Source organism: Blennius ocellaris (genome assembly GCF_963422515.1).
Source record: "Blennius ocellaris genome assembly, contig: SCAFFOLD_93, whole genome shotgun sequence".
Classification (NCBI taxonomy): Eukaryota; Metazoa; Chordata; class Actinopteri; order Blenniiformes; family Blenniidae; genus Blennius; species Blennius ocellaris.
Genome location: NW_027662270.1, coordinates 1 through 125,000, shown reverse-complemented (window position 1 = coordinate 125,000; position 125,000 = coordinate 1). Strand labels below are relative to the sequence as shown.

The window sequence follows — 125,000 nt, the reverse complement described above, 5'->3', positions numbered from 1 at the left end:
TTCCTGAGCCAGCTGGATGAATAGAGAGCATAGAGATTCAACACATAGATCATTGATAACTGTGTGTGTGTGTGTGTGTGTGTGTGTGTGTGTGTGTGTGTGTGTGTGTGTGTGTGTGTGTGTGTGTGTGTGTGTGTGTGTGTGTGTGTGTGTGTGTGTGTGTGTGTGTGTGTACCTCTCTATGAGGACCGGAGTGGGAGCAGCCAGGTTTCCTCTCTGAGCAGCTCCAGTCCAATCAGTCACTTCTGGGCTTCGTCCAGCGAGTCGGCTGGAGACGAGCAACAAGTAATCTAGTTACCTGCTTCCATTACATTACTACTTCAGCTGCAATGCTACAATTCAGGAATCTGGTTAATTACCAAGTAGTTACTTTTTTGGCAAGTACTTCCTGAAAGTAACACTTGGAACCTACATCCAGATTATAGAGCATCTTCCTCCTCTAATATCAGATTATAGAGCATCTTCCCCCTCTAACACCAGATTATAGAGCATCTTCCTCCTCTAATATCAGATTATAGAGCATCTTCCCCCTCTAACACCAGATTATAGAGCATGTTCCTCCTCTAACACCAGATTATAGAGCATCTTCCTCATCTAACACCAGATTATAGAGCATCTTCCTCCTCTAATACCAGATTATAGAGCATCTTCCTCCTCTAATCCAGACTATAGAGCATCTTCCACCTCTAATATCAGATTATAGAGCATCTTCCACCTCTATCAGATTATAGAGCATCTTCCTCCTAACACCAGATTATAGAGCATCTTCCTCCTAACACCAGATTATAGAGAACCTTCTTCCTCTAACACCAAATTATAGAGCATCTTCCTCCTCTAATCCAGATTATAGAGCATATTCCTCCTAACACCAGATTATAGAGCATCTTCCTCCTAACACCAGATTATAGAGCACCTTCCTCCTCTAATCCAGATTATAGAGCACCTTCCTCCTCTAATCCAGATTATAGAGCATCTTCCTCCTCTAATCCAGATTATAGAGCATCGTCCCCCTCTAACATCAGATTATAGAGCATCTTCCTCCTCTAATCCAGATTATAGAGCATCTTCCTCTTAACACCAGATTATAGAGCATCTTCCTCCTAACACCAGATTATAGAGCACCTTCCTCCTCTAATCCAGATTATAGAGCATCTTCCCCCTCTAATCCAGATTATAGAGCATCTTCCTCCTCTAACATCAGATTATAGAGTATCTTCATCTCTAACACCAGATTATAGAGCATCTTCCTCCTCTAACACCAGATTATAGAGCATCTCCCTCCTCTAACACCAGATTATAGAGCATCTTCCTCCTCTAACATCCGATTATAGAGCATCTTCCTCCACTGACCTCCCAGACTGAGGGTGTTAAGGACGAATTGGGAGCCGTAGAAGATGGTGAAGCAGGTGTTCTCATCATGTTTGTCCTTCCCGTCTTTGAAGCGTTCGAAGTCTTTGGAGTTTCTTCCCGGACGAATCTCTTGGATTTCAAAAAGATCCACTGAAACACACAGAATGCAGTGAACCGCTATGTTTGGTTTCTACAGATGCAGGATTCAGCATTTTACGAAATATTTGCCAAATTGAGTCAAAGTTCCTCATCTTCAGTTATTCAATTATTCTTATTTATTTCAGAATCAGGTGCCGGCAGCCCCGACCTGACACCCAACGTGTGTCAACATTTTAGAAATGTAAAAGTTAGATAGATCATAGGTCTATAGCAGGGGTCGGCAACCCGCGGCTCTTTGATCCCTCCACTGCGGCTCCTGGAGCCTCGGTCCCACTACAGTTCATCCCGGAGGGACGTAAGGAGGCAAAGCCACCCAGAGAGGGACGTAAGGAGGCAAGGCCACCCAGAGTGCAGTCCCACCACAAAGAGTGGTAAAACGTAGGGTCGTGAACGACGCTGCGATGTAACGTCATTACAACAATAACGGATGAAGAACGTAGGATTGCGGCTGCAGGTCATGACAGCGGCTCAACTGGTGTCTGAAGCTGGGAGCTTCCTGTACCTTTCACAGTAAAACTGTGCAGACTTGTTGAGAGTGACGGAACATTCTAGAGAATTACACAACAACTACAGGACATTGAAGACACACCATCACACTCATGGTTCTAACAATCCAGATCTCCACATTTATCTTCCATTTTAATAATGTGGAGCAACAAAGGAGCTGAGAGCTGCAATGCATTATGGGAGTTTCTGTTTGTGGTGTTTTAAATGTAATTATTGGGGGTTATGTTAGGTTTGTAGTGTCGGTAATAATTGTGTTTTTGTTGCTTAGTTCATGTAGTTTAGTTTATTAGTTGTAAGTTGTCGACCAGTAGGAGGTTTTGTGTGTCGTGTCCTCCTGGCATGGTCTTCCTGTGGGACTGTCAAAATAAAATGTGTGCGGCACTTTGGGTGTTGTGTTCAGTGTTGACTGGGACCAAATGGCTCTTTGAGCATTAGAGGTTGCCGACCCCTGGTCTATAGATATCCTGCAGGTAGAATTTCTTAACATCTTGGAAAGAAAATTGTCCAAACTCCTCGTCTCCGCTTCAGCATTTGAACGCATCAGGATGAGTCAGAGAGTTACGGACCAATCAGAGGCCGCCTTTCCAAACATACATACCACATGGTATCAACTGACCAATCACCTTACTGAAGTCAGTTGTGAGTCGTTTAACTGAGACCATACTTTTTTTGAGCAAAACCTTTTTTTTAGTAAAATGTAGACAAAATGAAATCGTTGTTTTTTTTTTGATCAATTGAGATTATTTGAGAGTTTTTTTATTTTCCGCGGTGGATTTTGACTTCATAGTTAAGCTCTGAACGCCTTTCATTTCATTTTTTCAAATGTTATTTTATTTTGAACATCACAAGCAATCATTCACCACAACCAAAGACATTTCACCAACCAAACAGGGAGCAAGTTCACCAGAACAGGACTGTCCTTTGTCTCCGGTTCTGTTCATCACCTACATGGACAGACTCTCTAGGCACAGCCAGGGACCGGAGGAATCCGGTTTGGGAGCCAGAGGATCTCGTCTTTGCAGATGATGTGGTTCTGTTGGCTTCATCGAACCTGGGCCTTCAGGGTTGCACTGGCGCGGTTCGCAGCCGAGTGTCAAACACCTGGGATGAGGATCAGCACCTCTAAATCCGAGGCCCTGGTTCTCCACCGGAACATGGAGGCCTGCCCCCTCCAGGTCGGTGGAGTGCCCTTGTCCCAAGTGGAGGAGTTCCAGTATCTCTGGGTCTTGTTCAGGCGTGGGGGGGGGGAAGATGGAGCGCGAGATCGACAGGCGGATCAGTGTAGCGTCTGCAGTTATGTGGGCGTCGTATCGGTCTGGGGTGGTGAAGAAGGAGCTGAGCCAAAAGACGAATATGGACAGATGGACGGATGGACGAATGGATGGAACCAGAGAGTCTGAAGTCTGAAGAGAATCTTCCTGAAGAGTCTGTCCTGGACGTTTTTGCCACGGCAGGTAGTAGAAGTGAGCGACCGCTCTTTTGGTCACTTCTTACTGACCTGGAACCAGCCGTACCATCACTTCCTACTCTCTCTCTCGCCAGGTGTATATGTCCCTTGTTCCGCTCTTCTGACTCTCTTATGTTCTCTGCATCCTTCTTGTCCTCCCCCACCGTCCCTCTGGCCTCCCTCTCTCTGACGTCGCGGTTCAGGTTCAGCGCTCTTTGAAGAGTCGTCTCCAGAATCCTCGCTTCGGCTTGTTCTCGGTCTGGAGTTCCGCCTCTAAGAGCTCTTTGGCCTCCAGCAGCCTCGTCTTCACGTCCTGCAGGTTGTGGCACTCACCGTAGAGGTTCGCCTTCTTCTGATCCAGGATCTCGTTCTCCTTCAGCAGGGTATTGTTCTCATGCTGCAGGGTATCGTTCTCTATCAGCAGGGTATTGTTCTCTTGTTGCAGGGTATTGTTCTCACGCTGCCGGGACTTGTTCTCATGCTGCAGAGTTACCTTTTCATGCTGAAGAGTCTTGTTCTCATGCTGCAGGGTCTGCTTCTCATGCTGCAAGGACTCCTTCTCATACTGCAGGGCCTCCTTCTTGTGCTGCACGGTCTCCTTTTCATACTGCACGGTCTCCTTCTCGTGCTGCACAGTCTCCTTCTCATACTGCACGATCTCCTTCTCATGCTGGAGGGCCTCCTTCTCATGCTGCAGGGCCTCCTTCTCATGCCGCAGGGTCTCCTTCTCATCCAGCAGAGCCTCCTTCTCATGCTGCAGGGCAATGTATTTAGTGTGGAGGGACTCGTTCTCATGCTGCAGAGCCTCCTTCTCATCCAGCAGCCCGTCCCTCTCCTGCATCGCCTGCAGGAGTCTCTCCTCCAGAGCTCTGAGCGTCCCCGTGTCTTCAGCGTTCTGGAGGTCCTGACGTCTCTTTGCCGCCAGCTCTCCAGTGGCGGCGCGGAGCATGGCGGCGAGATTCTCATTCTCCTTCTGCAGTCCACGATTGGCTTCTTCACTCTCATGGAGCTGCCTCTTCAGCTGGTTGACCTCCTGATCCAAGCCCCCGCCTGAGGTTTGAGGCGAGCGGCGGCCCGAGAAGACGTCGGCCTTCCTCCTCCCGCTGTCCTTCTCCAACAGTCCGGAAGTCAACTGGAGCCGCTTCAGTCTGGACTCTGTTTCCTTCAGCGCCTCTTCAATTTCCACTAATTTCGGGCCTTTCAGGGGATTTCTTTGCTGGAATGTTTCCTCGCGTTCCTTTCTGAGGTCACGGATGCGGACGTGCAGCACCGTGATTTCACGAGCTGCGCTTGCCTCGGTCGCCACGTGGGGGATCTGTTTGAAACCTGCTCTGCGTCTTTCAGTCATTTCTCAACGTGTTCAAATAAAACTATCAATGCTGTAATCTGCTGCTTCGTCTCTGTAGGTCTGCACTTGAAATGCTTGTGTCTCTTATAAAGCCGCAGAAGTTCAGCTGCTGATGACGTCACTTGATCCCAGCGCACTTTCATCTTGGGATCAAACCCCTGAGTTGAAAGCGCACTTTCATCTTGGGATCAAAGCCCTGAGTTGAAAGCCACACCCAGTGATGTCGTCACAAGTGCCCGTCTCAGAAACATCCCATAATATCAATATAGTTTCCTTGGTTAAGGATCCAGTGACTCACGTCCTTATTTATACGCCTATATAGACACATTAACCCTTAACCCCCATCCGGAGTCATGGGGAGACAGAAAATTCTCCTCCAAAACCACCGATATCACACACCCCCGAACAACTCTTAACTGTTCGCAAACCGTGACTCTCAGCCACAAACTGAGCACATCGTCACAGCTACGAGAATCTGCCGAACAAGACGATGTAACATTTGTGGGGAAAATTCCAAAACAAGTCACCTTTATGACATTTTTCGTCCGAGAATTTTCTATTGATTCCTATTGGGAATAATCGGGCGTTGCTGCCAAACAGCGCCCGCTGGTGTCCAAAGTTTACCTCCGACTGCTTCCGAACCCACACAGTCTGAAAGAGGACAAAAATTCCTCCAAAAGCATGGTATTTTTATCCACATGCTCCCCCGATAAGTATGGATCCGGAGCAGTTGTTTCCAAAAATCTTGGAATTAAAATCGGTGGGCTCTCACTCTAAAAGTTAACAGGTCAAAGTGACTGCAGCTGCAGTGAAATTCGACACCTTCCTGTAGCTTCAGGTTCATCACTGCTCTGTGATTGGTCAGTGCATCACTCCATATATGGGCAGCTCCCTGTAGCTTCAGGTTTCATCACTACTGTGTGATTGACAGCCTGGACAGCAGGGACATTACAGTGCTGCTCTATGGGCTGACCTGCTGGCTTATGCAGCAGTTTGTTAAAGGCCAGGTTCCTTTTGTAATCCGTACACCGCCGACAAGCCTAAGGCCCTCAAATTCATGTCGGTGGAAGTTTTTGAAAAACCTTTCATGTTCCATCAATGCTGTGTCATTCACACCAGAATTGAAGTAAAACCAGATTCCGGCTCGGGGGCACCGGCCGAGTACCATCTGAGATGTTCAGGGTGGATCGGCTAGCTTGCGGCCCGCTAGCATGCGAGCAAACATTGTCCGATTGAGCTGAAATTTGGTAGGTGGCCTAATGGGGGCGCTGCGGTCACAAATCACTAGCTAATTAGCTGGTTTTGACACCTTTTTTTCAAGCTGAAAGTCATTTAAAAAAAATTTGTTTTTTGTTTTTTTTATACTTAAAAAAATATTAACCGTTCATAGCCACCCCCCCGACGGGTGGTCTTTCGCGAGGTCCCGGCCAATGCTGCTTGCAGCTTTAATTGGTATTTTTATTTTGATTTGATTTGCATTGCAATAATACAATATGGGATCAACTGTGCAATAACATGTCCACCATGATATGCACTGTGTGCATGATGGTAGTCTATATAATAGTCTATAGACTGACATCTCCAAGCTACTGGCTCTCTTTCACTTGCTATGGATGCTACTTCCTTTTTGAAAAAAATTTTAATGTAATTTTTATCTTGCATGATGTGGTTTTGTTCTACTATCCTGCTTTACTGCTGTAACACTGTAAATTTCTCCATCTGTAAGATCAATAAAGGATCCCCCCCCCCACACACACACACACACACACACACACACACACACACACACACACACACAGGGTTACAAAAGGTTAAAACCAGTTGTTTATTGAAGTGGATTCTCATTCACGTCACTCATTGTTGTGCCAACAACCTGTTTGTCCAGCAGTTTATTTGTCTTGAAATGGTTTGGATGAACAAAAATGGGAGAAAAGTGTCACATATCTTGACATTGAAGAACAAATGTCTCTCACATAAATACTTGGACATTTATTACAGCACATTCCACATTCTCAACAAGCGCTTTTATGGCTTCATGGGGAATACAAATGAAATGCTAAATATTTTTGAGATGATAAACAATAAGACAAACCGGCACCGTATTAACCCAGAAGACATAAAACACAAGTTAAACCTTCTATATGTCAGTTTTAAGTCAAACACATGTAAACGGCTCCTCCAGTGTGAGGACCACCCCGAGGCTCTTTCACATTCAAATGTCAGTGTGGACCAGAAACGTCCTGAAAGTACATCATCAACTCAACACACCTGCAAACTGTGACGACCGTCACTGTATCTTCTAACAGGGAGTCAAATCACAAACAGCTGATTTGATTTAAAGGAGTTCATCTCCAATCGGAATTCTCCCTGCTCAAGTTTCTCTCCTAACTTCACACCAAACCCTGGATTAAAATCATTCACCATCTGGATATATTTAACTGTATTAATAATAATGTTGCTGCAATTGAATGTTCAGTTCAGGAACTCAGTGACTCGAGCGATACGCGACCCCCAGGAAGACATTTTAACACTTGCTGTTATTGTTTTCTTTCAAATGTTGAGTGGATGCGAGATGATCCTACAGGCTGGATACGACGTTCTGATGTGTGCTTTGCCAAATGTTTGACATGTCCTACAACAACCTGGACTCTTCTGATACAAGTCTCTCTTTTTGATTCTTCTTACTTGGATTGGATCAGCAAAAATAATCCCATTAAAACTTTGAGACAAAATTAACTCAAAGTCTTTCCCGTTTTAGAGTGAAACCTTACAAATATACTCAGAAAATGTGTTTTTAGTGCACGTTTCCATAATCTGGTGTGAACAGAATCACCCTGGGCGGACATTACGTGGAGACGACAACAGAAAATCTGTTCTGCCAATGTTAATGGAACAGAGTGACCCCTGGTGGACATGTGTGGAATAGCAACATTGATCATTTGTCTTGTCCAGAAAATACAGAAGAGCAGATTGTACTACGTTGGGCTGTGGACGGGCTGGAAGACACCCCGTTCTGGACTGTTAAAGTGTGGCAATGGGGGATGGGGGATGTTTTTCCTTCCCTCACTTAACACAAGGTTGTTTTGCGTCCTGTTGAAGCTTGTGCAGGAATTATGTTAAGTTCATTAAGTTCACAGCTCAGTTGGACACAAACCATCATGTCCTTGTCCCTGGAAAGAGTCACAAATAGCTCGATTCATCCTTGAAGGAAACACCAATAGGAATGTAGGGATGTCAACAGTAAAAGGAAAAAGTGCAAACAGGAGAAAGACTTGAAGGAGTTCCTCCAAAACGTTTTTCCTTCAGACTTCCTCTTCATCACAGCTGCACGTTTCCTCCTCTTGGCGGAAGATGAGGACGGGGTTGGTGGACAAAGAGCTGTGATAGAGGGACGTCTCCTGGACGGACGCTGCCGTGTCATCTGGTCATCTGAGGGAGAGCAAAGACATTTCAAACCTATTTATAACCATTTAAATGTATTTAAGCCAATTGAAAACTAGAAAAAGATTATTAAAAATGTTAAAATATATTTAAATCATTTAAAAGTAATTCAAATCCATTTAAATGACTGAAAGACATTTAAAGTCAATCTATGGAGTTAGCTCTATGGAGTTAGCTCTATGGAGCTGGATTGATGAAGCTGGATCGAAGGAGCTAGATCTATAGAGCTAGGTCTATAGAGCTCGATCTATAGAGCTAGATCTATGGAGCTAGATCTATGGAGCTATATAAATATATATATATATTTTTGTTTTTTTTGTTTTTTTTAATGTAGGTGTTATTTCTTCAGTTGCAGGTTTAATGTTAATGTTCAGATGAGGATCTTATGTTTTTTCACATTCAAATCCTGTTTTCAAGTTTACATTTTTTTCAGATCGTATTTTTTCAGGTTCAAACTTTTGACCCTGTTCTGGCGTGGGGGCGTGGCTTCCACTGACGGGGCGTGGCTTCCACTGACGGGGCGTGGCGTCCACTGACGGGGCGTGGCTTCCACTGACGGGGCGTGGCGTCCACTGACGGGGCGTGGCTTCCACTGACGGGGCGTGGCGTCCACTGACGGGGCGTGGCTTCCACTGAGGGGTGTGTGATCATGTGTGGGAGTGACAGCGTTGCAAAGAAAGCTCAGGGGTTCCCTGATTGTGTTTCCTTCATTGAGATTGACAGTATATTATATACTATAGAACACATATAGACGTTGTTAAAAAGGACGACTGAGGACTGTTTGAGCTGAACATTAACAGCGGCTTCTAGAATGAAGCAGTTCTTACAAAGGTCATCCCTACTTGCTGCATTGACACCTAAAAACATCTCCCTGAATGCTACTCAGCCTTACCAGACTTAGGATGATTTCCTGTACCTTTGCTATTTATACTATATCTGTATTTCTTCACTGCAGGCCAGCAGGGTTGCTGACGAGGACACCATTGTACTCAGTAGTACTGCTCTGCAGTCAGTCTTATATGGAAATGGGAAACATCATTTCTTTAAGTATGGGTGTTAAAATTAGCAATCTAATATTTAACTGTTTTTATATATTGACAATTGCTAAGAATTGTCAAAACTATCCCATCTCTGTGGAAGCCACGCCCCTCTCAGTGGAAGCCACGCCCCCACATAAGAACAGGGACAAACGTTCGCAAACCTTTTGGCCTGGATGGAGCTCCATAAAGGAGGCAAGGCTCTGTACTTGCTGTTGTACTTTCTCCTGTTTGCTGATGCACTTTACCTGAACAGAGTCAGAAGTACTTTATTCATCCCTGGGGGAAATTTCTGATCCTGTCTTGATGCTGCTGACTAAAGGGGCGTTTACATGTCGGCACGATGAGCTCCGAATATCATTTTCCTATCATTCCCGTTACATTCCTGACCTTCTTTATGTGACCTAATAAATCTTAATAAGGTTCATAAATGGGCCCGACATTCCTGGAACATGTTTTTGGCCAACAAATTTTCCAAGAATATCAAGAATCATCTGTATTGGTGAAGTTTGTAACAGAGTGTGTGGATTAGTTGTGATGTGTGTTGATGTGTTACACAGCGTGGCAGCATCCTCCTCTCTGATCAACTCCATGGCATGTCTCTGAATGCTGAGCGATCTGGAGTGTGTGAACTGTTCAGCAGCTGATGGTAGAATAACGGGTGTGTGGAGTCAGATATGTTTAACCCAGTTGTGTTCCACCCTGGGTGAACATCTGCACTGGTTGGTGAGAGAAAGTAACAGTGTGGACTTCCGGTTTAGCGAAGCATGGTGTAGGACGTGCGTTGGTGAGCTCCTGCTGAGTGAAATAATTCAGTTGTAAATGGGCAATTTTCCTTGTGTTTTTTAAAGCCTCAACTCGTCCGATCCTCTTTTTTAACTGACACGCCTCAATTTTCACCCTGAAAATGCCACCAAAAGCCGTTAAAGCAGGTAACAAGGCTCAGCCTATTCAGCGGCCTGTTGCTAACGTCACCTCCTCGCCTCAGAGTGACTCACCACCCCGGCTGGGCTGAGCTGCATGTCGACTCTCGCTGCCGATGCCGCCGCACTCAAAACGGAGCTTCTGGTTGCTCTTCAAAACGAAGTTGTAACTATAGTTCTGGCTGAACTTCAAGCGGCTTTAAGTGAGAATCTCTCTTCCATTAAGACCGAGCTGCTCGCCTTAAAAACGAAGCTATCGAGCATTATCACTTCAACACAAGGGGAAGTAGCGGGACTAAAAGCAGTCCCTGATCCGCCATACTGAAGCACGTGACAGAGGTGCAGCGTAACATGACCACCTCCGTCTTCCTGGATCACACCACCAGGACGGCGTGGGCCCGTGCTGCGTTCAATGACGTCCGTCGTCAGCTGCGTGGCATTGAGGGAGTTCGGTTTGGACTGTTGCACCCTGCTCGGCTGCGCATAACCCACAGAGGCGTACAACGAGCCTTCACATCTCCACAAGAGGCGAAGTTCATCCAGACGATGACCAATTAAAGGACATTGACCACTATTTTCCTTTTCTCTACATGATTGAAGGTTCCTGGGTGAGTTAATACTTTTACACACACTGGCTGCTCATAGGAACCACGCTGCACCTACATAGGTTTCACATGTATAACCACCGTTGTTCCAATGCTGCAATAGTTTAATTGACTGTGTTTATTATAATTATTATGTAATCACTGCTGTGCTGCTGGCAACATTATATATAAAAATAAGTGTTGATAACATTATATATGACTAAATTGTGTGCTCTTGATCTCTTAGAAATTAGGATATTTAATTTTCTTTTATTTATTTCTCTGTATTTTATTGTCCAAGTGCCCTGCATTTTATATTTTCATTTCACTATATTGCAGGGGGTTGCCCTTCATCTTTGAAGCTTAGCATTACTAGCTGTAAGTAACTCACTAGGAGAATGGCTCCTATTGGAGTCAGCTGCTGCTATCGTTGAGTTGTCTCTATAATCACTGTGCATTCATTTAACTTTTATTTTCTCTTTCTTTCTTTCTTTTATCATTTACTTTCCATTACCCCCCCACGGTGCGGTGGGTGGATCCTTTGATCCTCATGTAAATGACCAGTACTAACTTACACAACTTCCTTAGCTGGAATGTTGAAGGTATGAACAGCCGTGTAAAGCGTTCAAGGATATTTGCTCATCTAAAGCGTTTTAACATTGCTATAGGCTTCCTCCAGGAAACTCAGTTGCATGATAGGGATCAAATAAAACTGAAACGTCCATGGGTGGGTGACATCTTTCACTCAAACTTTAACTCCAGGGCGAGAGGAGTGGCAATTTTGGTCCGTAAAAACATTCCATTTACTGCTTCTAAGATTATAAGCGATAAAAATGGTTGTTACATAATTATTGCGGGCACTTTATATCACAACCCAGTTTCATGAATAAGTTGTTTAGCTCCGTACCTTCCTTGGACACCCACCTTTTGGGTGGTGACTTAAATTGTGTTGTTGATCCTTCCTTGGATCGTTCAAACCCGCGGACCCTGGCACAATCCCGTATGGCTAAATCGGTTTCTGACCTTACGTTCAGGAAAGGCTTGGTTGATCCTTGGAGGGTTTGCAACCCACAAGCCAAACTTCTTTCCTTTTTCTCACACACACACCAATCCTATTCTCGCATTGATTTTGTTGTTGTTGACAACTCTCTTCTTCATGAAGTGACTTCTGCATGTCAACCAATTGTTATTTCAGATCACGCCCCTCTAACTTTAGACATAAAATTCATTGACCGACCTTGCTCTTCCTCGCCCTGGAGACTTAATCCTCTGTCTTTGTCTGAGGAGGCTTTTAATGTCTTTATTTCATCTTCATCATCAGTTTTATGGGAATCTTTGAAAGCCTATCTTCGTGGACAAAGCATCTCTTATTCAGTGCATTCAGTCAAAATTGGTAAGGCAAAAATACAAGAGCTTACAGCTAAAATTATGGACACAGACAAAGTCAGTCCTATGAACCCATCCCCCAACCTGCTGAAGCCGAGACTTGAATTGTAGGCAGAACTTGACCTTTTAACAACAGCAGATGCAGAACGCCTTTTGCTACGTTCCCGCAGTACTTATTACGAATATGGCGATAAATCAAGCAGACTACTAGCCCATCAGTTAAAAAGTAACTCTACTTCTCGATTGATTCCCCAAGTTAGAGATTCCACAGGCTCACTTACGTCGGACCCAGCCGCAATTAATAGAATTTTTAAATCCTATTACTCCTCTCTCTATAAATCTGAATTTCCATCCGAGGCATCACCAATGAATTCTTTCTTTGAAAATCTGAATTTCCCTACAGTGGGATTGGAAGTTGCAGATGTGTTAGGTGCGCCTCTCACGTCTCAAACAATCACAGCTGCCATTAGATCCATGCAAAACCACAAAGCCCCGGGTCCCGATGGATTCTGTGCCCAGTTTTGTAAAAGATTTGAAGATAAGTTAACTCCTCTCCTAATCTCGATGTACAATGAGTCTCTTGAAAATGGTTTACTACCTCCTACTCTGACGCAGGCCTCCATAACCCTTCTTTTAAAGAAGGACAAGGACGCTGCTTCATGCACCTCTTTCTTTGTTAAATGTTGATGCAAACATTTTAGCCAAAGCTTTAGCCATGCGCTTTGAGAGAATTCTCCCTACCTTTGTTTCAGAGGAGCTAAATGGTTTTGTCAACGGGCGTCAGCTGTTTTTTAACGTCCGCACTCTCTTAAATGTCATTTTTTTCAGTAAATTCTTCCTCAGTCCCTGAAGTAGTCATCTCAATTGACGTAGAGAAAGCATTCGGCCATGTCGAGTGGAATTATCTTTTTGCTGTACTTGAGAAATTTGGATTTAGTAATAGATTTATATGTTTATATGTATCTGTTACGGACCGATGTGACAAATGCCATGCTCACACCTGTACTTATATGACTTAGACACCATATGGTCTTCTTCTGCCCGAGATTACAGAAATGTTGGAACGACGACTCCTCAATCATGTCACAGGTTTTGGGGAAGTGCATTACAGTGGGTCCCTTCCTTGCTATATTTGGCCTTTCTGTTGATTCTTCTCCTTTAAACTGTCAACAGTCAGATATTCTGTCCTTTACGTCTCTGTTAGCAAGGCGATGTATTTTATTCCTTTGGAAATCTCCAAAATCACCATCAATTGCCTGCTGGCTCAGAGATGTTGTGTATTTTGTAAAACTGGAAAAGACAACGTTCACAGTGAAAGGTAACACTGCTAAGTGTTTTGGGAACTGGAAACCCTTTATGGACTCCTTTAACTCTTTGAAAACCTTCCCCCCTGACGGTGTGCTGCCAATACCCACCGCCCCCCCCCCCACCCTATTTTATTTTGGTGTTATTTTATTTATTTTATTGTTTGTCTTTGTGTTTTTTAAGTTACATTTATCTGTATTTCTTATGTATGTCATTCTTTTTGTGTATGAATATGCATATGTTTGTGCTTGTAATATATACATTTACTATATCTACTATTAGAAACACTGTTTTTGTTATTGTTCGACCCTTGTTCCATGGTCTTGTTTTTTTGGGGGGGAAAAAAGAAGGCTGGGAAATTATATCTATTGTATATTATTTGTATGTACCATTGTATTCCCAAATGAAAAAAAGATTAATAAAGTTCATCTCATCTGCTCCAAAAAAAAAGAGAAGAAAGCAACAGTGTCCATTAGGAGCAACAATAATGCTGACTGTGTGTAATGACTCCTGATGATCTGTCACCGGTTCCTTCTCATGATAAAAGGGGACTGAATCATAGAATTCAGGTCAAAATCCTGATCCTCGGTCAGGAACTGAGATTCCTGCAATTCCTGACTTGTCCTTGTTCTGTGGAAACGCACCTTAAACAACTGCTTGCACTAAACTCCCTCTGACTAAATGACCAAGATTGCTGAGTTTGTGTGATATTACTGTCTTACTATGTTTACATTTGTAGTAAGTGCTGCACAACAAATCACCCTTCAATGGATAAATACCACAGTTGAACTTCAAGCTAAAAAGAAAGCAGAAAGAAAGAAATGCCTCGACTTCTTGAATGGATTAAACCTCCTATGACCCAGTGAACAGCGTCCCAGTAACAATCTTTAACTGATGTTTGACAGGATCATCACATGTTGACATTTACAAGCTTCAACAACCAAAGTCGATGGTGAAGAGTGAACAAGCTGTTTGCCTACCTGCTGGGTGTCTCTTGGACGGACTCCAACACCAACACTTTGCACTCTCTCTTAGCTATTTTCCCCACTGGAAGAGTGGCATGTTCAGGACACGGGACGTCCTCCATGGTGCCTCCAGACCTGAAGCAGCACAGAAGCACTAACTTTAGACGACATCCACATGTTGAAACTCTGTTTCTCCCCGGCCTCCAAAAACCTTCCGTCCACACGTCACTGTGACCACGGCTCAACACCAGGCTTCACAGCATGTAGTACACATGCCAGGCCTTGAGGGGCGCTGTGACTCACCAAACACCAAAAACACAGAAGACAGAGCACATAGAAATGTAGAAGTAGACTCCTGCTCACAAACCTGTATATAACTAGTTCTATAGGTCTATGGTCCTTCTGCTGCTAGCGTCAGTAGCTTCTGCTGCTCCACCAGAGCTTGTAGTCCCTGATTGTTGTGGTGATTTGATGACATCACGGACCACGGTGGGGGAGGGGGGGGGGGGGGGGGGGAGGGGCACTACCTCGTCTTTTCCCACAGATGATCCTCTTTGTCGTCCACACCCTGGGGGGGTTTGGACAGCACAAGCCGGGGTTGTAGAATTTCCCCACTCTGGGACCCGTGTTCAAAACAACCTGCTTCTAAAACCGCCTCATGTGGACGACCGGCCAGAAACATCTGGTTTAGGTGAACCAGGTTCCTGGTTTAGGTGAACCAGGTTCCTGGTGTGGATGACGGGCCAGGAACATCTGGTTTAGGTGAACCAGGTTCCTGGTTTAGGTGAACCAGGTTCCTAGTTTAGGTGAACCAGGTTCCTGGTGTGGATGACGGGCCAGGAACATCTGGTTTAGGTGAACCAGGTTCCTGGTTTAGGTGAACCAGGTTCCTGGTGTGGACGACAGGCCAGGAACATCTGGTTTAGGTGAACCAGGTTCCTGGTGTGGACGACAGGCCAGGAACATCTGGTTTAGGTGAACCAGGTTTTGGTGTGGACGACAGGCCAGGAACATCTGGTTTAGGTGAACCAGGTTCCTGGTGTGGACGACAGGCCAGGAACATCTGGATTAGGTGAACCAGGTTCTTGGTGTGGACGACAGGCCAGAAACATCTGGTTTAGGTGAACCAGGTTCCTGGTGTGGACGACAGGCCAGAAACAGCTGGTTTAGGTGAACCAGGTTCCTGGTGTGGACGACAGGCCAGGAACATCTGGTTTAGGTGAACCAGGTTCCTGGTGTGGACGACAGGCCAGGAACATCTGGTTTAGGTGAACCAGGTTCCTGGTGTGGACGACAGGCCAGGAACATCTGGTTTAGGTGAACCAGGCTTTGGTGTGGACGACAGGCCAGGAACATCTGGTTTAGGTGAACCAGGTTCCTGGTGTGGACGACAGGCCAGGAACATCTGGTTTAGGTGAACCAGGTTCCTGGTGTGGACGACAGGCCAGGAACATCTGGTTTAGGTGAACCAGGTTCCTGGTGTGGACGACAGGCCAGGAACATCTGGTTTAGGTGAACCAGGTTTTGGTGTGGACAACAGGCCAGGAACATCTGGTTTAGGTGAACCAGGTTTTGGTGTGGACGACGGGCCAGGAACATCTGGTTTAGGTGAACCAGGTTTTGGTGTGGACGACGGGCCAGGAACATCTGGTTTAGCTGAACCAGGTTCCTGGTGTGGATGACGGACCAGGAACATCTGGTTTAGGTTAACCAGGTTCCAGGAGTGGACGACAGGCCAGAAACATCTGGTTTAGGTGAAACCAGGTTCCAGGTGTGGACGACAGGCCAGAAACATCTGGTTTAGGTTAACCAGGTTCCAGGTGTGGACGACAGGCCAGGAACATCTGGTTTAGGTTAACCAGGTTCCAGGTGTGGACGACAGGCCAGAAACATCTGGTTTAGGTTAACCAGGTTCCAGGTGTGGACGACAGGCCAGAAACATCTGGTTTAGGTTAACCAGGTTCCAGGTGTGGACGACAGGCCAGGAACATCTGGTTTAAGTGAAACCAGGTCCCTGGTGTGGACGACAGGCCAGAAACATCTGGTTTAGGTGAAACCAGGTCCCTGGTGTGGACGACAGGCCAGAAACATCTGGTTTAGGTTAACCAGGTTCCAGGTGTGGATGACAGGCCAGAAACATCTGGTTTAGGTTAACCAGGTTCCAGGTGTGGACGACAGGCCAGAAACATCTGGTTTAGGTTAACCAGGTTCCAGGTGTGGACGACAGGCCAGAAACATCTGGTTTAGGTTAACCAGGTTCCAGGTGTGGACGACAGGCCAGGAACATCTGGTTTAAGTGAAACCAGGTCCCTGGTGTGGACGACAGGCCAGAAACATCTGGTTTAGGTGAAACCAGGTCCCTGGTGTGGACGACAGGCCAGAAACATCTGGTTTAGGTTAACCAGGTTCCAGGTGTGGATGACAGGCCAGAAACATCTGGTTTAGGTTAACCAGGTTCCAGGTGTGGACGACAGGCCAGAAACATCTGGTTTAGGTGAAACCAGGTTCCAGGTGTGAACGACAGGCCAGGAACATCTGGTTTAGGTTAACCAGGTTCCAGGTGTGGACGACAGGCCAGGAACATCTGGTTTAGGTTAACCAGGTTCCAGGTGTGGACGACAGGCCAGAAACATCTGGTTTAGGTGAAACCAGGTTCCAGGTGTGGACGACAGGCCAGAAACATCTGGTTTAGGTTAACCAGGTTCCAGGTGTGGACGACAGGCCAGAAACATCTGGTTTAGGTTAACCAGGTTCCTGGTGTGGACGACAGGCCAGAAACATCTGGTTTAGGTTAACCAGGTTCCAGGTGTGGACGACAGGCCAGAAACATCTGGTTTAGGTTAACCAGGTTCCAGGTCTGGACGACAGGCCAGAAACATCTGGTTTAGGTGAACCAGGTTCCAGGTGTGGACAACAGGCCAGAAACATCTGGTTTTGGTTAACCAGGTTCCAGGTGTGGACGACAGGCCAGAAACATCTGGTTTAGGTGAACCAGGTTCATGGTGTGGACGACAGGCCAGAAACATCTGGTTTAGCTGAACCGTTTTCATGGTGTGGACGACAGGCCAGGAACATCTGGTTTAGGTTAACCAGGTTCCAGGTGTGGACGACAGGCCAGAAACATCTGGTTTAGGTTAACCAGGTTCCAGGTCTGGACGACAGGCCAGAAACATCTGGTTTAGGTGAACCAGGTTCCAGGTGTGGACGACAGGCCAGAAACATCTGGTTTTGGTTAACCAGGTTCCAGGTGTGGACGACAGGCCAGAAACATCTGGTTTAGGTGAACCAGGTTCATGGTGTGGACGACAGGCCAGAAACATCTGGTTTAGCTGAACCGTTTTCATGGTGTGGACGACAGGCCAGAAACATCTGGTTTAGGTGAACCAGGTTCATGGTGTGGACGACAGGCCAGAAACATCTGGTTTAGCTGAACCGTTTTCATGGTGTGGACGACAGGCCAGAAACATCTGGTTTAGGTGAACCAGGTTCATGGTGTGGACAGACAAAGTGTCACCGCTGCTGAAGATAAGAGAAAACAAAGGGCAGGCTGAGAAGTCAGTTCTTTACATTTACAAATTAGTGAACAAACCAAAAGAAATCCAACAAGTTAAAAAGTAACCCCCAAACAGAGGCTGTTGTTTAACAAAAGCACCACGTGCAAACACCAACAGCCTTTTGGCCTTTATTACTTCCTGGTCACTCACCGAGCCAATCAGCCAATCAGCCAATCAGCCAATCAGCCAATCAGCCAATCAGCCAACCAGACACCGAGCCAATCAGCCAATCAGCCAATCACACACTGAGCCAATCAGCCAATCAGCCAATCAGACACTGAGCCAATCAGCCAATCAGACACTGAGCCAATCAGCCAATCACCTCACTCAACAGTGTGAGTGAGGCGTCAACATAGCCAGCCAAACCCAGGAAGGCACCTGCGCATACCACCACACACACACACACACACACACACACACACACACACACACACACACACACACACACACACACACACACATTTCCGTCACACAAAACCTCGTCCTGCACCACGTTCCAATGTGTGTGGTTGTGTGAGTTTTGTGAGAGGATCCGTTCAACGCTGCTTGATGTTTTCTCAAGTGACCACTAAATGAGGGTCACATGGTGTAAAGTGTCGGCCAATTGAACTTGATTGGTTGATTACAAGCTGTGAGCATTACAAACTTACAGCAAAACAATGGTTTGTGCTTTGGCTCAATTAAAAGGTCAGTTCTGAATGGGGGTTCATAATTTTGACGCTGGTAGTTTTTGGTTTTTGTCAAATAATTTTGTTTCTGTAAGTAAAGTAAAATAATGTAAGCATCCAGAATAAAACTAGAATATTTTGAAAAGCTGTGTTAAACATTCCTTGATCTATTAAACGGCACTAGGGAATTCTTTGGAAAAAAAGGGGGTCTATTAATATTAACCTCAACTGTAACGTCAGGTTGCTCTGGTTTTGTCTGGCTGGTCCAGTTTCCCAAATGTCCTCTATTGTAATTTACATGTAAAAATAATATCCAGTATGCACTACAACACTTATCAGACTTTATCACTGAATTCATTCCTGGTCACCTGCAGTGCGGGGGCCCCACAGGGGACAGTGTCTCTGACCTGGTCACCTGCAGTACGGGGGCCCCACAGGGGACAGTGTCTCTGACCTGGTCACCTGCAGTACGGGGGCCCCACAGGGGACAGCGTCTCTGACCTGGTCACCTACAGTACGGGGGCCCCACAGAGGACAGTGTCTCTGACCTGGTCACCTGCAGTACGGGGGCCCCACAGGGGACAGCGTCTCTGACCTGGTCACCTGCAGTACGGGGGCCCCACAGGGGACAGTGTCTCTGACCTGGTCACCTGCAGTACGGGGGCCCCACAGGGGACAGCGTCTCTGACCTGGTCACCTGCAGTACGGGGGCCCCACAGGGGACAGCGTCTCTGACCTGGTCACCTGCAGTACGGGGGCCCCACAGGGGACAGCGTCTCTGACCTGGTCACCTGCAGTACGGGGGCCCCACAGGGGACAGCGTCTCTGACCTGGTCACCTGCATTACGGGGGCCCCACAGGGGACAGCGTCTCTGACCTGGTCACCTGCAGTACAGGGGCCCCACAGGGGACAGTGTCTCTGACCTGGTCACCTGCAGAAGTTCTCTGCCATGGGGACATCAGGGAGCTGTCCTCTGTGGGGACAGCAGCCATCTGTAAGGGAGTGGTCTGCTGGAGCAGCAGCACCACGGCTGCAGACAGGAACAGACTGAACAAACTGGTGAAGAGGGCCAGCTCTGTCCCGGGCTGCCCCCTGGACCCCCTGGACCCCCTGGACCCCCTGGACCCCGTGGAGGTGGAAGGAGACAGGAATCCCCCTGAGGACGCCATCCTCCCTGAGGGAGAACGTCTCGATCGTAGAGACACAATTGTCAAAACAATCGTCGAACTCGACAAGAAAACAAGACTTGACAAGAAAAACACAAAACTGGGGAGAAATATTGTTCCTCTCGTGAAAAAAAACAAAGAAATAAAGACACAAAACAAATAAAAAAGACATAAAAAGATGACAAAATACGAGAAAATGACGACAACAAAAAGAGTTAACGAGACAAGAGAAACTGAACTGGAGCGAAAACCAAACGATACAACAACACAGAAAACGAATACATTGTTACATAATACAATACAATACATCTCCCTTTTCACCTGGTACCAGGACAGTACCTGGTGTCAGGACAGTTCTCAGTCCACCAGAGACTGTCCCCAGGACAATACATGGTACCAGGACAGTACCTGGTACCAGAACAGTCCCTGACAGTACTACCTGGTACCAGGACAGTACCTGCTACCAGGACAGAGCCTGGTACCAGGACAGTACCTGGTACCAGAACAGTCCCTGACAGTACTACCTGGTACCAGGACAGTACCTGGTACCAGAACAGTCCCTGACCGTACTACCTGGTACCAGGACAGTACCTGGTACCAGGACAGTCCCCGACAGAACTAGAGTCCAGTCGGCCGAAGAGGACCTGGTGTAAACGTGTAGTCCTGCGGGACCAATCAGAGTCTCCAGGTGTGGGGTTGTGGGCGTGGCCCTACCTGGTCCACGGGGTCCCATATGTCCAGGTCCCCCTGCTTCTGGCCCTTCCTGAAGTCCTTGGTGGTCCCGTCCCCGTCCACGCTCAGCTTCTTGTGCTGCTCCAGGGACACAAACAGACCGGGTCATGGACCGCCCTCTGTCCCCCTCACCCTGAGGCCCCGCCCCCTGAGGCCCCGCCCCCCCTGTGGAGTTGCGTACCTTGAGGATGATCTTGCCCTTCAGCTGGGTGGGGGACGGCAGCTGCTCCGCCTGCTGGTCCACGGCGTCCATCAGCAGCTTGTCCCCGAACACGTCCCTGAAGATCCGGGACATCTGGTGCTGCTGCTCCAGGGGACAGTGCTCCTCGATGGACAGGATGAGCGGGAAGCTGGGCAACGTGGGCAACATGGGCAACGTGAGCAACATGAGCAACGTGAGCAACATGAGCAACGGCAACATGAGCAACGGCAACACAGCAACGTGTTTCCTACGTGTTTAAACAAGACGAGGTGAAGACCCGTCAGCTCGTCTGCAACATGGACTGGTAAACAACAAAGTGACAACAAAGTAACAAAACAACCACAAAGAAACAGGAAGTGAAGAAAGTAACAGAGTAACAAGATAAAAGGCTGAGCAGGAAACAACATGATGACCAAACCGAGAAAGACGCATGAAGCCAGTTAAACCAGCCAGTTAAACCAGCCAGTTACAAAACCAGTTCTGACCAGCCAGTTAAACAAGTGAAACCAGTGAAACTAGTTACACCAGTTAAACTAGTTAAATCAGTTAAACCAGCTAAACCAGTGAAACCAGTGAAACCAGTGAAACTAGTTAAACCAGCTAAACCAGTGACACCCGTTAAACCAGCGCAACCAGTTAGACCAGTGGAACCAGTGACACCAGTTAAACTAGTTAAACCAGTGACACCAGTTAAACCAGTGGAACCAGTGACACCAGTTAAACCAGTGAAACCAGTCAAACCAGGGACACCAGTTAAACCAGCTAAACCAGTGACACCAGTTAAACCAGTGGAACCAGTGACACCAGTTAAACCAGTGACACCAGTTAAACCAGTGGAACCAGTAATACCAGTTAAACCAGTGACACCAGTTAAACCAGTTAATCCAGTGGAACCAGTGACACCAGTTAAACCAGTGACACCAGTTAAACCAGTGGAACCAGTTAAACTAGTGAAACCAGTGGAACCAGTTAAACTAGTGAAACCAGTTAGACCAGTGGAACCAGTTAAACCAGTGGAACCAGTGGAACCAGTGGAACCAGTGGAACCAGTGGAGGCTCTTACTCTGAGGCGACGAAGGCGTGTTGGTTTATGGCTTTAACGACGTCTTCAAACTTGATCTTGGTTGTTCGAGTCCAACCGTGTGTGATGATGGGCTCCCCGGGGCCCTCCCAGCAGTCCACTGCACCACACCACACAACGTTACACAATACAACACAACATTACACAACACAACGTTACACAATGTTACACAACATGACACCACACAACACAACACAACGTTACACAACATAACACCACACGACACGACACGACAGGACACAGTGTTACACAACACAATGCAACACAACACAATACAACATTACACAACAAAACACAAAGTTACACAACACAACACAGTGCAACACAACCCAATGCAACACAACGTTACACAACACAACACAATGCAACACAACACAACACAATGTTACACAACATAACACCACACGACACGACACGACACAACGTTACACAACACAATGCAACACAATGTTAATTCACATTGATGTAAATGAACAAGTGAAGATAAAAGACAAAGTAACTCCAGACACAAAACGACAACAAAAAGACAGGGAACTATAAACCCGAAACAAAACAAGCAAACAAAACAAACAACCCAAACGAAATGCTGAAAACGGGAAAAGACAACAACAAGCACAACACAACGTTTCCCTCGGTGTGTCACTAACGTTCCACACAGCGGCAGCCGAGGCGGAGGCAGCGGACGTAGGCCTCGGTGGACGACTCGCTGCGGAGCTGGTCACCGGTCAGGTAGCTGCAACAGGAAGCAGCACGTCAGGGTGTGTGTGTGTGTGTGTGTGTGTGTGTGTGTGTGTGTGTGTGTGTGTGTGTGTGTGTGTGTGTGTGTGTGTGCTGACGTGTTGTGGGAGGAGCTGATCCAGTAGTGGGACAGAGGGTTGTTCATGTCCAGGTTGTTGATCAGGGAGAACTTGTCGTCCCACACCGAGTTCTCCTTGGAGAACAGGAAAGACAGGAACTGAGGAGGAGACACACGGAGGAGAGGATTTAAAGGCTTTGATCTCCAAGCTCCTCCCCCTCCTCCTCCTCCTCCGGCGGCGGCGGCGGCGGCACCTCGCTGACGGTGAACTCGGGGTCGTTGGTCTTCCTCATGGTGTCGTCGATGAAGGTGGTCATCAGCTCTCGGACCTGGTTCAGGTCGCTGGCCCACGACTCCTGAGGAGCAGCGGATCAGTACAAGTCCTCCACAATCGAACCCCCCCCCCCCCCCAAAAAAAAAAACCCAACCTAGAGCTACACTCGGTAGAGCGCAGACCTTCACCAACACCACATTTTGCTTGTAGAACCGATTTAGCGTCACTAGCATGTTAGCTCATATGTCAGGTAGCTACATCCCTTTGAAGCACTGAGCATCTCCTTTGATCTCCTCCATCAGGAGCCTCTCATCCACTCTGTATGGGACAGTTCTTATAGGGTTTTTTTTCTATTTATTTCGGAAACGATCAGTCGTTAAAGTCTTAGAACGTAATGTGTTGATCCTTGATGATGACAGAGAGAGAAAAGGCAGGAAAATGCGACTCTTTGAAACAGTACTACTGCCATACTGCCTCACAATGACAAAAAGAAAACTGCAAGTTTATCTAGAAATAATAATCTAGAACCCAAAAGTTTCAACTGAAACTTCTCAAAGAGAGAAAGAAGAAGACGTGACTAAAAAGAGAAAAAATAACCACAAAGATCCAGATTCTCATGTGAGGATATTAGTATTAGTACAGTACTAGTACTAGTACATTACTAGTATTAGAACAGCCTGCATCTTTATCCTTTGTTAATAAATCATTAAATGTTTCTTCTACCTGTTGGTGGTAGATGAGGAACCTCTGGAAGTCGTGCAGCAGAACCGCTGAAGCGTCCGGTTTATCTGTGTTACTGCGGAGAAAAGTCTCTGTATTAATACACGTAACGTAGAATATCTGAGTACAAAGTGATATCCGTGAGAAACACTCCGCCTCAACCAAAAATACCACAAACCAATAAAGGAACAAAAGAAAATGCAAAAAAACCCTCAAAACTACAGACAAACTCACTTCAAACAGGCACAACTACAAAAACACAAAACATGAGTACAAAGAGAAATAAAAGGCAAAGAAAACAAACAACGAACACAAAGTAAAGACAGGAATACAAAACTATTTTAAAAAGACAGAAAACCACTGAAAGACACAAAACGACGAGAAAGACAAACTACAGAAATACTAAATATCACAGAGACATTAAGGTCATAAAGAGACGGAAAAACACAAAACTGCAGATGAAAACTGACGCAAAGAGACGAAAAACGACTATAAAAAGATAAATATCACTACAGAGATGCACAATAACTACGAACAAGTAAACAAGTTCAACTAGCAGGAAACAAAAACCACGGGAAAAAAAAGAAATATGAGACAAAGAGATAAAGAGATAAAAGCAACTTCAGCGAAACACAAAGACCACAAAACAACAACAACAACAAGAAAAGCACACGGAACAATAAAGACACACAAAATAAACAAAAAACAAAATGACAAAGACAAACAGACACACTGAAGTAAAAAAACACAAAGAAAACAACTGAAAGAAAAAAAAACTGAAATAAATAGAAGAAGGAGACATGGAGTGATGAGGAGGAGGAGGAGGAGGAGGAGGAGGAAGAAGAAGAGGAGGAGGAAGAGGAGGAGGAGGAGGAGGAGGAGGGGGAAGAAGAGGAGGAGGAGGAGGAGGAGGAAGAGGAGGAAGAGCAGGAGGAGGAAGAGGAGAAGGAGGAAGAAGAGGAGGAGTAAGAGGAGGAGGAAGAGGAGGAGGAAGAGGAGGAGGAAGAGGAAGAGGAGGAGGAGGAGGAAGAGGAGGAGGAGGAGGAGGAGGAAGAGTCTCACCCCAGGATGAAGGGACACGCCTCCTTCTTGAACTCGTCCAGAATCTGGAAGAAAAGCAAAGTTTCAGAACGGAAAACGATTGGAAGGAAGAAGAAACAGGAAACGACGTCGTTACTTCGTTTTGCTCAAACAGGATCAAGTTGTAGAACTTGTGGAACTGTTCCAAGTCCAGACGCTCCTTCTTCGCCCCCACTTCCTGTACACAAGACACACAGCTGAAGTACACAGCTGAAGAGGAGGAGGAAGAAGAAGAGAGGAAGAAGAAGAGAAGGAAGAAGAGAGGAAGTAGAGAAGGAAGCAGAGAGGAAGTAGAGAGGAAGAAGAAGAGAGGAAGTAGAGAAGGAAGCAGAGAGGAAGTAGAGAGGAAGAAGAGAGGAAGTAGAGAAGGAAGTAGAGAAGAAGAAGAAGAGAGGAAGAAGAGAGGAAGAAGAAGAGAGGAAGAAGAGAGGAAGAAGAGAGGAAGAAGAAGAGAGGAAGAAGAGAAGGAAGCAGAGAGGAAGAAGAAGAGAGGTGTCATGACCTCCACCTCTGGCTCTGCCTAGTGGCAGCATTTTTCCCTCCCCCCTCCCTCCTTTCCTTTTTCCCAGGTGGGCGTGTGCTGCATGCTGTGTGAGGTGGAGTGCAGTGCTGATTACCTGAGGTCTCTCACCTGCAGCAGGGTGTGGCTTCACCCAACAATGCACCTTTCCCTCTATAAAGCTGGCATCAGATGAAGACTTGGCGTCGGACCGTAGAACTACCAACAGTTAGTGGGACCCTGCTCTGCCTTGCCTTGCCTTGCCTTGCCTTGCCTTGCCTTGCCTCAGTCTGTGTGCCTCTGTGTTAAGTCTGCCTCTCCTCTGCTGCAGTACCGGACCCACCCTGCTGCACCAAGCTCCTGCCTGTAACTCTGTCCTTGGCCCACTCCAACGGCTTCAGCACCACTCCACCTCCCGTGTCCTCCAGCTCCGGCCACGCCACTCCGCATTTGCCGCTTCATTCCGGGCAGTGTGCTCCTTAGTCTCCCACTGGGTCCTTATAGTTTTGTTGGGTAAAGTACCTGGGTTGTCATTAGTTCTGTCTCACTAGAGTTTTGCTTTCCTTGGGTTTTTGGTTTTGAGTTCTTTGCCTCATCACTTATTAATAAAGTGTTATGAGAGTATTCCTGATTGCTGTGTTTCTGTCCGCACCTGAGTCTCTGAGAGTGAACCGTGACAAGAGGAAGTAGAGAGGAAGAAGAGAGGAAGTAGAGAAAGAAGAAGAGAGGAAGTAGAGAAGGAAGCAGAGAGGAAGAAGAAGAGAGGAAGACTCATTGATATCTGGTACGAAGACTATATATCACCAAGAGCTAACTAGCCTAGCCGCCACGGGCTAAAGAGGCGGGGCTTCCTCTATCGGTCTGGACCAATCAGTGAGTCATGTTTCTTCTTCACTTCCTCTCTGGTCAGACAGTTTCAGGCCTCAGCGCCTCCTGACTGCAGGAGGTCTGATCTCTAGAACCGAACGTGAACGACACCGAGACAAGCGGAGGGGTGAAGACTCTTGGCTCCGCCCCCTCTTGGCTCCGCCCCCTCCCGGCGTTCTACCAGGAACTTGTCCTTCAGCGCCCGGGAGCCGGGAGCCTTGTAGTTCATCAGCGGCAGCAGAGCCTTCACCTCCTTCATGGAGATGCTGGGGACAGAAAGACACCGCGTCAACAGGCTCCGCCCCTTCAGTAACACGCCGCGTCAACAGGCTCCGCCCCCTTCAGCAACACGCCGCGTCAACAGGCTCCGCCCCCTTTAGCAGAACACCGCGTCAACAGGCTCCGCCCCCTTCAGCAACACGCCGCGTCAACAGGCTACGCCCCCTTCAGCAGAACACGTGTGTGTGTGTGTGTGTGTGTGTGTGTGTGCACGTGTGTGTGTGTGTGTGTGCACGTGTGTGTGTGTGTGTGTGTGTGCACGTGTGTGTGTGTGTGTGTGTGCACGTGTGTGTGTGTGAGTGTGTTCGCGTGTGTGGATGTGTGTGTGTGTGTGTGTGTGTGTGTGTGTGTGTGTGTGTGTGTGTGTGTGTGTGTGTGCCTCTCTATGAGGACCGGAGTGGGAGCAGCCAGGTTTCCTCTCTGAGCAGCTCCAGTCCAATCAGTCACTTCTGGGCTTCGTCCAGCGAGTCGGCTGGAGACGAGCAACAAGTAATCTAGTTACCTGCTTCCATTACATTACTACTTCAGCTGCAATGCTACAATTCAGGAATCTGGTTAATTACCAAGTAGTTACTTTTTTGGCAAGTACTTCCTGAAAGTAACACTTGGAAACTACATCCAGATTATAGAGCATCTTCCTCCTCTAATATCAGATTATAGAGCATCTTCCCCCTCTAACACCAGATTATAGAGCATGTTCCTCCTCTAACACCAGATTATAGAGCACCTTCCTCATCTAACACCAGATTATAGAGCATCTTCCTCCTCGAATACCAGATTATAGAGCATCTTCCTCCTCTAATCCAGATTATAGAGCATCGTCCCCCTCTAACATCAGATTATAGAGCATCTTCCTCCTCTAATCCAGATTATAGAGCATCTTCCTCCTCTAACACCAGATTATAGACCATCTTCCTCCTCTAATCCAGATTATAGAGCATCTTCCTCCTAACACCAGATTATAGAGCATCTTCCTCCTAACACCAGATTATAGAGAACCTTCTTCCTCTAACACCAAATTATAGAGCATCTTCCTCCTCTAATCCAGATTATAGAGCATCTTCCTCCTAACACCAGATTATAGAGCATCTTCCTCCTAACACCAGATTATAGAGCACCTTCCTCCTCTAATCCAGATTATAGAGCACCTTCCTCCTCTAATCCAGATTATAGAGCATCTTCCTCCTCTAATCCAGATTATAGAGCATCGTCCCCCTCTAACATCAGATTATAGAGCATCTTCCTCCTCTAATCCAGATTATAGAGCATCTTCCTCTTAACACCAGATTATAGAGCATCTTCCTCCTAACACCAGATTATAGAGCACCTTCCTCCTCTAATCCAGATTATAGAGCATCTTCCCCCTCTAATCCAGATTATAGAGCATCTTCCTCCTCTAACATCAGATTATAGAGTATCTTCATCTCTAACACCAGATTATAGAGCATCTTCCTCCTCTAACACCAGATTATAGAGCATCTCCCTCCTCTAACACCAGATTATAGAGCATCTTCCTCCTCTAACATCAGATTATAGAGCACCTTCCTCCACTGACCTCCCAGACTGAGGGTGTTAAGGACGAATTGGGAGCCGTAGAAGATGGTGAAGCAGGTGTTCTCATCATGTTTGTCCTTCCCGTCTTTGAAGCGTTCGAAGTCTTTGGAGTTTCTTCCCGGACGAATCTCTTGGATTTCAAAAAGATCCACTGAAACACACAGAATGCAGTGAACCGCTATGTTTGGTTTCTACAGACGCAGGATTCAGCATTTTACGAAATATTTGCCAAATTGAGTCAAAGTTCCTCATCTTCAGTTATTCAATTATTCTTATTTATTTCAGAATCAGGTGCCGGCAGCCCCGACCTGACACCCAACGTGTGTCAACATTTTAGAAATGTAAAAGTTAGATAGATCATAGGTCTATAGCAGGGGTCGGCAACCCGCGGCTCTGGAGCCATGCGGCTCTTTGATCCCTCCACTGCGGCTCCTGGAGCCTCCGTCCCACTACAGTTCATCCCGGAGGGACGTAAGGAGGCAAAGCCACCCAGAGAGGGACGTATGGAGGCAAGGCCACCCAGAGCGCAGTCCCGCCACAAAGAGTGGTAAAACGTAGGGTCGTGAACGAGCAGTGATGTAACGTCATTACAACAATAACGGATGAAGAACGTAGAATCGCGGCTGCAGGTCATGACAGCGGCTCAACTGGTGTCTGAAGCTGGGAGCTTCCTGTACCTTTCACAGTAAAAGCCGACAGTTCCAGGAGGTTCATTGCAGACTTGTTGAGAGTGACGGAACATTCTAGTGAATCACACAACAACTACAGGACATTAAAGACACACCATCACACTCATGGTTCTAACAATCCAGATCTCCACATTTATCTTCCATTTTAATAATGTGTAGCAACAAAGGAGCTGAGAGCTGCAATGCATTATGGGAGTTTCTGTTTGTGGTGTTTTAAATGTAATTATTGGGGTTATACTAGGTTTGTAGTTTGGTAATAATTGTGTTTTTGTTCTTAGTTCATGTAGTTTAGTTTATTAGTTGTAAGTTGTCAACCAGCAGTGAAGAAGGTTTTGTGTGTCGTGTCGTCCTGGCATGGTCTTCCTGTGGGACTGTCAAAATAAAATGTGTGCGGCACTTTGGGTGTTGTGTTCAGTGTTGACTGGGACCAAATGGCTCTTTGAGCATTAGAGGTTGCCGACCCCTGGTCTATAGATATCCTGCAGGTAGAATTTCTTAACATCTTGGAAAGAAAATTGTCCAAACTCCTCGTCTCCGCTTCAGCATTTGAACGCATCAGGATGAGTCAGAGTTACGGACCAATCAGAGGCCGCCTTTCCAAACATACATACCACATGGTATCAACTGACCAATCACCTTACTGAAGTCAGTTGTGAGTCGTTTAACTGAGACCATACTTTTTTTGAGCAAAACCTTTTTTTTAGTAAAATGTAGACAAAATTAAATCATTGTTTTTTTTTTGATCAATTGAGATTATTTGAGTTTTTTTATTTTCCGCGGTGGATTTTGACTTCATAGTTAAGCTCTGAACGCCTTTCATTTCATTTTTTCAAATGTTATTTTATTTTGAACATCACAAGCAATCATTCACCACAACCAAAGACATTTCACCAACCAAACAGGGAGCAAGTTCACCAGAACAGGACTGTCCTTTGTCTCCGGTTCTGTTCATCACCTACATGGACAGACTCTCTAGGCACAGCCAGGGACCGGAGGAATCCGGTTTGGGACCCAGAGGATCTCGTCTTTGCAGATGATGTGGTTCTGTTGGCTTCATCGAACCTGGGCCTTCAGGGTTGCACTGCCGCGGTTCGCAGCCGAGTGTCAAACACCTGGGATGAGGATCAGCACCTCTAAATCCGAGGCCCTGGTTCTCCACCGGAACATGGAGGCTTGCCCCCTCCAGGTCGGTGGAGTGCCCTTGTCCCAAGTGGAGGAGTTCCAGTATCTCTGGGTCTTGTTCAGGCGTGGGGGGGGAAGATGGAGCGCGAGATCGACAGGCGGATCAGTGTAGCGTCTGCAGTTATGTGGGCGTCGTATCGGTCTGGGGTGGTGAAGAAGGAGCTGAGCCAAAAGACGAATATGGACAGAAGGACGGATGGACGAATGGATGGAACCAGAGAGTCTGAAGTCTGAAGAGAATCTTACTGAAGAGTCTGTCCTGGACGTTTTTGCCACGGCAGGTAGTAGAAGTGAGCGACCGCTCTTTTGGTCACTTCTTACTGACCTGGAACCAGCCGTACCATCACTTCCTACTCTCTCTCTCGCCAGGTGCATATGTCCCTTGTTCCGCTCTTCTGACTCTCTTATGTTCTCTGCATCCTTCTTGTCCTCCCCCACCGTCCCTCTGGCCTCCCTCTCTCTGACGCCGCGGTTCAGCGCTCTTTGAAGAGTCGTCTCCAGAATCCTCGCTTCGGCTTGTTCTCGGTCTGGAGTTCTGCCTCTAAGAGCTCGTTGGCCTCCAGCAGCCTCGTCTTCACGTCCTGCAGGTTGTGGCACTCACCGTAGAGGTTCGCCTTCTTCTGATCCAGGATCTCGTTCTCCTTCAGCAGGGTATTGTTCTCATGCTGCAGGGTATCGTTCTCTATCAGCAGGGTATTGTTCTCTTGTTGCAGGGTATTGTTCTCACGCTGCCGGGACTTGTTCTCATGCTGCAGGGTTTCCTTTTCATGCTGAAGAGTCTTGTTCTCATGCTGCAGGGTCTGCTTCTCATGCTGCAAGGACTCCTTCTCATACTGCAGGGCCTCCTTCTCGTGCTGCACAGTCTCCTTCTCATACTGCACGATCTCCTTCTCATGCTGCAGGGCCTCCTTCTCATGCCGCAGGGTCTCCTTCTCATCCAGCAGAGCCTCCTTCTCGTGCTGCAGGGCAATGTATTTAGTGTGGAGGGACTCGTTCTCATGCTGCAGAGCCTCCTTCTCATCCAGCAGCCCGTCCCTCTCCTGCATCGCCTGCAGGAGTCTCTCCTCCAGAGCTCTGAGCGTCCCCGTGTCTTCAGCGTTCTGGAGGTCCTGACGTCTCTTTGCCGCCAGCTCTCCAGTGGCGGCGCGGAGCATGGCGGTGAGATTCTCATTCTCCTTCTGCAGTCCACGATTGGCTTCTTCACTCTCATGGAGCTGCCTCTTCAGCTGGTTGACCTCCTGATCCAAGCCCCCGCCTGAGGTTTGAGGCGAGCAGCGGCCCGAGAAGACGTCGGCCGTCCTCCTCCCGCTGTCCTTCTCCAACAGTCCGTAAGTCAACTGGAGCCGCTTCAGTCTGGACTCTGTTTCCTTCAGCGCCTCTTCATTTTCCACTAATTTCGAGCCTTTCAGGGGATTTCTTTGCTGGAATGTTTCCTCCCGTTCCTTTCTGAGGTCACGGATGCGGGCGTGCAGCACCGCGATTTCACGAGCTGCGTCTCCTATTGGGAATAATCGGGCGTTGCTGCCAAACAGCGGCCCCTGGTGTCCAAAGTTTACCTCCGACTGCTTCCGAACCCACACAGTCTGAAAGAGGACAAAAATTCCTACAAAAGCATGGTATTTTTATCCACATACTCCCCCAATAAGTATGGATCCGGAGCAGTTGTTTCCAAAAATCTTGGAATTAAAATCGGTGGGCTCTCACTCTAAAAGTTAACAGGTCAAAGTGACTGCAGCTGCAGTGAAATTCGACACCTTCCTGTAGCTTCAGGTTCATCACTGCTCTGTGATTGGTCAGTGCATCACTCCATATATGGGCAGCTTCCTGTAGCTTCAGGCTCATCACTGCTGTGTGATTGACAGCCTGGACAGCAGGGACATTACAGTGCTGCTCTATGGGCTGACCTTCTGGCTTATGCAGCAGTTTGTTAAAGGCCAGGTTCCTTTTTTTTATACTTAAAAAAATATTATTAACCGTTCATAGCCACCCCCGCGACGGGTGGTCTTTCGCGAGGTCCCGGCCAATGCTGCTTGCAGCTTTAATTGGTATTTTGATTTTGATTTGATTTGCATTGCAATAATACAATATGGGATCAACTGTGCAATAACATGTCCACCATGATATGCACTGTGTGCATGATAGTAGTCTATATAATAGTCTATAGACTGACATCTCCAAGCTACTGGCTCTCTTTCACTTGCTATTGATGCTACTTCCTTTTTGAAAATTTTTTTAATGTAATTTTTATCTTGCATGATGTGGTTTTATTCTACTATCCTGCTTTACTGCTGTAACACTGTACATTTCTCCATCTGTAAGATCAATAAAGGATTATTTTATTTTACCCCCCCCCCCCCCCCCACACACACACACACACACACACACACACACACAAAGGGTTACAAAAGGTTAAAACCAGTTGTTTATTGAAGTGGATTCTCATTCACGTCACTCATTGTTGTGCCAACAACCTGTTTGTCCAGCAGTTTATTTGTCTTGAAATGGTTTGGATGAACAAAAATGGGAGAAAAGTGTCACATATCTTGACATTGAAGAACAAATGTCTCTCACATAAATACTTGGACATTTATTACAGCACATTCCACATTCTCAACAAGCGCTTTTATGGCTTCATGGGGAATACAAATGAAATGCTAAATATTTTTGAGATGATAAACAATAAGACAAACCGGCACCGTATTAACCCAGAAGACATAAAACACAAGTTAAACCTTCTATATGTCAGTTTTAAGTCAAACACATGTAAACGGCTCCTCCAGTGTGAGGACCACCCCGAGGCTCTTTCACATTCAAATGTCAGTGTGGACCAGAAACATCCCGAAAGTACATCATCAACTCAACACACCTGCAAACTGTGACGACCGTCACTGTATCTTCTAACAGGGAGTCAAACCACAAACAGCTGATTTGATTTAAAGGAGTTCATCTCCAATCGGAATTCTCCCTGCTCAAGTTTCTCTCCTAACTTCACACCAAACCCTGGATTAAAATCATTCACCATCTGGATATATTTAACTGTATTAATAATAATGTTGCTGCAATTGAATGTTCAGTTCAGGAACTCAGTGACTCGAGCGATACGCGACCCCCAGGAAGACATTTTAACACTTGCTGTTATTGTTTTCTTTCAAATGTTGAGTGGATGCGAGATGATCCTACAGGCTGGATACGACGTTCTGATGTGTGCTTTGCCAAATGTTTGACATGTCCTACAACAACCTGGACTCTTCTGATACAAGTCTCTCTTTTTGATTCTTCTTACTTGGATTGGATCAGCAAAAATAATCCCATTAAAACTTTGAGACAAAATGAACTCAAAGTCTTTCCCGTTTTAGAGTGAAACCTTACAAATATACTCAGAAAATGTGTTTTTAGTGCACGTTTCCATAATCTGGTGTGAAGAGAATCACCCTGGGCGGACATTACGTGGAGACGACAACAGAAAATCTGTTCTGCCAATGTTAATGGAACAGAGTGACCCCTGGTGGACATGTGTGGAATAGCAACATTGATCATTTGTCTTGTCCAGAAAATACAGAAGAGCAGATTGTACTACGTTGGGCTGTGGACGGGCTGGAAGACACCCCGTTCTGGACTGTTAAAGTGTGGCAATGGGGGATGGGGGATGTTTTTCCTTCCCTCACTTAACACAAGGTTGTTTTGCGTCCTGTTGAAGCTTGTGCAGGAATTATGTTAAGTTCATTAAGTTCACAGCTCAGTTGGACACAAACCATCATGTCCTTGTCCCTGGAAAGAGTCACAAATAGCTCGATTCATCCTTGAAGGAAACACCAATAGGAATGTAGGGATGTCAACAGTAAAAGGAAAAAGTGCAAACAGGAGAAAGACTTGAAGGAGTTCCTCCAAAACGTTTTTCCTTCAGACTTCCTCTTCATCACAGCTGCACGTTTCCTCCTCTTGGCGGAAGATGAGGACGGGGTTGGTGGACAAAGAGCTGTGATAGAGGGACGTCTCCTGGACGGACGCTGCCGTGTCATCTGGTCATCTGAGGGAGAGCAAAGACATTTCAAACCTAGTTATAACCATTTAAATGTATTTAAGCCAATTGAAAACTAGAAAAAGATTATTTAAAATGTTAAAATATATTTAAATCATTTAAAAGTAATTCAAATCCATTTAAATGATTGAAAGACATTTAAAGTCAATCAATGGAGTTAGCTCTATGGAGTTAGCTCTATGGAGTTAGCTCTATGGAGTTAGCTCTATGGAGCTGGATCGATGAAGCTGGATCGATGAAGCTAGATCTGTAGAGCTAGATCTGTAGAGCTAGATCTATGGAGCTATATAAATATATATATATATTTTTGTTTTTTTTGTTTTTTTAATGTAGGTGTTATTTCTTCAGTTGCAGGTTTAATGTTAATGTTCAGATGAGGATCTTATGTTTTTTCACATTCAAATCCTGTTTTCAAGTTTACATTTTTTTCAGACCGTATTTTTTCAGGTTCAAACTTTTGACCCTGTTCTGGCGTGGGGGCGTGGCGTCCACTGAGGGGGCGTGGCTTCCACTGAGGGGTGTGTGATCATGTGTGGGAGTGACAGCGTTGCAAAGAAAGTTCAGGGGTTCCCTGATTGTGTTTCCTTCATTGAGATTGACAGTATATTATATACTATAGAACACATATAGACGTTGTTAAAAAGGACGACTGAGGACTGTTTGAGCTGAACATTAACAGCGGCTTCTAGAATGAAGCAGTTCTTACAAAGGTCATCCCTACTTGCTGCATTGACACCTAAAAACATCTCCCTGAATGCTACTCAGCCTTACCAGACTTAGGATGATTTCCTGTACCTTTGCTATTTGTACTATATCTGTATTTCTTCACTGCAGGCCAGCAGGGTTGCTGACGAGGACACCATTGTACTCAGTAGTACTGCTCTGCATTCAGTCTTATATGGAAATGGGAAACATCATTTCTTTAAGTATGGGTGTTAAAATTAGCAATCTAATATTTAACTGTTTTTATATATTGACAATTGCTAAGAATTGTCAAAACTATCCCATCTCTGTGGAAACCACGCCCCTCTCAGTGGAAGCCACGCCCCCACATAAGAACAGGGACAAACGTTCGCAAACCTTTTGGCCTGGATGGAGCTCCATAAAGGAGGCAAGGCTCTGTACTTGCTGTTGTACTTTCTCCTGTTTGCTGATGCACTTTACCTGAACAGAGTCAGAAGTACTTTATTCATCCCTGGGGGAAATTTCTGATCCTGTCTTGATGCTGCTGACTAAAGGGGCGTTTACATGTCGGCACGATGAGCTCCGAATATCATTTTCCTATCATTCCCGTTACATTCCTGACCTTCTTTATGTGACGTAATAAATCTTAATAAGGTTCTTAAATGGGCCCGACATTCCTGGAACATGTTTTTGGCCAACAAATTTTCCAAGAATATCAAGAATCATCTGTATTGAAGTTTGTAACAGAGTGTGTGGATTAGTTGTGATGTGTGTTGATGTGTTACACAGCGTGGCAGCATCCTCCTCTCTGATCAACTCCATGGCATGTCTCTGAATGCTGAGCGATCTGGAGTGTGTGAACTGTTCAGCAGCTGATGGTAGAATAACGGGTGTGTGGAGTCAGATATGTTTAACCCAGTTGTGTTCCACCCTGGGTGAACATCTGCACTGGTTGGTGAGAGAAAGTAACAGTGTGGACTTCCGGTTTAGCGAAGCATGGTGTAGGACGTGCGTTGGTGAGCTCCTGCTGAGTGAAATAATTCAGTTGTAAATGGGCAAATTTCCTTGTGTTTTTTAAAGCCTCAAACTCGTCCGATCCTCTTTTTTAACTGACACGCCTCAATTTTCACCCTGAAAATGCCACCAAAAGCCGTTTAAGCAGGCAACAAGGCTCAGCCTATTCAGCGGCCTGTTGCTAACGTCACCTCCTCGCCTCAGAGTGACTCACCACCCCGGCTGGGCTGAGCTGCATGTCGACTCTCGCTGCCGATGCCGCCGCACTCAAAACGGAGCTTCTGGTTGCTCTTCAAAACGAAGTTGTAACTATAGTTCTGGCTGAACTTCAAGCGGCTTTAAGTGAGAATCTCTCTTCCATTAAGACCGAGCTGCTCGCCTTGAAAACGAAGCTATCGAGCATTATCACTTCAACACAAGGGGAAGTAGCGGGACTAAAAGCAGTCCCTGATCCGCCATACTGAAGCACGTGACAGAGGTGCAGCGTAACATGACCACCTCCGTCTTCCTGGATCACACCACCAGGACGGCGTGGGCCCGTGCTGCGTTCAATGACGTCCGTCGTCAGCTGCGTGGCATTGAGGGAGTTCGGTTTGGACTGTTGCACCCTGCTCGGCTGCGCATAACCCACAGAGGCGTACAACGAGCCTTCACGTCTCCACAAGAGGCGAAGTTCATCCAGACGATGACCAATTAAAGGACATTGACCACTATTTTCCTTTTCTCTACATGATTGAAGGTTCCTGGGTGAGTTAATACTTTTACACACACTGGCTGCTCATAGGAACCACGCTGCACCTACATAGGTTTCACATGTATAACCACCGTTGTTCCAATGCTGCAATAGTTTAATTGACTGTGTTTATTATAATTATTATGTAATCACTGCTGTGCTGCTGGCAACATTATATATAAAAATAAGTGTTGATAACATTATATATGACTAAATTGTGTGCTCTTGATCTCTTAGAAATTAGGATATTTAATTTTCTTTTATTTATTTCTCTGTATTTTATTGTCCAAGTGCCCTGCATTTTATATTTTCATTTCACTATATTGCAGGGGGTTGCCCTTCATCTTTGAAGCTTAGCATTACTAGCTGTAAGTAACTCACTAGGAGAATGGCTCCTATTGGAGTCAGCTGCTGCTATCGTTGAGTTGTCTCTATACATCACTGTGCATTCATTTAACTTTTATTTTCTCTTTCATTCTTTCTTTTATCATTTCTTCTATCATTTACTTTCCATTACCCCCCCATGGTGCGGTGGGTGGATCATGGCTTTGATCCTCATGTAAATGACCAGTACTAACTTACACAACTTCCTTAGCTGGAATGTTGAAGGTATGAACAGCCGTGTAAAGCGTTCAAGGATATTTGCTCATCTAAAGCGTTTTAACATTGCTATAGGCTTCCTCCAGGAAACTCAGTTGCATGATAGGGATCAAATAAAACTGAAACGTCCATGGGTGGGTGACATCTTTCACTCAAACTTTAACTCCAGGGCGAGAGGAGTGGCAATTTTGGTCCGTAAAAACATTCCATTTACTGCTTCTAAGATTATAAGCGATAAAAATGGTTGTTACATAATTATTGCGGGCACTTTATATCACAACCCAGTTTCATGAATAAGTTGTTTAGCTCCGTACCTTCCTTGGACACCCACCTTTTGGGTGGTGACTTAAATTGTGTTGTTGATCCTTCCTTGGATCGTTCAAACCCGCGGACCCTGGCACAATCCCGTATGGCTAAATCGGTTTCTGACCTTACGTTCAGGAAAGGCTTGGTTGATCCTTGGAGGGTTTGCAACCCACAAGCCAAACTTCTTTCCTTTTTCTCACACACACACCAATCCTATTCTCGCATTGATTTTGTTGTTGTTGACAACTCTCTTCTTCATGAAGTGACTTCTGCATGTCAACCAATTGTTATTTCAGATCACGCCCCTCTAACTTTAGACATAAAATTCATTGACCGACCTTGCTCTTCCTCGCCCTGGAGACTTAATCCTCTGTCTTTGTCTGAGGAGGCTTTTAATGTCTTTATTTCATCTTCATCATCAATTTTATGGGAATCTTTGAAAGCCTATCTTCGTGGACAAAGCATCTCTTATTCAGTGCATTCAGTCAAAATTGGTAAGGCAAAAATACAAGAGCTTACAGCTAAAATTATGGACACAGACAAAGTCAGTCCTATGAACCCATCCCCCAACCTGCTGAAGCCGAGACTTGAATTGTAGGCAGAACTTGACCTTTTAACAACAGCAGATGCAGAACGCCTTTTGCTACGTTCCCGCAGTACTTATTACGAATATGGCGATAAATCAAGCAGACTACTAGCCCATCAGTTAAAAAGTAACTCTACTTCTCGATTGATTCCCCAAGTTAGAGATTCCACAGGCTCACTTACGTCGGACCCAGCCGCAATTAATAGAATTTTTAAATCCTATTACTCCTCTCTCTATAAATCTGAATTTCCATCCGAGGCATCACCAATGAATTCTTTCCTTGAAAATCTGAATTTCCCTACAGTGGGATTGGAAGTTGCAGATGTGTTAGGTGCGCCTCTCACGTCTCAAACAATCACAGCTGCCATTAGATCCATGCAAAACCACAAAGCCCCGGGTCCCGATGGATTCTGTGTCCAGTTTTGTAAAAGATTTGAAGATAAGTTAACTCCTCTCCTAATCTCGATGTACAATGAGTCTCTTGAAAATGGTTTACTACCTCCTACTCTGACGCAGGCCTCCATAACCCTTCTTTTAAAGAAGGACAAGGACGCTGCTTCATGCACCTCTTTCTTTGTTAAATGTTGATGCAAACATTTTAGCCAAAGCTTTAGCCATGCGCTTTGAGAGAATTCTCCCTACCTTTGTTTCAGAGGAGCTAAATGGTTTTGTCAACGGGCGTCAGCTGTTTTTTAACGTCCGCACTCTCTTAAATGTCATTTTTTTCAGTAAATTCTTCCTCAGTCCCTGAAGTAGTCATCTCAATTGACGTAGAGAAAGCATTCGACCATGTCGAGTGGAATTATCTTTTTGCTGTACTTGAGAAATTTGGATTTAGTAATAGATTTATATGTTTATATGTATCTGTTACGGACCGATGTGACAAATGCCATGCTCACACCTGTACTTATATGACTTAGACACCATATGGTCTTCTTCTGCCCGAGATTACAGAAATGTTGGAACGACGACTCCTCAATCATGTCACAGGTTTTGGGGAAGTGCATTACAGTGGGTCCCTTCCTTGCTATATTTGGCCTTTCTGTTGATTCTTCTCCTTTAAACTGTCAACAGTCAGATATTCTGTCCTTTACGTCTCTGTTAGCAAGGCGATGTATTTTATTCCTTTGGGAATCTCCAAAATCACCATCAATTGCCTGCTGGCTCAGAGATGTTGTGTATTTTGTAAAACTGGAAAAGACAACGTTCACAGTGAAAGGTAACACTGCTAAGTGTTTTGGGAACTGGAAACCCTTTATGGACTCCTTTAACTCTTTGAAAACCTTCCCCCCTGACGGTGTGCTGCCAATACCCACCGCCCCCGCCCCCCACCCTATTTTATTTTGGTGTTATTTTATTTATTTTATTGTTTGTCTTTGTGTTTTTTAAGTTACATTTATCTTTATTTCTTATGTATGTCATTCTTTTTGTGTATGAATATGCATATGTTTGTGCTTGTAATATATACATTTACTATATCTACTATTAGAAACACTGTTTTTGTTATTGTTCGACCCTTGTTCCAGGGTCTTGTTTTTTTTGGGGAAAAAAAGAAGGCTGGGAAATTATATCTATTGTATATTATTTGTATGTACCATTGTATTCCCAAATGAAAAAAAGATTAATAAAGTTCATCTCATCTGCTCCAAAAAAAAAGAGAAGAAAGCAACAGTGTCCATTAGGAGCAACAATAATGCTGACTGTGTGTAATGACTCCTGATGATCTGTCACCGGTTCCTTCTCATGATAAAAGGGGACTGAATCATAGAATTCAGGTCAAAATCCTGATCCTCGGTCAGGAACTGAGATTCCTGCCATTCCTGACTTGTCCTTGTTCTGTGGAAACGCACCTTAAACAACTGCTTGCACTAAACTCCCTCTGACTAAATGACCAAGATTGCTGAGTTTTGTGTGATATTACTGTCTTACTATGTTTACATTTGTAGTAAGTGCTGCACAACAAATCACCCTTCAATGGATAAATACCACAGTTGAACTTCAAGCTAAAAAGAAAGCAGAAAGAAAGAAATGCCTCGACTTCTTGAATGGATTAAACCTCCTATGACCCAGTGAACAGCGTCCCAGTAACAATCTTTAACTGATGTTTGACAGGATCATCACATATTGACATTTACAAGCTTCAACAACCAAAGTCGATGGTGAAGAGTGAACAAGCTGTTTGCCTACCTGCTGGGTGTCTCTTGGACGGACTCCAACACCAACACTTTGCACTCTCTCTTAGCTATTTTCCCCACTGGAAGAGTGGCATGTTCAGGACACGGGACGTCCTCCATGGTGCCTCCAGACCTGAAGCAGCACAGAAGCACTAACTTTAGACGACATCCACATGTTGAAACTCTGTTTCTCCCCGGCCTCCAAAAACCTTCCGTCCACACTTCACTGTGACCACGGCTCAACACCAGGCTTCACAGCATGTAGTACACATGCCAGGCCTTGAGGGGCGCTGTGACTCACCAAACACCAAAAACACAGAAGACAGAGCACATAGAAATGTAGAAGTAGACTCCTGCTCACAAACCTGTATATAACTAGTTCTATAGGTCTATGGTCCTTCTGCTGCTAGCGTCAGTAGCTTCTGCTGCTCCACCGGAGCTTGTAGTCCCTGATTGTTGTGGTGATTTGATGACATCACGGACCACGGTGGGGGAGGGGGGGGGGGGGGGGGGGGGGGGCACTACCTCGTCTATTCCCACAGATGATCCTCTTTGTCGTCCACACCCTGGGGGGGTTTGGACAGCACAAGCCGGGGTTGTAGAATTTCCCCACTCTGGGACCCGTGTTCAAAACAACCTGCTTCTAAAACCGCCTCATGTGGACGACAGGCCAGGAACATCTGGTTTAGGTGAACCAGGTTCCTAGTTTAGGTGAACCAGGTTCCTGGTGTGGATGACCGGCCAGGAACATCTGGTTTAGGTGAACCAGGTTCCTGGTGTGGACGACCGGCCAAAAACATCTGGTTTAGGTGAACCAGGTTCCTGGTGTGGACGACAGGCCAGGAACATCTGGTTTAGGTGAACCAGGTTCCTGGTGTGGACGACAGGCCAGGAACATCTGGTTTAGGTGAACCAGGTTCCTGGTGTGGATGACGGGTCAGGAACATCTGGTTTAGGTGAACCAGGTTTCCTAGTTTAAGTGAACCAGGTTCCTGGTGTGGACGACAGGCCAGGAACATCTGGTTTAGGTGAACCAGGTTCCTGGTAGGTGAACGAACCGGCCAGAAACATCTGGTTTAGGTGAACCAGGTTCCTGGTGTGGACGACAGGCCAGGAACATCTGGTTTAGGTGAACCAGGTTCCTGGTGTGGACGACAGGCCAGAAACATCTGTTTTAGGTGAACCAGGTTCCTGGTGTGGATGACGGGTCAGGAACATCTGGTTTAGGTGAACCAGGTTCCTGGTGTGGACGACAGGCCAGGAACATCTGGTTTAGGTGAACCAGGTTCCTGGTGTGGATGACGGGTCAGGAACATCTGGTTTAGGTAAACCAGGTTCCTAGTTTAAGTGAACCAGGTTTCCTGGTGTGGACGACAGGCCAGGAACATCTGGTTTAGGTGAACCAGGTTCCTGGTTTAGGTGAACCAGGTTCCTGGTGTGGACGACAGGCCAGGAACATCTGGTTTAGGTGAACCAGGTTCCTGGTGTGGATGACCGGCCAGGAACATCTGGTTTAGGTGAACCAGGTTCCTGGTGTGGACGACAGGCCAGGAAACATCTGGTTTAGGTGAACCAGGTTCCTGGTTTAGGTGAACCAGGTTCCTGCTGTGGATGACGGGCCAGGAACATCTGGTTTAGGTGAACCAGGTTCCTGGTGTGGATGACGGGCCAGGAACATCTGGTTTAGGTGAACCAGGTTCCTGGTTTAGGGTGAACCAGGTTCCTGGTGTGGACGACAGGCCAGGAACATCTGGTTTAGGTGAACCAGGTTCCTGGTGTGGATGACAGGCCAGGAACATCTGGCTTAGGTGAACCAGGTTCCTGGTGTGGACGACAGGCAGGAAACATCTGGTTTAGGTGAACCAGGTTCCTGGTGTGGACGACAGGCCAGGAACATCTGGTTTAGGTGAACCAGGTTCCTGGTGTGGACGACAGGCCAGGAACATCTGGTTTAGGTGAACCAGGTTTTGGTGTGGACAACAGGCCAGGAACATCTGGTTTAGGTGAACCAGGTTCCTGGTGTGGACGACAGGCCAGAAACATCTGGTTTAGGTGAACCAGGTTCCTGGTGTGGACGACAGGCCAGGAACATCTGGTTTAGGTGAACCAGGTTCCTGGTGTGGACGACAGGCCAGGAACATCTGGTTTAGGTGAACCAGGTTTTGGTGTGGACGACAGGCCAGGAACATCTGGTTTAGGTGAACCAGGTTCCTGGTGTGGACGACAGGCCAGGAACATCTGGTTTAGGTGAACCAGGTTCCTGGTGTGGATGACGGGTCAGGAACATCTGGTTTAGGTGAACCAGGTTCCTAGTTTAAGTGAACCAGGTTCCTGGTGTGGACGACAGGCCAGGAACATCTGGTTTAGGTGAACAGGTTCTGGTGTGAACGACCGGCCAGAAACATCTGGTTTAGGTGAACCAGGTTCCTGGTGTGGACGACAGGCCAGGAACATCTGGTTTAGGTGAACCAGGTTCCTGGTGTGGACGACAGGCCAGAAACATCTGGTTTAGGTGAACCAGGTTCCTGGTGTGGATGACGGGTCAGACAATCTGGTTTAGGTGAACCAGGTTCCTGGTGTGGACGACAGGCCAGGAACATCTGGTTTAGGTGAACCAGGTTCCTGGTGTGGATTACGGGTCAGGAACATCTGGTTTAGGTAAACCAGGTTCCTAGTTTAAGTGAACCAGGTTCCTGGTGTGGACGACAGGCCAGGAACATCTGGTTTAGGTGAACCAGGTTCCTGGTTTAGGTGAACCAGTTTCCTGGTGTGGACGACAGGCCAGGAACATCTGGTTTAGGTGAACCAGGTTCCTGGTGTGGATGACCGGCAGGAACATCTGGTTTAGGTGAACCAGGTTCCTGGTGTGGACGACAGGCCAGGAACATCTGGTTTAGGTGAACCAGGTTCCTGGTTTAGGTGAACCAGGTTCCTGGTGTGGATGACGGGCCAGGAACATCTGGTTTAGGTGAACCAGGTTCCTGGTGTGGATGACGGGCCAGGAACATCTGGTTTAGGTGAACCAGGTTCCTGGTTTAGGTGAACCAGGTTCCTGGTGTGGACGACAGGCCCAGGAACATATGGTTTAGGTGAACCAGGTTCCTGGTGTGGATGACAGGCCAGGAACATCTGGCTTAGGTGAACCAGGTTCCTGGTGTGGACGACAGGCCAGGAACATCTGGTTTAGGTGAACCAGGTTCCTGGTGTGGACGACAGGCCAGGAACATCTGGTTTAGGTGAACCAGGTTCCTGGTGTGGGACGACAGGCCAGGAACATCTGGTTTAGGTGAACCAGGTTTTGGTGTGGACAACAGGCCAGGAACATCTGGTTTAGGTGAACCAGGTTCCTGGTGTGGACGACAGGCCAGAAACATCTGGTTTAGGTGAACCAGGTTCCTGGTGTGGACGACAGGCCAGGAACATCTGGTTTAGGTGAACCAGGTTCCTGGTGTGGACGACAGGCCAGGAACATCTGGTTTAGGTGAACCAGGTTTTGGTGTGGACGACAGGCCAGGAACATCTGGTTTAGGTGAACCAGGTTCCTGGTGTGGACGACAGGCCAGGAACATCTGGTTTAGGTGAACCAGGTTCCTGGTGTGGATGACGGGTCAGGAACATCTGGTTTAGGTGAACCAGGTTCCTAGTTTAAGTGAACCAGGTTCCTGGTGTGGACGACAGGCCAGGAACATCTGGTTTAGGTGAACCAGGTTCCTGGTGTGAACGACCGGCCAGAAACATCTGGTTTAGGTGAACCAGGTTCCTGGTGTGGACGACAGGCCAGGAACATCTGGTTTAGGTGAACCAGGTTCCTGGTGTGGACGACAGGCCAGAAACATCTGGTTTAGGTGAACCAGGTTCCTGGTGTGGATGACGGGTCAGGAACATCTGGTTTAGGTGAACCAGGTTCCTGGTGTGGACGACAGGCCAGGAACATCTGGTTTAGGTGAACCAGGTTCCTGGTGTGGATTACGGGTCAGGAACATCTGGTTTAGGTAAACCAGGTTCCTAGTTTAAGTGAACCAGGTTCCTGGTGTGGACGACAGGCCAGGAACATCTGGTTTAGGTGAACCAGGTTCCTGGTTTAGGTGAACCAGGTTCCTGGTGTGGACGACAGGCCAGGAACATCTGGTTTAGGTGAACCAGGTTCCTGGTGTGGATGACCGGCCAGGAACATCTGGTTTAGGTGAACCAGGTTCCTGGTGTGGACGACAGGCCAGGAACATCTGGTTTAGGTGAACCAGGTTCCTGGTTTAGGTGAACCAGGTTCCTGGTGTGGATGACGGGCCAGGAACATCTGGTTTAGGTGAACCAGGTTCCTGGTGTGGATGACGGGCCAGGAACATCTGGTTTAGGTGAACCAGGTTCCTGGTTTAGGTGAACCAGGTTCCTGGTGTGGACGACAGGCCAGGAACATCTGGTTTAGGTGAACCAGGTTCCTGGTGTGGATGACAGGCCAGGAACATCTGGCTTAGGTGAACCAGGTTCCTGGTGTGGACGACAGGCCAGGAACATCTGGTTTAGGTGAACCAGGTTCCTGGTGTGGACGACAGGCCAGGAACATCTGGTTTAGGTGAACCAGGTTCCTGGTGTGGACGACAGGCCAGGAACATCTGGTTTAGGTGAACCAGGTTTTGGTGTGGACAACAGGCCAGGAACATCTGGTTTAGGTGAACCAGGTTCCTGGTGTGGACGACAGGCCAGAAACATCTGGTTTAGGTGAACCAGGTTCCTGGTGTGGACGACAGGCCAGGAACATCTGGTTTAGGTGAACCAGGTTCCTGGTGTGGACGACAGGCCAGGAACATCTGGTTTAGGTGAACCAGGTTTTGGTGTGGACGACAGGCCAGGAACATCTGGTTTAGGTGAACCAGGTTCCTGGTGTGGACGACAGGCCAGGAACATCTGGATTAGGTGAACCAGGTTCTTGGTGTGGACGACAGGCCAGAAACATCTGGTTTAGGTGAATCAGGTTCCTGGTGTGGACGACAGGCCAGAAACATCTGGTTTAGGTGAACCAGGTTCCTGGTGTGGACGACAGGCCAGGAACATCTGGTTTAGGTGAACCAGGTTTTGGTGTGGACGACAGGCCAGGAACATCTGGTTTAGGTGAACCAGGTTCCTGGTGTGGACGACAGGCCAGGAACATCTGGTTTAGGTGAACCAGGTTCCTGGTGTGGACGACAGGCCAGGAACATCTGGTTTAGGTGAACCAGGTTTTGGTGTGGACGACAGGCCAGGAACATCTGGTTTAGGTGAACCAGGTTTTGGTGTGGACGACCGGCCACAAACATCTGGTTTAGGTGAACCAGGTTTTGGTGTGGACGACGGGCCAGGAACATCTGGTTTAGCTGAACCAGGTTCCTGGTGTGGACGACGGACCAGGAACATCTGGTTTAGGTGAACCAGGTTCCTAGTTTAAGTGAACCAGGTTCCTGGTGTGGACGACAGGCCAGGAACATCTGGTTTAGGTGAACCAGGTTCCTGGTTTAGGTGAACCAGGTTCCTGGTGTGGACGACAGGCCAGGAACATCTGGTTTAGGTGAACCAGGTTCCTGGTGTGGATGACCGGCCAGGAACATCTGGTTTAGGTGAACCAGGTTCCTGGTGTGGACGACAGGCCAGGAACATCTGGTTTAGGTGAACCAGGTTCCTGGTTTAGGTGAACCAGGTTCCTGGTGTGGATGACGGGCCAGGAACATCTGGTTTAGGTGAACCAGGTTCCTGGTGTGGATGACGGGCCAGGAACATCTGGTTTAGGTGAACCAGGTTCCTGGTTTAGGTGAACCAGGTTCCTGGTGTGGATGACGGGCCAGGAACATCTGGTTTAGGTGAACCAGGTTCCTAGTTTAAGTGAACCAGGTTCCTGGTGTGGACAACAGGCCAGGAACATCTGGTTTAGGTGAACCAGGTTCCTGGTTTAGGTGAACCAGGTTCCTGGTGTGGACAACAGGCCAGGAACATCTGGTTTAGGTGAACCAGGTTCCTGGTTTAGGTGAACCAGGTTCCTGGTGTGGATGACGGGCCAGGAACATCTGGTTTAGGTGAACCAGGTTCCTGGTGTGGACGACAGGCCAGGAACATCTGGTTTAGGTGAACCAGGTTCCTGGTGTGGACGACAGGCCAGGAACATCTGGTTTAGGTGAACCAGGTTCCTGGTGTGGACGACAGGCCAGGAACATCTGGTTTAGGTGAACCAGGTTCCAGGTGTGGACGACAGGCCAGGAACATCTGGTTTAGGTGAACCAGGTTCCTGGTGTGGACGACAGGCCAGGAACATCTGGTTTAGGTTAACCAGGTTCCAGGTGTGGACGACAGGCCAGGAACATCTGGTTTAGGTGAACCAGGTTCCTGGTGTGGACGACAGGCCAGGAACATCTGGTTTAGGTGAACCAGGTTCCTGGTGTGGACGACAGGCCAGGAACATCTGGATTAGGTGAACCAGGTTCTTGGTGTGGACGACAGGCCAGAAACATCTGGTTTAGGTGAACCAGGTTCCTGGTGTGGACGACAGGCCAGAAACATCTGGTTTAGGTGAACCAGGTTCCTGGTGTGGACGACAGGCCAGGAACATCTGGTTTAGGTGAACCAGGTTCCTGGTGTGGACGACAGGCCAGGAACATCTGGTTTAGGTGAACCAGGTTTTGGTGTGGACGACAGGCCAGGAACATCTGGTTTAGGTGAACCAGGTTCCTGGTGTGGACGACAGGCCAGGAACATCTGGTTTAGGTGAACCAGGTTCCTGGTGTGGACGACCGGCCAGGAACATCTGGTTTAGGTGAACCAGGTTCCTGGTGTGGACGACAGGCCAGGAACATCTGGATTAGGTGAACCAGGTTCTTGGTGTGGACGACAGGCCAGAAACATCTGGTTTAGGTGAACCTGGTTCCTGGTGTGGACAACAGGCCAGAAACATCTGGTTTAGGTGAACCAGGTTCCTGGTGTGGACGACAGGCCAGGAACATCTGGTTTAGGTGAACCAGGTTTTGGTGTGGACGACAGGCCAGGAACATCTGGTTTAGGTGAACCAGGTTCCTGGTGTGGACGACAGGCCAGGAACATCTGGTTTAGGTGAACCAGGTTCCTCGTGTGGACGACAGGCCAGGAACATCTGGTTTAGGTGAACCAGGTTTTGGTGTGGACGACGGGCCAGGAACATCTGGTTTAGCTGAACCAGGTTCTGGTGTGGACGACGGGCCAGGAACATCTGGTTTAGCTGAACCTGGTTCCTGGTGTGGACGACAGGCCAGAAACATCTGGTTTATGTTAACCAGGTTCCAGGTGTGGACGACAGGCCAGAAACATCTGGTTTTATGTTAACCAGGTTCCAGGTGTGGACGACAGGCCAGGAACATCTGGTTTAGGTTAACCAGGTTCCAGGTGTGGACGACAGGCCAGAAACATCTGGTTTAGGTGAAACCAGGTTCCAGGTGTGGACGACAGGCCAGGAACATCTGGTTTAGGTTAACCAGGTTCCAGGTGTGGACTACAGGCCAGAAACATCTGGTTTAGGTTAACCAGGTTCCAGGTGTGGACGACAGGCCAGAAACATCTGGTTTAGGTGAACCAGGTTCCAGGTGTGGCCGACAGGCCAGAAACATCTGGTTTAGGTGAACCAGGTTCCAGGTGTGGACGACAGGCCAGAAACATCTGGTTTAGGTTAACCAGGTTCCAGGTGTGGACGACAGGCCAGAAACATCTGGTTTAGGTTAACCAGGTTCCAGGTGTGGACGACAGGCCAGAAACATCTGGTTTAGGTTAACCAGGTTCCAGGTGTGGACGACAGGCCAGAAACATCTGGTTTAGGTGAAACCAGGTTCCTGGTGTGGACGACAGGCCAGAAACATCTGGTTTAGGTGAAACCAGGTTCCTGGTGTGGACGACAGGCCAGAAACATCTGGTTTAGGTGAACCAGGTTCATGGTGTGGACGACAGGCCAGAAACATCTGGTTTAGGTGAACCAGGTTCATGGTGTGGACGACAGACCAGAAACATCTGGTTTAGGTGAACCGTTTTCATGGTGTGGACGACAGGCCAGAAACATCTGGTTTAGGTGAAACCAGGTTCCTGGTGTGGACGACAGGCCAGAAACATCTGGTTTAGGTGAACCAGGTTCATGGTGTGGACAGACAAAGTGTCACCGCTGCTGAAGATAAGAGAAAACAAAGGGCAGGCTGAGAAGTCAGTTCTTTACATTTACAAATTAGTGAACAAACCAAAAGAAATCCAACAAGTTAAAAAGTAACCCCCAAACAGAGGCTGTTGTTTAACAAAAGCACCACGTGCAAACACCAACAGCCTTTTGGCCTTTATTACTTCCTGGTCACTCACCGAGCCAATCAGCCAATCAGCCAATCAGCCAATCAGCCAATCAGCCAATCAGCCAATCAGCCAATCACACACCGAGCCAATCAGCCAATCACACACTGAGCCAATCAGCCAATCACACACCAAGCCAATCACCTCACTCAACAGTGTGAGTGAGGCGTCAACATAGCCAGCCAAACCCAGGAAGGCGCCTGCGCATACCACCACACACACACACACACACACACACACACACACACACACACACACACACACACACACACACACACACACACACACACACACACATTTCCGTCACACAAAACCTCGTCCTGCACCACGTTCCAATGTGTGTGGTTGTGTGAGTTTTGTGAGAGGATCCGTTCAACGCTGCTTGATGTTTTCTCAAGTGACCACTAAATGAGGGTCACATGGTGTAAAGTGTCGGCCAATTGAACTTGATTGGTTGATTACAAGCTGTGAGCATTACAAACTTACAGCAAAACAATGGTTTGTGCTTTGGCTCAATTAAAAGGTCAGTTCTGAATGGGGGTTCATAATTTTGACGCTGGTAGTTTTTGGTTTTTGTCAAATAATTTTGTTTCTGTAAGTAAAGTAAAATAATGTAAGCATCCAGAATAAAACTAGAATATTTTGAAAAGCTGTGTTAAACATTCCTTGATCTATTAAACGGCACTAGGGAATTCTTTGGAAAAAAAGGGGGTCTATTAATATTAACCTCAACTGTAACGTCAGGTTGCTCTGGTTTTGTCTGGCTGGTCCAGTTTCCCAAATGTCCTCTATTGTAATTTACATGTAAAAATAATATCCAGTATGCACTACAACACTTATCAGACTTTATCACTGAATTCATTCCTGGTCACCTGCAGTGCGGGGGCCCCACAGGGGACAGTGTCTCTGACCTGGTCACCTGCAGTACGGGGGCCCCACAGGGGACAGTGTCTCTGACCTGGTCACCTGCAGTACGGGGGCCCCACAGGGGATAGTGTCTCTGACCTGGTCACCTGCAGTACGGGGGCCCCACAGGGGACAGTGTCTCTGACCTGGTCACCTGCAGTACGGGGGCCCCACAGGGGACAGGGTCTCTGACCTGGTCACCTGCAGTACGGGGGCCCCACAGGGGACAGTGTCTCTGACCTGGTCACCTGCAGTACGGGGGCCCCACAGGGGACAGGGTCTCTGACCTGGTCACCTGCAGTACGGGGGCCCCACAGGGGACAGCGTCTCTGACCTGGTCACCTGCAGTACGGGGGCCCCACAGGGGACAGCGTCTCTGACCTGGTCACCTGCAGTACGGGGGCCCCACAGGGGACAGCGTCTCTGACCTGGTCACCTGCAGTACGGGGGCCCCACAGGGGACAGCGTCTCTGACCTGGTCACCTGCAGTACGGGGGCCCCACAGGGGACAGCGTCTCTGACCTGGTCACCTACAGTACGGGGGCCCCACAGGGGATAGTGTCTCTGACCTGGTCACCTGCAGTACGGGGGCCCCACAGGGGACAGCGTCTCTGACCTGGTCACCTGCAGTACGGGGGCCCCACAGGGGATAGCGTCTCTGACCTGGTCACCTGCAGTACGGGGGCCCCACAGGGGACAGCGTCTCTGACCTGGTCACCTGCAGTACGGGGGCCCCACAGGGGACAGCGTCTCTGACCTGGTCACCTGCAGTACGGGGGCCCCACAGGGGACAGCGTCTCTGACCTGGTCACCTGCAGTACGGGGGCCCCACAGGGGACAGCGTCTCTGACCTGGTCACCTGCAGTACGGGGGCCCCACAGGGGATAGCGTCTCTGACCTGGTCACCTGCAGTACGGGGGCCCCACAGAGGACAGTGTCTCTGACCTGGTCACCTGCAGTACGGGGGCCCCACAGGGGACAGTGTCTCTGACCTGGTCACCTGCAGAAGTTCTCTGCCATGGGGACATCAGGGAGCTGTCCTCTGTGGGGACAGCAGCCATCTGTAAGGGAGTGGTCTGCTGGAGCAGCAGCACCACGGCTGCAGACAGGAACAGACTGAACAAACTGGTGAAGAGGGCCAGCTCTGTCCCGGGCTGCCCCCTGGACCCCCTGGACCCCCTGGACCCCCTGGACCCCCTGGACCCCCTGGACCCCGTGGAGGTGGAAGGAGACAGGAATCCCCCTGAGGACGTCATCCTCCCTGATGGAGAACGTCTCGATCGTGGAGACACAATTGTCAAAACAATCGTCGAACTCGACAAGAAAACAAGACTTGACAAGAAAAACACAAAACTGGGGAGAAATATTGTTCCTCTCGTGAAAAAAAACAAAGAAATAAAGACACAAAACAAATAAAAAAGACATAAAAAGATGACAAAATACGAGAAAATGACGACAACAAAAAGAGTTAACGAGACAAGAGAAACTGAACTGGAGCGAAAACCAAACGATACAACAACACAGAAAACGAATACATTGTTACATAATACAATACAATACATCTCCCTTTTCACCTGGTACCAGGACAGTACCTGGTATCAGGACAGTTCCCAGTCCACCAGAGACTGTCCACAGGACAATACATGGTACCAGGACAGTACCTGGTACCAGAACAGTCCCTGACAGTACTACCTGGTACCAGGACAGTACCTGCTACCAGGACAGAGCCTGGTACCAGGACAGTACCTGCTACCAGGACAGTACCTGCTACCAGGACAGAGCCTGGTACCAGGACAGTACCTGGTACCAGAACAGTCCCTGACAGTACTACCTGGTACCAGGACAGTACCTGGTACCAGAACAGTCCCTGACCGTACTACCTGGTACCAGGACAGTACCTGGTACCAGGACAGTCCCCGACAGTACTAGAGTCCAGTCGGCCGAAGAGGACCTGGTGTAAACGTGTAGTCCTGCGGGACCAATCAGAGTCTCCAGGTGTGGGGTTGTGGGCGTGGCCCTACCTGGTCCACGGGGTCCCATATGTCCAGGTCCCCCTGCTTCTGGCCCTTCCTGAAGTCCTTGGTGGTCCCGTCCCCTTCCACGCTCAGCTTCTTGTGCTGCTCCAGGGACACAAACAGACCCGGGTCATGGACCGCCCTCTGTCCCCCTCACCCTGAGGCCCCGCCCCCTGAGGCCCCGCCCCCCCTGTGGAGTTGCGTACCTTGAGGATGATCTTGCCCTTCAGCTGGGTGGGGGACGGCAGCTGCTCCGCCTGCTGGTCCACGGCGTCCATCAGCAGCTTGTCCCCGAACACGTCCCTGAAGATCCGGGACATCTGGCACTGCTGCTCCAGGGGACAGTGCTCCTCGATGGACAGGATGAGCGGGAAGCTGGGCAACGTGGGCAACATGGGCAACGTGAGCAACATGAGCAACGTGAGCAACATGAGCAACGGCAACATGAGCAACGGCAACACAGCAACGTGTTTCCTACGTGTTTAAACAAGACGAGGTGAAGACCCGTCAGCTCGTCTGCAACATGGACTGGTAAACAACAAAGTGACAACAAAGTAACAAAACAACCACAAAGAAACAGGAAGTGAAGAAAGTAACAGAGTAACAAGATAAAAGGCTGAGCAGGAAACAACATGATGACCAAACCGAGAAAGACACATGAAGCCAGTTAAACCAGCTAGTTAAACCAGCCAGTTACAAAACCAGTTCTGACCAGCCAGTTAAACAAGTGAAACCAGTGAAACTAGTTAAACCAGTTAAACTAGTTAAATCAGTTAAACCAGCTAAACCAGTGAAACCAGTGAAACTAGTTAAACCAGCTAAACCAGTGACACCCGTTAAACCAGCGCAACCAGTTAGACCAGTGGAACCAGTGACACCAGTTAAACTAGTTAAACCAGTGACACCAGTTAAACCAGTGACACCAGTCAAACCAGTGACACCAGTTAAACCAGCTAAACCAGTGACACCAGTTAAACCAGTGGAACCAGTGACACCAGTTAATCCAGTGGAACCAGTGACGCCAGTTAAACCAGTGACACCAGTTAAACCAGTGGAACCAGTAATACCAGTGACACCAGTTAAACCAGTTAAACCAGTTAATCCAGTGACACCAGTTAAACTAGTGAAACCAGTGGAACCAGTTAAACTAGTGAAACCAGTTAGACCAGTGGAACCAGTGAAACCAGTGACACCAGTGACACCAGTGGAACCAGTGGAGGCTCTTACTCTGAGGCGACGAAGGCGTGTTGGTTTATGGCTTTAACGACGTCTTCAAACTTGATCTTGGTTGTTCGAGTCCAACCGTGTGTGATGATGGGCTCCCCGGGGCCCTCCCAGCAGTCCACTGCACCACACCACACAACGTTACACAATACAACACAACAGTACACAACACAACGTTACACAATGTTACACAACATGACACCACACAACACAACACAACGTTACACAACATAACACCACACGACACGACACGACAGGACACAGCGTTACACAACACAATGCAACACAACACAATACAACATTACACAACAAAACACAAAGTTACACAACACAACACAGTGCAACACAACCCAATGCAACACAACGTTACACAACACAACACAATGCAACACAACACAACACAACGTTACACAACATAACACCACACGACACGACACGACACAACGTTACACAACACAATGCAACACAATGTTAATTCACATTGATGTAAATGAACAAGTGAAGATAAAAGACAAAGTAACTCCAGACACAAAACGACAACAAAAAGACAGGGAACTATAAACCCGAAACAAAACAAGCAAACAAAACAAACAACCCAAACGAAATGCTGAAAACGGGAAAAGACAACAACAAGCACAACACAACGTTTCCCTCGGTGTGTCACTAACGTTCCACACAGCGGCAGCCGAGGCGGAGGCAGCGGACGTAGGCCTCGGTGGACGACTCGCTGCGGAGCTGGTCACCGGTCAGGTAGCTGCAACAGGAAGCAGCACGTCAGGGGTGTGTGTGTGTGTGTGTGTGTGTGTGTGTGTGTGTGTGTGTGTGTGTGTGTGTGTGTGTGTGTGTGTGTGTGTGTGTGTGTGTGTGTGTGTGTGTGTGTGTGTGTGCTGACGTGTTGTGGGAGGAGCTGATCCAGTAGTGGGACAGAGGGTTGTTCATGTCCAGGTTGTTGATCAGGGAGAACTTGTCGTCCCACACCGAGTTCTCCTTGGAGAACAGGAAAGACAGGAACTGAGGAGGAGACACACGGAGGAGAGGATTTAAAGGCTTTGATCTCCAAGCTCCTCCCCCTCCTCCTCCTCCTCCTCCTCCTCCGGCGGCGGCGGCACCTCGCTGACGGTGAACTCGGGGTCGTTGGTCTTCCTCATGGTGTCGTCGATGAAGGTGGTCATCAGCTCTCGGACCTGGTTCAGGTCGCTGGCCCACGACTCCTGAGGAGCAGCGGATCAGTACAAGTCCTCCACAATCGAAACCCCCCCCCCCCCCCAAAGAAAAAACAACAACCTAGAGCTACACTCGGTAGAGCGCAGACCTTCACCAACACCACATTTTGCTTGTAGAACCGATTTAGCGTCACTAGCATGTTAGCTCATATGTCAGGTAGCTACATCCCTTTGAAGCACTGAGCGTCTCCTTTGATCTCCTCCATCAGGAGCCTCTCATCCACTCTGTATGGGACAGTTCTTATAGGGTTTTTTTTCGATTTATTTCGGAAACGATCAGTCGTTAAAGTCTTAGAACGTAATGTGTTGATCCTTGATGATGACAGAGAGAGAAAAGGCAGGAAAACGCGACTCTTTGAAACAGTACTACTGCCATACTGCCTCACAACGACAAGAAGAAAACTGCAAGTTTATCTAGAAATAATAATCTAGAACCCAAAAGTTTCAACTGAAACTTCTCAAAGAGAGAAAGAAGAAGACGTGACTAAAAAGAGAAAAAATAACCACAAAGATCCAGATTCTCATGTGAGGATATTAGTATTAGTACAGTACTCGTACTAGTACATTACTAGTATTAGAACAGCCTGCATCTTTATCCTTTGTTAATAAATCATTAAATGTTTCTTCTACCTGTTGGTGGTAGATGAGGAACCTCTGGAAGTCGTGCAGCAGAACCGCTGAAGCGTCCGGTTTATCTGTGTTACTGCGGAGAAAAGTCTCTGTATTAATACACGTAACGTAGAATATCTGAGTACAAAGTGATATCCGTGAGAAACACTCCGCCTCAACCAAAAATACCACAAAAAAAACCAATAAAGGAAGAAAAGAAAATGCAAAAAAACCCTCAAAACTACAGACAAACTCACTTCAAACAGACACAACTACAAAAACACAAAACATGAGTACAAAGAGAAATAAAAGGCAAAGAAAACAAACAACGAACACAAAGTAAAGACAGGAATACAAAACAATTTTAAAAAGACAGTAAACCACTGAAAGACACAAAACGACGAGAAAGACAAACTACAGAAATACTAAATATTACAGAGACATTAAGGTCATAAAGAGACGGAAAAACACAAAACTGCAGATGAAAACTGACGCAAAGAGACGAAAAACGACTATAAAAAGATAAATATCACTACAGAGATGCACAATAACTACGAACAAGTAAACAAGTTCAACTAGCAGGAAACAAAAACCACGGAAAAAAAAGAAATATGAGACAAAGAGATAAAGAGATAAAAGCAACTTCAGCAAAACACAAAGACCACAAAACAACAACAACAACAAGAAAAGCACACGGAACAATAAAGACACACAAAATAAACAAAAAACAAAATGACAAAGACAAACAGACACACTGAAGTAAAAAAACACAAAGAAAACAACTGAAAGAAACAAAAACTGAAATAAATAGAAGAAGGAGACATGGAGTGATGAGGAGGAGGAGGAGGAGGAGGAAGAAGAGGAGGAGGAGGAGGAGGAGGAGGAGGAGGAGGAGGAGGAGGAAGAAGAAGAGGAGGAGGAAGAGGAGGAGGAGGAAGAAGAGGAGGAGTAAGAGGAGGAGGAAGAGGAGAAGGAAGAGGAGGAGTAAGAGGAAGAGGAGGAGGAGGAGGAAGAAGAGGAGGAGTAAGAGGAAGAGGAGCAGGAGGAGGAGGAGGAGGAGGAGGAGGAGGAAGAGGAGGAGGAGGAGGAGGAGGAGGGGGAAGAAGAGGAGGAGGAGGAGGAGGAAGAGGAGGAAGAGCAGGAGGAGGAAGAGGAAGAGGAGGAGGAGGAAGAGGAGGAGGAAGAGGAGGAGGAGGAGGAGGAGGAGGAGGAGGAAGAGAGGAGGAGGAAGAGGAAGAGGAGCAGGAGGAGGAGGAGGAGGGGAGGAGGAGGAGGAGGAGGAGGAGGAGGAGGGGGAAGAAGAGGAGGAGGAAGAAGAAGAGGAGGGGGAAGAAGAGGAGGAGGAGGAGGAGGAAGAGGAGGAGAAGAGGAGGAGGAGGAGGAGGAGGAGGAGGAGAAGAAGAGGAGGAGGAAGAGGAAGAGGAGCAGGAGGAGGAGGAGAGGAGGAGGAAGAAGAGGAGGAGGAAGAGAAGAGGAGGGGGAAGAAGAGGAGGAGGAGGAGGAGGAAGAGGAGGAGTAAGAGGAGGAGGAAGAGGAGGAGGAGGGAGGAGGGGGAAGAAGAGGAGGAGGAGGAGGGAAGAAGAGGAGGAGTAAGAGGAGAGGAAGAGGAGGAGGAAGAGGAGGAGGAAGAGGAGAGTAAGAGGAAGAGGAGGAGGAGGAAGAAGAGGAGGAGTAAGAGGAAGAGGAGCAGGAGGAGGAGGAGGAGGAGGAGGAGGAGGAGGAGGAGGAGGAGGAGGAGGAGGAGGAAGAGGAGGAGGAGGAGGAGGAGGAAGAGGAGGAGGAGGAGGAAGAGGAGGAGGAAGAGGAGGAGGAAGAGGAGGAGGAAGAGGAAGAAGAGGAGGAGGAGGAAGAAGAGGAGGAGTAAGAGGAAGAGGAGCAGGAGGAGGAGGAGGAGGAGGAGGAGGAGGAGGAGGAGGAGGAAGAGGAGGAGGAGGAGGAGGAGGAGGAGGAAGAGGAGGAGGAGGAGGATTATACCAGATACCAGGAATACCAGACTATAGAGCATCTTCCACCTCTAATATCAGATTATAGAGCATCTTCCACCTCTATCAGATTATAAAGCATCTTCCTCCTCTAACACCAGATTATAGAGCATCGTCCTCCTCTAATCCAGATTATAGAGCATCTTTCTCCTAACACCAGATTATAGAGCATCTTCCTCCTAAAACCAGATTATAGAGCACCGTCCTCCTCTAATCCAGATTATAGAGCATCTTCCTCCTCTAATCCAGATTATAGAGCATCTTCCTCCTCTAACATCGGATTATAGAGCATCTTCCTCCTCTAATCCAGATTATAAAGCATCTTCCTCCTAACACCCGATTATAGAGCACCTTCCTCCTCTAATCCAGATTATAGAGCATCTTCCCCCTCTAATCCAGATTATAGAGAATCTTCCTCCTCTAACATCAGATTATAGAGCATCTTCCTCCTCTAACATCAGATTATAGAGTCTCTTCATCTCTAACACCAGATTATAGAGCATCTTCCTCCTCTAACATCAGATTATAGAGCATCTTCCTCCACTGACCTCCCAGACTGAGGGTGTTAAGGACGAATTGGGAGCCGTAGAAGATGGTGAAGCAGGTGTTCTCATCATGTTTGTCCTTCCCGTCTTTGAAGCGTTCGAAGTCTTTGGAGTTTCTTCCCGGACGAATCTCTTGGATTTCAAAAAGATCCACTGAAACACACAGAATGCAGTGAACCGCTATGTTTGGTTTCTACAGATGCAGGATTCAGCATTTTACGAAATATTTGCCAAATTGAGTCAAAGTTCCTCATCTTCAGTTATTCAATTATTCTTATTTATTTCAGAATCAGGTGCCGGCAGCCCCGACCTGACACCCAACGTGTGTCAACATTTTAGAAATGTAAAAGTAGATAGATCATAGGTCTATAGCAGGGGTCGGCACCCGCGGCTCTTTGATCCCTCCACTGCGGCTCCTGGAGCCTCGGTCCCACTACAGTTCATCCCGGAGGGACGTAAGGAGGCAAAGCCACCCAGAGGGGGACGTAAGGAGGCAAGGCCACCCAGAGTGCAGTCCCACCACAAAGAGTGGTAAAACGTAGGGTCGTGAACGACGCTGCGATGTAACGTCATTACAACAATAACGGATGAAGAACGTAGGATTGCGGCTGCAGGTCATGACAGCGGCTCAACTGGTGTCTGAAGCTGGGAGCTTCCTGTACCTTTCACAGTAAAACTGTGCAGACTTGTTGAGAGTGACGGAACATTCTAGAGAATTACACAACAACTACAGGACATTGAAGACACACCATCACACTCATGGTTCTAACAATCCAGATCTCCACATTTATCTTCCATTTTAATAATGTGGAGCAACAAAGGAGCTGAGAGCTGCAATGCATTATGGGAGTTTCTGTTTGTGGTGTTTTAAATGTAATTATTGGGAGTTATACTAGGTTTGTAGTGTCGGTAATAATTGTGTTTTTGTTGCTTAGTTCATGTAGTTTAGTTTATTAGTTGTAAGTTGTCGACCAGTAGGAGGTTTTGTGTGTCGTGTCCTCCTGGCATGGTCTTCCTGTGGGACTGTCAAAATAAAATGTGTGCGGCACTTTGGGTGTTGTGTTCAGTGTTGACTGGGACCAAATGGCTCTTTGAGCATTAGAGGTTGCCGAGCCCTGGTCTATAGATATCCTGCAGGTAGAATTTCTTAACATCTTGGAAAGAAAATTGTCCAAACTCCTCGTCTCCGCTTCAGCATTTGAACGCATCAGGATGAGTCAGAGAGTTACGGACCAATCAGAGGCCGCCTTTCCAAACATACATACCACATGGTATCAGCTGACCAATCACCTTACTGAAGTCAGTTGTGAGTCGTTTAACTGAGACCATACTTTTTTTGAGCAAAACCTTTTTTTTAGTAAAATGTAGACAAAATGAAATCGTTGGTTTTTTTTTTTGATCAATTGAGATTATTTGAGAGTTTTTTTATTTTCCGCGGTGGATTTTGACTTCATAGTTAAGCTCTGAACGCCTTTCATTTCATTTTTTCAAATGTTATTTTATTTTGAACATCACAAGCAATCATTCACCACAACCAAAGACATTTCACCAACCAAACAGGGAGCAAGTTCACCAGAACAGGACTGTCCTTTGTCTCCGGTTCTGTTCATCACCTACATGGACAGACTCTCTAGGCACAGCCAGGGACCGGAGGAATCCGGTTTGGGACCCAGAGGATCTCGTCTTTGCAGATGATGTGGTTCTGTTGGCTTCATCGAACCTGGGCCTTCAGGGTTGCACTGGCGCGGTTCGCAGCCGAGTGTCAAACACCTGGGATGAGGATCAGCACCTCTAAATCCGAGGCCCTGGTTCTCCACCGGAACATGGAGGCTTGCCCCCTCCAGGTCGGTGGAGTGCCCTTGTCCCAAGTGGAGGAGTTCCAGTATCTCTGGGTCTTGTTCAGGCGTGGGGGGGGGAAGATGGAGCACGAGATCGACAGGCGGATCAGTGTAGCGTCTGCAGTTATGTGGGCGTCGTATCGGTCTGGGGTGGTGAAGAAGGAGCTGAGCCAAAAGACGAATATGGACAGATGGACGGATGGACGAATGGATGGAACCAGAGAGTCTGAAGTCTGAAGAGAATCTTCCTGAAGAGTCTGTCCTGGACGTTTTTGCCACGGCAGGTAGTAGAAGTGAGCGACCGCTCTTTTGGTCACTTCTTACTGACCTGGAACCAGCCGTACCATCACTTCCTACTCTCTCTCTCGCCAGGTGTATATGTCCCTTGTTCCGCTCTTCTGACTCTCTTATGTTCTCTGCATCCTTCTTGTCCTCCCCCACCGTCCCTCTGGCCTCCCTCTCTCTGACGCCGCGGTTCAGGTTCAGCGCTCTTTGAAGAGTCGTCTCCAGAATCCTCGCTTCGGCTTGTTCTCGGTCTGGAGTTCCGCCTCTAAGAGCTCTTTGGCCTCCAGCAGCCTCGTCTTCACGTCCTGCAGGTTGTGGCACTCACCGTAGAGGTTCGCCTTCTTCTGATCCAGGATCTCGTTCTCCTTCAGCAGGGTATTGTTCTCATGCTGCAGGGTATCGTTCTCTATCAGCAGGGTATTGTTCTCTTGTTGCAGGGTATTGTTCTCACGCTGCCGGGACTTGTTCTCATGCTGCAGGGTCTGCTTCTCATGCTGCAAGGACTCCTTCTCATACTGCAGGGCCTCCTTCTTGTGCTGCACGGTCTCCTTTTCATACTGCACGGTCTCCTTCTCGTGCTGCACAGTCTCCTTCTCATACTGCACGATCTCCTTCTCATGCTGGAGGGCCTCCTTCTCATGCTGCAGGGCCTCCTTCTCATGCCGCAGGGTCTCCTTCTCATCCAGAAGAGCCTCCTTCTCATGCTGCAGGGCAATGTATTTAGTGTGGAGGGACTCGTTCTCATGCTGCAGAGCCTCCTTCTCATCCAGCAGCCCGTCCCTCTCCTGCATCGCCTGCAGGAGTCTCTCCTCCAGAGCTCTGAGCGTCCCCGTGTCTTCAGCGTTCTGGAGGTCCTGACGTCTCTTTGCCGCCAGCTCTCCAGTGGCGGCGCGGAGCATGGCGGTGAGATTCTCATTCTCCTTCTGCAGTCCACGATTGGCTTCTTCACTCTCATGGAGCTGCCTCTTCAACTGGTTGACCTCCTGATCCAAGCCCCCGCCTGAGGTTTGAGGCGAGCGGCGGCCCGAGAAGACGTCGGCCTTCCTCCTCCCGCTGTCCTTCTCCAACAGTCCGGAAGTCAACTGGAGCCGCTTCAGTCTGGACTCTGTTTCCTTCAGCGCCTCTTCAATTTCCACTAATTTCGGGCCTTTCAGGGGATTTCTTTGCTGGAATGTTTCCTCGCGTTCCTTTCTGAGGTCACGGATGCGGACGTGCAGCACCGTGATTTCACGAGCTGCGCTTGCCTCGGTCGCCACGTGGGGGATCTGTTTGAAACCTGCTCTGCGTCTTTCAGTCATTTCTCAACGTGTTCAAATAAAACTATCAATGCTGTAATCTGCTGCTTCGTCTCTGTAGGTCTGCACTTGAAATGCTTGTGTCTCTTATAAAGCCGCAGAAGTTCAGCTGCTGATGACGTCACTTGATCCCAGCGCACTTTCATCTTGGGATCAAACCCCTGAGTTGAAAGTGCACTTTCATCTTGGGATCAAAGCCCTGAGTTGAAAGCCACACCCAGTGATGTCGTCACAAGTGCCCGTCTCAGAAACATCCCATAATATCAATATAGTTTCCTTGGTTAAGGATCCAGTGACTCACGTCCTTATTTATACGCCTATATAGACACATTAACCCTTAACCCCCATCCGGAGTCATGGGGAGACAGAAAATTCTCCTCCAAAACCACCGATATCAAACACCCCCGAACAACTCTTAACTGTTCGCAAACCGTGACTCTCAGCCACAAACTGAGCACATCGTCACAGCTACGAGAATCTGCCGAACAAGACGATGTAACATTTGTGGGGAAAATTCCAAAACAAGTCACCTTTATGACATTTTTCGTCCGAGAATTTTCTATTGATTCCTATTGGGAATAATCGGGCGTTGCTGCCAAACAGCGCCCGCTGGTGTCCAAAGTTTACCTCCGACTGCTTCCGAACCCACACAGTCTGAAAGAGGACAAAAATTCCTACAAAAGCATGGTATTTTTATCCACATACTCCCCCGATAAGTATGGATCCGGAGCAGTTGTTTCCAAAAATCTTGGAATTAAAATCGGTGGGCTCTCACTCTAAAAGTTAACAGGTCAAAGTGACTGCAGCTGCAGTGAAATTCGACACCTTCCTGTAGCTTCAGGTTCATCACTGCTCTGTGATTGGTCAGTGCATCACTCCATATATGGGCAGCTCCCTGTAGCTTCAGGTTTCATCACTACTGTGTGATTGACAGCCTGGACAGCAGGGACATTACAGTGCTGCTCTATGGGCTGACCTGCTGGCTTATGCAGCAGTTTGTTAAAGGCCAGGTTCCTTTTGTAATCCGTACACCGCCGACAAGCCTAAGGCCCTCAAATTCATGTCGGTGGAAGTTTTTGAAAAACCTTTCATGTTCCATCAATGCTGTGTCATTCACACCAGAATTGAAGTAAAACCAGATTCCGGCTCGGGGGCACCGGCCGAGTACCATCTGAGATGTTCAGGGTGGATCGGCTAGCTTGCGGCCCGCTAGCATGCGAGCAAACATTGTCCGATTGAGCTGAAATTTGGTAGGTGGCCTAATGGGGGCGCTGCGGTCACAAATCACTAGCTAATTAGCTGGTTTTGACACCTTTTTTTCAAGCTGAAAGTCATTTAAAAAAAATTTGTTTTTTGTTTTTTTTATACTTAAAAAAATATTAACCGTTCATAGCCACCCCCCCGACGGGTGGTCTTTCGCGAGGTCCCGGCCAATGCTGCTTGCAGCTTTAATTGGTATTTTTATTTTGATTTGATTTGCATTGCAATAATACAATATGGGATCAACTGTGCAATAACATGTCCACCATGATATGCACTGTGTGCATGATGGTAGTCTATATAATAGTCTATAGACTGACATCTCCAAGCTACTGGCTCTCTTTCACTTGCTATGGATGCTACTTCCTTTTTGAAAAAAATTTTAATGTAATTTTTATCTTGCATGATGTGGTTTTGTTCTACTATCCTGCTTTACTGCTGTAACACTGTAAATTTCTCCATCTGTAAGATCAATAAAGGATCCCCCCCCCCACACACACACACACACACACACACACACACACACACACACACACACACAGGGTTACAAAAGGTTAAAACCAGTTGTTTATTGAAGTGGATTCTCATTCACGTCACTCATTGTTGTGCCAACAACCTGTTTGTCCAGCAGTTTATTTGTCTTGAAATGGTTTGGATGAACAAAAATGGGAGAAAAGTGTCACATATCTTGACATTGAAGAACAAATGTCTCTCACATAAATACTTGGACATTTATTACAGCACATTCCACATTCTCAACAAGCGCTTTTATGGCTTCATGGGGAATACAAATGAAATGCTAAATATTTTTGAGATGATAAACAATAAGACAAACCGGCACCGTATTAACCCAGAAGACATAAAACACAAGTTAAACCTTCTATATGTCAGTTTTAAGTCAAACACATGTAAACGGCTCCTCCAGTGTGAGGACCACCCCGAGGCTCTTTCACATTCAAATGTCAGTGTGGACCAGAAACGTCCTGAAAGTACATCATCAACTCAACACACCTGCAAACTGTGACGACCGTCACTGTATCTTCTAACAGGGAGTCAAATCACAAACAGCTGATTTGATTTAAAGGAGTTCATCTCCAATCGGAATTCTCCCTGCTCAAGTTTCTCTCCTAACTTCACACCAAACCCTGGATTAAAATCATTCACCATCTGGATATATTTAACTGTATTAATAATAATGTTGCTGCAATTGAATGTTCAGTTCAGGAACTCAGTGACTCGAGCGATACGCGACCCCCAGGAAGACATTTTAACACTTGCTGTTATTGTTTTCTTTCAAATGTTGAGTGGATGCGAGATGATCCTACAGGCTGGATACGACGTTCTGATGTGTGCTTTGCCAAATGTTTGACATGTCCTACAACAACCTGGACTCTTCTGATACAAGTCTCTCTTTTTGATTCTTCTTACTTGGATTGGATCAGCAAAAATAATCCCATTAAAACTTTGAGACAAAATTAACTCAAAGTCTTTCCCGTTTTAGAGTGAAACCTTACAAATATACTCAGAAAATGTGTTTTTAGTGCACGTTTCCATAATCTGGTGTGAACAGAATCACCCTGGGCGGACATTACGTGGAGACGACAACAGAAAATCTGTTCTGCCAATGTTAATGGAACAGAGTGACCCCTGGTGGACATGTGTGGAATAGCAACATTGATCATTTGTCTTGTCCAGAAAATACAGAAGAGCAGATTGTACTACGTTGGGCTGTGGACGGGCTGGAAGACACCCCGTTCTGGACTGTTAAAGTGTGGCAATGGGGGATGGGGGATGTTTTTCCTTCCCTCACTTAACACAAGGTTGTTTTGCGTCCTGTTGAAGCTTGTGCAGGAATTATGTTAAGTTCATTAAGTTCACAGCTCAGTTGGACACAAACCATCATGTCCTTGTCCCTGGAAAGAGTCACAAATAGCTCGATTCATCCTTGAAGGAAACACCAATAGGAATGTAGGGATGTCAACAGTAAAAGGAAAAAGTGCAAACAGGAGAAAGACTTGAAGGAGTTCCTCCAAAACGTTTTTCCTTCAGACTTCCTCTTCATCACAGCTGCACGTTTCCTCCTCTTGGCGGAAGATGAGGACGGGGTTGGTGGACAAAGAGCTGTGATAGAGGGACGTCTCCTGGACGGACGCTGCCGTGTCATCTGGTCATCTGAGGGAGAGCAAAGACATTTCAAACCTATTTATAACCATTTAAATGTATTTAAGCCAATTGAAAACTAGAAAAAGATTATTAAAAATGTTAAAATATATTTAAATCATTTAAAAGTAATTCAAATCCATTTAAATGACTGAAAGACATTTAAAGTCAATCTATGGAGTTAGCTCTATGGAGTTAGCTCTATGGAGCTGGATTGATGAAGCTGGATCGAAGGAGCTAGATCTATAGAGCTAGGTCTATAGAGCTCGATCTATAGAGCTAGATCTATGGAGCTAGATCTATGGAGCTATATAAATATATATATATATTTTTGTTTTTTTTGTTTTTTTTAATGTAGGTGTTATTTCTTCAGTTGCAGGTTTAATGTTAATGTTCAGATGAGGATCTTATGTTTTTTCACATTCAAATCCTGTTTTCAAGTTTACATTTTTTTCAGATCGTATTTTTTCAGGTTCAAACTTTTGACCCTGTTCTGGCGTGGGGGCGTGGCTTCCACTGACGGGGCGTGGCTTCCACTGACGGGGCGTGGCGTCCACTGACGGGGCGTGGCTTCCACTGACGGGGCGTGGCGTCCACTGACGGGGCGTGGCTTCCACTGACGGGGCGTGGCGTCCACTGACGGGGCGTGGCTTCCACTGAGGGGTGTGTGATCATGTGTGGGAGTGACAGCGTTGCAAAGAAAGCTCAGGGGTTCCCTGATTGTGTTTCCTTCATTGAGATTGACAGTATATTATATACTATAGAACACATATAGACGTTGTTAAAAAGGACGACTGAGGACTGTTTGAGCTGAACATTAACAGCGGCTTCTAGAATGAAGCAGTTCTTACAAAGGTCATCCCTACTTGCTGCATTGACACCTAAAAACATCTCCCTGAATGCTACTCAGCCTTACCAGACTTAGGATGATTTCCTGTACCTTTGCTATTTATACTATATCTGTATTTCTTCACTGCAGGCCAGCAGGGTTGCTGACGAGGACACCATTGTACTCAGTAGTACTGCTCTGCAGTCAGTCTTATATGGAAATGGGAAACATCATTTCTTTAAGTATGGGTGTTAAAATTAGCAATCTAATATTTAACTGTTTTTATATATTGACAATTGCTAAGAATTGTCAAAACTATCCCATCTCTGTGGAAGCCACGCCCCTCTCAGTGGAAGCCACGCCCCCACATAAGAACAGGGACAAACGTTCGCAAACCTTTTGGCCTGGATGGAGCTCCATAAAGGAGGCAAGGCTCTGTACTTGCTGTTGTACTTTCTCCTGTTTGCTGATGCACTTTACCTGAACAGAGTCAGAAGTACTTTATTCATCCCTGGGGGAAATTTCTGATCCTGTCTTGATGCTGCTGACTAAAGGGGCGTTTACATGTCGGCACGATGAGCTCCGAATATCATTTTCCTATCATTCCCGTTACATTCCTGACCTTCTTTATGTGACCTAATAAATCTTAATAAGGTTCATAAATGGGCCCGACATTCCTGGAACATGTTTTTGGCCAACAAATTTTCCAAGAATATCAAGAATCATCTGTATTGGTGAAGTTTGTAACAGAGTGTGTGGATTAGTTGTGATGTGTGTTGATGTGTTACACAGCGTGGCAGCATCCTCCTCTCTGATCAACTCCATGGCATGTCTCTGAATGCTGAGCGATCTGGAGTGTGTGAACTGTTCAGCAGCTGATGGTAGAATAACGGGTGTGTGGAGTCAGATATGTTTAACCCAGTTGTGTTCCACCCTGGGTGAACATCTGCACTGGTTGGTGAGAGAAAGTAACAGTGTGGACTTCCGGTTTAGCGAAGCATGGTGTAGGACGTGCGTTGGTGAGCTCCTGCTGAGTGAAATAATTCAGTTGTAAATGGGCAATTTTCCTTGTGTTTTTTAAAGCCTCAACTCGTCCGATCCTCTTTTTTAACTGACACGCCTCAATTTTCACCCTGAAAATGCCACCAAAAGCCGTTAAAGCAGGTAACAAGGCTCAGCCTATTCAGCGGCCTGTTGCTAACGTCACCTCCTCGCCTCAGAGTGACTCACCACCCCGGCTGGGCTGAGCTGCATGTCGACTCTCGCTGCCGATGCCGCCGCACTCAAAACGGAGCTTCTGGTTGCTCTTCAAAACGAAGTTGTAACTATAGTTCTGGCTGAACTTCAAGCGGCTTTAAGTGAGAATCTCTCTTCCATTAAGACCGAGCTGCTCGCCTTAAAAACGAAGCTATCGAGCATTATCACTTCAACACAAGGGGAAGTAGCGGGACTAAAAGCAGTCCCTGATCCGCCATACTGAAGCACGTGACAGAGGTGCAGCGTAACATGACCACCTCCGTCTTCCTGGATCACACCACCAGGACGGCGTGGGCCCGTGCTGCGTTCAATGACGTCCGTCGTCAGCTGCGTGGCATTGAGGGAGTTCGGTTTGGACTGTTGCACCCTGCTCGGCTGCGCATAACCCACAGAGGCGTACAACGAGCCTTCACGTCTCCACAAGAGGCGAAGTTCATCCAGACGATGACCAATTAAAGGACATTGACCACTATTTTCCTTTTCTCTACATGATTGAAGGTTCCTGGGTGAGTTAATACTTTTACACACACTGGCTGCTCATAGGAACCACGCTGCACCTACATAGGTTTCACATGTATAACCACCGTTGTTCCAATGCTGCAATAGTTTAATTGACTGTGTTTATTATAATTATTATGTAATCACTGCTGTGCTGCTGGCAACATTATATATAAAAATAAGTGTTGATAACATTATATATGACTAAATTGTGTGCTCTTGATCTCTTAGAAATTAGGATATTTAATTTTCTTTTATTTATTTCTCTGTATTTTATTGTCCAAGTGCCCTGCATTTTATATTTTCATTTCACTATATTGCAGGGGGTTGCCCTTCATCTTTGAAGCTTAGCATTACTAGCTGTAAGTAACTCACTAGGAGAATGGCTCCTATTGGAGTCAGCTGCTGCTATCGTTGAGTTGTCTCTATAATCACTGTGCATTCATTTAACTTTTATTTTCTCTTTCATTCTTTCTTTTATCATTTACTTTCCATTACCCCCCCACGGTGCGGTGGGTGGATCCTTTGATCCTCATGTAAATGACCAGTACTAACTTACACAACTTCCTTAGCTGGAATGTTGAAGGTATGAACAGCCGTGTAAAGCGTTCAAGGATATTTGCTCATCTAAAGCGTTTTAACATTGCTATAGGCTTCCTCCAGGAAACTCAGTTGCATGATAGGGATCAAATAAAACTGAAACGTCCATGGGTGGGTGACATCTTTCACTCAAACTTTAACTCCAGGGCGAGAGGAGTGGCAATTTTGGTCCGTAAAAACATTCCATTTACTGCTTCTAAGATTATAAGCGATAAAAATGGTTGTTACATAATTATTGCGGGCACTTTATATCACAACCCAGTTTCATGAATAAGTTGTTTAGCTCCGTACCTTCCTTGGACACCCACCTTTTGGGTGGTGACTTAAATTGTGTTGTTGATCCTTCCTTGGATCGTTCAAACCCGCGGACCCTGGCACAATCCCGTATGGCTAAATCGGTTTCTGACCTTACGTTCAGGAAAGGCTTGGTTGATCCTTGGAGGGTTTGCAACCCACAAGCCAAACTTCTTTCCTTTTTCTCACACACACACCAATCCTATTCTCGCATTGATTTTGTTGTTGTTGACAACTCTCTTCTTCATGAAGTGACTTCTGCATGTCAACCAATTGTTATTTCAGATCACGCCCCTCTAACTTTAGACATAAAATTCATTGACCGACCTTGCTCTTCCTCGCCCTGGAGACTTAATCCTCTGTCTTTGTCTGAGGAGGCTTTTAATGTCTTTATTTCATCTTCATCATCAGTTTTATGGGAATCTTTGAAAGCCTATCTTCGTGGACAAAGCATCTCTTATTCAGTGCATTCAGTCAAAATTGGTAAGGCAAAAATACAAGAGCTTACAGCTAAAATTATGGACACAGACAAAGTCAGTCCTATGAACCCATCCCCCAACCTGCTGAAGCCGAGACTTGAATTGTAGGCAGAACTTGACCTTTTAACAACAGCAGATGCAGAACGCCTTTTGCTACGTTCCCGCAGTACTTATTACGAATATGGCGATAAATCAAGCAGACTACTAGCCCATCAGTTAAAAAGTAACTCTACTTCTCGATTGATTCCCCAAGTTAGAGATTCCACAGGCTCACTTACGTCGGACCCAGCCGCAATTAATACCATTTTTAAATCCTATTACTCCTCTCTCTATAAATCTGAATTTCCATCCGAGGCATCACCAATGAATTCTTTCTTTGAAAATCTGAATTTCCCTACAGTGGGATTGGAAGTTGCAGATGTGTTAGGTGCGCCTCTCACGTCTCAAACAATCACAGCTGCCATTAGATCCATGCAAAACCACAAAGCCCCGGGTCCCGATGGATTCTGTGTCCAGTTTTGTAAAAGATTTGAAGATAAGTTAACTCCTCTCCTAATCTCGATGTACAATGAGTCTCTTGAAAATGGTTTACTACCTCCTACTCTGACGCAGGCCTCCATAACCCTTCTTTTAAAGAAGGACAAGGACGCTGCTTCATGCACCTCTTTCTTTGTTAAATGTTGATGCAAACATTTTAGCCAAAGCTTTAGCCATGCGCTTTGAGAGAATTCTCCCTACCTTTGTTTCAGAGGAGCTAAATGGTTTTGTCAACGGGCGTCAGCTGTTTTTTAACGTCCGCACTCTCTTAAATGTCATTTTTTTCAGTAAATTCTTCCTCAGTCCCTGAAGTAGTCATCTCAATTGACGTAGAGAAAGCATTCGGCCATGTCGAGTGGAATTATCTTTTTGCTGTACTTGAGAAATTTGGATTTAGTAATAGATTTATATGTTTATATGTATCTGTTACGGACCGATGTGACAAATGCCATGCTCACACCTGTACTTATATGACTTAGACACCATATGGTCTTCTTCTGCCCGAGATTACAGAAATGTTGGAACGACGACTCCTCAATCATGTCACAGGTTTTGGGGAAGTGCATTACAGTGGGTCCCTTCCTTGCTATATTTGGCCTTTCTGTTGATTCTTCTCCTTTAAACTGTCAACAGTCAGATATTCTGTCCTTTACGTCTCTGTTAGCAAGGCGATGTATTTTATTCCTTTGGAAATCTCCAAAATCACCATCAATTGCCTGCTGGCTCAGAGATGTTGTGTATTTTGTAAAACTGGAAAAGACAACGTTCACAGTGAAAGGTAACACTGCTAAGTGTTTTGGGAACTGGAAAACCTTTATGGACTCCTTTAACTCTTTGAAAACCTTCCCCCCTGACGGTGTGCTGCCAATACCCACCGCCCCCCCCCCCACCCTATTTTATTTTGGTGTTATTTTATTTATTTTATTGTTTGTCTTTGTGTTTTTTAAGTTACATTTATCTGTATTTCTTATGTATGTCATTCTTTTTGTGTATGAATATGCATATGTTTGTGCTTGTAATATATACATTTACTATATCTACTATTAGAAACACTGTTTTTGTTATTGTTCGACCCTTGTTCCATGGTCTTGTTTTTTTGGGGGGGAAAAAAGAAGGCTGGGAAATTATATCTATTGTATATTATTTGTATGTACCATTGTATTCCCAAATGAAAAAAAGATTAATAAAGTTCATCTCATCTGCTCCAAAAAAAAAGAGAAGAAAGCAACAGTGTCCATTAGGAGCAACAATAATGCTGACTGTGTGTAATGACTCCTGATGATCTGTCACCGGTTCCTTCTCATGATAAAAGGGGACTGAATCATAGAATTCAGGTGAAAATCCTGATCCTCGGTCAGGAACTGAGATTCCTGCAATTCCTGACTTGTCCTTGTTCTGTGGAAACGCACCTTAAACAACTGCTTGCACTAAACTCCCTCTGACTAAATGACCAAGATTGCTGAGTTTGTGTGATATTACTGTCTTACTATGTTTACATTTGTAGTAAGTGCTGCACAACAAATCACCCTTCAATGGATAAATACCACAGTTGAACTTCAAGCTAAAAAGAAAGCAGAAAGAAAGAAATGCCTCGACTTCTTGAATGGATTAAACCTCCTATGACCCAGTGAACAGCGTCCCAGTAACAATCTTTAACTGATGTTTGACAGGATCATCACATGTTGACATTTACAAGCTTCAACAACCAAAGTCGATGGTGAAGAGTGAACAAGCTGTTTGCCTACCTGCTGGGTGTCTCTTGGACGGACTCCAACACCAACACTTTGCACTCTCTCTTAGCTATTTTCCCCACTGGAAGAGTGGCATGTTCAGGACACGGGACGTCCTCCATGGTGCCTCCAGACCTGAAGCAGCACAGAAGCACTAACTTTAGACGACATCCACATGTTGAAACTCTGTTTCTCCCCGGCCTCCAAAAACCTTCCGTCCACACTTCACTGTGACCACGGGGGGGGGGGGGGGGGGGGCACTACCTCGTCTTTTCCCACAGATGATCCTCTTTGTCGTCCACACCCTGGGGGGGTTTGGACAGCACAAGCCGGGGTTGTAGAATTTCCCCACTCTGGGACCCGTGTTCAAAACAACCTGCTTCTAAAACCGCCTCATGTGGACGACCGGCCAGGAACATCTGGTTTAGGTGAACCAGGTTCCTGGTTTAGGTGAACCAGGTTCCTGGTGTGGATGACGGGCCAGGAACATCTGGTTTAGGTGAACCAGGTTCCTGGTTTAGGTGAACCAGGTTCCTGGTGTGGACGACGGGCCAGAAACATCTGGTTTAGGTGAACCAGGTTCCTGGTTTAGGTGAACCAGGTTCCTGGTGTGGACGACAGGCCAGAAACATCTGGTTTAGGTGAACCAGGTTCCTGGTTTAGGTGAACCAGGTTCCTGGTGTGGACGACCGGCCAGAAACATCTGGTTTAGGTGAACCAGGTTCCTGGTGTGGACGACCGGCCAGGAACATCTGGTTTAGGTGAACCAGGTTCCTGGTGTGGACGACGGGCCAGAAACATCTGGTTTAGGTGAAACCAGGTTCCTGGTGTGGACGACAGGCCAGAAACATCTGGTTTAGGTGAACCAGGTTCCTGGTGTGGACGACCGGCCAGAAACATCTGGTTTAGGTGAACCAGGTTCCTGGTGTGGACGACCGGCCAGGAACATCTGGTTTAGGTGAACCAGGTTCCTGGTTTAGGTGAACCAGGTTCCTGGTGTGGACGACAGGCCAGGAACATCTGGTTTAGGTGAACCAGGTTCCTGGTTTAGGTGAACCAGGTTCCTGGTGTGGACGACAGGCCAGGAACATCTGGATTAGGTGAACCAGGTTCTTGTTGTGGACGACAGGCCAGAAACATCTGGTTTAGGTGAACCAGGTTCCTGGTGTGGACGACAGGCCAGGAACATCTGGTTTAGGTGAACCAGGTTTTGGTGTGGACGACAGGCCAGGAACATCTGGTTTAGGTGAACCAGGTTTTGGTGTGGACGACAGGCCAGGAACATCTGGTTTAGGTGAACCAGGTTTTGGTGTGGACGACAGGCCAGGAACATCTGGTTTAGGTGAACCAGGTTTTGGTGTGGACGACAGGCCAGGAACATCTGGTTTAGGTGAACCAGGTTTTGGTGTGGACGACAGGCCAGGAACATCTGGTTTAGGTGAACCAGGTTTTGGTGTGGACGACAGGCCAGGAACATCTGGTTTAGGTGAACCAGGTTCCTGGTGTGGACGACAGGCCAGGAACATCTGGTTTAGGTGAACCAGGTTCCTGGTGTGGACGACAGGCCAGGAACATCTGGTTTAGGTGAACCAGGTTCCTGGTGTGGACGACAGGCCAGGAACATCTGGTTTAGGTGAACCAGGTTTTGGTGTGGACGACAGGCCAGGAACATCTGGTTTAGGTGAACCAGGTTCCTGGTGTGGACGACGGGCCAGGAACATCTGGTTTAGGTGAACCAGGTTTTGGTGTGGACGACAGGCCAGGAACATCTGGTTTAGGTGAACCAGGTTCCAGGTGTGGACGACAGACCAGAAACCTCTGGTTTAGGTGAAACCAGGTTCTTGGTGTGGACGACAGACCAGAAACATCTGGTTTAGGTGAAACCAGGTTCTTGGTGTGGACGACAGACCAGAAACCTCTGGTTTAGGTGAAACCAGGTTCTTGGTGTGGACGACAGGCCAGGAACATCTGGTTTAGGTGAACCAGGTTCCTGGTGTGGATGACGAGCCAGGAACATCTGGTTTAGGTGAAACCAGGTTCTTGGTGTGGACGACAGACCAGAAACCTCTGGTTTAGGTGAACCAGGTTCTTGGTGTGGACGACAGACCAGAAACCTCTGGTTTAGGTGAACCAGGTTCTTGGTGTGGACGACAGGCCAGGAACATCTGGTTTAGGTGAACCAGGTTTTGGTGTGGACGACAGGCCAGGAACATCTGGTTTAGGTGAACCAGGTTTTGGTGTGGACGACAGGCCAGGAACATCTGGTTTAGGTGAACCAGGTTCCTGGTGTGGACGACAGGCCAGGAACATCTGGTTTAGGTGAACCAGGTTCCTGGTGTGGACGACAGGCCAGGAACATCTGGTTTAGGTGAACCAGGTTCCTGGTGTGGACGACAGGCCAGGAACATCTGGTTTAGGTGAACCAGGTTTTGGTGTGGACGACAGGCCAGGAACATCTGGTTTAGGTGAACCAGGTTCCTGGTGTGGACGACGGGCCAGGAACATCTGGTTTAGGTGAACCAGGTTTTGGTGTGGACGACAGGCCAGGAACATCTGGTTTAGGTGAACCAGGTTCCAGGTGTGGACGACAGACCAGAAACCTCTGGTTTAGGTGAAACCAGGTTCTTGGTGTGGACGACAGACCAGAAACATCTGGTTTAGGTGAAACCAGGTTCTTGGTGTGGACGACAGACCAGAAACCTCTGGTTTAGGTGAAACCAGGTTCTTGGTGTGGACGACAGGCCAGGAACATCTGGTTTAGGTGAAACCAGGTTCTTGGTGTGGACGACAGACCAGAAACATCTGGTTTAGGTGAAACCAGGTTCTTGGTGTGGACGACAGACCAGAAACCTCTGGTTTAGGTGAACCAGGTTCTTGGTGTGGACGACAGACCAGAAACCTCTGGTTTAGGTGAACCAGGTTCTTGGTGTGGACGACAGACCAGAAACCTCTGGTTTAGGTGAAACCAGGTTCTTGGTGTGGACGACAGACCAGAAACCTCTGGTTTAGGTGAAACCAGGTTCTTGGTGTGGATGGCCTGTAGTCTTCCATGGCGTGTTAATCTAGCTACTGCAGCAGGGCAGCCTCCGTACCTGAAGAGTTGCGACCTGGAGGTCTGCTGGAGGGAGAGGCTGGGAGAAGAGGGCAGCAGCTCTGTGGCTGCAGGGCTGGATGGAGGAACCAGGGCAGCAGACGACACAGAGGCTGTGAACTGCAGCTTCATCTTCATGTGCTGACTCAACTACAGAAGTTACACCACCAAAGAGATCAGGAGGTCAGAGGTCACACCAAAAAAGACGATCTCTACATTATTTTCAAAAATAAACACATCATTATAAAACATGCATTTTCAGAGCACGCTTTCAGAACTCACTCTCACAGTATGGCTTCCATGCTAAAACTATTTAGCAATAAGGTAGCTTTAAAGTCCCAGTGAAATGAAGGTTCCACCTCCAAAACTCTCTGGTGTCTCTTCTAGAACATTTTCCTGCTGAAGGGTCAAATGTTAAAACACGACAATCTGAGAGAAAATAGCTGATAAACGGCGCTATTTCCTCTGCTGGGCGGAGCTTCTGACAATAACAGAGTGACATCACGAGTTGTGCACACGCCCAAGTTGTGTTTACATTACGGAGGATCAGAGTTTTGACCACGAAGAGGCTGAATTGAACCAGATTTCATCATCATGGTCATTTCAAACCCAGTGATTGATGAAGAAGACACAGAAGGTGGTTCTGCCATCGGTGACCCCGTCTGGAACATGTTTGAGGAAGCAGAAGACGCTTCGTCCTCATTCGTCCTCGTCTCCTCGCCTCAGCAGCCGCCACTTTTCACCTTTGAGGTTCCTGACTTTTAGCAGAACGACCGGCTTCCTGGATCCAACACGTCCAAGAGCTAGAAGACTGAATCACTGAAGATGAGTCCAGGTATTACTTGATCGTCTACTAGCCGCCCGAGCTAGCAGCTCCCGCTAGCAACTAGCTGCACGAGCTAGCCGCTCCCGCCGCCTGTGCTCCTTTTCTCCTCTCTCGGTCTCTTCCAGGCTCAATCTTTCATCAAGGCTCATAAAACGCCGACTATAACTTCAAAACACTGTAAAAACTTGGATATTTAAGAGGAAACAAGCCGATATAAACACAACAGATGGAGATCTGCACAACTCTTGACGTCACGCTCACGAAGAAGGATTCCCCCGACTTCCTCGGCTGGAGATTCAAAATTCAAATAACTTTGTTATGCGACAACAGTGGTGGGGCAGAGTCGGAGGAACCTTAGAAGTAGAACCCCAACTATCGTTTTTTACAAAGTAGTGTTTTACATTTCACTAGGACTTTAATGCGGAAACCTGCATTACTTGAGAAATATTTTCTTCCCTTCAGTTCCTCGTGTTCATGTATTTCTTTCTCTTCTCATTCAGCAGGAGAAACCAGACCCTCGGACATACCAGTTCTGGCCCATGGCCTTGTGTTTCACATCCCTACATTCTGTCAATATTTAAAGAGCTTTAAAGACACCATAGTCCATGTTGATTTAATTATTTCAGTCTGTTACTGCTGGAGCCTGTTACTGCTGGAGCCTGTTACTGCTGGAGTCTGCTACTGCTGGAGCCTGTTACTGCTGGAGTCTGCTACTGCTGGAGTCTGTTACTGCTGGAGTCTGCTACTGCTGGAGTCTGCTACTGCTGGAGTCTGCTACTGCTGGAGCCTGTTACTGCTGGAGACTGTTACTGCTGGAGTCTGTTACTGCTGGAGCCTGATACTGCTGGAGCCTGTTACTGCTGGAGTCTGTTACTGCTGGAGTCTGTTACTGCTGGAGTCTGTTACTGCTGGAGTCTGTTACTGCTGGAGCCTGTTACTTCTGGAGCCTGTTACTGCTGGAGTCTGCTACTGCTGGAGTCTGCTCCTGCTGGAGTCTGTTACTGCTGGAGTCTGTTACTGCTGGAGTCTGTTACTGCTGGAGTCTGTTACTGCTGGAGCCTGTTACTGCTGGAGTCTGATACTGCTGGAGTCTGTTACTGCTGGAGTCTGTTACTGCTGGAGTCTGATACTGCTGGAGTCTGATACTGCTGGAGACTGTTACTGCTGGAGCCTGTTACTGCTGGAGCCTGTTACTGCTGGAGCCTGTTACTGCTGGAGTCTGATACTGCTGGAGTCTGATACTGCTGGAGCCTGTTACTGCTGGAGTCTGCTACTGCTGGAGCCTGTTACTGCTGGAGCCTGTTACTGCTGGAGTATTTTACTGCTGGAGTCTGCTACTGCTGGAGCCTGTTACTGCTGGAGTCTGCTACTGCTGGAGTCTGCTACTGCTGGAGTCTGATACTGCTGGAGCCTGTTACTGCTGGAGACTGTTACTGCTGGAGTCTGTTACTGCTGGAGCCTGTTACTGCTGGAGTCTGAAACTGCTGGAGCCTGTTACTGCTGGAGTCTGTTACTGCTGGAGCCTGTTACTGCTGGAGTCTGTTACTGCTGGAGCCTGTTACTGCTGGAGTCTGCTACTGCTGGAGCCTGTTACTGCTGGAGTCTGCTACTGCTGGAGTCTGTTACTGCTGGAGCCTGTTACTGCTGGAGTCTGCTACTGCTGGAGCCTGCTACTGCTGGAGCCTGTTACTGCTGGAGCCTGTTACTGCTGGAGCCTGTTACTGCTGGAGACTGTTACTGCTGGAGTCTGTTACTGCTGGAGCCTGTTACTGCTGGAGTCTGTTACTGCTGGAGCCTGTTACTGCTGGAGTCTGATACTGCTGGAGCCTGTTACTGCTGGAGACTGTTACTGCTGGAGTCTGTTACTGCTGGAGCCTGTTACTGCTGGAGTCTGTTACTGCTGGAGTCTGTTACTGCTGGAGTCTGTTACTGCTGGAGCCTGTTACTTCTGGAGCCTGTTACTGCTGGAGTCTGCTACTGCTGGAGTCTGCTACTGCTGGAGTCTGTTACTGCTGGAGTCTGTTACTGCTGGAGTCTGTTACTGCTGGAGTCTGTTACTGCTGGAGTCTGTTACTGCTGGAGCCTGTTACTGCTGGAGTCTGCTACTGCTGGAGTCTGATACTGCTGGAGTCTGTTACTGCTGGAGTCTGTTACTGCTGGAGTCTGATACTGCTGGAGTCTGATACTGCTGGAGACTGTTACTGCTGGAGACTGTTACTGCTGGAGACTGTTACTGCTGGAGCCTGTTACTGCTGGAGCCTGTTACTGCTGGAGTCTGTTACTGCTGGAGCCTGTTACTGCTGGAGTCTGCTACTGCTGGAGCCTGTTACTGCTGGAGTATTTTACTGCTGGAGTCTGCTACTGCTGGAGCCTGTTACTGCTGGAGTCTGATACTGCTGGAGTCTGCTACTGCTGGAGTCTGATACTGCTGGAGTCTGCTACTGCTGGAGTCTGCTACTGCTGGAGTCTGATACTGCTGGAGCCTGTTACTGCTGGAGACTGTTACTGCTGGAGTCTGTTACTGCTGGAGCCTGTTACTGCTGGAGTCTGAAACTGCTGGAGCCTGTTACTTCTGGAGCCTGTTACTGCTGGAGTCTGCTACTGCTGGAGTCTGCTACTGCTGGAGTCTGCTCCTGCTGGAGTCTGATACTGCTGGAGTCTGTTACTGCTGGAGTCTGTTACTGCTGGAGTCTGCTACTGCTGGAGTCTGTTACTGCTGGAGTCTGTTACTGCTGGAGTCTGTTACTGCTGGAGTTTGATACTGCTGGAGTCTGATACTGCTGGAGACTGTTACTGCTGGAGACTGTTACTGCTGGAGCCTGTTACTGCTGGAGCCTGTTACTGCTGGAGCCTGTTACTGCTGGAGTCTGATACTGCTGGAGCCTGTTACTGCTGGAGCCTGTTACTGCTGGAGCCTGTTACTGCTGGAGTCTGATACTGCTGGAGCCTGTTACTGCTGGAGCCTGTTACTGCTGGAGCCTGTTACTGCTGGAGTCTGATACTGCTGGAGCCTGTTACTGCTGGAGTCTGCTACTGCTGGAGCCTGTTACTGCTGGAGTATTTTACTGCTGGAGTCTGCTACTGCTGGAGCCTGTTACTGCTGGAGTCTGCTACTGCTGGAGCCTGCTACTGCTGGAGCCTGTTACTGCTGGAGTCTTTTACTGCTGGAGTCTGATACTGCTGGAGCCTGTTACTGCTGGAGACTGTTACTGCTGGAGCCTGTTACTGCTGGAGCCTGTTACTGCTGGAGTCTGAAACTGCTGGAGCCTGTTACTGCTGGAGTCTGTTACTGCTGGAGTATGTTACTGCTGGAGTCTGTTACTGCTGGAGCCTGTTACTGCTGGAGTCTGATACTGCTGGAGTCTGCTACTGCTGGAGTCTGCTACTGCTGGAGTCTGTTACTGCTGGAGTCTGTTACTGCTGGAGTCTGTTACTGCTGGAGTCTGATACTGCTGGAGTCTGATACTGCTGGAGACTGTTACTGCTGGAGCCTGTTACTGCTGGAGCCTGTTACTGCTGGAGTCTGTTACTGCTGGAGCCTGTTACTGCTGGAGTCTGATACTGCTGGAGACTGTTACTGCTGGAGACTGTTACTGCTGGAGTCTGTTACTGCTGGAGTCTTTTACTGCTGGAGTCTGAGACTGCTGGAGACTGTGACTGCTGGAGACTGTGACTGCTGGAGTCTGTTACTGCTGGAGTCTGTTACTGCTGGAGACTGTGACTGCTGGAGACTGTGACTGCTGGAGACTGTGACTGCTGGAGTCTGTGACTGCTGGAGACTGTGACTGCTGGAGACTGTGACTGCTGGAGACTGTGACTGCTGGAGACCGTTACTGCTGGAGACCGTTACTGCTGGAGACCGTTACTGCTGGAGTCCGTTACTGCTGGAGTCCGTGACTGCTGGAGACTGTTACTGCTGGAGTCTGTTACTGCTGGAGTCTTTTACTGCTGAAATCTGAGACTGCTGGAGACTGTGACTGCTGGAGACTGTGACTGCTGGAGTCTGTGACTGCTGGAGTCTGTGACTGCTGGAGACCGTGACTGCTGGAGACCGTGACTGCTGGAGACCGTTACTGCTGGAGACCGTTACTGCTGGAGACCGTTACTGCTGGAGTCCGTTACTGCTGGAGTCCGTGACTGCTGGAGCCTGATACTGCTGGAGTCTTACTGCTGGAGTCTTACTGCTGGAGTCTTACTGCTGGAGTCTGTTACTGCTGGAGTCTGTTACTGCTGGAGTCTTACTGCTGGAGTCTGATACTGCTGGAGTCTGTTACTGCTGGAGTCTTACTGCTGGAGTCTTACTGCTGGAGTCTTTTACTGCTGGAGTCTGTTACTGCTGGAGTCTGTTACTGCTGGAGTCTTTTACTGCTGGAGTCTTTTACTGCTGGAGTCTTTTACTGCTGGAGTCTGTTACTGCTGGAGTCTGTTACTGCTGGAGTCTGTTACTGCTGGAGTCTGATACTGCTGGAGTCTGTTACTGCTGGAGTCTGATACTGCTGGAGTCTTTTACTGCTGGAGTCTTTTACTGCTGGAGTCTGTTACTGCTGGAGTCTGTTACTGCTGGAGTCTGTTACTGCTGGAGTCTGTTACTGCTGGAGTCTGATACTGCTGGAGACTGTTACTGCTGGAGACTGTTATTGCTGGAGACTGTTACTGCTGGAGTCTGTTACTGCTGGAGTCTTTTACTGCTGGAGTCTGAGACTGCTGGAGTCTGAGACTGCTGGAGCCTGTGACTGCTGGAGACTGTGACTGCTGGAGACTGTGACTGCTGGAGTCTGTGACTGCTGGAGACCGTTACTGCTGGAGACCGTTACTGCTGGAGTCTGTTACTGCTGGAGTCTGTGACTGCTGGAGACTGTTACTGCTGGAGCATGATACTGCTGAAGTCTGTTACTGCTGGAGTCTTTTACTGCTGGAGTCTGTTACTGCTGGAGTCTGTTACTGCTGGAGTCTGTTACTGCTGGAGTCTTTTACTGCTGGAGTCTTTTACTGCTGGAGTCTGTTACTGCTGGAGTCTGTTACTGCTGGAGTCTGTTACTGCTGGAGTCTGCTACTGCTGGAGTCTGTTACTGCTGGAGCCTGATACTGCTGGAGTCTTACTGCTGGAGTCTTACTGCTGGAGTCTTACTGCTGGAGTCTGTTACTGCTGGAGTCTGTTACTGCTGGAGTCTGTTACTGCTGGAGTCTGTTACTGCTGGAGTCTGATACTGCTGGAGTCTGTTACTGCTGGAGTCTGTTACTGCTGGAGTCTTACTGCTGGAGTCTTACTGCTGGAGTCTTACTGCTGGAGTCTTTTACTGCTGGAGTCTTTTACTGCTGGAGTCTGTTACTGCTGGAGTCTGTTACTGCTGGAGTCTGTTACTGCTGGAGTCTTTTACTGCTGGAGTCTTTTACTGCTGGAGTCTGTTACTGCTGGAGTCTGTTACTGCTGGAGTCTGTTACTGCTGGAGTCTGTTACTGCTGGAGTCTGATACTGCTGGAGTCTGATACTGCTGGAGTCTTTTACTGCTGGAGTCTTTTACTGCTGGAGTCTGTTACTGCTGGAGTCTGTTACTGCTGGAGTCTGTTACTGCTGGAGTCTGTTACTGCTGGAGTCTGATACTGCTGGAGACTGTTATTGCTGGAGACTGTTACTGCTGGAGTCTGTTACTGCTGGAGTCTTTTACTGCTGGAGTCTGAGACTGCTGGAGTCTGAGACTGCTGGAGCCTGTGACTGCTGGAGACTGTGACTGCTGGAGACTGTGACTGCTGAAGTCTGTGACTGCTGGAGACCGTTACTGCTGGAGACCGTTACTGCTGGAGTCTGTTACTGCTGGAGTCTGTGACTGCTGGAGCATGATACTGCTGGAGCATGATACTGCTGAAGTCTGTTACTGCTGGAGTCTTTTACTGCTGGAGTCTGTTACTGCTGGAGTCTGTTACTGCTGGAGTCTGTTACTGCTGGAGTCTTTTACTGCTGGAGTCTTTTACTGCTGGAGTCTGTTACTGCTGGAGTCTGTTACTGCTGGAGTCTGTTACTGCTGGAGTCTGTTACTGCTGGAGTCTGTTACTGCTGGAGTCTGCTACTGCTGGAGTCTGTTACTGCTGGAGTCTGTTACTGCTGGAGTCTGTTACTGCTGGAGTCTGCTACTGCTGGAGCCTGTTACTGCTGGAGTCTGCTACTGCTGGAGTCTGCTACTGCTGGAGTCTGCTACTGCTGGAGTCTGTTACTGCTGGAGTCTGCTACTGCTGGAGCCTGTTACTGCTGGAGTCTGCTACTGCTGGAGTCTGTTACTGCTGGAGTCTGCTACTGCTGGAGTCTGCTACTGCTGGAGTCTGCTACTGCTGGAGCCTGTTACTGCTGGAGTCTGCTACTGCTGGAGTCTGTTACTGCTGGAGTCTGCTACTGCTGGAGTCTGTTACTGCTGGAGTCTGTTACTGCTGGAGTCTGTTACTGCTGGAGTCTGATACTGCTGGAGCCTGTTACTGCTGGAGTCTGTTACTGCTGGAGTCTGCTACTGCTGGAGTCTGCTACTGCTGGAGCCTGTTACTGCTGGAGTCTGCTACTGCTGGAGTCTGCTACTGCTGGAGCCTGTTACTGCTGGAGTCTGTTACTGCTGGAGTCTGTTACTGCTGGAGTCTGCTACTGCTGGAGTCTGCTACTGCTGGAGCCTGTTACTGCTGGAGTCTGCTACTGCTGGAGCCTGTTACTGCTGGAGCCTGCTACTGCTGGAGTCTGTTACTGCTGGAGTCTGTTACTGCTGGAGTCTGTTACTGCTGGAGTCTGTTAGTGCTGGAGTCTGTTACTGCTGGAGTCTGTTACTGCTGGAGTCTGCTACTGCTGGAGTCTGTTACTGCTGGAGTCTGTTACTGCTGGAGTCTGTTACTGCTGGAGCCTGCTACTGCTGGAGTCTGTTACTGCTGGAGTCTGTTACTGCTGGAGCCTGTTACTCCTCTGATGGCACAGCAACGGAGGAGGTGGAGAAAGCTCACTTGGCAGTGATCGAGAATCTCAACAAAAATGTTTTATTATGAAAATACTTGTTTGGATGTTTTGGTGTAATAATCTCTTTAAATATACTCTTCAGCGTTTGAAAAAGAAATTTAGATTCAGAAAGAGAAAGAAAGAAAATGACTTACAAAAAGAGAGCAGGAGAGAACTCCATGGACAAACACAAAGAAAGACTGGCCCATTTCTTTCGTACCTCATAAAGTCCTGTCCGGAGGATCTGGAAGGTGGTGCTGATGGAGAGGCTGGAACCCTTCCTACACTGGCCCAGGTGAGTGAGGGGAGACCTGCACACCACTGCTGGCCCACCAGGGTCCTCCTGACCTTCTGCAGGGAACAGGACGAAGGGATGAATGAGAGGAGGATCAGATACTCAATGACTACTGTGTACCTCAACATCAAACAGACACAAACAACCAGAACAAAGTCTGATTTTCTCAATAGAGGTTAACCCCAAATCCAAAAACAACGAGACACTGCAGGAAGTAAAGCTTGCAGATCTGATCAACTTCAATTGAGGGGCTGATCAGGAGATGACAACCAGGTTGCAGCCTGCTGACAGTCGCCCCAGAACTATTTCTGGGGAAATGAATTGTCTCGTGGTGTGACCGAAATAATGCTACGCTGGTAGATGAGGAGATATTTGATCCAAAGATTTGTGGTGACAACCGGCCAAGCGCCGTTAAAACAAAACAAACACGTCACACTTGCATATTTAGGTTCCGTCCCATTACCAGGTGCATTAGAGTAAGGTAACTAGAATAATATCAAAGGTTTTAATATTTGCATGACATTCTACTCCCCATATCCCGGGATCACCCCCGACGGCACGAACGCAAACGATGCTTCTTCAAGAGGTCTGGTCCAGGAACCAGGAGAAGGACTGTAACAGTGGTCTGGTCCTGGAACCAGGACACGGACTGTAACAGTGGTCTGGTCCTGGAACCAGGAGAAGAACTGTAACAGTGGTCTGGTCCAGGAACCAGGAGACGGACTGTAACAGTGGTGTGGTCCAGAAACCAGGAACCAGGAGAAGGACTGTAACAGTGGTGTGGTCCAGAAACCAGGAACCAGGAGAGGGACTGTAACAGTGGTTTGGTCCAGAAACCAGGAACCAGGAGACGGACTGTAACCGTGGTTCGGACCTGAAACCAGGAACCAGGAGACGGACTGTAACAGAGGTTTGGTCCTGGAACCAGGAACCAGTAGACGGCCTGTAACAGTGGTCTCGTCCAGGAACCAGGAACCAGTAGACGACTGTAACAGTGGTCTGGTCCAGGAACCAGGAACCAGTAGACGGACTGTAACAGTGGTCTGGTCCAGGAACCAGTAGACGGACTGTAACAGTGGTCTGTCCAGGAACCAGGAACCAGGAGACGGACTGTAACAGTGGTCTGGTCCGGGAACCAGGAACCAGGAGACGGACTGTAACAGTGGTCTGGTCCGGGAACCAGGAGACGGACTGTAACAGTGGTCTGGTCCAGGAACCAGGAGACGGACTGTAACAGTGGTCTGGTCCGGGAACCAGGAGACGGACTGTAACAGTGGTCTGGTCCAGGAACCAGGAACCAGGAGACGGACTGTAACAGTGGTTTGGTCCTGGAACCAGGAACCAGGAGACGGACTGTAACAGTGGTCTGGTCCGGGAACCAGGAACCAGGAGACGGACTGTAACAGTGGTCTGGTCCAGGAACCAGGAGACGGACTGTAACAGTGGTCTGGTCCAGGAACCAGGAGACGGACTGTAACAGTGGTCTGGTCCGGGAACCAGGAGACGGACTGTAACAGTGGTCTGGTCCAGGAACCAGGAACCAGGAGACGGACTGTAACAGTGGTTTGGTCCTGGAACCAGGAGACGGACTGTAACAGTGGTCTGGTCCAGGAACCAGGAACGAGGAGACGGACTGTAACAGTGGTTTGGTCCTGGAACCAGGAACCAGGAGACGGACTGTAACAGTGGTCTGGTCCAGGAACCAGGAACCAGGAGACGGACTGTAACAGTGGTCTGGTCCAGGAACCAGGAACCAGGAGACGGACTGTAACAGTGGTCTGGTCCGGGAACCAGGAGACGGACTGTAACAGTGGTCTGGTCCAGGAACCAGGAACGAGGAGACGGACTGTAACAGTGGTTTGGTCCTGGAACCAGGAACCAGGAGACGGACTGTAACAGTGGTTTGGTCCTGGAACCAGGAACCAGGAGACGGACTGTAACAGTGGTCTGGTCCAGGAACCAGGAACCAGGAGACGGACTGTAACAGTGGTCTGGTCCGGGAACCAGGAGACGGACTGTAACAGTGGTCTGGTCCAGGAACCAGGAACGAGGAGACGGACTGTAACAGTGGTTTGGTCCTGGAACCAGGAACCAGGAGACGGACTGTAACAGTGGTTTGGTCCTGGAACCAGGAACCAGGAGACGGACTGTAACAGTGGTCTGGTCCAGGAACCAGGAACCAGGAGACGGACTGTAACAGTGGTCTGGTCCGGGAACCAGGAACCAGGAGACGGACTGTAACAGTGGTCTGGTCCGGGAACCAGGAGACGGACTGTAACAGTGGTCTGGTCCAGGAACCAGGAGACGGACTGTAACAGTGGTCTGGTCCAGGAACCAGGAGACGGACTGTAACAGTGGTCTGGTCCAGAAACCAGGAACCAGGAGACGGACTGTAACAGTGGTCTGGTCCGGGAACCAGGAACCAGGAGACGGACTGTAACAGTGGTCTGGTCCGGGAACCAGGAGACGGACTGTAACAGTGGTCTGCTCCAGGAACCAGGAGACGGACTGTAACAGTGGTTTGGTCCAGGAACCAGGAACCAGGAGACAGACTGTAACAGTGGTTTGGTCCTGGAACCAGGAACCAGGAGACGGACTGTAACAGTGGTCTGGTCCGGGAACCAGGAACCAGGAGACGGACTGTAACAGTGGTCTGGTCCGGGAACCAGGAGACGGACTGTAACAGTGGTCTGGTCCAGGAACCAGGAGACGGACTGTAACAGTGGTCTGGTCCGGGAACCAGGAACCAGGAGACGGACTGTAACAGTGGTCTGGTCCGGGAACCAGGAGACGGACTGTAACAGTGGTCTGGTCCAGGAACCAGGAACCAGGAGACAGACTGTAACAGTGGTTTGGTCCTGGAACCAGGAACCAGCAGACGGACTGTAACAGTGGTTTGGTCCTGGAACCAGGAGACGGACTGTAACAGTGGTTTGGTCCTGGAACCAGGAACCAGGAGACGGACTGTAACAGTGGTTTGGTCCTGGAACCAGGAACCAGGAGACGGACTGTAACAGTGGTTTGGTCCAGGAACCAGGAACCAGGAGACGGACTGTAACAGTGGTTTGGTCCAGGAACCAGGAACCAGGAGACGGACTGTAACAGTGGTTTGGTCCTGGAACCAGGAACCAGGAGACGGACTGTAACAGTGGTTTGGTCCTGGAACCAGGAACCGGGAGACGGACTGTAACAGTGGTCTGGTCCAGGAACCAGGAACCGGGAGACGGACTGTAACAGTGGTCTGGTCCAGGAACCAGGAACCAGGAGACGGACTGTAACAGTGGTCTGGTCCTGGAACCAGGAACCAGGAGACGGACTGTAACAGTGGTTTGGTCCTGGAACCAGGAACCAGGAGACGGACTGTAACAGTGGTCTGGTCCGGGAACCAGGAACCAGGAGACGGACTGTAACAGTGGTCTGGTCCGGGAACCAGGAGACGGACTGTAACAGTGGTCTGGTCCAGGAACCAGGAGACGGACTGTAACAGTGGTCTGGTCCGGGAACCAGGAACCAGGAGACGGACTGTAACAGTGGTCTGGTCCGGGAACCAGGAACCAGGAGACGGACTGTAACAGTGGTCTGGTCCGGGAACCAGGAGACGGACTGTAACAGTGGTCTGGTCCAGGAACCAGGAACCAGGAGACGGACTGTAACAGTGGTCTGGTCCAGGAACCAGGAACCAGGAGACGGACTGTAACAGTGGTCTGGTCCAGGAACCAGGAACCAGGAGACGGACTGTAACAGTGGTTTGGTCCTGGAACCAGGAACCAGGAGACGGACTGTAACAGTGGTCTGGTCCGGGAACCAGGAGACGGACTGTAACAGTGGTCTGGTCCAGGAACCAGGAACCAGGAGACGGACTGTAACAGTGGTTTGGTCCTGGAACCAGGAACCAGGAGACGGACTGTAACAGTGGTCTGGTCCGGGAACCAGGAACCAGGAGACGGACTGTAACAGTGGTCTGGTCCAGGAACCAGGAGACGGACTGTAACAGTGGTCTGGTCCAGGAACCAGGAGACGGACTGTAACAGTGGTTTGGTCCAGGAACCAGGAACCAGGAGACAGACTGTAACAGTGGTTTGGTCCTGGAACCAGGAACCAGGAGACGGACTGTAACAGTGGTCTGGTCCGGGAACCAGGAACCAGGAGACGGACTGTAACAGTGGTCTGGTCCGGGAACCAGGAGACGGACTGTAACAGTGGTCTGGTCCAGGAACCAGGAGACGGACTGTAACAGTGGTCTGGTCCGGGAACCAGGAACCAGGAGACGGACTGTAACAGTGGTCTGGTCCGGGAGCCAGGAGACGGACTGTAACAGTGGTCTGGTCCAGGAACCAGGAACCAGGAGACAGACTGTAACAGTGGTTTGGTCCTGGAACCAGGAACCAGCAGACGGACTGTAACAGTGGTTTGGTCCTGGAACCAGGAGACGGACTGTAACAGTGGTTTGGTCCTGGAACCAGGAACCAGGAGACGGACTGTAACAGTGGTTTGGTCCTGGAACCAGGAACCAGGAGACGGACTGTAACAGTGGTTTGGTCCAGGAACCAGGAACCAGGAGACGGACTGTAACAGTGGTTTGGTCCAGGAACCAGGAACCAGGAGACGGACTGTAACAGTGGTTTGGTCCTGGAACCAGGAACCAGGAGACGGACTGTAACAGTGGTTTGGTCCTGGAACCAGGAACCAGGAGACGGACTGTAACAGTGGTCTGGTCCAGGAACCAGGAACCGGGAGACGGACTGTAACAGTGGTCTGGTCCAGGAACCAGGAACCAGGAGACGGACTGTAACAGTGGTCTGGTCCTGGAACCAGGAACCAGGAGACGGACTGTAACAGTGGTTTGGTCCTGGAACCAGGAACCAGGAGACGGACTGTAACAGTGGTCTGGTCCGGGAACCAGGAACCAGGAGACGGACTGTAACAGTGGTCTGGTCCGGGAACCAGGAGACGGACTGTAACAGTGGTCTGGTCCAGGAACCAGGAGACGGACTGTAACAGTGGTCTGGTCCGGGAACCAGGAACCAGGAGACGGACTGTAACAGTGGTCTGGTCCGGGAACCAGGAGACGGACTGTAACAGTGGTCTGGTCCAGGAACCAGGAACCAGGAGACGGACTGTAACAGTGGTCTGGTCCAGGAACCAGGAACCAGGAGACGGACTGTAACAGTGGTCTGGTCCAGGAACCAGGAACCAGGAGACGGACTGTAACAGTGGTTTGGTCCTGGAACCAGGAACCAGGAGACGGACTGTAACAGTGGTCTGGTCCGGGAACCAGGAGACGGACTGTAACAGTGGTCTGGTCCAGGAACCAGGAACCAGGAGACGGACTGTAACAGTGGTTTGGTCCTGGAACCAGGAACCAGGAGACGGACTGTAACAGTGGTCTGGTCCGGGAACCAGGAACCAGGAGACGGACTGTAACAGTGGTCTGGTCCAGGAACCAGGAGACGGACTGTAACAGTGGTCTGGTCCGGGAACCAGGAGACGGACTGTAACAGTGGTCTGGTCCAGGAACCAGGAGACGGACTGTAACAGTGGTCTGGTCCGGGAACCAGGAGACGGACTGTAACAGTGGTCTGGTCCAGGAACCAGGAACCAGGAGACGGACTGTAACAGTGGTCTGGTCCGGGAACCAGGAGACGGACTGTAACAGTGGTCTGGTCCAGGAACCAGGAACGAGGAGACGGACTGTAACAGTGGTTTGGTCCTGGAACCAGGAACCAGGAGACGGACTGTAACAGTGGTTTGGTCCTGGAACCAGGAACCAGGAGACGGACTGTAACAGTGGTCTGGTCCAGGAACCAGGAACCAGGAGACGGACTGTAACAGTGGTCTGGTCCGGGAACCAGGAACCAGGAGACGGACTGTAACAGTGGTCTGGTCCGGGAACCAGGAGACGGACTGTAACAGTGGTCTGGTCCAGGAACCAGGAGACGGACTGTAACAGTGGTCTGGTCCAGGAACCAGGAGACGGACTGTAACAGTGGTCTGGTCCAGGAACCAGGAGACGGACTGTAACAGTGGTTTGGTCCAGGAACCAGGAACCAGGAGACAGACTGTAACAGTGGTTTGGTCCTGGAACCAGGAACCAGGAGACGGACTGTAACAGTGGTCTGGTCCGGGAACCAGGAACCAGGAGACGGACTGTAACAGTGGTCTGGTCCGGGAACCAGGAGACGGACTGTAACAGTGGTCTGGTCCAGGAACCAGGAGACGGACTGTAACAGTGGTCTGGTCCGGGAACCAGGAACCAGGAGACGGACTGTAACAGTGGTCTGGTCCGGGAACCAGGAGACGGACTGTAACAGTGGTCTGGTCCAGGAACCAGGAACCAGGAGACGGACTGTAACAGTGGTTTGGTCCTGGAACCAGGAACCAGGAGACGGACTGTAACAGTGGTTTGGTCCTGGAACCAGGAACCAGGAGACGGACTGTAACAGTGGTCTGGTCCAGGAACCAGGAACCAGGAGACGGACTGTAACAGTGGTCTGGTCCAGGAACCAGGAACCAGGAGACGGACTGTAACAGTGGTCTGGTCCTGGAACCAGGAACCAGGAGACGGACTGTAACAGTGGTCTGGTCCGGGAACCAGGAACCAGGAGACGGACTGTAACAGTGGTCTGGTCCTGGAACCAGGAACCAGGAGACGGACTGTAACAGTGGTCTGGTCCGGGAACCAGGAACCAGGAGACGGACTGTAACAGTGGTCTGGTCCGGGAACCAGGAGACGGACTGTAACAGTGGTCTGGTCCAGGAACCAGGAGACGGACTGTAACAGTGGTCTGGTCCGGGAACCAGGAACCAGGAGACGGACTGTAACAGTGGTCTGGTCCGGGAACCAGGAGACGGACTGTAACAGTGGTCTGGTCCAGGAACCAGGAACCAGGAGACGGACTGTAACAGTGGTCTGGTCCAGGAACCAGGAACCAGGAGACGGACTGTAACAGTGGTCTGGTCCAGGAACCAGGAACCAGGAGACGGACTGTAACAGTGGTCTGGTCCAGGAACCAGGAACCAGGAGACGGACTGTAACAGTGGTCTGGTCCGGGTCGCTACATCTGGTCTGTCCTGAACCTCGGATTCAGACCAAAGAGACAGAAAACCTTGAGTCTCCTCGTCGCTCTATTGGGGTTTTTTCATGTCCATCTTGTTTTAGTCCGGAGCCCCTAGTGGCCAGACAGGACGTAAAAACAACAATAATAATAATAATAATAACAACAATAACTATAATAATAGAAAAAAATAATAATATGGTGAATGAGCTTGGGGCTTATTTTTCACCATTTGGACATTACATAGTGAATTTCTGCTCCTTTCACTTTATTTCTGGACGTGTCTGAATCAAAAGCTTCAACATCAGGAGGAACGGAGGTGAAGAATGATAGAATGAGGAACGGAGGTGAAGAATGATAGAACGAGGAACGGAGGTGTAGAATGATAGAACGAGGAACGGAGGTGTAGAATGATAGAATGAGGAACGGAGGTGAAGAATGATAGAACGAGGAACGGAGGTGAAGAATGATAGAACGAGGAACGGAGGTGTAGAATGATAGAACGAGGAACGGAGGTGTAGAATGATAGAACGAGGAACGGAGGTGTAGAACGATAGAACGAGGAACGGAGGTGTAGAACGATAGAACGATGAATGGAGGTGTAGAATGATAGAACGAGGAACGGAGGTGAAGAATGATAGAATGAGGAACGGAGGTGTAGAATGATAGAACGAGGAACGGAGGTGTAGAATGATAGAACGAGGAACAGAGGTGTAGAATGATAGAATGAGGAATGGAGGTGAAGAATGATAGAACGAGGAACAGAGGTGTAGAATGATAGAACAAGGAATGGAGGTGAAGAATGATAGAATGAGGAACGGAGGTGTAGAATGATAGAAGGAGGAACGGAGGTGAAGAATGAGAGAACGAGGAACGGAGGTGAAGAATGATAGAACGAGGAACGGAGGTGAAGAATGATAGAACGAGGAACGGAGGTGTAGAATGATAGAACGAGGAACGGAGGTGTAGAATGATAGAACGAGGAACGGAGGTGTAGAATGATAGAACGAGGAACGGAGGTGTAGAATGATAGAACGAGGAACGGAGGTGTAGAATGATAGAACGAGGAACGGAGGTGTAGAATGATAGAACGAGGAACAGAGGTGTAGAATGATAGAACGAGGAACGGAGGTGTAGAATGATAGAACGAGGAACGGAGGTGTAGAAAGATAGAACGAGGAACGGAGGTGTAGAACGATAGAACGAGGAACGGAGGTGTAGAACGATAGAACGATGAATGGAGGTGTAGAATGATAGAACGAGGAACGGAGGTGTAGAATGATAGAACGAGGAACGGAGGTGTAGAATGATAGAACGAGGAACAGAGGTGTAGAACGATAGAACGAGGAACGGAGGTGTAGAACGATAGAACGATGAATGGAGGTGTAGAACGATAGAACGAGGAACGGAGGTGTAGAACGATAGAACGATGAATGGAGGTGTAGAATGATAGAACGAGGAACGGAGGTGTAGAATGATAGAACGAGGAACGGAGGTGTAGAATGATAGAACGAGGAACGGAGGTGTAGAATGATAGAACGAGGAACGGAGGTGTAGAATGATAGAATGAGGAATGGAGGTGAAGAATGATAGAATGAGGAACGGAGGTGTAGAATGATAGAACGAGGAACAGAGGTGTAGAATGATAGAACGAGGAACAGAGGTGTAGAATGATAGAATGAGGAATGGAGGTGTAGAATGATAGAACGAGGAACGGAGGTGTAGAATGATAGAATGAGGAACGGAGGTGTAGAATGATAGAACGAGGAACGGAGGTGTAGAATGATAGAACGAGGAACGGAGGTGTAGAATGATAGAATGAGGAACGGAGGTGTAGAATGATAGAATGAGGAATGGAGGTGTAGAATGATAGAACGAGGAACGGAGGTGTAGAATGATAGAATGAGGAACGGAGGTGTAGAATGATAGAACGAGGAATGGAGGTGTAGAATGATAGAACGAGGAACGGAGGTGTAGAATGATAGAACGAGGAACAGAGGTGTAGAATGATAGAACGAGGAATGGAGGTGTAGAATGATAGAATGAGGAACGGAGGTGTAGAATGATAGAATGAGGAACGGAGGTGTAGAATGATAGAATGAGGAACGGAGGTGTAGAATGATAGAACGAGGAACGGAGATGTAGAATGATAGAATGAGGAATGGAGGTGTAGAATGATAGAATGAGGAACGGAGGTGTAGAATGATAGAACGAGGAACGGAGGTGTAGAATGATAGAACGAGGAACGGAGGTGTAGAATGATAGAACGAGGAACGGAGGTGTAGAATGATAGAACGAGGAACGGAGGTGTAGAATGATAGAACGAGGAACAGAGGTGTAGAATGATAGAATGAGGAACGGAGGTGTAGAATGATAGAACGAGGAACGGAGGTGAAGAATGATAGAACGAGGAACAGAGGTGTAGAATGATAGAACGAGGAAGAGGTGTAGAATGATAGAATGAGGAATGGAGGTGTAGAATGATAGAACGAGGAACGGAGGTGTAGAATGATAGAACGAGGAACGGAGGTGTAGAATGATAGAACGAGGAACGGAGGTGTAGAATGATAGAACGAGGAACAGAGGTGTAGAATGATAGAATGAGGAATGGAGGTGTAGAATGATAGAACGAGGAACGGAGGTGTAGAATGATAGAACGAGGAACGGAGGTGTAGAATGATAGAATGAGGAACGGAGGTGTAGAATGATAGAACGAGGAACGGAGGTGTAGAATGATAGAACGAGGAACGGAGGTGTAGAATGATAGAACGAGGAACGGAGGTGTAGAATGATAGAACGAGGAACGGAGGTGTAGAATGATAGAACGAGGAACGGAGGTGTAGAATGATAGAACGAGGAACGGAGGTGTAGAATGATAGAACGAGGAACGGAGGTGTAGAATGATAGAACGAGGAACGGAGGTGTAGAATGATAGAACGAGGAACGGAGGTGTAGAATGATAGAACGAGGAATGGAGGTGTAGAATGATAGAACGAGGAACAGAGGTGTAGAATGATAGAACGAGGAACGGAGGTGTAGAATGATAGAACGAGGAACGGAGGTGTAGAATGATAGAACGAGGAACGGAGGTGTAGAATGATAGAACGAGGAACGGAGGTGTAGAATGATAGAACGAGGAATGGAGGTGTAGAATGATAGAACGAGGAATGGAGGTGTAGAATGATAGAACGAGGAATGGAGGTGTAGAATGATAGAACGCAGCTCTACAGCCGTTTATAAAGGAAACCTACGTAAACACACTGATTAAATTCTCTTTAAGACATTAAAAGACTCATTTTATGATTAAAAATACAGCTTTCATTTACAGTAGTTTGTAGTTTGTTTTTTAGTTCCTGATGAACCAAAAGTGTCTCTTCATTATAAAGTTCCGTGGTAGAAAATAGTATTGTAGCGTCTGGTAGCAGAGCGCCCCCTGCAGTCCCTCTGTGGTTATAACGCCATATAAGACCTGGAAGTGAAGTTAGTTACAATCATGTTACCATGAAGAGACTGAAAAATAAAAGCTCAATGGAAAGCTGCTTCTAAATGATATATCTAGCTAACAGGACAGGAGCTCTGCACCTCCAGAACCACGGCTCCACGTCACAGATTAAATTATCTCCTTTCCTCCTATTATTAACTTGAAGGAACGACTTATTATATTGTTCCCACGCGTTATTTTTATTTTTTTCTCTACAACCACCAGGGGCTTCGTGTTCATTGTAGATTTCAGAAAGCCAGTTCAGCGTCTCTTCCGCCTGGTCCCTGGACCAGAACTAGAACCTGGTTCTTTCCGGTGGAAAAGCCCCCTGTGAGTCCCAGCTGGGCTCGACGTGACAGATGAAATGACCCATGAAGACAGTGAAGGGTAGGGAGCGAGGAGCTGCTCACCTTTAGAGTTCCAGATGAGACGAACCGCCAAGAAGTCCTGCAGGTCATTCATCAGAGTGTATTTGACCCAGAAGGTCTCCAGAGGCCTGACGGTCCTGGGACAGGAGGCCGTCATCACCAGTCGAGGACGATCCAAGCAGATACTGGGTAACGTGTAACACGTAGAAATGTATCTACAAAAAGAGCAAACACAAGCGAAGAAGTAGTGTAGGAGCATCGTGCTCACAGACTCAGGTTCCGGGTTAAAAACACACTGAGGTGTTGTTATTCCACTCACCTGGTCAGAGGCAGTGATGGAGTGTACCACTGTAGTACAGCCAGCAGCTTCATCTCCAGACCCTGCAGACACAACAGTTACCTACCATTCTTCAGCTCAAACTCAAGACTGTGTTAGAACCCATACTTTTAACACCAAATATCACCAAGACTGCATTAGATTCAATTAAAAAGCAGCGAGCACACAGCTATTATCACGATATGCCAACTGACTGGCCTGTTGAATACATGCAGACCAGAAGCTGCATTGCCATTTTGTAGAACCTATATCACAACTCGGAATACAACGATAGGTTCAAACGTATCATTTAGGTTCAAATGATTAAGGATTATGATGCTCTGACATTTGTACCAACAGCAAACATTATGAGCAGAAAAGATGTGTTCTTGTCGGTGATGTCGGTAATGAGTTAATTAGTAACACCTTACTCTGTTCTGACTGCTTTTTTCAGTAACTAGTAATCTAGTAATCTAATGCGTTACTATTTCCAAACCAGTAGTCAGATTAAAGTTATTTGTCCAGGCCAGAACAAGCCACTCCTCCATTTTCCTCCAAACTGCATGCACTCCATGTGTGTGTATCAGTCTGGTCACTCGTCTGACCCGCCCCCTTCTTCACTCTCAGCCAATCACAGGCCAACCCGCTCTGACGGTGCCTTCAGGTAAAAATCTGACAATAAAACCATGAGTCAGATATAAATACAACAAAGAATGAAGGTCAAAGGTTAAACATGTGCCAGTAGGAGGTCAAAGGTTAAATATGTACCAGCAGGAGGAGGTCAAAGGTTAACCATGTACCAGTAGGAGGTCAAAGGTTAACCATGTACCAGCAGGAGGTCAAAGGTTAACCATGTACCAGCAGGAGGTCAAAGGTTAAATATGTACCAGCAGGAGGTCAAAGGTTAAATATGTACCAGCAGGAGGAGGTCAAAGGTTAACCATGTACCAGTAGGAGGTCAAAGGTTAACCATGTACCAGCAGGAGGTCAAAGTTAAACGTGTACCAGCAGGAGGTCAAAGGTTAAACGTGTACCAGCAGGAGGTCAAAGGTTAAACGTATACCAGCAGGAGGTCAAAGGTTAAACGTATACCAGCAGGAGGTCAAAGGTTAAACGTGTACCAGCAGGAGGAGGTCAAAGGTTAACCATGTACCAGTAGGAGGTCAAAGGTTAACCATGTACCAGCAGGAGGTCAAAGGTTAAATATGTACCAGCAGGAGGTCAAAGGTTAAACGTGTACAAGCAGGAGGTCAAAGGTTAAACGTGTACAAGCAGGAGGTTAAAGGTTAAACGTGTACCAGCAGGAGGTCAAAGGTTAAACGTGTACCAGCAGGAGGTCAAAGGTTAGCAGCTGGAGCAGGAGGCTGGGCTCAGCAGCTTTTATATTCAGACTATGGGGGGTGTTGTCTGCAGCTGCTGAAAGTAACTAAAATGTTACTTTTCAAAACAAGTAATCAGTGAAGTAACTAAGTTACTTTTTCAAGGAGTAACTAGTAATAAGTAATTAGATTTATTTTTTGTAAGTAACTGTGGGAACACTGGTTCTTCTACAACGTCCCTGTGACAGAGAGGAGATGAAGCCCTGATGGGGATCAGCTGCTGCCTCATATAAAGAAATGGTTTGGGAAACTCCTGTGATGAACCAACGGTGGGGTGCTCTACTGCCACAGTCCCCAAGAAGTCCTTTACATTTGTAATATCATGAGCATTTACTAAAGACCTTTACAAGGAATCAATGAGAGTCCCAAATAGGTGAGGACACCACTTGTTAGTTTGGTCTTGTCAATAGATTTTCAAGAAAACTTAATTGCAGTACATAAAAACTGTCCAAACATTTTAATATTCAAGCAAACGGGTCCCATCAGGTCTGGTCACCTCACTAGAGTCCTCGTCCACTTTGTCCTGAAGCTGCAGCTGGAACAGGAAGTTCTGCTCTTCCAGGGCGCTGAGCATGCTGGGTAAACGGGAGCACTCACTGTTGATCCGACAGAACGAAGCCATGGTGACTTCAGCTGATTGGTGGCTTTCAGAGGGAAGGACAGCAGTGTGTCAGTGAGGACAAGTTCAAAGACATCCAAACCGAAACAAAGGAGGGAAACTTTGAGGAATAAAAGAGAACACTTTCAATCAAAGGGATTTCATGTGACGCTGCAAAATGTGTCCAACACAGAGAACGTTCCTATGATTACACGGTTTGTTCTTTTCTCTCTCACTTAGTTTAAAGTTGCATGGCAAGAATTGTATCCTATTGTGCAATGTTCCAGTAAAATAGAGTTGGACACAGTTTATACATCTATGCATTTAGTTTGTGTTTATATTGTTAATTTCAGAGCAAAAGGTTGTAAAATAGATGTTGTTTGGCAGACTATGTTGATTGCTACTTGTTGGACAAACTCTTTACTGACTGAAGAGGAAGATGGTAAAGAAGACATCCTGTGGAGAGGGACCCACCACACATTGTCCACTATGAGAACTGAGCCATCAGGCATCATGGGGAGGTAGGACGAGTTGTAGTTTGGGAGGATCTTCACGTCTTGTATATACATCTCCTCCTGAGAGTTGCAGTTCAACACTGATGAAAAGGAAAAACACACAAGAAAAACCCTGAAATCAATGCAGCCCCCGAAACCTAGACAGTCTCACAGACTGTCTAGGTTTCACATTGCGTAACCCCCCCAAGGTTCCCTGGAGGACCAGGGGCACAGTGACACTTTTCTTTATTTTCCTACTTTTTTTCATTTTACTTTTTATATTTTTAACCGTGCCCCAAATGGACCCCAAATGGACCCCACATGCCCCTGAACAGAGCTCCAGTCTGACACCCCACTCTGACCCTCACTCAATCCCAGCACATAACCAGAGCAGGGAGAGGTCCCTGTTCTGGTACACACTCTGGAGGGCCGTGCCCCTAGTGCCCCACCAGGGCCCCAAAAAATGTAAGCTAGGCTTCACTCATGGCAACAATAAGGTCGTCTACAAGTGATTTAGCACCAGATCCTCCACAAACATAAGTTCCCACAGCAGGAGAGGGGTGACCATCATCCAGCCGCACCCCAGCCCCATTTCGAGTGGCACTCCTCACCGGCCCGGGGGCCGGCTACTCAAAACCAACCGAAGTTCCTCAGTGCTCCAGTATCGTCACTTCGAGGGGGGATTCTGATTTAGAGGCGTTCAATCATAATCCCACAGATGGTAGCCTCGCACCATCGGCTCCTCAACCAAGCACATACACCAAAAGTCTGAACCTGTGGTTCCTCTCATACCTAGAATTACTATTGCAACAACACATCATCAGTAGGGTAAAACTAACCTGCCTCACGACGGTCTAATCCAGGGGTGGACAATCCTGGTCCTGGAGGGCCGCAGTCCTGCAGGTTTTAGATGTTTCCCTGCTCAAACCCACCTGTTATCATGATGAGGCTCTGCAGAAAGCTTGACAAGGAGCCACTAATTGCCGTCAGCTGTATTGATGTGAGGAGACATCTAAAACATGCAGGGCTGCGGCCCTCCAGGACCAGGATTGCCCACCCCTGGTCTAATCCCAGCTCACGTTCCCTATTAGTGGTGAACAATCCACCGCTTGGTGAACTATGCTTCACAATGATAGGAAGAGCCGACATCGAAGGATCAAAAAGCGACGTCGCTATGAACGCTTGGCCGCCACAAGCCAGTTCTCCCTGTGGTCACTTTTCTGACGCCTCCTGCTTAAAACCCAAAAAGTCAGAAGGATGGTGAGGCGCCGCTTTCACGGTCTGTATTCATACTGAAAATCAAGATCAAGTGAGCTGCCGCTCTCCTGCTCTACGGGAGGTTTCTGTCCTCCCTGAGATCGCCTTAGGACACCTGCTTTACTGTTTGACAGGTGTACTTCCCCAGTCAAACTCCCCACCTGCCACTGTACCTGGACCGGGTCACGCCAGGCGTGGGGCCGGGCGCTTGACACCAGTAGCGAGAGCCCGCTTGGGGCTCGCCTCCCTGCCTCACCGGTAAGTGAAAAAACGATAAGAGTAGTGGTATTTCACCGGCGGCCGAGACCTCCCACTTATTCTACACCTCTCATGTCTCTTCACATTGCCAGATGAGAGTCAAGTCCATTCCCTTGGCTGTGGTTTCACTGGATAGTGGGTAGGGACAGTGGGAATCCCGTTCATCCATTCATGTGAGTCACTAATTAAATGACGAGACATTTGGCTACCTTAAGCTCCACGGCTCAATGATTCAAACGTTGTGAAGAAGAGACGAACGGAAGCTGTGATGATTACAATGAATGTTTTGGGGCCAAAGATTGTGCGGGAGTTCAGGGCCCTGACCCCAATAATAAACCCTGATAATTCCTTGCAGTCAAATAGGTTTAATCCCGCGATCCAGCTTCTGCAGACAGAACTTTGATTCGTCACTGAACATGACGTTGCCTCACACTCTTAGGTTCCACAGTCGGTGCGGTCGGTGCCTGACAGGCCTGACGGTGAAGCCCAATCATTGCAGGCGTCCTAGAAAACTGGTGATGTGCAGTCTGTTCTTCACTGTCTGATCACAAATCTGTCTGTGGCGCTGTTGTGCAAATCTTTCCTGTAAAGCTGGTTCACACGGCAGGATAATGAGGCCGATTCTGGCCCCGATTCTCTCCTTCCGACAATCTTCAGGACGCTCAGATCATCATAAGATAATCTTATCAGATAGTCCTGCCGTGTGTGGTGTGTTAAGACTGCTCTCGTCTGCTCGGAAGGATGTCGGGACCACTCCGATCTGACATGTTGAATCGTTCTGATCGGGGTTCTCCCCGTGTGTGGTGTCCTCTGAGGGGAAGACGCTACGAGCCTGTTGACTGTGACGTCAATCAGAAAGCAAAGTGACGTAGTGGCGAGGAAACGCCGGCCTGGAAGTGGGTAGGGAATCCAATAATGACAAACCAAGGCCTCTTCTTTTTAAAACGTGTTTTTTCGGAAAAAAAAAAAACACACCACAAACGATCGCCATTGCATCCTCTTCGTCCAACAGGTTTGTTGACTCTGGAATCACCTTTGATCTCACAGGGTTTTGTGAGATTTCCCATCTGATCTGGGGATGTGTGCGAGTGAAATCTTGGTCCTAAGGGTAGACATGGTACCAGGGCTGACAAATATTACTGCCACTCTGTGCATCATCATCGACATCAGTTTTTAGCAAACGTGCTGTAAGTAAATGTTCTGCAATGTGACAGACGGAACAGGAAACCATGCCGTTGCAGGAGACGATCATGTCAGAGGCAGTTTCAGTTCATCGTTCACAATAAGTCGGTTTAAGGCAGGGGTCGGCAACCCGCGGCTCCGGAGCCGCATGTGGTGCTTTGGTCCCTCCACTGCGGCTCCTTGAGCCTCTGTCCCACTGCAGTTCATCCCGGAGCGGGTGGTATGGGAGGTAAGGCAAAGGGTGGTATGGGAGGTAAGGCAAAGGGTGGTATGGGAGGTAAGGCAAAGGGTGGTATGGGAGGTAAGGCAAAGGGTGGTATGGGAGGTAAGGCAAAGGGCAGTATGGGAGGTAAGGCAAAGGGCACCAAGAGCCAATTGCGTTGTCCCGCTACAAAGAGTGGGGTAAATGTAGGCGGAGCGATGTAACGTCATTACGCACGAAGAACGGGCTCCACAGCTCAACTGGTGTCTGAAGCTGGGAGCTTCCTGTACCTTTCACAGTAAAAGCCGACAGTTCCAGGAGGTTCATTGCAGACTTGTTGAGAGTGACGGAACATTCTAGTGAATTCCACAACAACTACAGGACATTGAAGACACACCATCACACTCATGGTTCTAACAATCCAGATCTCCACATTTATCTTCCATTTTAATAATGTGGAGCAATAAAGGAGCTGAGAGCTGCAATGCATTATGGGAGATTCTGTTTGACGTGTTTTAAATGTAATTATTGGGAGTTATACTAGGTTTGTAGTTTGGTAATAATTGTGTTTTTGTTCTTAGTTCATGTAGTTTAGTTTATTAGTTGTAAGTTGTCGACCAGCAGTGAAGAAGGTTTAGTGTGTCGTGTCCTCCTGGCATGGTCTTCCTGGGGGACTGTCAAAATAAAAGACTGATGTGCACGTCTGTTGTAAAGTATAATCTTTTTCTCTAGCATGCTTCTTTGACATTACTCACTGTAATATCACAGTGATATTGTGAGTGACAATGTTGGCATGTGTGTGCATGGGCGAGTTGGTGTATGTGTGTGTGTGTGTGTGTGTGTGTGTGTGTGTGTGTGTGTGTGTGTGTGTGTGTGTGTGTGTGTGTGTGTGTGTGTGTGTGTGTGTGTGTGTGTGTGTGTCTGGGTGTGTGTGTCTCTGTGTGTGTGTGTCTCTGGGTGTGTGTGTCTCTGGGTGTGTGTGTCTCTGGGTGTGTGTGTCTCTGGGTGTGTGTGTCTCTGGGTGTGTGTGTCTCTGGGTGTGTGTGTGTGTGTCTCTGGGTGTGTGTGTCTCTGGGTGTGTGTGTCTCTGGGTGTGTGTGTCTCTGGGTGTGTGTGTCTCTGGGTGTGTGTGTCTCTGGGTGTGTGTGTCTCTGGGTGTGTGTGTCTCTGGGTGTGTGTGTCTCTGGGTGTGTGTGTGTGTGTCTCTGGGTGTGTGTGTCTCTGGGTGTGTGTGTCTCTGGGTGTGTGTGTCTCTGGGTGTGTGTGTCTCTGTGTGTGTGTGTCTCTGGGTGTGTGTGTCTCTGGGTGTGTGTGTCTCTGGGTGTGTGTGTCTCTGGGTGTGTGTGTCTCTGGGTGTGTGTGTGTGTGTCTCTGGGTGTGTGTGTCTCTGGGTGTGTGTGTCTCTGGGTGTGTGTGTCTCTGGGTGTGTGTGTGTGTGTCTCTGGGTGTGTGTGTCTCTGGGTGTGTGTGTGTGTCTCTGGGTGTGTGTGTCTCTGGGTGTGTGTGTGTGTCTCTGGGTGTGTGTTCAGCGGGAATCAGGACCAACTGGCTCTTTGAGCATTAAGGGTCGCCGACCCCTAGTTGAATGGAAAGTGATTAAAATAGGAATAATGTCTTGTGAAGGTGCTCTACCTTTGAGGACCGTCAGGTATTTTCCAGAGATGGTCATCTGCTGACAATGGATGCTGGGAGGAGGGAGAACATCCAGGGTGGTGCTGACTGAGGACACACATGACCAGTCAGACTGAACACTGCTCTGTGTGTGTGTGTGTGTGTGTGTGTGTGTGTGTGTGTGTGTGTGTGTGTGTGTGTGTGTGTGTGTGTGTGTGTGTGTGTGTGTGTGTGTGTGTGTGTGTGTGTGTGTGTGTGTGTGTGTGTGTGTGTGTACCCTGTGTCTTGAAGGTGCTGCGGTCCTGTTGGAAGGTGTGTGCTGGACTCTGAAGCTGTAAAAGCGTGAGGTAGTCATGTTCCAACAACTGCCCCCCGTCCTCGCTCTGCCTCCACACAGTGACGACCACCTGATGACAGATTGGGGGGGGGGTCAGGGTGACGGTCTACTATCACAGATCTAACATGTCCACTAATGGCAGAGGTCTGACCTTGGCTTTGCGTGTGTGAACTGGCAGCTTGTCCAAAGACACAGTCAGACAAAAGATGGCCTGGTTGTCCAAGAGCAGCATTGCCTGCAGGAGACAGAAGAGACACGGGAGGAAAAGCTTCAGTACCACACAAACCAGATCAAGAGCCCTACTAATGTCCAAAAGCCTCCATGACCAGGACACGCTTCACCAAATAACATTCATTTGGAGCTGAAAGATGTCGCACACCTTCAGAATCAAGCGTTAGCTTGTAACCTTGTTAAAAACTGCTGCACATGGACACATATGGAACTGAAGACGTGTAGAGTGGAGGACATTTCCTTCCCTTTGCAAAACCAATAGGCAGATTTACCTGCTTATTATTTCAAGTTGTTTTAGACTGTAGACAGACAGACAGACAGACAGACAGACAGACAGACAGACAGACAGACAGACAGACAGACAAGACAGACACACACACACACACACAATGTAGGCACCAACACTTCTGGTCTATTTTAGTCATTGAGCATATTAAACCTACTGTTTCTGAGTGTGGCTGTGGAGAGCAGCCTGCACATGTTAACCCTGGAGTCACAGTTCACTTTGAACTGTGAGATGAAAGACACATTGGAGTCACGACAGAGGGGCTGCAGAGGCACTACAGAGGGGCAGTAGAGTCACTACAGGACAGTAGAGTCACTACAGAGGGGCAGTAAAGTCACTACAGGGGGGCAGTAGAGTCACTACAGGGGGGCAGTGGAGTCACTACAGACGGGCAGTAGAGTCACTACAGGACAGTAGAGTCACTACAGGGGGGCAATAGAGTCACTACAGGGGGGCAGTAGAGTCACTACAGAGGGGCAGTAGAGTCACTACAGGGGACAGTAGAGTCACTACAGAGGGGCAGTAGAGTCACTACAGGACAGTAGAGTCACTACAGAGGGGCAGTAGAGTCACTACAGAGGGGCAGTAGAGGCACTACAGGGGGGCAGTAGAGTCACTACAGAGGGGCAGTAGAGTCACTACAGGGGGGCAGTAGAGTCACTACAGGGGGGCAGTAGAGTCACTACAGAGGGGCAGTAGAGTCACTACAGGACAGTAGAGTCACTACAGAGGGGCAGTAGAGTCACTACAGAGGGACAGTAGAGTCACTACAGAGGGGCAGTAGAGTCACTACAGGGGACAGTAGAGTCACTACAGAGGGGCAGTAGAGTCGCTACAGAGGGGCAGTAGAGTCACTACAGGGGACAGTAGAGTCACTACAGAGGGGCAGTAGAGTCACTACAGGGGGCAGTAGAGGCACTACAGAGGGGCAGTCGAGTCACTACAGGACAGTAGAGTCAGTACAGAGGGGCAGTAGAGTCACTACAGGGGGGCAGTAGAGTCACTACAGGGGGGCAGTAGAGTCACTACAGGACAGTAGAGTCACTACAGAGGGGCAGTAGAGTCACTACAGAGGGACAGTAGAGTCACTACAGAGGGGCAGTAGAGTCACTACAGGGGGGCAGTAGAGTCACTACAGGAGGCAGTAGTCACTACAGAGGGGCAGTAGAGTCACTACAGGACAGTAGAGTCACTACAGAAGGGCAGTAGAGTCACTACAGAGGGGCAGTAGAGTCACTACAGAGGGGCAGTAGAGTCACTACAGGGGGGCTGTAGAGCCGAAACGGGGGAACTCAGAGCCATCCAGACTGAGCAGATGTAAGTTGAAATACACTGAATTTAAATCAAAACTGAAGAAAGGTCTCAAATCAGAGATGTGAGCATGAAACAGTCCAACTCCATTTCTCAGTGTACATTATATGCTGGATAAAAAAAGCTAATAGGTACCAGTGACTCCTGGAGGATTGTTTTCAGCACTTGAGGGTATTTTTTCCAAGTTGATGAAATCAATTTTTCTAACAATGCTTTTTAATCCTGTTAAATGACCAATCTAAAGTGGTTAGAAGAAGCTCTCTGAACGGGAGAGTGGAGTTAAATACTGTACTGTTATAAAACACTGTGTCCGGTTGTGTGAGAAGACGTCTCTTCTGTCTGTCTTCACTTTGTGTCTCTGGAACCAGTTTAAAAGCCCTCAGGACTCAACTGTCAAGTCTGCAGCAGAGAGGTTCCAAACAGAACACCACCTGCCCAGGCTTCATCAAAGGTTCCAAACAGAACACCACCTGCCCAGGCTTCATCAGAGGTTCCAAACAGAACACCACCTGCCCAGGCTTCATCAGAGGTTCCAAACAGAACACCACCTGCCCAGGCTTCATCAGAGGTTCCAAACAGAACACCACCTGCCCAGGCTTCATCAGAGGTTCCAAACAGAACACCACCTGCCCAGGGTTCATCAAAGGTTCCAAACAGAACACCACCTGCCCAGGCTTCATCAGTAGGGAGGTTCCAAACAGAACACCACCTGCCCAGGCTTCATCAGTAGAGAGGTTTCAAACAGAACACCACCTGCCAAGGCTTCATCAGAGGTTCCAAACAGAACACCACCTGCCCAGGCTTCATCAGAGGTTCCAAACAGAACACCACCTGCCCAGGCTTCATCAGAGGTTCCAAACAGAACACCACCTGCCCAGGCTTCATCAGTAGAGAGGTTCCAAACAGAACACCACCTGCCCAGGCTTCATCAGTAGGGAGGTTCCAAACAGAACACCACCTGCCCAGGCTTCATCAGAGGTTCCAAACAGAACACCACCTGCCCAGGCTTCATCAGCAGAGAGGTTCCAGAACGCACCAGTGAAAACATGAAGCTCATGAAGCTGAGACCGTGGTGAGGTTTCTCATTAGCTCAGGGAACAAGTAGAGTTTACTTCCTCTCACAGAGTATCGAGACCAGAGGTCTGCAGCCACATCTGGCTCTACAGTCCTTCTATAATGGCTCCAACACTGGAGTGGCTCCAAACCCTTCTATAGTGGCTCGTTCCTCCGTGGAAGCAGGCGATTCACACCTCCGTGAAGCTGCGTATTACTCCACGCTAAACTCCATGTACTACTTCCTTTACTGAAGTAGTAGGGTCCCGAGGTCACGACACCAAACTGTTGGAACCCGCTGATTCCACCCGGTTCTTTGATCTGATGGGTTAGGGTTAGGGCTAGGGTTTAATCTTGGTTGAGTAAAAAGGGTCTCAAGACGCCGAGATACGTTTTACCATTTATTTAGTGAATACAGTAAAGTTAGCTATACGCAATGCGCAGCGCTGGACCTGAACGTGTCTCATGCAGAGTGTCCAACTGCCGTGGTTTGACACTTGTCTTCAGGGTAGGGCCACCCTGACGACAGGTTGGGCTTCAGCACCATTGGTCAATTTGGTAAAGGCGTCTATTGCCAACCGGAATCAGACGTCTTTAATCAGTGTGTGTCATGAAAGCTGTGTGTTCATGTTGTTATCCAGAGTCGCTGCGTTCTCTCTCTGCTGTAGAGCCATCCTGTCAGGCTGAGAGCAGAACAACCTTATTCTGGAACGAACACTCAGAATATCCTGGTTAGATTCTCACTTTCTCAGCATTCGTGTAAACCGTGATCGTAGTATTTCTAATGTAATATCCTTCATTATACTGACCTCAAGTTGTCTGTAGAGAGAAAACATGCAAACATTCCTACATTTCATACGTTACTGTAGAGACCAGTTTATTACTGCCTCATATAAAAGCAACTTTAATGACAACAATGTTATTAAAGGAAACAGTTCTGGATAATAATAGCAGTATCGGCTGGTATCGACATCCAGGTATCAGGGTAGGAAGTGAAGAACGTGGACCGGAGCCTCCCTGGTGTGTGTGTGTGTGTGGGGGTAAAGCCTCACCTCCCCGGGCTGGAGCGGGGCCCCTCCAGCGGGGCAGTGCGTGTTGAGCAGCGGGCTGCATGCTCTGAAGCTCGGCTCCCGGGCTCCGGGCTCCTCCCCGCTGTCTTCACCGCTGCCGCTTCCGAAGCCCGGCGGGTCCTGGCCGGAGCCCCGCCGCCGGCTCCCGGCCCCGCAGACGCTGGCCAGAGCCGACAGGGAGCCCGCCGGGCCCTTCCAGGGAGGGGGGGCCGCGCTGTCCGCGCCCCGGGACCGCAGCACCAGCAGGACCTGCACGGTCTCCCCGAGGTACACGTGCTTCCTCCGGGGAAGAGTCGCGTACTGAGCCGCGTCCGACAGGCGGAGTATCGGAGCGGCAGGGAAGTACATGGAGGACTCCATGTGGGGCTCCATCACCCAGCCCGGGGAGAGAGCACCTGCACCAGGGACCCGGGCCCCGGAGGCCCCATGGAGCGGCACCGGAACACCGCCCCGAACCGTTCTACCGACGGAACCGTTCTACCGACGGAACGGTTCTCCTGACGGAACTGCTCGAACACCTAGAACCGGAACATTCAAACCGGAACACGCAGCTTCCTGTAAACAAACACCACCCATCATAGATACACTACCTAGAATCATAGATCTAGTTCAAATAGAACCATGCGTATGTTATATATATATAAAAAATACAAACACCACCCATCATAGATACACTACCTAGAATCATATATCTAGTTCAAGTAGAATCATGCGTATGTTATATATATATAAATAAAACAAACACCACCCATCATAGATACACTACCTAGAATCATAGATCTAGTTCGAGTAGAATCATGCGTATGTTATATATATATAAAAAATACAAACACCACCCATCATAGATAACCTACGTAGAGTTATATATACATATATAAAACATATGCATGATTCTACTTGAAATATATATATATCTATATATATGGGGATGCACCCATACCTTATTTTTTTCAAAATAAGTGGTGTATGAGTACTTTGAGTACTCACCATCCATTACCAAGTACTTAGGCCAATAAACTCATTTACTTTTTCCACAGATGTTATTTGAACAATATTCATTGTGATGAACTGACATTCAAAATTATTTTATGGCACTGCCACATATACTGTGTGTGTGTGTGTGTGTGTGTGTGTGTGTGTGTGTGTGTGTGTGTGTGTGTGTGTGTGTGTGTGTGTGTGTGTGTGTGTGTGTGTGTGTGTGTGTGTGTGTGTGTGTGTGTGCCTATATACTTTAAATCCATGATGTAAAACCTAATCAACTGTTTCAAATGTAAAAGCTATGCTTTCTTTCCATTCATCATGAATTTAACTGAATGACTTCAGTTAGTAAAATGTATAGTTCTAAATCGGGGCTGTTTGATGCAAACCAGGTAAAGGTGAGATTTCACTGCTTCATAACAAACTGCATGTGACCAATGTGGCCTTGAAAGTAAGAATCCTGACTGAGTACTGCCACTTGTGATCATTACTAGAACTGTGACTAGAATGGGAGATTTGAGTTTCAAGTCGCATCAGTAATTGGATAAACAATCTTTTTCTTCACCGTAGTTTTCCTCCAGTATCTCACAATCAGAGCAGTTGTTGACTTTGTTGTTTTGGTCATTTTTTTCCTTGATCTTTGTCCCTTTGTCCTTCTGCACTGTGGCCACATAAGACTGGCTATCAATTAAAACGCTAAATTATGTAATAATGCCAAAATTATTTCTGATTTATTAATTGATTTAAATGAATTAATCATGAATAAAGTGCTTGGAAACATAATTTATGGCAGTTCAGTGAATCTTTTGCAATATGCCTGTTGAGCATGTTGGGGTTAACTGTGATATACTGTGCATCAGTGAGGGCTCCCCCCCACCTTCTCCACCTTCTCCACCCTCAGTGTTCTACAGACACACTGTTCCTCTGACCTGCTGGTCCTCCAGGAGGCCGACGGGCCTCTGGTGAGACTCCACCACGACCTGGAGTGTCCCATGTTAAAGTGAGCGGCGGTGCTGTAAGCAGGCAGTTGGTGCAGTTAAAGAAAGGATGCTTTTATTCAGTACAAGAAGAAAAAAAAACCTCAACAGATGCACAGAAAGAGCGTGATCTACATCAAGTTTCAACAGAATACAGTTTCAAGTAAGTTCGAAGCCCGCATACACTGAATGAACTGCTTTAATACTGCCTGTGGAACAGAGTTCAGACGAAACATAAATTCTGCTTATCGTGACCTTTGAACCCAGAGATCTGCCATGACAACACCCTCCTTCCACCTCTTTTACACTATGTACATGTTCATGTGTGAAAACGGGCTGCAGAGAGTAAGTCACAGTACCGTACCAGTGACAACGTCTGACCATGTTTCTCCAGAGGAGAGGAAGAACCACGAGGACCACTTCATGTAGGAAGCACATTTCACTCATCGTCTGGCAGCAGGGACTGTTTTAGTGCAAGTGAGAGTTTAACACAAAGGTCTGCAACCTTTCTGTCAAAACAGCTGTTTTTACCACTTTGGACCAAATAAGATTGATCTGAATCCCTGCAAACACATTTAACCTTTAGAATGAAGAGAACACAGCTTGAAGACTTGAGATGTGGTTCCTTTACAGTCACCAAAAATTGAAATTTAACACGTATAACAGGGAATTGTTCATATTGATATCAGCTTCTGGCTGATTGATGGAGCCTCTACAGAAGGACTATAGAGCCGCATGTGGCTGCACAGCTGCAGACCTGCTTTAATGCATGCTAATGGAACTATATCACAGCCCCCAACTGAAAACCATTAACCTCAGAGATATTTTAGTTAGTAATTCTATTTTATGTGTGCATGACATTTGTCATAATTACAGCATGAAATACTGACAGTGATGTTTAGATCTTTTCCTCTGGAAGCGTGGAAACTCTTTGGAAACACGGTGGCCACACGGCCGTTGCCTTCTAACCAGTCCTGCTGCAGAGCTGCTGCCAAACCACTCATATAAACACTCACACACTAATAGTTGTAATACAAGTGGTTTCAAAGTGGAAAGCTCTTGAGTGAAATCATCCTGGTTTAAACACAGATGTCCTGTGCTGACACGATCAATCATTACAATTGAAAGACAAAGCAAATCCAACATAAAAAAAAACATCACACTGCAAAAGGGGAGCCCAGATATAAGATATAAACACTAAATCTGAGTTGAAAAAAAACTTCAAACGAGTGAAATTATCTGTCCATGTAGCAAGTAAACTTTACTTAAAGAATTTTGAAATAAGATTTTTCAATCTAGATTTAAAACTATACTGTAAAATCGAATACTAAAAATAATCAAATAACATTAGAAACAATTCAAATTATCTATCGTGTCTAAAAATACGATTTTAAGTCTTGGCAAGAGTCAAATAATTTGCAGTGCAGGATTATCCATGATAGAGGAAACTGTCATTTGAATTGAAAGGCGAGTCTGTCAATAACTCAGTACAAATCACCACAACAGGGACTTTAAAGAAAAGTGTTAATGAGTGAGTGAAGAACACCCGTCTCTTCCAACCTCCGTCTGTCTTTCAGCTGCTTTCATCTTATTTCAAAGATCCTTTGTTTTGCTGTCTGTGCTGCCACGACTACTCCCCCATACGGACGAAAAGCAGGAAAGAGAATGGATGGATGAATTCTGTCATTGTGGTTGTGTCTCTGCAGCAGCCTTGCTATTGGAAAAGAACAAAGAAAGTAGTATTGATAAAACTTTAAATGACTTAAAACCAACTCAAAACAGAAACTGCTGTTTTGTAGCTCACAGTTCTCAGCTCGGTTAAAAACTTGAGGGCCGTTTGTGGGACTTGTCTTCCATAGAAATGTTTGTCTCAAACATGAAGACAGCATGAGACGTCTTCACGGGAAAGACGGCTCACCACAGCCTGCTGACGGTTGTCTGAATCCCCTGAGTGTTTCCACTGTGCAGGACTGTTCTGGAGTCCTCCACACACAACTGTTCAATCACAACTGGACACTAGAGATGGACACAGACACACTCTGCACTGTCCTGACAGGAAGACAGGCAGGACGTGGGTGAGAAGCAGCAGATCAGATCCTCCACTGTATCGAAGTACAGTGGAAATAAAGGACTGCAGAGCTTTTTAAATCAAGATACCAAACCAGAGCCACGTGACTTCAGATGTATTGTATTGTCATCCATTTGTGTTCCTTCTCCTTTCAACTTTGAGGCACCCTTTTCAAAATAAGACCAAGTGCTGCAGAGCCAGGCTTGGGATGGGGAGGTTGTCGGTTCAATCCCCCCAGCAGCTCCCCAGAGCGCCAACGTTCCCCGGCAGGATCGAAAAATAGAAATTCAGTGTGTAAAATAATGATTTAGTTTACAAACACACTGCTGAGTCATCGTTGGCGCTTTGGTCTGAAAGCTGCGGCTCAGATGTGAGACTTCAGGGCGTCACTGTGTAAAACTTTCCCTCACGTCTGTCCAACAGAAGCAGAGTGAGGACGTGGACGACAGTGTCTCCATCAGCCAGCTGAGCCTCAGAGGGTCCGTCCTCCTCTCGTACCGTCAGCTTCAGGTGAGTAGAACTCAGTAGAGCTCAGGAGACACACCCCGGAGACAGTCAGGAGACACACCCCGGAGACAGTCAGGAGACACACCCCGGAGACAGTCAGGAGACACACCCCGGAGACAGTCAGGAGACACACCCAGGAGACAGTCAGGAGACACACCCCGGAGACACCCAGGAGACAGTCAGGAGACAGTCAGGAGACACACCCCGGAGACAGTCAGGAGACAGCCAGGAGACAGTCAGGAGACACACCCAGGAGACAGTCAGGAGACAGTCAGGAGACACACCCAGGAGACAGTCAGGAGACAGTCAGGAGACACACCCCGGAGACAGTCAGGAGACACACCCCGGAGACAGTCAGGAGACACACCCAGGAGACAGTCAGGAGACACACCCCGGAGACACCCAGGAGACAGTCAGGAGACAGTCAGGAGACACACCCCGGAGACAGTCAGGAGACAGCCAGGAGACAGTCAGGAGACACACCCAGGAGACAGTCAGGAGACAGTCAGGAGACACACCCAGGAGACAGTCAGGAGACAGTCAGGAGACACACCCCGGAGACAGTCAGGAGACACACCCCGGAGACACCCAGGAGACAGACAGGAGACACACCCAGGAGACACCCACGAGACAGTCAGGAGACACACCCAGGAGACAGCCAGGAGACAGCCAGGAGACACAGCCAGGAGACAGCCAGGAGACAGTCAGGAGACAGTCAGGAGACACACCCAGGAGACAGCCAGGAGACAGCCAGGAGACACAGCCAGGAGACAGCCAGGAGACAGCCAGGAGACACAGCCAGGAGACACCCAGGAGACAGTCAGGAGACAGTCAGGAGACAGCCAGGAGACAGTCAGGAGACACAGTCAGGAGACAGTCAGGAGACAGTCAGGAGACACAGTCAGGAGACACCCAGGAGACAGTCAGGAGACAGTCAGGAGACAGCCAGGAGACAGTCAGGAGACACACCCAGGAGACAGTCAGGAGACAGTCAGGAGACACAGTCAGGAGACAGCCAGGAGACAGTCAGGAGACACAGTCAGGAGACAGTCAGGAGACAGCCAGGAGACAGTCAGGAGACACAGTCAGGAGACACCCAGGAGACAGTCAGGAGACAGTCAGGAGACAGCCAGGAGACAGTCAGGAGACACACCCAGGAGACAGTCAGGAGACAGTCAGGAGACAGTCAGGAGACAGCCAGGAGACAGTCAGGAGACACATCAACCACAGCAGCCAACAGCGACTCACAAAGCCTTCAGGAGTGGTGGAGCAGAATGTGTCCAATATTAGAATCCTCATGTTTTAAAGTAAGAAACAGATTGTTCACTGAATGGCTGAATAAAGACTGCATGTGTGACAGGGACTGGTTTGTATTCAGCTGAAAATTAACTAGTTGTCAGTCTTGTATGTGGTATTAGATGTGGTTTTAAGATCTAAAATAACTTAAAGGGAATCCTCCAGTAAAAACTGGCAAAACTGATGATAAATAAAGTTCTGTACATGCAGCGTGGATATGAGACATTTCCAGCCAGCATTTGTGGTTTGATCCATAAGGAGTTTAAAAATGCAACTTTTACTTTTACTAAGTTTTTTAACTTTTACATTAACTGTAAAAAAAAAACATGTTTTTGAGAATTCTGGTAATACCTTTTCCACAAGTGACCATTTTCAGGAAAGTAGGAGCTCAGCCTGGTGGCTTGAGGGAACACGAGCACGTGACACACAAACAGGAACCATATGCATGAACAAACACGTTTGCACATAAACCACGATTCATATGGAAATGTGATTGTGTGTTTTGTCCCAAAACACGTCCGCGTCGCCACATCAAGGTCGGTTTACACGAAAAACAATCTGATGGGAATGGTGTTGTTTTCTTAAAATATTTTGATTTGAGAAAAGGTTCATGTTTAATTTTGATACACATATTTAAACTGCAGTAGTTCTTCTGCCAGGCCACCAGCTGGCGCTGTGCTACTGTACTTTAACCACATGTGTGACGCTGTCAGCCCCGTTTCTCCGTCCTTCAGGGTGTCGGCCCAGTCGCTGTCTGGACGGAGGAATGGAGATGATGGTGTTGTAAATGGTAGATCGTGTTCATTTGTTATTAAATAGCCCGACGCCCCATTGTTCTTCTTCGTCGACTCACACCTACACAAACCCTACAGACCAGAACCGTGGCACTCATGAACAAGACTAGGAAATTCAGAGAAGTTGTTTTTCCTGTTTGGATATAGAAAATGGAGTTTTAAAATGTTTCACTCTGCTGTTTTAAAAAAAAAAGTATTGTTGTGATGGACATGAACAGATAAATCTCTAGTTCTACTGGTTGACATGGGGGTGTGGGGTCAATGGGCCTCAGAGTGTTCCTCTGTCTGCAGGACCAACAGGACCAACCAGCCATGTGTGTTACTGCAGACATGAAAGCATCTTTGAAACACAACAAGTAAAAGCACAAGTATCAAGGAAAACAGGCGAGAGGTGGAAGTGCAAAGGGGAGCTTTTTGTTTCCTCGCATGTAAACTAAACTGGCTCAGTTTTGTCCTGTGGCGTCCCTGGGGGACGAAGACCACCTCAAACTACCTCAGCCGCCCTTTTTCTTGCACTCGTATCAAAGTGTGGTTGCTTTTCATCAGACGGCTTCCGTCCCAGTCTCTGTCCAGCTGCTCCGCTGTCCTCCCCCCAGCATTGCCCACCATTTTGTCTCCTGTCCTGGATGGATCGTGTCTCAGAAAGGAGCCACCTGCTGCCACCATCAGTCCCTGGCCCTGCGGGCCCGGCGGTGCCGGGACGGCCGGAGCCCTTGGGAACTGTTTACTATCCAACACATCTTTGTATTGGATTTCGGGCCTGATCATCCTCAGACAGGCCGTCCTGGTGGCGTTGTCCAGCCCTGCTTGGAGTTCGTAGCCAAGGATTTTCACTAATCCGCTCTGAAAGGGTCTGATGGTTTTGTCTCGGATCCGGTGCGCCTCCACTGGCTTCCCCCCGTCCCTGAGACAGGCCCGGGCCAGCTGTTCTCGCCGCAGCCTGAGAAGAGCTACTTCCTGCTCCATCCGGACATGACCGAACCTCTCGACCTCCTTCCAGAAGGTCCGGTTGAAGGCTTTGTAGAGGTACCAGTCCAAGCCGTTCCACTGCCGCAGCCGTTCCCGCTGGTCCGCTGTGAGGGACAGGTTAGGGGCCATCTTGGCTTGTAGATGTCCACTCCTGGCAGCCACTCCCGCCACGGCGGCCGCTTTGTCCACCCAGCTGGCCCCCAGACCCCCGAGGCCGCTGGGCTTCTGCTGCCGTGCGTTCAGGCTGAAGGACACCACTGCGTCCAGTGGCCAGCAGAGGGCGTGTCTCAGCAGGATCATGGACTCGTCAAAGTACTCGGATATCAAGATGAGCCCGAAGGTCTGACGTATCGTGGCCTCGCCCCGCTGAGCCAGCGCCAGCGAGAAGTTAGCATTGTGGTCCATGCCGAAGTCGAACCACAGCAGGTTGCGGGCGTAGTGGTTGTTGCGGAGACGAGGGTCGTAGTATTTGCGGGGGTCCTCGGCGAAGTCCCCCAGACCCTTAGCTTTCCGGAAGGCCGGGGCCACCTCTTTATAATACGCAAAGGAGGACTCTGCCAGCGCCACCGGGTCCCTGACGATGGAGAAGTAGAAGGAGTCTGCAGGCATCACCTTCTCCACCTGCAACACACACACAGACACCACACTGCTGCGTGTTCACCAAGGACTGACCACAGCTTCCTGCCGTCATCTAGAGCAGCGGTCCCAACCTTTCTATCACCGCGGACCGGGCAACGCTTGACAATTGTACTGCGGACCGGGGGGGGGGGGGAGGGGGGGTGGGGGGTTCGTAGATTGTTTATATTATTGAAGGCTTCATTGCCTCGTTAGAGCCGTTAGCCGTTAGCCGTTAGCGGACTTGGTCTGTGGGAATCACCTGTCGCCATCAATACATACTTCAAGTAGAACTCCTGGTACCGTCTGTTAAAAACGTTCTTTTTCTTGGAAGTTGTGGGCTCTTCTTCTGTCCCTTCACCCTTTCCCCTTCCAAAAGAAACTTTCCAAACACGTCTGTTTTTTGCTCATTTTGCTAGCTTGTGGGTTCAATGTTTGGCGCTCAAATGACGAGATGTAACCCAGAGAATCCGGCCATTTTTCAAAATAAAAGATTGTTCAGACTCAGATAATAAATACAACGGAAATAATTAATTATTTCTTGGGTGGCCCGGTACCAATTGATCCAGGGACCGGTACCGGGCCGCGGCCCCCCCGGGGGCTGGGGACCGCTGATTTATAGTGTTTGTAAAATACTGTTAAATATTCCTCCCAGTTCAATCAGTCATTTAACAGCACCAGTGTGTGGAGACGTGGAGACGTGGAGACGTGGAGACGTGGAGACGTGGAGACGTGGAGACGTGGAGACGTGCTGCTCCCTTCTCCAGGCCAGACTTTATTCTTCAGCTGATGACTGGTAGTTTATGTTTCTGTTCTGATGACAGCTCTTCTTTATGATCAAACTCCTCAAACCACTGATTCGTTAGAAACAGAAAGTAACCTAACTGGCTTCCACAGCTGCTTCACACAACCCAGACACTCCAGCTGGACGTCAACAGAGCAGGTAAAGGAGACTGCTGGTGTCCACCGCCAGCATGCTCACTGAAATGCTGACATTTCAGATGTTTGATTAGTTCTGTTTCTGTCCCTCCTTTCTTTAGTCTTTCATTTTTTTTAATTTTTCCTGACATTATGTTGCTCATTTTATTTATTTATGTGTTTACAGGCACTCGTCATCAGCGACTGAGGAAAGATGCTCACTGTTCAGTCTTTCTTACCAGATGGATGCTACATGATGGATGTTACATGATGGATGTTATAGGATGGATGTTACAGGATGGATGTTACATGATGGATGTTACATGATGGATGTTACAGGATGGATGCTGCAGGATGGATGCTACATGATGGATGCTACAGGATGGATGTTACAGGATGGATGTTACAGGATGGATGCTACAGGATGGATGTTACAGGATGGATGCTACAGAATGGATGTTACAGGATGGATGTTACATGATGGATGCTACATGATGGACGCTACATGATGGATACTACTAGATGGATGCTACATGATGGATGCTACAGGATGGATGCTACATGATGGATACTACTAGATGGATGCTACATGATGGATGCTACAGGATGGATGCTACATGATGGATGCTACAGGGTGGATGCTACATGATGGATGTTACAGGATGGATGTTACATGATGGATGCTACAGGATGGATGTTACAGGATGGATGTTACATGATGGATGCTACATGATGGACGCTACATGATGGATACTACTAGATGGATGCTACATGATGGATGCTACAGGATGGATGCTACATGATGGATACTACTAGATGGATGCTACATGATGGATGCTACAGGATGGATGCTACATGATGGATACTACTAGATGGATGCTACATGATGGATGCTACAGGATGGATGCTACATGATGGATGCTACAGGGTGGATGCTACATGATGGATGTTACATCATGGATGCTACATGATGGATGCTACATGATGGACGCTACATGATGGATACTACTAGATGGATGTTACATGATGGACGCTACATGATGGATACTACTAGATGGATGCTACATGATGGATGCTACAGGATGGATGCTACAGGATGGATGCTACTAGATGGATGCTACTAGGTGGATGCTACAGGATGGATGTTACAGAATGGATGCTACATGATGGATGCTACTAGATGGATACTACTAGGTGGATGCTACAGGATGGATGCTACATGATGGATGCTACTAGATGGATACTACTAGATGGATGCTACAGGATGGATGCTACATGATGGATGCTAAATGATGGATACTACAGGATGGATGTTACATGATGGATGCTACTAGATGGATACTACTAGATGGATGCTACAGGATGGATGCTACATGATGGATGCTACATGATGGATGCTACTAGATGGATACTACTAGATGGATGCTACAGGATGGATGCTACATGATGGATGCTACTAGATGGATACTACAGGATGGATGTTACAGAATGGATGCTACATGATGGATGCTACATGATGGATGCTACATGATGGCTCCACCTCCAAACAACAAGTCACATATTTCAGACACGAGACATGAACCCCTCGTCTGTGTGGGTCGCTCACCTCGGGCTTGTTGAACCTCATGTGATTGCCCATGATGTGGAACTCCACGGCTCGGGGCCCCCGGTAGCCTTTGACCCGGTGGGCGTTGAAGGGCAGCGGGTAGCCCAGCTGGTAGCCCAGCGGCAGGGCGAAGCGGAGCCGCCGCTCCTCCCCGAAGCGGTACAGCATGTTGAGCACCGTGCTGCTGGCCGTCTTGTGGGTCTTCAGGAACATGATGTGGGTGTGCGGCTGACAGGAGCCCAACGAGGGCCCCTGGGCCTCAGGGGACAAGAAGATGGAGTGAGGGGCCGGCTGGACGTTGCTGGGGGGACAGAGAGGGGACAAGCTGCATCAGCAACCGGTGCTCATAAAGAAATGAGCAGCTCGGCTCCATTCTCACAGCGAGAGCCGTTAAATCAACGAATGACACTAAAACTTTTAAATGCACCACAAATTGAGAAATGAATAAACAAATAAATTAATAAATACAAAAAACACAGGTCAAATCAGCTAAACTGTATCATTATCATTAAACGAGGGTGATGACACTTCATGAACACAATCTCAGATGTTTTTTCTACATAAAGCAAAACAACAGTTTCCCCTTTCTGAGTTGTTTTCTCTTCTTTTAAAAGGTTTAACATGTTTTGTGGCGCCAGATTTATGTTATTTGGTGGAATGTGGTGAAACCACGTCTTTTAGCCATGAAGTTTGCAGACCTGTGCTTTAAAGCAGCTGATCTGGGCTCAGTCCTTTAGTTCCAGTGAAAGAAGCTGGAAAAGCCTCCGCATACCAAGACATCAGGGACAAGTTCATGTTGTCAACTACGTGTGAACAGTTTGGAGAGGAAGCCTTCCTGTTCCAGTGTGACCGCACACCAGAAGCTCCTGACGAGGCCTGGACGATCCCGTCTGACTGTTCATCCAGACCCAATGGAGGGGCGGGATGAGCGCGGAGTCAAGGCCTCCTGCTCCCACATCAGTCTGACCTCAGTCTCCCTGAAACACTCCCACATCTTTGTGCAAAGTCTTCGTAGAACAGTCCAAGCTGTTCCAGCTGCAGAGGGTGGACCAGCGTATTCAATCCAAAGGTTGAATAATGGGATGTCACCAAAGTTCATCTTTGTGTGAAGGCAGTGGAGCAAATGCTTTTAACAATATAGTGTAGATCAGTGTTTTTCAACCTTTTTTGAGCCAAGACACACTTTTTTCTTTGGAAGAATCTGGAGGCACACCTCCACCTGAACATGTTAAAATGTGAAACTCTGTAGCCTCTATTAACAATATAAAGTCTTTCTCATCAAAGTTTTATCAACAGGAATCCAGTAAATCCAGAAAGCAAGGACTTTTTTTAATAGTGCCTCCCTCAGTGTGAAACCTGGACCTGATGGATGAAGAGCTGAGATCCTGGTTTTCAAAAACTTCTCCATCACTGTCACTGACACAGTACTTTGATACAAGATGGTAGCAGGAGGTGGAGATGAACCACACTGACGTCTGTCACTTTACATTTCACCGGCAAAGTTCTGTGCTGCCCTCTAGTGGTGAAGAGTATTTATACATGATTACTGTGCAACACACTGTCACTGTGAGAGCAAATGATTTTTAGAAAAAGGTTTAAAAACACTGGTGTATCTGACACAATTAGTTTAAAGGCCTGTCCATGTAAAAGATGTGTTCTCTCCTTGAAGCCTGCAGGATCTAGTTTGGGCATAAAGTCTATTGTAGCAAAGTGATGCAGTACAATTATATAACTAGTTCTATTTAAAAACCTTTACTTTACTTTGAATGTACATAGTTACCTGGTTGCCACAGTAATATATTTGAAGTGGGCCCTACTTTAGCAGTCTGACGCACATAGTGCCAAATCCAAGGTCCCCACTTAGCAGGAAGTGTGCAAAGCTGAGAAAAGTTCTTCAGAGACGTGTTTTAAATGTGATGGCGTTCACTGCTGTTATGGTGTGGACACGTGCTCCGACTGTCCAGTGACTTCAGGATCCGGGTTTCAATGCGACAGCTCTGCTGTCTTGAAGGAAGAAATATGGAAAAGTTTGTGCTCACTCTTTTTGGCTGCAGTCGAATCAACTTAATCGTTAAAACAGTCAATATCATTTTTCAGTAGATTTCTGGAATGAATAAAATTACTGTAGGACAGATGTGCATGCTGTGGTGTGATGAATAGATGAGTCAGAGATCATAGAGATCTGTGAGGAGGGCCATTGAAACGCTCCTGACAGGCTGAGAGATGACCCTGAGACCCCGGAGGCCCCTGAGACCCCGGAGGCCCCGGAGGTCCCTGAGACCCCGGAGGCCCCGGAGACCCCGGAGGCCCCTGAGACCCCGGAGGCCCGGGAGACCCCGGAGGTCCCTGAGACCCCTGAGACCCCAGAGACCCCAGAGGCCCCGGAGACCCCTGAGGCCCCTGAGACCCCTGAGACCCCGGAGACCCCGGAGACCCCGGAGACCCCAGAGGCCCCGGAGGTCCCTGAGACCCCTGAGACCCCGGAGACCCCGGAGACCCCAGAGGCCCCGGAGACCCCGGAGGCCCTTGAGACCCCGGAGGTCCCTGAGACCCCTGAGGCCTGTGTGTGTGTGTGTGTGTGTGTGTGTGTGTGTGTGTGTGTGTGTGTGTGTGTGTGTGTGTGTGTGTGTGTGTGTGTGTGTGTGTTGTATTGTTGTTTGATAATAAGACAAAGAAGCCTTTCTGCATGCGTCTACCACTGCCTCCACTTTCAGCATGACTTTAGGAAAAGTAACTTTAGCTTCAGAACAGCTCAAAGCCAAAACATTTATTTTTATTAATCTTGCAGAGTTGTTCAAATCCTCCCAGTGTAATTGGTGTATACAGTAAATATTTGTCAGTTTTGTCACTTTAAAATGGCTTTACACATATTTTCAATTACAATCCAGAAAAGTAATTATACAATGATGCAAGTTACCAACATAACTTCTAACAATTCAAGTGGATAAATATTTGCTGTTGAGTTTCCTGAAAGCTTTCTGCTGCTGACGGACCTCAGTGACCACACACTGAGGGAGGACAGCGTCCATCAACATTCCAGCAGCTCCAGGCTGCCGTGAACAATCCCAACACATGCAAACACATGAATGTGTGAAACGAGGCCCGCCGTCCGGAAGGGTCTGTTGTCGTCAGCAGGACGACCTTCCACAGTTCAACTCTTGTAGGAATGACAGACCTCGTGTGACGAACATCTTTTGGCTCCAAAGACAATGTAACATCATGTAAGTTCACAAATACAGTTACTGTGGATCAATACAAAACTGTAGCATCACAATAAAGCCCTTTGTTAAAACCTTCCTGCTCAGCAGCCTGCTTATCATCACGAGACGGTCATCGTTCCGCTGAGGGCTTTAGAAAGTGCACAGACTATCTCACAGTTTAGTTAATAATCGTAAACCAATGGTCAGTGGCGTACTGATCCTGGAGAAGTGGGTACATTTTGGCTTTCTTTAAAATCAGCCCAGAAATACAGTTGTTTAGAAACAGTGGCATGTAATACGACTCTATTGGGTGAAAATCCATCGATGATATTTGCTCATCGTCAAACACTCTGGTATAATTTAGAGGTTGTCGTCACTTCATCGTTGTCATCACCGCCTTCCTCTGGCTTTAGTTGTCTCGCCAGCCCTCATGCTGCACGTAAACATAGATCTTAACCAATCAGATTACACAATGCAGCGAGTACAAGCTAATCAGAGGCAGAGTAGTGCAGGTACCTCAGGCTCAACCAAGTGCAGCACGTAACTCTGAGCCGTGCTACATGCTACATGCTACATGCTACATGCTACATGCTAAGGGCTTTTAGGACTCTCGCAGTAGCAAGGATACATGTTGCACATGATTAAAGAATAAGTGACACACTGGGTTGCGTTGTCGGTCCTCCTCGCGGAAGTTATTAAAATTCAATTCAAGTTCATTCAACTTTATTTAATACAACAAATTAATTTCATTCCACTGTTATCGAGAAACCCAACAAATCCACATGAGCAAGCATAAGCGGAAAGGAAAAACTCCTCATCAAATCAATTTTGGTTGATGACCGGATCACTGAAGTTGTGTATACGAATGTACACAACATAAATGTTTATTTTCCATCAATATGCATTTTTTTTTTAATCTGTCAAGTACTTGAACAGTTAAACTTACTGTTTTGCCCACTGCTGGCCTAGTGCAGGCCCACTGCTGGCCCACTGCTGGCCCACTGCTGGCCCACTGCTGGCCCACTGCTGGCCCACTGCTGACCCACTGCTGGCCCAGTGCAGGCCCACTGCTGGCCCAATGCAGGCCCACTGCTGGACCAGTATAGGCCCACTGCTGGCCCATGTAGGCCCACTGCTGGCCCAATGCAGGCCCACTGCTAGCCCAATGCAGGCCCACTGCTGGCCTAGTGCAGGCCCACTGCTGGCCCACTGCTGGCCCAATGCAGGCCCACTGCTGGACCAGTATAGGCCCACTGCTGGCCCAATGCAGGCCCACTGCTGGCCCAATGCAGGCCCACTGCTGGCCCAATGCAGGCCCACTGCTGGCCTAGTGCAGGCCCACTGCTGGCCCACTGCTGGCCCAATGCAGGCCCACTGCTGGACCAGTATAGGCCCACTGCTGGCCCAATGCAGGCCCACTGCTGGCCCAATGCAGGCCCACTGCTGGACCAGTATAGGCCCACTGCTGGCCCAATGCAGGCCCACTGCTGGCCTAGTGCTGGCCCACTGCTGGCCTCGTGGCGACCCAATGCCGACCCAATGCCGACCTAATGCCGACCCAATGCCAACCCAGTGCCGACCCACTGCTGGCCCACCTTTGGCCCACTGTTGGCCCACTGCTGGCACAGTGCTGGCCCAGTGCTGGCCCGTGTGTGGGCCACCAAAGGTCAGTCATTGTTTGTGGAATGTGGGCTGAGCTTCAGTGCATCATGTGGGCCGGAGCTGGGCCAGACCAGTTTTGCTATGAAGGTAACATACGTTTCTCAAACACTGATTGGAACATGGGAAGGACGGGAAGGAAATACAGTGGGAAGAATTTTATCAAATTTGCAGAGCACAAACAGTCATGCTGAGGTAATGATGGAAAGATTTGTTCAATCACACAAAGAAAGCAGGTTCTTCTAAGTAATAACACTTTTCAATATCCAGTCACTGCGGGCAGCCGTCCTCAGCCAAGGCAGGCACGTTGTCACAGATGTATTAACTATGAACTACATTCTGGCCTCACCCCTCTGAATCTGTGCCTGCAGAGTAGCAGGAAAACGTCATTCTACGTCTGTAATGTTTGGACTTCAGTCCACAGAAAGATGTTTGTTCACAGTTTAACAATGCTTGTCATTGAGCTCAGCCAAAAGTCCTGTGAAAGGACTGGATCTGCTGCTGCCTGTCTGAAACTAGGTCCAGAGAGAGAAAGAGCACTGTTATCCTGAAGTACAAACCCCAAAGCTTACAGGCTCAATGTCATACGCTTCAGTGTTCGTCACAATGGTGATACCTGATGACACCTGGACGCATTCCACATATTTAACCAATACTAAGCACACTCTGGAGGTTAGCATTTAGCATTACAATCAACATCTTCCAGACAGTTCCTGAAGCCTTTAAAGCTTCACAAAATGAAGGGAAGCAGATCTATGAGCTCATTGTGCTTAAGGAACTGCAGTATCTTCCCAGACCTCATCCAGGTAGACAAATATTTGTTTTCTACTTTTGTCCCTCCATCTTCCCATCAGCTGACCCTACATGTGTTCCCCATGATACAAACTGAGGACATCTTTGGTACCTGTAACACTGTGGGAGCATGTTTCTTCTGGATATTCACACAGAAATCCAACATGTGACAGCAGTTAAACATCTTCAGCCGAGGCTGAGTGGACAGAATATGTGTTGTGTTTTAGTATCGGCACTGTTATGCCTCATGTCCGCCGCAGGAGCAGGGAAGGAGCGGAGCGTTACCGAGCAGCAAAGTAAAGCTAACCGGAGCTAAATCTAGTGCGTTTTCACTGCTGGAAGGAGGTTAAAAAGTAGGCGGGGCTTAGAACTCCTCAGATATGTGACGTTACAACAGTAACCTCCGCCTGGCGGCAGGTCTGGACCTTATGATCCTCTGTTGTTGTTGTTGTTGTTGTCGTTTACATCCTCGCTTTGCACTAGTTGTTTAGTTCACTTTTTTTGCAGCCACAGTGCTGCAGCTGCCACTTCCGTGTTGGTCCTGAGAGAGTGTCGTGAGACACTCTCTCAGGTTCCTCCTAATGCGGCAGCACGAAGCGGCAGCACGAAGCGGCAGCACGAAGCGGCAGGAAGCCGGTCGGTGCCCGTCTGCAACTTCCGCGTTGAGGCCAAGAGAGCAGTCGAGATGCGAGGACCTACATCAGGGCTCGGAGCAGCTCCAGCGTCCACCGCTCCGGCACACCGTGTGGACAGGTCCGAGTCCGATTGTTACGCTGCATCACGTTGCGTCGCATCACGTTGCATCGCATCACGTCATGTTGCACTATGTCACATTGCATGGTGTCGCGTCGCATCACGTCGTGTCGCATCACGTCACGTTGCGCTATGTCACGTTGCATCACGTCGCGTCACGTCGCATCACATCACATTGCATGGCGTCACGTTGCATGGCGTCACGTCGCATCACGCCACGTCGCGTCACGTCGCATGACATTACGTTGCATCACGTCGTGTCACATCACGTCATGTCGCATCATGTCACGTTGCATCACGTCGCGTCGCATCACATCACGTTGCATGGTGTCGCGTCGCATCACGTCACATCACGTCGTGTCGCATTACGTCACATCACGTCACGTTGCATCACGTCACGTTGCATCACGTCGCGTCACGTTGCATCACATCGCGTCACGTTGCATCACGTCACGTTGCATCACGTCGCGTCACGTTGCATCACGTCGTGTCATGTTGCATCACGTCGTGTCACGTTGCATCACATTACGTCACGTTGCATCACATCGCGTCACGTTGCATCACGTCACGTCACGTTGCATCACGTCACGTTGCATCACGTCGCGTCACGTTGCATCACGTCGTGTCACGTTGCATCACGTCGCGTCACGTTGCATCACGTCACGTTGCATCACGTCGTGTCACGTTGCATCACGTCACGTTGCATCACGTCGCGTCACGTTGCATCACGTCGTGTCACGTTGCATCACGTCGCGTCACGTTGCATCACGTCGTGTCGCGTTGCATCACGTCACGTTGCATCACGTCACGTTGCATCGCATCGCGTCACGTTGCATCACGTCACGTTGCATCACGTCGTGTCACGTTGCATCACATCGCGTCACGTTGCATCACGTCACGTTGCATCACGTCGCGTCACGTTGCATCACGTCACGTTGCATCACGTCGCGTCACGTTGCATCACGTCGTGTCACGTTGCATCACGTCGCGTCACGTTGCATCACATTACGTCACGTTGCATCACATCGCGTCACGTTGCATCACGTCACGTCACGTTGCATCACGTCGTGTCACGTTGCATCACGTCACGTTGCATCACGTCGCGTCACGTTGCATCACGTCGTGTCACGTTGCATCACGTCGCGTCACGTTGCATCACATTACGTCACGTTGCATCACATCGCGTCACGTTGCATCACGTCACGTCACGTTGCATCACGTCACGTTGCATCACGTCGCGTCACGTTGCATCACGTCGTGTCACGTTGCATCACGTCGCGTCACGTTGCATCACGTCACGTTGCATCACGTCGTGTCACGTTGCATCACGTCACGTTGCATCACGTCGCGTCACGTTGCATCACGTCGTGTCACGTTGCATCACGTCGCGTCACGTTGCATCACGTCGTGTCACGTTGCATCACGTCGCGTCACGTTGCATCACGTCACGTTGCATCACGTCGTGTCGCGTTGCATCACGTCACGTTGCATCACGTCACGTTGCATCGCATCGCGTCACGTTGCATCACGTCACGTTGCATCACGTCGTGTCACGTTGCATCACATCGCGTCACGTTGCATCACGTCACGTTGCATCACGTCGCGTCACGTTGCATCACGTCACGTTGCATCACGTCGCGTCACGTTGCATCACGTCGTGTCACGTTGCATCACGTCGCGTCACGTTGCATCACGTCGCATCACGTCACATTGCATGGCGTCACGTTGCATGGTGTCACGTCGCATCACGTCACATCACGTCACGTCGCATGACATTACGTTGCATCACGTCGTGTCGTGTCACATCACATCATGTCTCATCATGTCATGTTGCATCACGTCACGTTGCATTATGTCACGTTGCATCACGTCGCGTCACGTTGCATCACGTCACGTCGCATCACATCGTGTCGCATCGCGTCACGTCGCATCACATCCCATCGCATGGCGTCACGTCGCATCACGTCATGTCGCATAACGCTGTTTCGCATCACGTCACGTCGCATGACATTGCCTTGCATTACGTCGCGGTAGAGCGCTGGAGCTCCCTGCTGGACGACTGATGTCTTCAACCGCCTCCGAGCTCCGATCCTGGTTCGGTCACAGCCATAGAGCCTGCTCCAGAGTCCTGGGGTACCCCCCCCCCCCCCCCAAACAAAAACCAACCAGTGCAAAGCTGAATATGATAACAACAGAGGATCCATACAGTCGACATATTAAAATGTCGAGGGCTTGTCTTAAATCTCTGACCAATCAGCAGACGGCTCCTCAAAGCCAGACCATTCAGTTGTTTCGGTACCATCAACAATTCTTGCCGTGGAAACCTGAACCATACCGGACCATACCGGACCGTACCGGACCTTACCGCTCCATCACGGCACTTTTTGTGCGGTGGAACCGGGGCTTCAGAGGAGCAGTTGCAAGCTTTAACTCAGAATTGAATCGTACTGCCTCGAGAGAGAAAGAATCAAAAAAAGGCTTGAAGACCATTAGAGAACACGTTAAAGATCCTGAAGTGGGTAGTGGGTAGTGGGTGGTGGTAGTGGGTGGTGGGTAGTGGGTAGTGGGTAGTGGGTAGTGGGTAGTGGGTAGTGGGTGGTGGGTAGTGGGTAGTGGGTAGTGGGTAGTGGGTGAGGGTAGTGGGTAGTGGGTAGTGGGTAGTGGGTAGTGGGTGGTGGGTAGTGGGTAGTGGGTAGTGGGTAGTGGGTAGTGGATGGTGGGTAGTGGGTAGTGGGTAGTGGGTGGTGGGTAGTGGGTAGTGGGTAGTGGGTAGTGGATAGTGGGTGGAGGGTAGTGGGTAGTGGGTAGTGGGTAGTGGGTAGTGGGTGGGTGTGGAGTGGGTAGTGGGTAGTGGGTAGTGGGTAGTGGGTAGTGGGTTAGTGGGTGTGGTAGTGGGTAGTGGGGTAGTGGGGGGTAGTGGGTGGAGGGTGTGGGTGGTGGGTGGTGGGTAGTGGTGGTGGTAGTGGGTGGTGGGTAGTGGGTGGAGGGTAGTGGGTGGTGGGTGGTGGGTAGTGGGTGGTGGGTAGTGGGTAGTGGGTAGTGGGTGGTGGTAGTGGGTGGAGGGTAGTGGGTGGTGGTAGTGGGTAGTGGGTGGTGAGTGGTGGGTAGTGGGTAGTGGGTGGTGGGTGGTGGGTAGTGGGTAGTGGGTGGTGGGTGGAGGGTGGTGGGTGGTGGGTAGTGGGTGGAGGGTAGTGGGTGGTGGGTAGTGGGTGGTGGGTGGTGGGTAGTGGGTGGTGGGGTGGAGGGTAGTGGGTGGTGGGTGGTGGGTGGTGGGTGGTGGGTAGTGGGTGGAGGGTCGTGGGTGGTGGGTGGTGGGTGGTGGGTGGTGGGTGGTGGGTGGTGGGTAGTGGGTGGAGGGTAGTGGGTGGTGGGTGGTGGGTGGTGGGTGGTGGGTGGTGGGTGGTGGGTAGTGGGTGGTGGGTAGTGGGTGGTGGGTGGTGGGTGGTGGGTAGTGGGTGGTGGGTAGTGGGTGGATGGTGGTGGGTAGTGGGTGGTGGGTAGTGGGTGAGGTAGTGGGTGGTGGGTGGTGGGTGGTGGGTAGTGGGTGGTGGGCAGTGGGTGGTGGGTGGTGGGTGGTGGGTGGTGGGTGGAGGGTCACTATCCTCCACCCACTACCTGGTCAGGACACCACTACACTGGTCAGGACACCACCCACTACCCTCCACCCACTGGTGGAGGGTAGTGGGTGGTGTCTGACCAGTGATAGGATGGTGTTTATGTGCAGTAGAGGTGAACTCCTGTCTGTTGGTTGGAGTCAGTCTGTGAACACATCAGGTTATAAAATCACATATTTGGGTTTTGATGGTGATTGTTGCTTGGACTTTTTGACTTCGTGGCCATAAATGGCCCGTTGTTTCAACACGTTGTCATGAAGTGCAAACAGAAGTCATAAAATCCAGTGTCTGTGGGAAATGAAGACATATTGTGTGTTTGGAGAAAAGCTCCTACTTCTTGTTGAAGATGACTCCCAGCAGCTGGCCAGCGAAAGCGATGGCCACAAAGAGCAGCAGAGCTTTCCACATCCACACTGGGCCCAACGACCACACACCAGCCATCGCAACATCCTGCAGAGGAGGAGGGGGGGGGGGGGGGGGGTGGAGGAGGGGGGGAGGGGAGGAGGGGGGGAGGGGGAGGAGGAGGGGGAGGAGGATGAGGGGGGGAGGAGGAGGAGGGGAGGAAGAGGGAGGGGGAGAGGAGGAGGAGGAGGAGGAGAGGGAGGGGGAGGAGGAGGGGGGAGGAGGAGGAGGAGGAGGGGGAGGAGGAGGAGGGGGAGGAGGAGGAGGGGGGAGAGGAGGAGGAGGAGGAGGAGAGGGAGGGGGAGGAGAGGAGGAGGAGGGGGAGGAGGAGGAGGAGGAGAGGGAGGAGGAGGGGGAGGAGGAGGAGGAGAAG

General features: G+C 48.3%; 3 protein-coding genes and 1 pseudogene across 5 annotated transcripts in view; all 4 read right to left on the bottom strand.

Moving 5' to 3' along the window:
• LOC308147958 (1-phosphatidylinositol 4,5-bisphosphate phosphodiesterase gamma-2-like) overlaps window positions 1-3,533 on the bottom strand; it is a 10,689-nt pseudogene extending 7,156 nt beyond the window's left edge. Inside the window, exons 1-4 of the transcript in view lie at window positions 3,515-3,533; window positions 1,351-1,500; window positions 176-268; window positions 1-12 (exon numbers count right to left, since the gene is read on the bottom strand). The exon at window positions 1-12 is cut by the window's left edge and continues 36 nt beyond it. The product of the transcript in view is annotated as a 1-phosphatidylinositol 4,5-bisphosphate phosphodiesterase gamma-2-like (transcript). The remainder of the gene's footprint in view (window positions 13-175; window positions 269-1,350; window positions 1,501-3,514) is intronic.
• Window positions 3,534-14,975: 11,442 nt separating this feature from the next.
• On the bottom strand, window positions 14,976-30,140 carry LOC308147957 (1-phosphatidylinositol 4,5-bisphosphate phosphodiesterase gamma-2-like; the record flags this gene model as incomplete). The annotated part of the gene is made up of 16 exons (XM_080521351.1): window positions 14,976-15,020; window positions 19,599-19,849; window positions 20,486-20,504; window positions 20,556-20,651; window positions 20,755-20,923; window positions 21,839-21,956; window positions 22,504-22,589; window positions 22,693-22,811; window positions 22,907-23,008; window positions 23,650-23,722; window positions 24,709-24,752; window positions 24,824-24,904; window positions 26,274-26,358; window positions 26,819-26,843; window positions 27,927-28,076; window positions 30,122-30,140. The coding sequence occupies 16 exons, from the start codon at window positions 30,138-30,140 to the stop codon at window positions 14,976-14,978; spliced, it is 1,482 nt and encodes a 493-aa protein (XP_080377477.1).
• A 31,936-nt stretch (window positions 30,141-62,076) lies between these two features.
• On the bottom strand, window positions 62,077-103,938 carry LOC308147960 (trafficking protein particle complex subunit 14-like). Of its 2 annotated transcripts, XM_080521353.1 has the most exons (12): window positions 103,462-103,938; window positions 99,680-99,763; window positions 99,469-99,598; window positions 99,213-99,299; window positions 94,662-94,782; window positions 94,086-94,233; window positions 92,214-92,275; window positions 91,937-92,109; window positions 80,916-81,046; window positions 72,907-73,055; window positions 69,830-69,949; window positions 62,077-63,602 (listed from the first exon to the last, which is right to left on the bottom strand). In XM_080521353.1, exons 1-12 carry the CDS (start codon window positions 103,849-103,851, stop codon window positions 63,599-63,601), a joined length of 1,599 nt encoding a protein of 532 aa, XP_080377479.1. In that variant the 5' UTR covers window positions 103,852-103,938; the 3' UTR covers window positions 62,077-63,598. The 2 variants fall into 2 exon arrangements, with proteins under 2 accessions (XP_080377479.1, XP_080377480.1); XM_080521354.1 differs by lacking the exon at window positions 99,213-99,299.
• A 5,596-nt stretch (window positions 103,939-109,534) lies between these two features.
• On the bottom strand, window positions 109,535-124,672 carry gal3st4 (galactose-3-O-sulfotransferase 4). Its single transcript, XM_080521352.1, has 3 exons — window positions 124,560-124,672; window positions 114,208-114,508; window positions 109,535-111,689 (listed from the first exon to the last, which is right to left on the bottom strand). Exons 1-3 carry the CDS (start codon window positions 124,664-124,666, stop codon window positions 110,589-110,591), a joined length of 1,509 nt encoding a protein of 502 aa, XP_080377478.1. The 5' UTR covers window positions 124,667-124,672; the 3' UTR covers window positions 109,535-110,588.
• Between the last annotated feature and the right edge of the window lie 328 nt (window positions 124,673-125,000).

Coding starts and splice junctions, on each gene's coding strand:
- LOC308147960 (XM_080521353.1), bottom strand. CDS start 103,851: ATGGAGCCCCACATGGAGTCCTCCATGTACTTCCCTGCCGCTCCGATA. Junction 99,599..99,679: donor TTCACACACGCAAAGCCAAG/GTCAGACCTCTG, acceptor ATCTGTCATCAG/GTGGTCGTCACTGTGTGGAG. Junction 69,950..72,906: donor TCCAGGTCGCAACTCTTCAG/GTACGGAGGCTG, acceptor GTGCTGCTTCAG/GTCTGGAGGCACCATGGAGG.
- gal3st4 (XM_080521352.1), bottom strand. CDS start 124,666: ATGGCTGGTGTGTGGTCGTTGGGCCCAGTGTGGATGTGGAAAGCTCTG. Junction 114,509..124,559: donor GGAGTCATCTTCAACAAGAA/GTAGGAGCTTTT, acceptor CTGTCCCCCCAG/CAACGTCCAGCCGGCCCCTC. Junction 111,690..114,207: donor TGAGGTTCAACAAGCCCGAG/GTGAGCGACCCA, acceptor TGTGTGTTGCAG/GTGGAGAAGGTGATGCCTGC.